This window comes from Talpa occidentalis, unplaced genomic scaffold (genome assembly GCF_014898055.3).
Source record: "Talpa occidentalis isolate TD23 unplaced genomic scaffold, MPIMG_talOcc4v2.1, whole genome shotgun sequence".
Taxonomy (NCBI): Eukaryota; Metazoa; Chordata; class Mammalia; order Eulipotyphla; family Talpidae; genus Talpa; species Talpa occidentalis.
The window spans coordinates 113,542,270-113,686,448 of NW_026555331.1; the positions used below are offsets into that span (position 1 = coordinate 113,542,270).

Sequence of the window (144,179 nt, forward strand, 5' to 3'; positions counted from 1 at the left end):
CTCCAGCTTAAATCACCCTGTGACTTCTCACACTCATCCCCTACTATTTACCTTATTAAATTTTCATCCACTAGAATATTTAGTTTATTGTTATATGGCCTGTACATATCTGGGATATAGGAAGTTCTTAAAGAGTATTTTCTGAAGAAATGAATGAATTAAAAAAGAGGATGAATAAGTGGAGGAATTCTTTGAAGCTTAGCTTGGCTGTCAACACCTACATGAGGTCTTCCTTGCTTCTCTCCACTGCTTCTACAGTGGAGGCCTCTCCACAGTGGTCCCATGTTAATACATACATTTCTCTATTATGATACATGATACATCATTTTAGGTTAAATGATATTTCTGTTTATTGTTAGGTGTTCAATTCCTTGTCATTTGGAGCTCTTTTATTCATAATTGTTTTTCAATGGTTTCATGCCTAATAGAGCAGATGATACTTATTGGACATTCCGTTAGTATCTATTGAATGGAGTCATGAACACATCATTCTTTTATTATCATCATCACTATTATTATTATTGAGGTAATGTTATTTTTTTATTATTTGTAAGCAAATATTGTAGAGGACCCCCCCTTCATATGTTATTACCAGAGTCACAGTGCACCCTCCACCAGAGCACCCGAGTCCACGATGGCACCGAGTCCACCACCATAGTCCTCTGTGCTTCCTCCCCACACTGTCCTTTCCCTCCTACCCCTTGCCATTGTAGATTCCTCAGTCTATAATAAGCTTTCAAGGATTAGTTTTTAAGGTTGGTTTTATCTGCCCCTTTGCTTGGTTTCTATATATCATTTATAAGTGACACCATTGGTATTTGTCTTTCTCCTTTTTCTGCTTATCATGACCCCTTCTAGCTCCATCCATGTTGCTGCAAATGCCATGAGTCTGTCTTTTTTGGTCACTGAGTAGTATTGGTGGTATATGTATAACACTTTGATCCACACATCTTTTTTTGGGCATTTAGGATGTTTCCATATCTTAGCTATTGAATACATTCATTTTTAATCTTAAGTGTGTGTGTGTGTGTGCATGTCTACACAGATTCAATTCCATCTGGCATGTAGGTTTCTTCTAGGTTTTGTCAAGATTAAGTGTGCACACTGGTTTGGTGGCAGGTAAGTATGGCTAGCGCACATAGGGAGGAGTAAAATTGTAAACTCAAAATTGAAATTTTAAAAAAAGGGAAAAAATATTTGCCTTCTGGACTACATTATACTTTCTCCCTTGGTGAAAAAGAAAAAGAAATTTAGGTTACTGAGAGAGTTGGGTCAAGTTTCTTTCTTTGCTGTAACTGCTTATTTATGTCCTTATTATTCCTTTTCAAACTTAATCTCATAAAAACATTAATATCCATATTATTTCCAGTACCATGCTGAAATATAGTTTCTATATCTTAAAATGTAATTAAAAATCAGTAGAGTAAATATCAAGTGAATTGTGAAAGTTAAGGCAGAAATTAATCTATTAACAGGAATTAAAATGCCATTTAGAAGATAAATTCATTTGAGAGCCTTTAAATTTTGTTTAGTTTTAGTGGCAACAATGGGATATTTAGGTGTTGATAGTGTGTGACACCAAATGGTTAGCAGATAAACCATAAGAATCATGGGCAACTGGTGAATACTAAGATTTAAAAAAAAAAAATCTGGCATTAAACTTGTTCTTCTGTATGGTTGTTCAAGATGTAGAAGATGTATAATTATTCTTATTCTGCTCTCATTCAAATGGAAGTCATTAATGGAAGTCATTAATAACAAGCATGACTATAAGCCGGTGTAGAATTATATAAAATATTCAAATGCCAAATAATTCAGTAACCTAACAATAAATTAATACTTGTAGAAAGTCAAATTTTAAGTTTTTCATGTTTATATCCCCAAAACAGTGATTCTGTTTATTTTTCTTTTTATCTTGTAAAAAATTAATTTTTTATCAAATTGCTTTAATTACCAATTTGATGGTTTTTCATTAAATTATTAAAATTAAAAAATAAGACTTTTTAAATCACACTGTAGCTTAAATGAAACATTTAACATGTAAATTATTTCTAGTAGTATCAATTTCCTTCCAAACACTTAACAGCTGATTAAGTCTTATACCAGCCACCTCAGCAGCTAAATGAATGATTTAACATTAATTAAATATCAGTATGCTCAGAACTAAATAATGTTAGCAACATGTTCATGATATCCTATCTATAATGAAATATTACAGCTAAAATCAAGTCAAGAAACATATTAGATGGGAAATTCATTAAAAGAATGATCTGTGTTTTGCTTTAATTATATCACCCTTTCATTTTCAGTAAATTACTCAAACTGTTTCCACACAGTATATTAGATTCTCTATTTTGAAATCTCAACATATATAATGGGACACTTTCAGATTTCTCTTTATCACTGAGCTTATGACAGGTAATCTGGAAGTTATCTCTTCTAATTTTCATGTAACTTAGAAAATTTTCTTTTAGTGACCTCTATTTTTAAACTAATATAATTAGAATGGTTTAAACACTTTCATTTATTATTGAAGTAACTTTACATTATAAAATCATGTAAGTTTCAGGTGTGCATCACAGAGAATCAACGTGTATATACTGCATCTCCTTTTTCCAGATTTACCTACTCTTCTTCTCCCTTCTTTTCTGATAACAACTAATTGGTCTTATAGTCTGAATGATTAGTTTTTATTTGTGAATTTCATCTGTTTCTTTTCTCTCTAAGCCACATGCAAATGAGATCAATGAAAATGTTTGTCTCTCTCTGGCGTATTTCACTAAGCATAAACAATTCTAGGCTCATCCATATTATAGCCAAAGGCAGAATTTCACCCTATTATAACTGAATAGTAGTATTCCATTCTGTGTATGTATGTATACCTTATCTTCTCTACCCATTCTTCAATTGATGAACAATTAGGTTGTTTCTAGGTCTGGGCTATTATAATAATCCTTTGATAAACACGAGGGTGCACATGGCTTTTCATATTAGTGTTTTTTTTTTTTTATTTTCTTGGGTAAAATACCCAGTAGTGGGAGAAATGAATTGTATACAATTTCTATTTTCAATTTTTTGAGATATCTTCATACTGCTTTCTATAATGGCTGCTTGATTCTAACAGAAAGGGAAAACAAAAGTAAAAATAAACATTAGATCACATCAAACTAAAAAGCTTCTGTAGAGTGAAAGAAACTTTCATCAAAACTAAAAGAAATCCTAATGATGGGAGAAGATATTTTCACACCATAAGTCCAATGAGGGGTTAATCCAAATCATACAAAGAACTCTTAAAACTCAATAATAAAGAAACAAACACGACAAATGAGCACAGGATATGAACAGACGCTTCTCCAAAGAATACATACAGATGGCCAATAGGTACATGAAAACATGATCATCTATTATTAAAAGAGAAATGCAAATCAAAATAACATTAGCTATCACCTCACACCTGTGAGAATGGCTATGACCCATTTGACAAGAAACAAGTATTGGAGAGGATGTGGAGAATAGGGAACTCTGTCTGAGTAGAGGCACAAATCTTACGTGTATGGCTGTATGAAATGTTCACAAATGCACACACACATTTCACCAGCCCAGGTCAAGGCACTGACACTTCCTGGCAATCCCCCTGTTGGCCCCTCCTACTCATTCCCACTACTCCAAGGAAAGTCACTCTCTGACTTCAAACCTCAGAAACTTATACCTGAAGTTTCTAAACAATTGAATAAGAAGAGACATTTATAAACCAGAAAATTTGCATTTCCACAATAGCTGTGCTCTCCCTAGAAAAGAGGCCTGCTGAAGTTGGAACAGTGGAGTCTTAGGAAGGGTTTAGTCTCTCCCCACAACTGCTAATTTTCTTCATTGGTCACCTTTTTTGGGCCATTGGTATAAAACCTTGTAGCACTTGCCTTAGCCAATCTCTTGGCTCCAATTTCAGCATCTGAGTATTTTTGGATATAATTTGGGGTGTTTAGGTCCACACCTCTTTAGATGTATGTTACTATAGCATTCCCACCACCATAGTAGTTAGAATCCATCACCATAGTCCATTAGGAATTCACGCTTTTTTATCTACCTCCTGCCTCCCCTTCTGGTAGCTTCCAGTCTATCATCAATTTCTAGGGTTTGTTTGGTTTAGTTTTGTCTCTTATTTTATTTTTATATTCACTATATGAGTGAAATCATTCAGTATTTGTCTTTCTTCTGGTTTATTTGGCTGAGCATAATTCCTTCCAGTTCCATTTATATTTTTACAAATGGCAAGGTTTCATCTTGCTTTATAACTGAGTGGTAATTCATAGTGTGTGTGTGTGTGTGTGTGTGTGTACACTGCATCCTCTTTATCTACTCTTTTGCCTTTGGGCACCTATGATTTTTCCATAATTTGGCCATTGTAAATAGAGCTGCAATGAACATAAGAGGCATATATCCTTTCAATCAATGTTTTTTTACTCTTCAGCTAAGGCGGGTGGGAAACTGGGATCAAAATGGCAGCTTAGGATGTATACCGAAGTAGATTTAGACAACTGATAGATTCAAGACCAAAATTTGCAAACATTCTTTTAAAGCCTCTTGTCCAGACTGCCTTTAATCATATGGAGCAAGAAGATTGCCAGGAGATGTTTAGTGAGTAGAGGAATTCATGAGAAGATACATGTGATATTATTAAAAATATTTAAACTCATATAAAATATTTTGAGAACCTCTTTTTAGTCATTAGGATAGCCCTGGCTCAATATATATAGTAAAAAGAAAATGTCCAGATATTCTACTTACTCAAGCTCTTTGTTTCTTATTCATTATTCTCTGAAGGGTAAAAGTAAAGAATCAGAAGTTTCTGATACCATCTGTAACTGAATTATAACATTTCTAGAAAGGAAAATCAAGTAAGAGTCAAGAGTTCTTTAGCAAAGGGAGACACACCTTTGATTAAGTGGTTTTATGGAATATACCACACATACTGTTATGTGAATGTTAAACAAAGAAAATAAGTTTAGACAAGAAACCAGCTAAGTAATCCATTCTAATTATTTTTCTATGTCACTGTATACAATAATCCATCTTCCCACTGTAGTCTATATAAAAAAGGGTTGTAAATATATCAAAATTAAGATAATAATATGCTTAGCTATTTTTTGTGTGTGTGTGTGTTTTTGCTGAGTATGAAGTGTATGGTAGAAAGCAACTATGACAATATAGGTATGAAAATCTTGAGTGTAAGGAGAATTTGATAAATGTTTGCTAAAATAATGAATAAGTTGATGAAATATAACCTCAAAACATACAAGATAGCATTAAAAAAATCAAAATCCTCCAACTAGATACTTACATAACAGCAATACTTTTATTCAAATGGCAGAGGTGCTTGGAAAGAAATTTAAACCTTCTTAATAAAAACAAAGGATTTGATAATGAAAATTCCAAATGACTGACATGTTATTCTTTCTTCCTTCTCAGTTGAAACAGTACACTAAGAAAAATTGAACTGTGATTATGAACTTTCAGTGTTTTTTTTTCTTTCAATATTTTAATAACAGAAGCCTTGAGAACAAAGAAAGTGAATTGAAGTTTGTCAAAACCAAATTTCATATAGAGTTTCCCCTTTGTAGCCCTTCCCCTGCCCGCCTTATTGCCATTTGAGTATATATACATCTGCCTTTACTTTCATGCTCTGGGATAACCATGGTCAGGTAGAGATTTGTTCCTCAACGGGATTTATAAGACATTGTCTACTTAGAACAGAAACATTTTCTACTTAGAATAGGACATAGCTGTTCAGATTTTCCTTACAACAATTCAAAATTCCTCCATTTAGGTGAAGATATCAACATTCTTTACAACACAGAATGATATTTCTCTTTGCCCTCTTACTTATAACAGCACCAAATATCTGTCCTACATTTTAAAACTCATTCCTTGAATCTAACCTATTTGTTCATGATTTTCGCATGACTTTTTATGACTTAAGAATGTCCTTAAAAATTATAATTTAGCATGATTCACTTTTCATCAAGCAAACACTTTCAGACAACTCAAAAGAGCAAATGAGCAACAAATACCAGGCAGTTTGGAAGTTTTGAATTCTCCATGTTCTTCTACAGATAACTGAGATGTGGCTAGCAAATAAAAAGAATCTTCTACTGCAATAATCATCCAGGCAAAATGATACAAAATTTAATGAACACAACTTTAAATATCATGCCCAGACCATTGCTGTGTCCTGAAGATAATTCTCCTACCAATTTCACCTTTTGTTATGCCCTTATAACATTTTTATTGAAGTAACATTGTACTATATTAACATATAACTTCCTGGTGTGCATCATTAGAGCCATCTTTTAAATGTCATTGCCATATCGCCATATGTCACCACAGCTCATTTCACAAGAACATATTCTTTATCCCATAGTAACCAGTGCAGGTATTCTACCAAGAGATCAGGTAATCACCTCTTTTTTTTTCTAAGATTTATTTTATTTATTTATTTATTTATTTGTTCATACAAGCACTGGGTACAGTCAGAAGCGCAGGAGGATGAGAGAATTCACCAGAGCCAGAGCAGGGAGCAGAGCAGGCAGAAGGACCGAAGTACACTGCTGAGGGGAGCTGCGGGCGGCAGGAGAGGTCTGCGCACCATGTGGGACCCTCCTCCAGTGGCTGGGGAGCAGCCAGGGATCAAACCGACACTGCAGATGGTGCGGGCAGCTTCGCAACCCAGCGCTCAACCGCTGTGCCACCAGGGAGGCCCTACCAGAATTTGTCTTAAACCAAAAAAAAAAAAAAAAAAAAAAAACTATGAGAGAGGTACCCATTTTTTTCCCAGTTTTATCGATATAAAATTGATACAAAACACTATGTAATTTTAAGGCATACAATATACAATATGTTGATCTGACACACCTATATATTGCAAAATTAGCACCACCATAGTGCTAGCTGATACTTGCATCACCATTAGAACTATGGTTAGCAGGGAGTGGGCAATGTGAGAAAATGGGTATGTTGGTCAAACAGCACAAATATGGGGAAGGAGAAGGGTCAAAACAGAGGAGGAAAAAGCACAAAGGACTATGGTGATGAATCATGGGTGCTGTGGTGTTGGGACAAATATGGAGGGAAATCAGATGCTGTCCCAAAATGAAGAGATGTATGAAAACATTTTAAAAAATAATAAAAACAGTAAAAAATTATGGTTACAAGATGAATATGTTCTAAGGCTCTAAGATACAGCATCGTCATCAGGGTTCACAGCATTGTAGTATAGACTTGAAAGTTAAGAGAGTACCTCTTAGGAGAGTTTCCCATTCTAAAGATGGGAAAACTATAGTTCAGAAAGTTGGAGAATGTACCCAAAATCTAGAGCTACTAATCAACAAAGTTGGAATTCAAGCTCAGGCTGTCTGGATGAGGAAGTATCACTGTCAGAGGAAGTATCACTTGGTCTAGAAGCCTCCATTATACATTGCCTTTCTAAGTATAGGATGTCATCTCTCACTTTTAGAATTACTTGCTGTTTGTAATTTATTTCTCATATTTTACTGCTCATAGAATGAATATCTCTTCCTATTCATTCCTTTTCCTTCTGAAGAAACTAAATTCCTCAAATTGAACTGCTAGGTCATTCCTTAATATTTAATTAGCAGTGAAAATAAAATTTGAAACTTTTAATAAGTTTTGAATTTTATTCCAGCTCATTTCTGAATGCTAAGAAGGTCTCAGCATTAATGTTTGATAAATATCTTGCTCTTCACAATATGAGGATTTGCACAAAGCACTTGTAATTCAAAAGAGATTTAGTATTGCCAGTCAAAATCAGAGCTATATATCAAGCAGAGGTAGAGCGTACACAATAGGCAGTTTAGAAAGGGCCCTCCAGGGAATATCTTCCTTTTTGCCATATGGTCATCTCTGGTACAGTAAGCACCCATTGATCCATATTCAAAAACTGGAAACCAGAGGCTATTAGTTTGTTGATAAGGAAAATGTAGATTTAAGCTGACTTGGGTTAACCAACTGTTTGGTGATGTTAACAATTCTTCACAAATAAAGTCAGCCATTCAAAATGGTCTAAATGTATTCATCCATTGGTGAGCGCAAACAGGTCTTTAGATGAGAAAAATTGTATCCATATGGAAAACATGCCTAGTTTATTTACCCAGAACAGATACTCAAGTATCAAAGTGTGGTTAGAAGTAGAGAAAAGAAATAGAAAAAAGAGAATTTACAATCTGTCAAGGAAAATCTAGGAAGGACAAAAATATCAACAATTTTGTGATGTTTGAGAAGTGAGAGATTAAATTTCCAAGAGGCAATGAGAATAGTCAAACAAAAAAAAAACATGAGAAAATGTACTGTGATGTGACAGCTTTCTACTACCTTAAGGATTTTTAAAGAATATTATAAAAGTATTTCAACATCTGTATAGATAGTTGTATTCTGGAAATCAATGATGGGGCTGGTTTTTGTGTCTCTGACACAGCAAATGAATATAAATATTCAACCTGAGCTGCCAAGTAGATTATATGAGTGATACTTTTTAAATCACTTACCAAGTCAGCAAGACAAAGGTGATTTAGATCTGGATGTCAGGAGGCAAAAATGTTCATTTGAGGGCAATCAGGAAACAACAATAAACTGACAGACCAGGGAAGAAAATGTCCTGACTCATATTTTTTTTTTTCCTTTTGAGGCATATGAATCATTTCTTTAGCCCAAGTACCTGGTCCATATCCATCATTTCAAAATTCCTCTTACAAGACTCAAAGGGGGAACAAGTGTCTCATTTCAGGCACTTAAACCAGCTATGCAAGAGTATTGAATGGAGAAGTTTTTGTTGCATTAAATGACAGTATGCAGATTTCCATTTATGTAATACTCTTTATCTTCAGTGGAAGGTCTCGCAGGATGCAATCAAGATGTCAGAGGAGATTCTGGGTTCATCTAAGCCTTGGAACCCTCCGAAGGTCACACAATTTGGGACAGTTTCAGCTCCCTGAAGTCAAAGAAGTGAAGACCTCGGCTGTTAGAGGCTGACTACAGTTCCTGGCGAATTAGCCCTCATGTCACAGCAGCTTGCTTTGTCAAGGTGAGTTTCTCATTCTAATATGCTAAGGCAGAATGTTCTATAATGTTTATAATCATAGAAGTGAAATATCATCAACTTTTCCATATTCTATGAATTACAAGCAAGTTGCAGATTTTTGTCCACACTTAAGGGGAGATTATACCGAGGAATGTAAAGGAATTTTGGATTTCTTCCAGATTCTGCTGATCAGTCTGCCTGCCTTATAGTACAATGACATTTCTTTATTTTAGTCTTCAATTGTGTACTAAATACATTTCTATAAGATAGATAGTACATACACACACACACATACACACACAGATAGAAACTAATAATTTGTTACTTTATATTTCTCTCCTCCAGCCCAGTATCACTTAAAGTTCTATATGTTAATATAGGTATTTGTTATGTATTTCTTAATAAATGATATAATACATAAATAAAACAATTGATGCATAAGTGATCCATTAAAACACACTGTGACATTTTGAGCAGTGGAGTTACAAAATCTTCCATGTCATGAAGAAAGTTGGATTTGAGCAAATTCTTAATATTTGATAAGGTTTTGACATATTTTTTCAGGATGGCATGGTGGGAACTAATGAGTTGTAATACATAACTATATGCAGAACAAGATTATTATACTGAATTTCATTGACTAAATGGGATGTGTTGTGGGTTATATAGAGTTAAATGATTAGTCTCACTGGGCCCTTAAGTGCCATCTTTAGAAATCTCTTCTTTGAATGTAAAATTAGAGGCTATATTTCAAAAATATAGGACAAGAGAAATGCAGTTATTTGGTGTTCATAATTGTCCTTTGGGGGCTCCTTTCTATACAAGATAATATTTCTACATTTCATAAATCTTACATAGGATCTTTTATATTATTTAATAAATTAAATACAAGCTATCTGCACTTCTCTATCACAGCTATGTCAAGTATTTTGAAGAATTAACTCACTCAATGGAATTCCTTCCTTTCATTAACTAGACTTTTGTTTCCCCTTTATTTTAATTGAATCCCCACCAAATATTACTTTCAAACTGTTTGGGCAGATGTTTTGTGGTATGCTATCCCAAACCTCTAGATACTTAGTATTTCAAGTCTAGCAAAATGATCTGTATATAGACCATTTGAGGAAGCAAAAAAGTTAGTCTCTGTAAATTATATATCACAGAACACCAGAAAGAAAATATTGCTTAATCTCTACCACACTTCTTTCTCTGGAATGCATCTTGTTTCCCTGTTTTCTTCCCCTGACTATTGTATTCCAGTTGCACTAGATTCTGTGAGTATAAATGTTCGAATTCATCAGCACACTATCTAGAACACTGTACATGTCATTAAAGTCTATCTTTTGCTGTTAAATCTACTGCAGTCACACTGTAGGAGGAAGTTGTTTTGGTGCTCCCAAACTGCCACTCCCACCACCCTCTCTACAAATCAAAATCTAAAATACTATTTTGTCAGCATGTTAATCTCTGCAAGGCGACACCTCTAAAATAAGTAATGAAGTTCATTTTTCATTGGTTATTCAATAAAGTCTGTTTTCTGGCAAACTCAAAAGATGTGCTCAATCAGTAGATGCTCTAAAGTTTTGCATTTCATCTTAACCATTCCTTCATTATAGCCATCAGTATTTCATTCCAAATGAGTCACTGTAAGGCATTGTTACTCTAACCACATTGTACTTGTCAGACCCTTGACTGATAGAACCCTTTATTAACTTTTGCTTAGCTATGCCAAGTCAATGTTGCTTTGAAGGTCTAAATTATAAAAATCTTATTTGATTAGGAACTATCAATGTCCATATATGTTCTATGGAACTGATTTTCTCAGCCTACATACAAAAATTTGCCTTTAAAAATCAATGGAATTATGTAAATGAACTAATTGTATGTTATGGATCTTGAATTAAACTTGGAAAATAAAAGGTGTGGTGTGTTAACTCGTGGAATCAATTTAGGTGGGACTCAATGAAGTTGTTTGAGATGTTTTCATAAATTTAATGAAAATAATATACAAACAGAAGTCTGATTAATCAATCAAGTAATTATCACATGAGTGTTTTTAAAAGTTCAGTGCAAGTGACTGTAATTTATTTTAATATTTAAGTGATCTTTTCACCTTAAGGATTCAGACACATGTACACAAGTGCAGATAATACTGGTCTGACAGGCAGGAGTTAGTCCTGATCCTCCCTTGCATAGGTCACTGAGAGAGGCCTCACTGACTAAACAGTGAACTGGAACAGCAAGGATAGAGAGCTTTGAAATGAAAAATCGTCTATTCAAAATTTCTCAAAAAGAGGTATTTTCAAGGAACAGACCTACTACTCTAATTTGAGGAGGACAATAAAATGACAATGTACCCTTATTTGGTATTAAACCAATTGATCATGCTTGTGATAAGCATTTAAATAACTCCGTTTGTTTCTCTTGGTATCACATGCAGAACATATTGTGGGTTGACACTCAAATTCCTGCCTGGAAATTGGGGTTTATAATTTTACAATGTAAGTTGAAATTCTTAATTGCTCCTGTTACTTGTCTCACTTCATTTTTCTTAAATACCTAAAATTCAAATGCCCTCACTGGGCACAAAGATCAGGCTCTCTGACAGGCTTCTTACCTGTTTACCTGTTGGTGTACACAAAAGGTTATTCACTGTTAACCTTATCCTAATCCAGTTTTATGGATTTATATAATGTGATTTTGGTGGTTTTAAAACTTTCTGTATTCTGTATCAGTAAATCTGAAGATTTTCAGTTTCTGATTACAGATCTACTCCTTACATCTCTTTCTTGATCATTCTGAGCTTCAGATTGAATATGAACAGTAGTATCAAGTTTCTTTTCCTGTATTTGATCACCTGGTGTTATCATATGTGTACTCACTCACCCATATCAGAAACCTGCAAACTCTTCACTCAATGTTGACTCAGATGACTGAGTTTCATTCATTCCGCTTTCTCAATATGTAGTAATTCCATCTCCTTATGTAAAATTTAAAGGTTACTGACTTTATTCAGTCTCTTACCTCCACTTGAATAGTTCTAATGACTCTTAGCTTTTTCTTTCCCAGCATTTAGCACTTAAAAAGTTGCTCCATATGTTCTAAGTCAAGCAAAAATCCTGAGGGTTTATGTTAAAATCCTTCAATAATTTCTACTAAATAGAGATAAGCCCAAAGTAATTTTACAGGTAAAACAATATTTTTACAGGTAAAATATGGTCATTCAGAAACTTATCACGTCCCGATCATTACGTGAGAAAAAACAATGAGGTTTATACGTACAAGGGAACATTGTTTAGCCATAAAAAGAAGGAAATCCTGTCAATTGCAACAACATGGATATACATTGAGGGCATTATGCTAAGCGAAATAAGCCAGGCAAAGACAAAATCCATATGATCTTACTGGTAATGATTTCATTATTCTCCATAACTCATCTTCTTTAACTTAGGATGAGGTTGCATCCCAATAGACCCGTAGGTTGAAAACATTCTAAGTTGAAATGCATTTAATGCACTTAACCTACTGAAGATCACTGCTTAGCCAAGCCTCCTTTAAACATCTCAGAACACTGATGGTAGACTTCTGTTGGGCAACATTATCTAACACAGAGTCAATTTTATCACAAAGTGCTGAATATCTCAGACACAAGTGGGCATTTTGAAGATATAATAGGATATGAAAACACAAAGCACAATACTCAAAACAGCTGCCAACACTGTGCTCTGTGGAGTACTGATCTCTTACCCTCCTGGTCCTGCGGCCAGCTGCAAGCTGCTGCTGCTGCCCCTTCCCTGCGTGCAGAGAGCGTCGGACCACCTATCACCAGGCTGCAAAAAGAAGGAAATACAAGAGTTGAAATTCAGTTTCTACTAAATACTTATTGCTTTCATATCAATTTAAAAAAAGTCAAAAAATCTTAAGTTGAAACATCAGAATATGGGGACAGTTTGCAATTATACTTTAGGTGATAATAAGGATATGCAAAAACTTGTCCAATGACAGTTGATTTGTCTGTTTCTCTTTTTTAATTTAGTAAATTTGTACTTTTTATATTTTGATGCTACTTTATACACAGTTATAATCTTTATGTCTTACTGTTGAAGAAAATGTTTTATATTATATTATCATAGTATATAAATGTATCTCTTTACAGAGGTGTTGTGGGCTTACTGACGATATCATCAAATTGTGGTCTTCCCTTATTCAGTGTACTTCATAGTAGGTATGGAACACAACTGTGCAGTTGGCCACTTGTTATTTTCCTTGGCTTCTCAATTATAGGATCTGCAAATCAAAATAGTTGGTATTGGGCCTCCCTAATGGCACAGGGGTTAAAGACACAGTGCTCTCAAGCTATCTGCAGCCTCTGCAGCATGAGTTCAGTCCCTGGCTGGCCAGGAAGCTGACCCACATGGCACAGCAGACCTCTTCTGTCTCGCCTGCTGCTCCCCTCAGCAGTGTATTTCAGTAGATCTACCTGTTCTGCTCCCACTCTGTCTCTGGTGAATCCTTCTTACCCCCCACCCCAGCACCTCTGGTCTACACCCCAGTTCTTGTATGCATAAATGAATAAATCTTAAGAACAATAGTATCAACTGATCATACAAATTAGTCTTTCAAATATTCTAAGAATTTCTGAGGTAAATAATCTTCTAGCACTGAATAAACCCAACGTTAACCAAATGTGTTCTTACATATAATTTTAACAAGTAATAAAACCTGATATTGAAGGCTGAAAAATACATTCCAGGTAGCCAAGTATTGTTGACAATTATAAGTGTTTAGACACAAATTAGCAGATATAATGATTTTTTACATGAAAGATTTTGAGAGCTTTCATTAAAGTAGTGATAGTTGGGATGACGCAGGGTACCTCTGTAGGGGTTTATTCTACAAAGCAATATTGGTGGACAGTGAAAAAAGAAGTGAAATTGTGCTTAGAGCTCCATATTTCCATTGTCTGTTAATCTTAAACCACTCACGGATAATGCTAAGCAGCATACTAAATTTATATTTTAATGTTTAATTAAAAATATTAGTTGGATAATTTTCTCTGAAGTATTCTGTATTGCATTGTCTGTCAAATACTATCTTATTGTTTACCTGAGTGTGGGTCCACTCTCTCACTCAGTTGCTAAATATTTAAGAATTAAACCCCAATATAAATAACAGACTCCTGACTCAATTTTGAGGAAGAATCTCTGAATAATTCCTAAGCTAAGAAGGAGGTATGTAACTGTGTAGTGTAGTATACTACTTTGATTACGAATGATACTCTATGAATGTTCTTAATTACATTTTATGTTTTCTTTCTGATAGTGTATACAATTTAAAATGGGAGTTTATGAAATATTTTTTAGGCAGCTATGTTTACAGTTTGAAAAAAAAATCTTGTTTTCTGTTGAAAAGCTATATTGTAATTTCTATTTCCAGCAACAACGCTAACTAAACATCTTAAAAAAGAAACTGCTGGCATAATATACACAGAAATGCTATTTCCAAACACATAGCTGACCTTGCAAGATGTTGAGGAAAATCCCCAGAAATAGAAAATGAAAAAGAAGCTGAAACCCACAGTGTTAAGTGTGGCCTGAAACCATGAATGCCCTGAGGACATTTACTGAGTTCAATACTGGCACTGGGTTTTAAGATGTGCATAGGGACAGGATGCCAGGCTTTGGATATATGTAAAGACTTCTTCCCAAAATAACCCCATTGAAGAGGTGAAACTTTAGGAATGTGTGAATTTTAAAAAAATCTTCCTAGAGGCAATTTCAGACAAAAACAATATATATTTATATCAGCCTAGATTCAAGGCAAAATTTAAAATACAGAAAAGGAAAAATGTTGTTAATCATCAGTAATCATATGCCATAAATTATGATCACTAAAAATGATGCCCAGGAATAAACCCATATATATAGGGACAGTTAATCTATGACAAAGGAACCAAGAGTATATATATATTGGAAGAAGGAAAGTCACCTCAACAAAAGCTGTTAGGAATAATTAACAGACACTTGCCAAAGAAAGAAACTATATTACCATAGTACATCTTACACCAGAATTAATTCAAAATGGAATAAAGACATGGCTGTAAGACCCACATTCATGAAATATATTGAATAAAACAGGCAAAACATCCCACCACATTGGCTTCAGTGTTGTCTTTGTGAACTCTTCCAACAGCAAAAAAATCAAAAGAGAATATAAACAAATGAAACCACACCCAAATAAAAAGCTTCTGCATAGCAAAAGAAACTAACAGTAAAACAAATACACACCTTACTGAATGGGTGAAAATCTTGGTACATCATACATCTAACAAGGGGTTGAACATCAGGGAAATGCAAATAAAAACCAAAATAAGATAACATCTTACATCTATGAAAATGGCCCATATCAAAACCTCCAGAAACAGTGTCAGAGAGGAGATGGAGTTAAATGAATCCTCATACATTAGATGAGAATGCACACTGATCTAGCCCTTATGGAATAAAGCATGGTGGTTAATCAAAATTTTAAAAATAGATTTACCATAAGATCTAGCAATTCTACTCCTTAGGTATCTATCCAAAGAATGCAAAAACACTAATTTTAAAGGATAAATACACTCCTATATTCATTGCAGCACAATATTGTTCACAATAGCCAGGTTTGGAAATAATCTAAGTATCCAAAGGAAAAATGAGGGATGAAGAAGGTATGGTAAACATACACAGTGGAATACTATTTGTGATGAAAAAAGAGATAAACTCTTGTCATTTGTGACAACATGGATGGAAATGGAAGGAATGATGCTAAGTGAAGTGAGTCCAAAAAAAGAAAAACAAATACAGGATGGTTTCACTTATGTGGAATATAAAGAAACAAAGCAAAGGTTAAATTAAAACAAATACAGTAACAAACCCATGAGAGTTATCTGTAGATCCAAGGTTACCAGAGTGGTGGAGGTGGAGAGTGGTGAGCTAAGTGTGGGAGGAGCCCCAATGGACAATGGAGGACTGTGGTCCCTTTTTGGTGGGTGTGATATACTAACATAGGTGAAGAGGTATAATCCTATAACTCTGAATCACATACAGTGTTATAAACCAAAGTTACTATAATAAGAACTATATAAATGAATAAAAACAACAGATGATAGATAGATAGATAGATAGATAGATAGATAGATAGATAGATAGATAGATAGATAGGCAGACAGTAAATAGGTAACTGCCAAGGTTTGCAAAAAAGCAGGGCAATTCTATAGTGTTTTTGAAAAGCATACTGCCTCTATCCCACATCTTTCTGTGTGGTAGTTCATGCTGGATGGGGAAGGGCACAAAAATAGTAGTTTTGCTGCTGGTTATAGAGGGAATCACTTGATTTACAGTGTTAGTTATAGTGGTGACCTCAGTGGCAACTGATCATAGAAGGCAGAATTTCTTCTAGACATAGGTGATGGTCCTGTTTGGTGCAACAAACATATTAGCAGACTAGCAAGTGTATATTACAGGAAAACAAAAGTTAAGGGGCAGATAGAGGGCTTAACAGTTTTTCCATTTAACTTGGAAAGACAGGAGTTGTAGACATGCAAAGAAGAGACTATGATGAGCCCATGTGACATTGGTTTTGGAGACACCTACACATCTGTAATTGAGTCAGTATCACACACACACATGATCCTGCGGACACACACATATACATACACATAGTGTGTAGTTAGTTACTACCTTCTCTACTTCTCTAGCAGTCCTTGACTTGTCTATGTTGGGTGATCTTCTAATAGATGTGCTTTTGGCTAAATCAGAGTAGTTTCCTATGACTTTGCAAGCAAATCAAATCAGTAATATATTAGAATTTAAATTGAAAATATACAAAAGCTACATATGAGTAAAAGGGCATGAGTTCTCAAATATACGTAGTCAACATATGTATTTAATTCTACACATATATGACAATCTCCGGACTTTCAATCACTCATCTTCATAATCTATAAACAAGAAGGAAATTGAAAAACTTAGAGAATTTGAAAATCTTAGAACTATAAATATGGGTATGAATCTGTCATCAAATATGAGGTTCTTGCTAAGAACCTTGCAGAGTGCCAGGAGAGCTATCACATTTAAAACAAAGAGAATTTAAAAATATCTTTTCAAGCAAATGAAAATTATTGTAGGTTTCTGACCTTAGATAACCAAAGGAGATCATGGAAAGCATATCACTAAGAATTAGAATAATGGAAAGGAATAAAAATCTACTTCAGTGGGAAGATTTCATTGCTTTTCTATCAAAAAAATAAGGAGTAGATTAATAACAGCTTTGCTATTGTATGACTTTTTTATTTCTGCAAATATTTAATACTGTCTTACCTTGCTTATAATGACCCATTTCACATATTACAGCAATTTCAAAAAACTGTAGATTTGACTTATTTTTCTTCTACCATATATAAGAGAACATCCTCTGATAAATCCTGCTAATAGATTAGATGGCTCCCTGTCATCTAAATTTCCTCAGATTGAAACAAATGGAGTTAAAAATGGAATATATATGGTAAAATATTTGGGTGAAAAATTAATCTCTTTACTATAACTCATCAACCCAATATAGTATTTTCATTAAATGGTGTTTTTGATCTCCTCTGAGAGAGAACTAAATGAACTGTCTAGAAAACTAAAGGGTGATCATTTTTTAAAAAACATCTACTAAGATGAAAGGTGACTTTTACATGATCTATACCATTTAATCATAAAACAGGATGTATTATAAATTTCCCCATTTTTTTATTTGAGTAAACTCAAATAAGTATAGTAATAAATAACATTAAAGATAAAATAAGTATAGTAATAAATAGCATCCATTAATTACCTATTATAAACTAAACATTGTGTTAAGTGCTTTATGTAAATTAATCTTCATAAAAACTGTGAAGTACATGTAACTGTTAATTCCAACCTCTGAGAAATGACAAAAAAAAAAAAAAAAGGAGAGACTTAAACAACTGGCCACAGTTAAATAGTAAGTAGTAAAGCTGAATTTGATAAAAGGCTGTATGGTATCAGATCTCAGTTTCTTAAGCCCAACATATAAATTCTGCTAAAAAGTCCTATACATGACAGTTGTAACTGACAGAGTCACAATGGGAGATATTATTTGCTTCTAAGACCTGTGATATTTTATTCACAACACACCTCTTAAACATCTAGAGTAATATATTTGCTGGAGGCGGGAGCTAGCCACAGGAATGATAGTTTCATGTGTACTTTCGATGCAATTAAGGAAAGGAATGAAACTGGAGAATACTGCACATTAATTGTGACCTGTGACCTCATAATACTATGTGGTAGAATTGCTGAGCTATAGAAAGAAAAAGATTCCTTCCCATATCATCTAAGTTTTTTTGAAACCATCCTTTTATTTTTTTTTTCCCTTTCAGGTCTGAGATGCTAATATACAAAGCTTTGAGATTCTTTGGCACTGCACTAGCTTGGATGACTTCAAATTAGCATGCCTTCACTGTTTCAAATTTTCTCTGCTATTTAAGCATTTTTTTCTTTGCATAGGGCCATTCGCACAATCTAAGGTATGAAACCCCCACATTCTCAGCCTTGCATTTATCTGTAAAACATTATCTCATAGCAGGGTAGAATTATTTTCAGGCAAGTATTAATTATAATGACCCCACATAAAGTCATTTTGTAATATAAGAATAGCATTTTCTCCATTACACAAAAGTAATTTGCACTGACATATTAACCTTCACTGAACATTTCCCTAATTTTATGCAGGCAGTATCACATAAGTTGACTATGAAAGATATTTTACAGGGAATCTTTGAAGCTATTGGAAATTTATGAAAAAAAATCTGGAGAGGGAAGCAAGGAAGGAAGGAAGGAAGCAAGGAAGGAAGCAAGGGAAGGAAGGAACAATATAAGGAAGGGAGGAAACTGGGTTTTACATTTTAGTATCCTTGTTGTTTCTATTTTTTAAATAAGGTAGGCATTATCATCCTCATATTATTTTTTAATTAAAAAATGTTACTGAGGTAGCAATGGTTTACAACACTATATATCATTTAGAGGCAAAGGATCACATTCTTCAGATGTATGTTACCCCACTACTCATTATTTCTATTTTAATTAGTGTAATCAATCTAAGAAGGATTGAAGAAAATATCTTTAAGAATAATGAAATAAGCTGAAACACTTAGCAATTTATTTAGAAAATGTTAACAGCATTAAGGAGAAAATTACTGGACCAAATTAACAATTCTTTCAAGATTTTTTTCATGAAAACACTTTATTCTTTTAATTTTTTTCAGCTTTATTGAATTATAATTGAAAAATAAAATCGCAACATATTTAAAGCATACATTGTAGTGATTTGATATACAAATAAATGGTGAAAGGATTCCCACCATCTAGTTAATTAACACATCCAACACCTCATATATTCTTTTTTTTTTTCTTTCAGTGAGATTACCTACTCTTTCAACACCTTTCAATCACATTACACAGTGTTGTCAACTATGATCACCATGTTTTTACAATTTGTCAGGCCCTATTCATCTTATAGCTAAAAATGTGAACTCTTTGACTAAACTCTCCCTTTTCCACTCTATTTCTATGAACTTTACTTTTTTTTATTAGATTTCACATATAAATGATAACATACAGTATTTGTCTTTGTTTGGCTTATTTCACTTAGCATACTGCCCTCAAGATTCATCCATATTGTCACAAATGGCATGATTTCTTTCTTTCTCAGAACTGAATGATACTCCATTACACATACATACCACTTCTTTTTTTTTTTTTATTAAATAATAAATTTTATTTTTATATTCCCCCATACAACTGCACATGCCCCATTCTGACCCCAATCCCTCCCCTCCCGGCCCCCACCCCCCAAAAAGTGTCTCTGGTTCATAGTTTTTTGTTGATTTTGATTTTCACTTTCTTATAGTTATTCATTTTCCTGATCCCTTATTTAAGTTTTCTAGATTCCTGCTATGAGTGAGACCATCCGGTATTTTTCTTTTTCTTTTTGGCTTATTTCGCTGAGCATGATCCCTTCCAGCGCCATCCATGTTGCTGCAAATTGCATGTGTTTATCTTTTTTGAATGCTGAGTAATATTCCATGGTGTATATGTACCACATCTTCTTGATCCAGTCATCTATTTTTGGGCATTTGGGCTGTTTCCAAAGCTTAGCTATTGTAAATAGTGCTGCTATAAACATAGGGGTGCAGGTGTTCTTTGGAATTGATGTTTCTGTGTCCTTTGGGTAAATACCTAGGAGTGGAATTGCTGGATCATATGGAAGCTCTATGTTTAGTAGGTCCAGAAATCTCCACACAGCTCTCCATAGTCATACCACTTCTTTTTATCCATCTGTCCACTGATGGACACTTAGGTTGTTTCCATATCTTGGCTATTGTGAGTAATGTTGCAATGGACTTGGGGGTACAATTAGCTCTTTGAGATCCGACTTTCATTTCCTTTGGATATGTACCCAAAAATGACTTGCTGGATCATGTGGCAATTCTATTTTTAATTTTGGGGAAAATCTTCATATTGTTTTTCATAGTGGTGGGAATTTATATTCCCACCAATAGTGAGCAAGGGTTCCCTTCTCTCCATAACCTTAAAATTGAATTGAGGGGTCTCCTTGGTGGTGGGTTAAGCCTCAGCACTATGAAGCTACCCACAGCCACTGCAGCACGAGTTGGATCCTGGGCCTTGGAGCTAACCCACATGGCACAGCAGACCTCTCCTATCTCATCTGCTGCTCCCCTCAGCAGTGTAGTATGGTAGATGCACCCCTTCTGCTCCCCACTCTGTCTCTGGTGAATCTTCTCACCCCCTGCACCTCTGGCCTGTACCCTAGCTCTTTTATGCATAAATCAATCTTTAAAAAAATAAAATGAAATTGAATTGAGTAAAATTTTATTACAATAGAGACAAGATATATGAATATGAATGACTTATGGGTAGAGGTCTAAAGTTCCATATACTTGACCTATCCCTTTTCCTCACAGAAGTAGACCCTGAAATATCTCAGTATACCTTTAGGACTCCACGGGACAAAGTTTGAAAATCAGTGAAATAATTTATTCAAACCTCAGAAAAATTACTTCTAGATCCAAAACTAGGAGACTCCTATTATTAAGCAACATCCAGAAAACATCAGGATTTTCATCATTTTGGGCAAACATATAAGAATGTGCTCATATGAAATACTGATATATAGCAAGTCAGTAACAAAGTCAGTTCTACAATGATAAGCTTTTAAAAATTATTTTTCTGCTAGTTTCCTTCCCTACCCCCACTCACCTTATCCCCTCTTAAGTTTTCTCACTATCCTCTTTACTTTAGTGCCAGCCATATGGACAGCCAGTCTGTGCCACTATAATAGTCACAAGGATAGGCCTCAATAAAAGAAAATTGTAAGAGTGGGTGTTTGACCTGGTTTGATGACTGTGTCATAATCTAAAGCAAGAAATGCAAACTTTTTCTGTGAAGAGCCAGCTGCCAAACGTTTTGGTCTGTGCAAGTTATAGATAGTGTATACCGCATATCATTTTCTTAAAGTAATCTTCCAAAGTAAACACATATTTACAGGTCTTAACAAATAAGACTAAGACTTTGATTCCACAGGCCAAAGTTTATCAATCCATGATCTACAGAACTACTTTACTGTCAGACAAGAAATGTGAGGAGACCCTCTGAGGCCACATTCTTTCATAACTAACACTGTATTCACTATAAAAGCTCATACACAAAGTCAGTGGGTTTCTACATCTGCAATTGCTACATGAGAGGAACTGTTGGTGAATATTAACCAGTCTCACTCTCAGATAAGGGGTCCCGTAGACTTGTTACACTAACCACAGGAGAGGGCAGTAGGACTGGATAAATGGGACTTTTAACAAGTATTTATCATCTGAGGTGTATGTGGCATCAGAATTGCCAAGAGTCTTGCAATGGGAGTTTTACCCATAGTGAAAAATTATCCTCCCAATGTGCTAATAGCAGACTTGTCATGATATGCTGTGATTTTGGGGGCAATACTTTTACCAAACTTTCAGAATAGATTTATCTATTGTAGAAATCGAAAGCTTTAGCAATTTGAGGGATCTTTTCTAAAGAATATAAAATTACCAGTATAAAATTAGGCATAACATGAATGTCTAATTAAAATGAGGAAACACACTGCAAACTACAGTTCTTTTAAACATTGATAATTTGTCACAAAATATAAACATTGTTTGTTCAATGTTATTATACTTTTATACTCTTATGTTTTTTTCCCTACAGTTTTTGTTGCATACTCATTGAAATCCTCTTCATAAGACAACAATTTTACAATAACTTCAATCTGTTGAAAGAAAATATAGTGCAAAATTTGCTCTAGCATCGTAGATCCATGTTCTTTCCCTATTAGTGACAGCCTTAGCTCATTACTCTGCGATGATGCACCCTTACTCAGAAGGTGCTTCCATGGAGTAAGGCTTTGAACTCTTCTGGAAGGTCCCACAACAGCTGGCCTATCTCTTCCTTCAACTCTCTGATTCAGTGCCCTTCATCTTGCACACAAGCAGTCTAACCTCAGCAAAGGCTGAACAGCCTCTTATTCATACCTTTCTCCATGGAACCAAGAAGAGAGTTTCAGATGCTCCCCTGGGTCCAGCAGGGGTGGTCTAACACAGGAGGCATGGTGCCCTCTGACTCCTATCCATAACCAGCATGAGGAGCAACACTAGAGATTAGCAGGTGACATCCATGCTGTGCAGCATATTCCAAACTGCTGGCTCAGGCCTGTAGCTGCTGCTTCCTCCATGTGCTCCCAAAGGAAAAAGCCAGGACATAGAGTTGCTTGAGCAACTGATAGGCCGTACAGATGAAGCTCTGCGCTGCTCACTTCTACCAGCCCAGACCTAGTCATGTGTGTCTCATATTACATGCCAACTTTTTAAAAATATCTACTTTTTGCTGACTTCTTTCTTTGCTTGAACAGTTACTTACTATCACAGACTTAAGAGTCAAGTGATGATTAATCCTATCCATTCAATGGCAGGGTTCTTTTCTCTCCAATATACTATGGACAAATTGGCGATCTTCTTTGTTCTCTCTCTCATCCCCTCTCTCACTTCTTTAGCCCAAACTTATAGATCTGTGTATCATTTAGATGACATATTTTCTGTGTAAGTGCAACACCATCTGAAAATATTAGAGGAGTATTTTAATTTCTTTTATTAGAAAAGTCACTTGAAGTATAAAATTATCTCCTTTGTGCTGCAACAAGATAACACCAGTAGGACACAACTTAATAGCCTTCTGCAAAGTAGCTTGGTATTAACATTCAGAAACAATGTTTGTCCTTTCATAGATGTGGGTTTTTCATTCTTTAAAGAAGTTTCAATCACTGCTGTCCTAGTTTCTTAACACACTTCTCTTTTCCTAATACTGTCAAGTCTATGTAAATCTATGGCAGAGACAGGAAATATCAATGTAAGGGAAGATATTAAGTGATCGTTTTTTCAATAAAGTTACAGTTTTAATTGAGACACCTTCAAAGAAATTTTAAAAGCACTAATAAAATTTTAAATTGTTGTAACTGAAGTCAATGAAAATTTCCAGTAAGTTTGACCCATCTTACATATATATTTCTTTGATAAATCTTCCATCCTGTTATGACTTTTCCTCTTATCATTTATATAAGTTAAATAACATTTTATATAAAGTAACTCACAGAGCAATCAATGTGTTAAGTAGTACAAGATGATATATGTAAGAATTTTCATTTTCCTTAAATAAGCATAACCACAAAAGAAAAATTATCCCAAACCAATAAAGAAATGCATTTGTAACCTGGCAACTGTGTATCTATTACTTTCGGAATTAAAGTAAAGTGCTTCCTGAATTGGTTTATCAGTGTAGTTGATGTTGTCTTTTAATGCTACAGTGTTTCTTAGCTTATCTCATTGCTCACATATGTTCTTTTCTCCTTCCTTTAGGTCTTCAAATAAAGAAAAATATGCATATGCAGTATAATATATGTAGGAAAATGCATTTACATTTTATGTCCACCTACAATTCACTTTTCTCTGAAGAATCTAAAAACAAGAATTATTATTTTAAAGGTGTCAAATTTCAAAGAAATAAAGGTCTCCATGTAGTTTTTTATATATATACATATACATATATATAGAGAGAGAGAAAGAGAGAGAGAGAACAAGAGTTTATTATACCACTGGAAATTAAAAATGTGTGAGATACATGGGAAAATTTCAAAACATATTTCTCATTTATCTGAGGCTCATGGGAGGAATTATTGTGGAATCAATTTGCATATGATATAGACAATGATTTCATATACTTATGGAATCTAAGGACAAACACTCTCCTGTTATATTTAATCACCATGAACACATTAGTGATTGTCTTGTCTCTGAATATCTCCAGTGATCAGGAAATTAAACTCATAAAGTTATCTATTTCACTTGTTAAAACATTCTGTAAATTATAAACTTCTCTATATTTAGTTGAAATTTACATTCATTAGCTTCGAATCCCTAAATCTGTCCTATCCTTGCAGAACAAATGTAATCCCTCATCTACTTAATCACGTTTCACAGTTTTGAGACTCTATTTCTAACCCATATGTCATTGTTCTTCTAATTTTTACAAAGACTGCTAAGAAATATCCCAAAAACTTCTGTGGGGTAGGAGAGGGTGAGGAAGAGGGAATGAAAGAGAAAGAGAGAGAAAGAAGACGAAGGATGTAGAGGATGAGGGTGAATGCATTCCTTCTCCACAAGCCTAACTGTTTTGTCCAGAGCATTTCTGCATTTAGAGCTTTTTCATTCAACTCTTTCTAACCTGGACTTCTTCTCAGTGCGAGATTTCAAGTTGATTCAAAATATTTAAAGGTAGATATTCTATATGACAATCCTAAGTATTTCCAAGTTGTACAAAGATTTGGATTCTATGATTTCTGTCATGATTTTTCTCATAATATGAGAATACAGCCACTTCAGAATATTGAAATCAGTGCAACTCTCAGACATCATGTATCTTGAGCCTGAAATAGAATCTCAACATTAGCTGTTTGGAAATTAAGTGTTCCCTTAATTTCTTTCTAAGTATTGCTAGAATCCTTCAGAGATTGTCTATTAGGTAACAGGAAATAGCTCTTTTCAATATGTAAAGTACTTATAACTGTCTTCTGTTACAATTCTGGCCTGTACAGCTCTCTCTTTTGCTCCTTTCAAAACATAGAGGCTCTTTTACCAGTGACCATCAAGGAGTGCCACCAGTCCTCATGGAGGGCAAAGCTTCATTTTTTTCTTTTTTTGGCTATGTCTAAGGAAATAATTGTCAGTGCTCAAGCTCCATATGTTGATGTCTTGGGTAAAGCCAATGATGCCCATGAACAAAATATTTCGCACTCCACTTGCCATGTCATCACTAAGGGCACTGCCATCCAGCCTGAAGCTGTCTTCACACAGACACCACTGCCAATATGGGAATGTCTACTGCATCTGCATCTGCCTTTGCCATCAGCACTGGGCCAGCATGGTACTATAAATGCCAATGATAATGTTTTAATTTACTTTAAAATATATAAATGACTTTCAAATTTAATTATTTTCATCACAATAGCCACAAAACCAATGCTTTTTGGTCTTTAGGAATTTTATACACTTTTCTAAATTTTAGGAATATCCGTTTTCAAACCGTCTGCTCTGTAAAGTCAGTAAGACATTCTCAGCTCCCTTGAAGTTAAGTTTAAATACTTGATATAGACTTCACACTTTGTTTATATCCAAATTGGACACTGATTAGGAGAAAAGGAATATGAGACAGTATATAGAAACTATTTTTGTGACTGTGGTGCAGAAACAGCCAGTGTGCAGAAGCAGCAATGGCCTAGGGCCTGGTAGCAGTGGTAGACTAATTCTTGTCATTCATGTGTTCGGTGTCAGCAAAGTAGATTGTCTATTAAGGCTAATGAGTGGTATAATTGGTCATTGTTCGGGGATGCAGATGCCAGGTCTGTTTTTCTGGCACTGCAAGAGATTTGAAGGACCATCTGTATATTCTAATAATTTTTTTGGGGGGGGGATTAGAATAGCTTGAGTGGGACTGACACAGTATACTAGACATTGAAGTAGCAAACTGAATAAAAACAGTTAAATTAAGAGCAAAACTATTTTAAAAGTGAATTTTTTATACATTAAATGGAAAATTCAAGCTAGATTACAGTACTCTGAAAGCTAAAAAAAAAGTATGTTTATATCACTAGTTCATTAGCATCATTAATAATGATAAACACACCTTGGAAGGCAAACTGCTTTTCTTCCAGGTTACAAATACTGTATAAATTTATATTTAGAATATGAAAATATGTTAGGGGTACTGCCACTTATATTCTTATCTATTAGTTTCTTTATATGAAAAAATAAGAAAACACGAGATTATTGGGATCAACTAATGAAGTCAAATTTTAGAAATATTTTTAATATTAATATCTCTAAATACATGTAATGAAACATTATTTTCTTATTGCAAAATTAATTACAGAAAACCATCAAATCTCTAATAGAAAAGTATAAAGTAAGTTCAAATTTATATCCATTATACACTGAATATGATGTTAATTCATTTGCTTCCATGATTTTCTTATCCATGTCACAACATTGTATCCATTTTAGCATAGCTCAAAGGACTTTAGAGGAGGAAAAAAATCTCCTATAAGAATAAAAATCCTATTTTGTATTTGCTGTACATTTTTGTGTAAAAAGAACTAACTTGTGACATTTTCTCAGTCATCAGAAATAGAATGAATAGTTGATGACATAGCATTTGTTCACCAAGAACTGGGTTATTCATCACAATGAATGTCAGACTGATATTTAATAAAATTTGTGTGTCAAAGGTAGGAAATGGTGAAAAGTACAATTAAAATATATTTGACCAATATGCATGTTTTACATACAACAAATGTTGCCCTTAACTTAGTCTAAGTGCTTTTTAGAAATGCAGCAGAGTAAACTGTAATCCATATTTTTTAGTAATGTATATGATAATGATGGAATTTGACTATAAACTTTATTCATAAAGCAGCATTCTGTTATTAGTAACTAAACAAAAGAATTGATTTTTATAAATAAGAACCTATAGTATAACTTTCACACACACACACATACCTTAATATTTTACATCAAAATTCACTTTTTAGCAAAGCCTGAGATAAATAATCACCAGGCTATTTGTAGTCTTATTTAAAAAAAAAAACACACTCATTATAATTACTCACACATTCTGCAGCAAAATATTAATGAGTTTGATTACAGTTACTACATAATTCCCCCTGACAGTGTTAAATATTACATAGTGTATGCATTCTATTTTGTTTCAAAATGAAAAATTCTTATTTCTTTTTTTTTTTTAAGATTTATTTATTTATTTATACAAGCACTGGGTACAGTCAGAAGCACGGGAGGGTGAGAGAATTCACCAGAGCCAGAGCGGGGAGCAGAGCAGGTAGACTGACGAAGTACACTGCTGAGGGGAGCAGCGGGCGGCAGGAGAGGTCTGCGCACCATGTGGGACCCTTGCCCAGGGGCTGGGGATTGAACCGGCACTGCAGAGGCTGCAGGCAGCTTCGCAACCCAGTGCTCAACCGCTGTGCCGCCGGGGAGCTGCGAAAAATTCTTATTCCTAAAGCACACCTTCATTCAGAGAACTTTGATAAAGATGATTAACCTATATTGTTAAACTTATTTTTTATATAGTTTTAATTTTTTTATGTAGTACTTTTTTCTTACATCGTTGTAAATTTTTTGGACACTACATGTGGTCACTGCACTTCTCCCACCACCAAAGTACCAACAGCCCATTATCATATTCCCTTGAGAAAGATAGGACTAGCTTTCTAAAGCCTAAGTAGTTTCATAAAATATATTCTTCAAGTCAAACCCTGAGTAGCCTTTAGCATTATCAGTATGTTTCACTATCTTCCAGATTAGCTGTCAGTGAATATTTTCAGAATAAACAGTAAATACATGCATATTTTAAAAATACTATTCATTTGCTACTGCAATGTCAAATACATTAAGTGTGTTATCAGGCATAAGTCTAGTATATAGTTACTTCTCTGCATTCAAAGATCTCCCCAAGTAGCTCTGGAGTAGAAGTAACCAACTGGAGTATAAATACTCTAAAAAAGTTAAAGGTTTATAATGTGAGGCGGCATTGCTACTAAAAAACTGGCAAACTCTATCATTCATTGTTTTACTTTCCACCTCATGCAAGGGCTTCAGTTAGCAATATTCACTGGGTTGCTATAATATCTTGAACAAAGTTCTATATAGACCACCTCTCAGTAACTGGGACAACTATGTGAATGAAGAGATTTATGGCAGAAATGAATTTGGTGATAGTCATTTGCTAGGGGCTTGAAATCTCAAATAGTTTCAATAGTTTCAGCATGACAGTTTTCAGTTATGAGAATCAGTATTTTTCCTTCTTCACCTAGAAGGTTCATGGTATGACAATCTATCCTTAAAGTTCCTAATTATCTAATAGACATAACTGAATCCAACTAACATTTGCTGATGTTAGCTATGTTAAATTCTGCAGATGAGGGAAGGATTGATATGAACTGGTGTTGAAATAAAAGGATGAAGCAAGTACAAATTAACCTTAGAGAAACCTAATTACATAGGTTCAGATAGTAATGGGGGTGAGGGCAGGAAGAACAACCTTTGTTTAAAAATAACATGCATTGAATCAATTTACTTTGAACAAAGTCATGAATTTATAGCTTTTAATCAAAATTTATACCCTGATAATGCTGCTTTATAAATGTTTATTATTTTAATAGCATCATTTGGCAGATTTTCAGGGCCTCCTTTTTTAATATGCCAAACAGTTTCTCCTTGTGAAGATTTCTGTCCGTCATTCAATTGGAAAGGACATATGCAATAAAAAAGTAACTTTGGTATAAGTCAGTGCTGTTTAAAAAATTACAGTACTTAATGGGCCATTTTAAATGCCTTCAAATATGTCTTAACTGTGAATTGAAGTAAGATGGCTTTCCTCTGACCTCAGGTTTCAGGGTAAGCTCTGAAGCCATATTAAAGAACAGGGAGTTAGTTCTTAGTGTAACACTTCACTGACAACCTACATTCAAGGGCTTGGGCCGGTGGAGGATATGTGTAGGTTGGTAGAGGTTTACAAACTCTAGGTATTACAGAATCAAAGGATTAACTTATTAAGATCTTAATTATTTATTCCCCAAAAATTCTAGCAGGAATCATTATCTGTCTTCGCTTTTTATTAGTGGCATTCACGGTTTCAGCTCATAAAAGGTTGCCAAAAACCTTAGATAATGAAAATAAGAACATTTTATAATATAGTGCTTTATATTTCCCAGTATTTTTTATATATACTTTAATATGATCCTTACTCTTATCATATTTAATATGACCCTTTGCAACTATTCTATGGAGTACATAACACTGGCATTATATACCACAAGTAAGAATATAAAACAAAGAATGTTTTTCATATGGTATTTTATTTATTTTTTTTAATTTTTTTTTTTTAAATAATAGATTTTATTTTTATATTCCCCATACAATTGCAACCCCCCCATTTTGACCCCAATCCCTCCCCTCCCACCCCCCATCCCCCAAAGAGTGTCTCTGGTTCATAGTTTTTTGTTGATTTTGATTTTCACTTTCTTATAGTTATTCATTTTCCTGGTCCCTTATTTAAGTTTTCTAGATTCCTGCTATGAGTGAGACCATCCGGTATTTTTCTTTTTCTTTTTGGCTTATTTCGCTGAGCATGATCCCTTCCAGCGCCATCCATGTTGCTGCAAATTGCATGTGTTTATCTTTTTTGAATGCTGAGTAATATTCCATGGTGTATATGTACCACATCTTCTTGATCCAGTCATCTATTTTTGGGCATTTGGGCTGTTTCCAAAGCTTAGCTATTGTAAACAGTGCTGCTATAAACATAGGGGTGCAGGTACTCTTTGGAATTGATGTTTCTGTGTTCTTTGGGTAAATACCTAGGAGTGGAATTGCTGGATCATATGGAAGCTCTATGTTTAGTAGGTCCAGAAATCTCCACACAGCTCTCCATAGTGGTTGGACCAGTTTGCACTCCCACCAGCAGTGCAGGAGAGTTCCTTTTTCTCCACACCTTCGCCAACATTTGCTGTTGCTAGTTTTTTTAATATGTGCCATTCTCACTGGTGTAAGATGGTATGTCATGGTAGTTTTGATTTGCATTTCCCTGATGACAAGTGATGTTGAACATTTTTTCTTATGCCTGTTGGCCATTTGCATTTCCTCTTCAGAGAAGTTTCTTTTTTAGCTCTTCTGCCCATTTTTTGACTGGATTATTTTCTTTGTTGTTGTTGAGTCTCATCAGCTCTTTGCAGATTTTTGTGATCAGTCCTTTATCATTAGTGTTGTGTGCAAAAATGTTCTCCCAGTTGGTGGGGTTTCTCTTTGTTTTTGTTATTGTCTCTTTTGCTGTGCAGAAGCTCTTTAATTTGATCATATGGTATTTTATATGAAAATTAATGATTTTAATTTATTGGGTTGAGGGTGTGGAGAAAAAGGAACCCTAGTCCACTGTTGGTGGGAATGTAGACTTGCTCAGCCTCTAGGCAAAGAAGTGCAGAGATTCTTCAAAAATGGATTTACCATATGATTCTGCAATTCCACTCCTAGGTATCTACACAAAGAGCACAAAAGTCATTTGAAAGGAAATTTGTACTCCTATGTTTAAAGGAGCACTATTTACAATAGCCAAGATATGGAAATAACTTAAGTGCTCCAGAACAAATGAGTGGATCAAGAACATGTGATACATATACACAATGGAATACTACTCAGCAATCAAAAAGATAAACTCATGTCATATGAGGCAACATGGATGAAACTGGAAGGAATTATTATAAGCAACATGAGCCAGCAGGAAAAAAGATAAATATCAATGTTTCACTTAAATGTGAAATCAAGAGAAACCAAACAAAGGATTAGACAAAGACAAACTGTAAGACTGACCTTTGAAAGTAGACTGTAGAACTGGCCTTTTTTTCCCTGCTGTTCTCTTTGATTATCTAATTATTTCATCTGTCCAATCTCAGAAGAACACAGCTGGGGTAGGAAAATTTTCCCCTGACAATCTGCTAAGTCACTCCAAGACCACATATACCCTCTCTCCTGAGAAGACACCATGTTGCCTAATACAATAAGATAGTGTCTTTAAAAAACAGAGACATATGAATGCCTTCATGGTAATTATGGTGGGTAATACAAAATGAAGAGGTAGAATTCTATATTTCTGAGTTATACAGTGTTGCAAACCAGGATTACTTTAATAAAATGTTATTAATTATTTTAAAAAATAAAGTGACTTAATTTTAATCAAACTAATGACTGTAGTTTGATCCCCTCTATTTTGCAACAAATACTCCCCAAGATTAAAAATCTAGGAATAATCAGACTTAAACTCTAACCACTGAATTGCACTCCTTCTACTGACTCCTGGTGATTAACCATAACTGGCTCCAATTGCCTCCTAAGATTTGAAAAACTGAGTACATCCCTGATAAAATTTTCTGTATCCCTCTGGGGTTGACAGTGGTGTCGGAAACACCTGATTGCTGAAGAGAACATCTGCTGAGAAACCCAAACACCTTGACTCCTGTGGCCTAGACTGCCTGCCTCCTGGGCTTGTCTGAGGTGGAGACAGGAATGATGAACTTAGTCCTTAAAACCTGTTCTGCAAATTTCATAAGGCCAGGAACGAGATGTGGGGGTAGAAATGGTTAATAATCTTGACAAACCAACCCAACTTCCAAGTGAGAAATTCTACCAAAAACAATGAGAAATTCCACCTAAGAATAATATAGAAGGCCACCCTTGCCCTTTTAATAACACAAACTTTGGGGCCTCCCTGGTGGCACAAGAGGTTAAGACACAGCCTATGAAGCTATGTGCAGCCACTACAGTATGAGTTCGATTCCCGGCTGGCCAGGGAGCTACCCACATGGCACAGCAGACCTTTCCTGCCTCACCACTGCCTGCTCTGTTTCCTGCTCTGTCTCTGGTGAATCCTCTCACCCCCCACACCTCTGGGCTATACTCAGCTCTTGTATACATAAATAAATCTTTAAAAAAATAAAAATAAATAAAAACACAACTTTTGCTTGCTTCTGTCTATGCAAGTGTCTTTTTTTTTTTTTTTTTTGAATAAACTTCCCTTGTGCTGGTTAAGGTGACTTTGGTGAAATAATTCTTAAAGGAATCCAAAGAACTTCCCACTAGTCCCACATTAATGATGTTTATAGAATAGCCTGTGTCATAGTTCTTTCTATTTTTTTTAAAATGTCTTTTTCATAGCAACCACTACCTTGATGAGTCATCCACTAGAAGCAAATTCTTAACACTAATTATTTCAGATGCCATTTAAAAAAAAAATCTATAATCTGAAAGTTAGAAAGTGAGAAAAACAGTAGCCTGGAGCCTGGTTCCCTTAACTTACTATTTGAATATACTAGAAAACCACTTCAGTAGCTGAAATGGTCAGTACAATGAATGAAAAGAAACAGTGAAAGCACAAAAGAGATCACCGAGTAGAATAAACCACATTGACTTTCTCAAGTATAGTACAGTATTTTATTTGTCCAATAGGACAAGTATCTCAAAGATCAGAGAAAAACATACTTGAATCCTAAATTCTATAGCCACTCAGCCATGGGAAATAGCCAAAAAATATATTTAAAATGCAAGAAATAAGAGCACTTACCTCTGAAGTATTCTGCTTTAACAATTTTACTCAAACATGATCTATCAAAACAAGAAAGTAAAGCACACAGCAGAAGATACAGGATTCAGGAAACTGACTTCATTTAGACAGAGGAGTAAAGAGAGGTTACAGGATGACAGTTTTGTATCACAACTAAAAATCAGTAATCACACTTGGCAAAATCAAGATGCTGAGCATATGGAGGACTCTATGTTGGGGTAAAGAGAACACATGAAAATAGGTGATATATCATTTGAAAATAATGATATTTAAATTTGAAAAATAAGAATCTTGTACCAGTTAAGAAATATAATCCTGTAGTTACCATTTACAGCATAAAATTAACCTGAAATTTGGTGACTTAACAATTTTACTATATCTTATAATTTATAGATTATGATTGTGAACATCATTTAGCTAAACATTTTCCCATAGGAGTCATACAAATGGCCACCCTGTATATTAAAAGATGCTCAATATCTACATTTACCTCAGAAGTATTCTGCCTTAATAAATTTTACTCAAACACTTTATATATATATATATATATAATATATATATATATAATATTTATACACACAGTGGAATATTATGTACCAGTGAGAAAAAAGGAAATCCTGTCATTCATGACAACATAGATGAAGACATTATATTAAGTGAAATATGTCATTACAAAAATACAAATACTCTACAATCTCAATTCTATATGCACTTTGAAATAGCCAAATTCACAGAAACAGAGTTTAAACTGGTTGTCAGGAACTGGGGAATGAATGTGGGGAAATTGGGAGATGTCAGTCAAAAGGTACAAAATTGCAGATGAAAGAATACTGGTTACCTAATGTACAGCAGGTGACAATAGTTAGTACTGTATTACATACCTGAAAGTTGGTAAGACTTGAGGAAAGCTTGAATGTTCTTACCATACAAACAATAAAAGATAACTGTCTGGGGTGTTGGATATGTTAACTACCTCTATTATGATAACTGTTTTACAAGACATCATGTTGCACACTTTCAATGTATACAATGTTATGTACCAATTATTATTTGAGTAAAGCTGGAATAAATCAGAAGACTGGAGAATCAGGACAGATGACAACCTAAGTTTAGTTTTGGAAAAAAGTGTTAATGACTACTAATTTTTTAAGTATAGTGGGTTCAACATTTATTAGAAAAATTCCGTACTAAGAATTGATAAAGGTCTTCAGCTAGGTAATGTTTAGAAAATTAGATGACCTTTTGTCCCAATAGCTAACCTGTCACATCCTTCATTTTGATCCATCCAACTAAGTATCTTATCAACTGGTAATATGCTTGTATGTAGACTAACATTGTAAATGCAGAGAATGCTCAGTCTCTAAGGTTGAAATGGATTTAAGTACTGATTTTAAGAACTGTTTTCATCAAGTCCATTTCATAGCTCTAGCTATTTCTGTTCCTATTTGTTATGCACAGATCTTTGCAAATTCTAAACTCCAGGAGGTAGAACTCTCCTCCAATTCTGCTAGCTACAGCTGCTCATAAATACCAAAGAATGTATGAATCTAAATGCCTGCTGTTGTAGGAGGACTTATATAAGATTTCCTGGCTCTTGGTGGAAAGAGAATAGTCTTCCAACTTGAAGAGAGAATTCTCCTCTCCAATTTGTCCTTCCACAATTTACTTAGAAGTCACTTGCACTGTATCTTTCTTGTTGTGATTATAAAAATCATAGTTTTATTTTCCCTAAATTTTTACAGCTGAAAATTTCAATTATATTTGAAATCTATTACCCTCACATCAACTTTTTCTAAATCTCCTAGAATATCTAAAGATTACAGTCATTTTCAAATAAAAAAGACTCCTAAAAGGTTTGTAAATAAATCATTCAGGAACTGAATAAAAAGGTACACTGAATATATTAAGTATTTCATTTAGTCTGTTTCCTATTTTATTCTCTTTTTTAAAGATTTATTTATTTATGCATACAAAAGTTGGGGTACAGGCCAGAGATGTGGGGGGTGAGAGGATTCACCACAGACAGAGCTGGGAACAAAACAGGAGACTGACTGAAACACACTGCTGTCGGGCGCAGTGGGCAAAACAGGAGAGGTCTACTGCACCATGTGGGTTGCTTCCTGGCCAGCCCGGGATCGAACTCATGCTGCAGAAGCTGAGGATTGCTTCATAATGCGGTGCTTAACTCCTTGCGCCACCAGGGAGGCCCTATTTTATTATCTTGATAACTTTTTCTGATTAAAAGTGCTGGTTTGTTGTTTTCAAATAACTTCAGTACATACAGATACATACATAGAATTGCTGTTTAGAAAGTAAATGTTTTTGAATAGCTACTGGTATCCACGGTAATCCATTCTAGATTAGTTAGCAATCTTTGGGAAGCTCAGAGTTTTGGGAGTGAGGGAACAGTTATACAAAAGTGAATCATAGAAACACATTCAGATAGCTGCAGGTATCCACAGGAGGAAATAACTAACTACGAAGCAGGTGTGGAGAAGAGAGTAAAATTGTATTTTTGTTTCATAGTATCTACAAATTAAGCTGTGACATCAATATAACAATGCTCTATTTTCATGAGGAAAAACTTAAAAAAACTAGAATTCAATATAGTAAGTCAAGTGATATCTCAGTGAGTACATAAAATTGAAAAACAGCTATGAAACCAATGTCTATAAAGCTGAGAAAATCTGCTAAGCCATTTGCCCTTCAGCTATTTTTACAAAGTAGTGATATCATCAAATCCCAGAAGGAAAGAAGCATCACTCTATTCTCCCAAACTAAAAGAGATTACCTGAACTTTAGTTCCTGCTATCAATTGACAGTCTTGGTGATTTTTCAGTTGTATTTTCTATCAAGTTGTGAATATTAGGACAGAAAAGAACTGCCAGAGAAGGTGTGACTACTGCCTTTGGGATATCTGCTGACAAGTCTGGCCCCTGCCAGGCATCTGAGAACACTGATTTTTAGAGGGCTCCAACATTAATCAATAAGAATGACTCTGTTGTCTAACCTCTGAGAAAACAATGTGGTTTATGTTGAACACCTGCTTTCCATCTTGGAACCTGGAATTTGGGTGCTTGCCTGGCAGGAGACAATGGCTACATGATCGGCCCCAGTAAAAACTCTGGACAGTGAATTTCTAACAAACTTTACTCATGTGAGCTCACAACCCATTATTGGAGCAACAAAATGTGTCTTGTGGACACCACTGGCAGGGGAATCTTTGTAAAATGACTCTGATTTTCCCCCAGAATTCCCCACATTGTAGACTGGTGCTTGGTAATCTTTATGTCATAATTGTAAGTATGATTATGATTTCTGAGTAAATCCTTAAATCCGGGGGGGGGGGTCTTTGGGATCGCTCTCAAAATAAGGTATATATTTCATTAAAATCATTAAATTATGAGTCTTAATGAATTTTTGCCAATGTAAAATCATAATACAGAAAATCTGCATGTATTAGAAGAGATAAAGCTCTTGCCTCAGACAACATAGAGGAATTAAACTGCTAGCTTTTCAAATAGTAGTCACTTTTCTAAAAAAAGAAGTTCAATATTTAAATTAGAGTGTATTGTATCTATCAATTCAAATTACATCTTAATTATGGGCATAAATTGTATATGAATGCATTAATATATATATATACCTCTTGTATATGAATACATTGTATATGAACACATTGTATAAATTATATATGAATACATTAATATATATACCTCTTTGAGCCAGTACCTCATTAAGGAAAAGTATCATTCTGATTAAATCTTAATGGATGTAGTATAAACTCTCCAAGCACAGAGATCATCCCATCTTCCAGTACCACTATGAAATCATTGAATGAGCTGGAACGAGTGACTTAGCCACCCTGAATAGTCACTCACATCACTAGTCACATTTATAACTAAAGCTTAAGGCATTGAGATAGATAATTTCTCTAATGTCTTTCGTTTCTGAAATTCTGGTTATATGAATAATGGGTTCTCTTGACATTCACTTTTTTTCTGTTTGATCCTAAAGACTGATATAGCACCATGTCTGTCCTACCCAGCTGTCCCTTCTTTCATTGATGAAGAATGTCCCAGTTAGGTGAAGGGTGAATCTTCTTTAGGCGATGTATCAGTCTGGGTCCAATCAGTGATAGAGAGACTCTAGGGTTTTTAAATATTGGGAAGAATGGAGAGAGGAAATTGTGAGGATTATGATTTGGAAAGAAGCAATGAGAAGATGATGGAAAAAGCCATGACGGATTTCAGCATGAAGTACACGGAGAGTGGAGAGGATACTGTAACTGTGCAAAGAAAACTATCAAGATGTCTGGGAAGCACAACAGAAATGGCTTCTGCTTCACTTTCTCCCACTGGCAAACTCGTGATGATTCACATAAGAAAGGAGATTACAGGATATTACTTTTCAGTTTAGGAGGAGTATTGGGGTGCCTCATGACATAAGATAATCTAGTAAAGTGGCATACTGGCTGTGGAGACCTCTAGAAGACTCTTCACACATAAAAGGTTTCTAGAAATCTATGAATCTATTTTTTAAATAAAATTCCATGTACTTAAGAGAATATTAATTTTCTAGGCATCTTTTATTTAAATAAAAAAGGGGGGCCCTCCCTGGTGGCACAGGGGTTAAAGTCTCAGCACTATCAAATAGCTATTGCCAGCCACTGCGGCATGAGTTTGATCCAGCCACATGATGCAGCAGACCTCTCCTGTCTCGCCTGCTGTTCTCCTAAGCAGTGTATTTCAGTGGATCTGCCTGTTCTACTCCCTATTCTGTCTCTGGTGAATCCTCTCACCCCCACATCTCTGGCCTACACCGCAATTCTTGTATGCATAAATAAAATAAATCTTTAAAAAAAAGGGAGGGAGATCTGATTTTCTAAGTTTTATTAAGAATGGAGTTGGGGGCCTCTCTGGTGGTGCAAGGGGTTAAGCACCGCACTATGAGGTAATCCGCAGCCTCTGTAGCATGAGTTCGATCCCCAGCTGGACAGAGAGCAACGGACATGGCACAGCAGACATCTCCTGTCTCGCCCACTACTCCCCTCAGCAGTGTATTTCAGTCAGTCTGCCTGTTCTGTTCCCCACTCTGTCTCTGGTGAATCCTCTCACGCCCCACACATCTGGCCTGTACCCCAGCTCTTATCTGCATAAATAAATCTTTGAAAAAAAAAGAATGGTGTTGGACTTTCAGTGGTGAATATAATATATACAGATGATGATTTATATACTGCACGTTTGAACCAATCATATTATTACTTAATATTACTTCAATAAAATTTTCTTAAAATCTCCTTAATAACACAATTTATATTTTATTTCACCTGAATAAATACTTCTAAATGTGTCTCTTTTGTATGAGAAAAAAAGAGTTAGCTTAAAAATGAATCAGAAAATCTATAACATTGTTGCCACAGTTTAAATCAGAATTGTCCATTTTTGATGACTAGGGTGATAGGTAATTAACCGATAGTGTAGTATTATACCTCTATTAAAGTGATTTGGCATTTTGATATTCTTACCCACTGAAAATCAGCATATCTGGCAAATTTTTCTTAAGTCCTCCTTCAATATAGCAATAGGGGAATCATTTGTGTATATAGACTTGTGGGACCAAATTTAGAGAGATCATATTTTTAATGCTCTAAATTAAAAAAAAATAATTTCCCATACATGATATCCATAGTTTCTAGAATTATGAGTTTCAATATTTATGTTTTATTATTTAGAAGGAACAATTATTAGGCTAGGTTATATTCTAAACAGTCTTTCCAAATTTTTGCAAACATATCAAATTACAAAGATATTATGAACTAAATAATATCAGCATGCCAAACAAAACGGCTGAATAAAATGACTAATAATCTGATATTCTATATTGGAGACAAATTATAAAGATTTGGATTTACAATATGATGAGCAAATATAGGAATATTTGAAAATGTAGTGGTTGTATCCATTCAAGAACAAAAGCAAGGTACACAGGAGCCAATAGTAAAATGATAATAATAAAGACGATGATAATAATAAAAGTTCTGCCACACAGCTAAGATAATGAAAAGACAATCCAACAGAATGAATGCCTATAAACACATTTGAAAGCTTAAGTTGCCCCCTTTACTTGACCTTGGTTCACTGGTTAACTACTTCTGAAAAGTATACATAATTGTCTTCTCCTTGTCTCCAATTTCAAACTCTTATTAATGTACTTCTTGGATATGAACTAGTTTTTGTTGTTGTTTTTCATTAAAGGCTCATTTACCAAAGGAAGTTAACATTATGTCATGTTGAATACAAGTACAAGTAGATGTTGCCGATATTAAGTCAATATCATTTGTTTCAACAACCTAGTACTAGTTTCCGAAGATTCCTATTTGATAATTATTTTGACAGGGTTTCCTAGTCAACCAAAACACAAGAATTACAGAGGGAAGCTAGCACGGGGGTGTGAAAAAGGACACATCAGGTAATAGTTCTGAAAGATGTGATGTTTACTCAGAATCTTGAAAGTGTCACAAATGGTGAAGCATGTGCCAAAGAGAGGAAAAGCAGCAGCAGTGTCTTAGAGCTGACAGTTTGGGGCCACTCAGTCATCTATAAGTAAAGCAGATTTGTGGAAACAATGGCGGGAGTGGTGTCCTGATGACTTAACGAATGGTCAAGCCATAAAAAGTTTTGAATTGTTCAAGGAAGTTTATATTTCTTCTTTAAAGTGATAAAAATCCACTTAAGGATATTACCTAAAAATATATTGAGATATTTATATTTACAATATCTAACTACTTTACTGAGAATACATTTAAAGTTAGAAAAAAATGTTTAAAAACTGTCACATTAATACAGGTGAGAAAATATTACCATGAATATAAACTAAAGCAAGAAGAGGAAAGGCAAATATTTGTGACATAAACATTTTAATTGGGCTTAACTGGGTTGGAAATAAACAGGAGAGAAATTAAAAAAAAGTGAATCTCCAATTAATCATAGATTTCAGACTGGCTGGCTGGATATAACATGGTATTACCACAATATCCAGGTTAAGAATAGGTTTAAAGAGAAGATGAGGAGTTTTGGTATGAAAAATTTGAGATGTCCAAGTGAAAATAAACTGTTACATAAGTAGGCTTAAAGCTCAAGAAGTTTTTATCTAGAAAATACTGATTTGGAAATCATCAGGATATTGGCAAAGTTGTGGCTCTATCTATACAATCAGACTTCAACAATATATTTCATAACTGCCTGAATATTGTAACAATTTTTATACCTGTTCACAATCCAGTAAAAATTATAGTTCTCCTCCTACATCTATTCATATCCGTGTATGTCCTATATCTACATATAGAGCCTTACATCTCACCCACTCATCAAAATTCACATCACACAATATGATATATATGATTTTCAAAGAGTTATGTAAAACTCGTGTGCTGATAGCACATTTTGCCCTCAAAAATTCCCTTTCTAGGAAAAATCTGAAAAAAAGTGCTTAAGATCTCAAATTGCAAAGTACTAAAACACCCAGATGTAGAGGGTATTGGTTTTAATTGAAAGGTGTTTAAGATAAGGGGACTTTATTTGTAGATATGAGTTCTACCAGGGAGAAGTTAGATAACAGACTAATAAGAATCTTAACTTTTTTTTTTCATATAAATGAAGTGACAGGATTAATTCAACTCTTAAGATTCCTTCTTACTACCAAATTCTGATAATTAGGAAAACACTTACATTATTCATTTTTTATTGCAAGAATAATAGTTTTGATATGAATTTTGAATAATACATGTACATTTGTTCTGCTTTAGATTTAATACATAACATATAGAATAACAATCTTCACATAGCCATGTGTAGAAACTGAGTTACTAAAACATATGGAAAAAAAAGCTACTGCTAAGAATCATTGAATTAATCAATCTGGATGTTATGACACTATGGTTATAGATGCCTTTATTATTACAAATACTTTCAATAGTGCCCTGAGCAATCAGTTTCATTTTAATACAGAGCAATCAGTTTCATTTTAATACAGAGAACAGCTAGGTGCGTGCATCGGAAACTAATAGATATGCTTTACAAATAGAATTAGAGTACTTCTAAGTTCAGTTATCAATTCTCTGCACTCTGATTTCTTGCAATGTTTATTTCTTGATATGTATATGAATTCAAAATTCATTTGGTCTTAAAGCTAAAACTTAAGTTGAATGACCACTGTAATAAAATAAGCAGTAACATTTCAATTCAGAATAGCATCTATTCAGTGATTTAATATTTGGTTTCATTCTACATTATCACAGTTGCTTGAAATTTATTTTACTTAAAGTACACTCACACAGATATCACTCATTCTCACGTATTCATGACACATATTTGCATACAACTCACATTCACGCAAATACAAAAATATATTCAAATTTACAAATACTTTCTGTCACACACCCATATGCACATGCATTTGGGGTTTTTTCCTTCTGCTACATCACCCAACCTTACATATTTAAGACTTATGGAAAAGTGGGTTGTCCAGGCCTGATAATGAACAATTATTTTTAGAAACAATTAACTGCTTTCTATCCTTCAATATTTTTATGCTGGCAAAGTTAACAACTTCAGAAAAATAAGCGACTCCTTAGCTATTATTTTTAACTAAGAGCAAATGACTTATAAGTAACTCAATTAAATTCCAGAGTCCGGCTTTATCCCTTTCAGTATCACACAATTAAAGTAACTACAAAGTAAAAGATACTGTACACCCTAAAATATATGTCCATAAGCATTTCCTCAAGAATCTGCAAAAAAAAACTTCCCTCTTATCAAAGAGTTTTAATTTTGATGGAAATACTTTAGGAGTCACATATCCTCCCAGGAAATTTTTTATTTTATTCATCTTCCTACTGAGATTTATTCCCTTTATCAAAGTAAGTATAAAAGCCTAAGAAACATATCCTAAAATAATGAGCTTCACTGTATAACATACACTATTAGCTTTGAATAATTTAATCTTTAGAATAAATCTGTCATGTATATTTTGTTATTATTTGACAGAGAAGTCTGGGACACCAAAGGATTCCATATATTCTTTTCTACCTGACTTTCCTCTCTCAGGACATTGTAGCCTCCACTAACCATGGGAAGACCATGCAGAGTTCATTTCATTGTGAGAGTTAAGTTCAATTTCAGCTTAATACCTGCAGTTGGACATGCACTCTTGGCTTTTGAGATTTGCATGGGCAACAGATGTGTCCCTTCACCTCTGGCATCTTTACAGATAAGATATTTATCCCCTGTTAGGCAACAAACACCCAGGCCTCTCATTGACTCACTTTCATGATTTCAAATGATAACTTCTTATTTATTTTAGGGTTTTCTGGACTTCTCAAAATGAATTTCTTATGTTTCATATAGCTGAACCTATATTCCCAATCAGACTATCCCTTGCCTACTCTCTCAATCTGCTAAAAATTTACATAACCAATTTCATTTAACACAAAGGAGGAAACCTTATAGAAATACATTAAAAAGAACTTCATGCTGCCTACTGTCCAATGTTGGATAATCTGTACTTTTTTTTTTTTTTTTTTTTTTAGTATACTCTTGTTTAAGGTGGGAGTAATTTAAACTTCTCTCAAAAAAAAAAAAAGCTAAAAACTTGTATACTGGCACTGTAATGGATACCTGATGAATGTTAAAATATATAACATTCATTGATTGGAAGTTCAACATCGCTAAGATGATTATCTTCCACTAGTTGGTCTATGGATCAATGCCATCCTGGTAAAAATGCAATCATGCTGCTGAAGACACTGACAAACCCAAACAAAATTAATATTGAAATTCAAAGGGCAGAGAATAGGCAAGATAATCTTAAAAACCACACAACTATACTTTCAACAGGGAGTATAAAGTTACAAATATTAATTATACAGTATTTGTGTAAGGGTTATAAAAATCCAAGAGTGAAAGAGGATAAGATGGTATGATAATTAAACATAGATAATGGATGGTTAGACCAACAGATGGTGTTAGGAAAACTGGTCAGTCATATATGCAAAAGAATGAAAGTAGACCATTATTGCACACCATACATAAAAATTATCTCAAAATGGATTAAAGACGTGGATTTAAGACCTGAAACTATAAAATATATAAAAGAAAATATACGCAAACCTCTCCACAGCATAGGCCTCAATGATGTCTTGTGGATTCATCTCCAAGAACAACATAAACAAGAGAATATAAACATATGTGACAACATCAAACTAAAAAGGACAAGATTCTATCCTCCACAATGTACTATTGATATGTCTATGTATCTATACTAAGTCAGTAAGTATTTTATGATGGCATTCCCTTAATAGATAGAATATTAGAATATAGGGGTCCAGAAACCAAGGAGTATAAACAAAAGTAACCCCACTTACTATCATCCCCATTGACTTACTTTCATAATTTGCAATTCTAGACTCTGGATTTACTCTGGCTCCCACAGTGAAAATATTACCAGTAGCATATATAGTAAAAAATCCCATAAATAAAACATAGAATACAGTTTGTGTCACAATAGAATTTTCTAAGTAAATCTTGGTAACTATTTATTTGGTCTGAGAGATTATCTGAATATCTTAGCAAATTTTTGGGAAAAATTAAATACATTTATGGTAAAAAATTTATATTTTAATAGGATTGAACGGACATGCACATGGGAAGAAGTGAGTGAGCATAGCAGATCTCAGTCCATGATCTGAAGTTAGCAAGGATATTTCATTTCATACATCATTTACAGACTAATTTGCCACAATAATTCTATAAATTTAGCAGCTCTTAAGATGTTAGTGGAATGAGGAGAATATTTGTTTTCAGCAAATTTCTATGCCAAGATACACAGAACTGGTGAACCTTCCAGACCATCAGGGATATATTCACATTTGACTGAGTTAATATGCCTGACTTTTGTAAGTTCAAAAATGAGATAAAGCAACCAACAAAAACTATTTCAAAACAGTGTAATAGTTTTCATTTAGCTTGAAGGCTCCATAATATATTTAACAGCATATAAATTAGATGCTGGAATATAATGGCTCATTCTTTGACAATATTTTAATTCCTAATTACATTTCCTTTAGGACCAATTTAGAGATGAGGTGAGGAAAATTGTGTCCATGTGTCATAGAAAGGAAATCAAAGTCAAATCTGAAAAACATGAACATGTAAATTACATAGGAGATATAACAAAAAAATAACATGAAGTCTGTTGTTTCTTGTAATATTGGAGGAATTACATACATGCCCATCTTTTCCAAATGTATCAATATCTATTTAATCAAAGAAGATGCCAATCAGTAACATTTTATATCATTCAGGCATCCAAGACCCTATTAATATATGAAAAAAGTAATCATCCAAATGTTTGTCTTAAAAATGTTTATAAAGTAGGAAATGTAAATTTATAAAAATGTGAAATATTTAAATTAGAACAGGAAGCAATATAAACTTTTAGTGTATTTAGTCCTCACCAAATCATGAGTTATTATTAGTACTTAATAAAGAATTTGAGGTTTTAAACAAGTTAATGTATTTCATGAAATTCCCATGGTTAGGAAATGATGGATACAGAAATTCAACATATGTGTGCCTGGCTTCAAATCAAAGACTTGGCTATGATGCCTGCTACTTTTCCTCTTTATAAATAGGACATTATATTTAGCACTAAAGTTATGGAATTATTTGAAAGAAAACATAATCACTTCTGAGCATCCAGTTTCTGAGTAAGTTAGGAGTGAACTGTAGGACTTGCATTGCTTCAGAAGTTCAACAGGAATTTCATTGTAGTTGGTCCATTGTCCACAATATGAAAGAACTCACCTAGTAGCTATAATTTAAGGCAATTCAAATATTTGTTAATAAAGGAATATATATATGATTATTTTCCAATATTTTATAATATTTTATTATATATATGCCTGTTTGTAGCCCAAGAAGCCCTTATCTAAGGGAAAAGAGAAAAGAATATCAAATGACGCAATCCTCAAGATCAGAAACTACCTTTCCATGTATTTTCTCACTGACATTAATTTGCTATGTAGTTAAATCTGCTTTTAACTTCTCTTCATGTTGACTGAAATTAATGTTTATTTTGAAACAATTCTAGATTTATATACAGTTATAGGAAAATACACAGAGAGAACCTATATATACCATTAAGAAGTTGAAGAATATCTGTTGTTTTTAATTTGGAGCTCAAATCAAAAGCCAAGAGGCGTTGTTAATTATTTTACCAATTCCTACATCCAATTACTGGGAAATTTTTGTTAATACTACTTGCAAAATGTATCTTAATTCAACTCAGTACTATGCATCTTCATGGAACATAATCTAAGCCCTCATTATCTCTCTCTTGCAATGCAGCCATAAATCCTTTAATTGACATCTCTGTTTCCCCATTTTACACAGTTATTAAAGTCAGTCTTACTAATCTTAGAGTTTCTCATCACCAGTTCTTTGCTTATCTCTTTTTTGTCACTTATCAACTTTATCTTTTATCCTATGTTAGTAAGATTAAGCCAAATTGGTGTTTTTTTCTTTGTAAGATCATTTTATTTTTTCAGGATCATTGCAAATGCTGTTCCTCTGCCTGATACATCAACTGTCCTTATTTGTGTCTGGAGAAATCATATATCATTTCCTTAAAAGGATCTTCTTAATCCTTTATCTATATTTGAACACATCCATCTCACGTGTTTTCTATCATGGAAACATGTTTCAATTTCTTTTTAGGATGTATACTACTGAAATAATCCAATATGTTTATTGTTAGTATCCACAAAGTTCCATCATCCTTTTTTATGTAAAAAGCTCTTATTTATAATATCTTGGACTAAATCAGGAGGAATATTCCCTGATCTTACAAGAAGTTTCTAAATGCTAAACAAAAACAACTGATTTTGGGCTATTGACTATTTCAGCTATTTTGCTGTATTAGAATCAGAAAGTACATTATTATATTACATTATACTCAAGTTTATCAGAGTTTTTGTTGTTGTTACCTTATGACATGTATTTCCAATTCATTTAAGAGGAAATTTCAAAGGTCAGGATTTGAGCAAGGGGTGAAAGTATTTAAGAGAATTTCCAAACACTGAAGTTCTTAGTCACAGCTCATTTGCTAGTAACCTTATTTCTCACTAGCCAAACATTTCTGTTATCCTCTCTCTTTTTATTTTACCATCAACATGCTGGCCAGCTTCTCATTATCCTTTAAAATAGGATACCACTATTCACATAGTACTTAAGCAAAGAAAAATGTACTTTGTTACTGTTAAATATCACTAGTAAATAGAATGAAATACTTAAAAGAATGGATAAAAAAGCAAAAAATTGAGTATTTAAAAATCCCTACATGTATATATTTTGATAGCAGGGCACCTATGTCAGCAGCCTACTTTACTTAGAGGAAGCCTTTGACAGTCTTCATGCTTTGGTTGCCTAATAGCATTCTGTCAGGAGTAAATTGGGTTTCTGGTATCACATTTGCTCTGAAACAGCATAAAAACTAATGACCGTGTCAGGCTATGCACACTGCCGGCAGCTACAGTATACCGGATAATTGCTTCAATTTGGATTTCTGATACTCCTGCGCAGTCAAAGGCTGTGTTTTGAATGTTGGCCGTCCAGACAATGAAAAAGCTATGCATTTTATGGAGAGATACAAACTCAGAAACAGGCTTCTCTCCATTTAGAACTCTGCTCATTTTAACAATGATCATGTCCCCTCAATTTTCCAACCTGGCATCCCATTACAGAGCACAACCCTTTCAAACTATGGAACACAAAACGTTGGGAAAGGTCAACTTGAGGATGGCTTTTGGGATAAAAGCCTTGTGATACACTTGCTAGAGTTTTAAATAAAAAAAAACTATTATGTATTGGGGCCCGGGGGGTTGCACTTGGGCGCGGGTAGGTGACAGTGTGTGGAACTGTTTGACTTTGCATCCTATAAAAGTACACTTCCTCTTCTTCCATTATTCCTAGATCTTTAATATTTCCCTTACAGTTCCTTTTATTTTTTCCCTTTTCTCCCTCCTTTTTCATTCCATGATATTCTTCAGTAACATTTATACTTGGCACAGGGCATACATTTACAAAATATGTTACACAAAAGTGCAGGAAAAATAAAAACCTTTCCCAGATGAATAAACACTGAGGGAGTTTGTCACCACTGAATGTGCCCTACAAGAACTGCGAAAGGAAGTTTTTCAAGTTGAAATGAATAGAAACTAAGCAGCAACAAAAAGCATATAAAAGCACAAATCTCACTGCTAAAATTAATATAGAGGAACAGAATATAGTCACACAGTAATAGCGGCATGTAAATCACTTTTAAACGTAGGATAAAACTTAAAAAGTGTTAGGAATAACTATAGCCACAAAAATTAATGGGTATAAAATATAAAAGAAGTAAATTCTGACATTAGTAACAGAAATGTGCGGGGTGGCTGTAAAAATGTACAGCTTCTGGGTGTGATTGAAGTTCCTTCAGTTGTAGAGTTAGATTATTCAATGTTTTCTTGATTTTTATTATATTGGCCTGTATTGCTATAAACTTTCCTCAGTACTACTAGCTTGTCTCTCCATTTTCATTAGTCTCTAGGTAGTTTTAATTTCTTCATTCACACAGGAGTTGTTCAGAAGCATTTGTTTAGACTCCACACTTCAGTTTATCCCCAGATTCTTTCTTTGACTAATTTCTAACTTTATACCATTGTGATTTGAGAAGATGCCCGATTTCTGAGACATGTTTTATGCCCCAGCATATGATCTATTCTTGAAAATATCCCATGTGCACTTAAGAAGAGAGTGTATTCCTTGCTATTGGGATGGTTAACTGCAAATGTTGATTAAGTCCATCTTGTCCAAAAGTTCCTTTATTTCCTTATTAATTTTCTCTCTAAATGATCGATACCTTAGTGTCAGTGGTATATTGAGGTCTTGGCAATAACTGTATTTTTAGCAATATGTTGTTTTAGAACTGCTAATATTTGCTTTCTATAAATAGTTGTCCCTGTGTCAGGTGAATATATATTCACTACAGTTATGTATTCTTGATGAATTGTTCCACTGGTCACTATGTAGTGTCCATCTTTGTCCCTGATTACCCTTTTTTTAGCTGGAAGTCTATAGTTTATCTCATATGAGAAGAGCAGTTTCTGCTTTTCTTTCTGTGCATGAGTGGCTTGAAACACCCTGTTCCAACTGTTCACTTTGTTTCTGTCTTTCCAGGATGTCCCGACCCGCGGGATTCGGAGGCACGGGAAGAGAAGGGCTGAGGATTGAAATGAGGGGCTTGACAACTTGACGCTAGTGTTTGCTTCTTTATTTTTCCTTTATCCTTTTCCTACTTTTACATGTCTTTCTTTTTCCTGACTTTCTTACTTCCCTGGCCTTCTCTCTGCTCCTCTCGCAGTAACCCTTGTCGTATCTCCTTACTGTCTCCTCGCAGTTCCTCCTCCCTCTCTTGCGGTTCCTTTCTTATACCCCTGTAGCTCCTCCCATCATGCCTCTCAGTCTCGCGTGATTTACAGGAGAACGCAGGGGTCTCTCCGAAGGCGAAAAACCTAATTCATTGAGCACATGTGCAACATGGTGCATGCTCCAGGCGGCTCCTGACACCAGGACTCTTGCAAACAAAGTATAGTTGGCTCAAACTTTGGACCTGATATTTTATTTTGTGCCTTATAGTTGGTGCATTCAGACCATTCATATCCAGGGTAATTATTGACAGATACTGTTTATCATCAATCATTCTGTTATATATATATATATATATATATATATATATATAAAACAGTGTGTGTGTGTGTATATATATATATATATAACAGTGTGTGTGTATATATAGATATATAGATGTGTGTGTGTATATATATAGATATATAGATATACACTTTTCTGGTTTTCTATTCCATTTTTTTCCCTCTCTGCTTTTTCATTTAGATAGCTTTCCCTAGTGATTCTCTCAATTTGTTTGTTTATGCTTAGTGTTTGCCACTGGGCCACGGGGTTATACCTAACTTACTATGTCTGAAAACGTCCTTTATGAGCTGGTGTTGGCTCGCTGACATTTAGCTATTCATGTTGTCTCCTTCCCCCCCCCCCCACTAAAGTTTTGTTGTTGACTCATAATATTCTTATTTACGCCTCTGATTTTGTAGTCTTAATGTCACTTTGCTCAGGCATTTGTGTTTCATTTTATCTTTTTTTCATAGAACTCCTTTCAAAATTTCTTCTAGAGCAAGTTTGGTCATGGTAATCTCCATTAGCTTCTATTGTCTGTTTGGGAAAGCCTTTATTTCACCTTTTTATTTGAATGATAATTTTGCAGGTTAGAATACTCTTGGCTGGCAATTCTTGTTTTTTAGGATTGTGAACACGTCATTCTATTCTTTTCTTGCCTGCAGGGTGACTGGGGCAAGGTCTGAGGAATGACTAATTTGGATGTCTTTGAAAATTATTTTCTGCTTCCCAGCTTTCTAAAAATGTTTTTGTTATCTTTTATTTTTGATACTTTAACTACGAGGGGTATCATTGTAGGTCAATTTGCATTTAGAAATCTGGGTGCTCATCTGCTTCCTGGGCACTTAGGCTTCTTTTATTCCTTAGGTTTGAAAAATTCTCAGGTATTATTTCTTTAAATAGGTCCTCTGCTCCCTTTCTCTCCCTCTTCACCTTCTGGAATATCCATTATGCTTATGTTTCCTCTTCTTATGGACTCTGATATTTCTCATAGACTTTCCTGATTGTTCCTATGCCGTTTTTCTCCCTCTTTTTCTAATTAGGTTACTTGTGCATTTGCATCTCCAATTTCTGAAATTCTCTCTTCTGTGAGTTTGACTATTTTAAAGCACTTTCTATATTTGTCTTTATTTTATTTTATATTTGTCTCTTTTTTGTAATCTTTAAATATTTTCTCTCTTTGGTAAGATCTGACACCTACCTATCTGCCTTGATGGAACTTTCACTAGCTCATTAGCATTTTTATATTGTTGTTTTAAAGTGTCAATTTCTGTATTTATATACATCCAGAACTATTCTTCCCTTCTTGCTTTCCATATTGTGTTCAGATATCCTTGCTGTGTGCGCACCGTCTCATTTTTGAAAAATTATTATTTTTTTTTTTCAGTTAGGGCACTGTGTGTTTTGCTTTGTTTTTCTTTTTTGTTTATCTTGGCATGAGGTGAGGGCAGGCTGGGAGTCTGGGAAATAAATACTCAGTCTCAGTGTTGATGGAGAGTAAGGTGTGTGGCCTCTACCTCCTCTCCACAGCAAGCTCTACTCGGTGCTTCATTTGTCTTTACTTCCTTCCCCAACTCCCCACTGCTCCGTTTTTCCATAGATCATGACCTAGCAAGCCCGAAGGGGAGGCAACCCTGGGCCACCTGGCTTAAGCTCCAGTTCTGTTTCCCTTTACCTAGTCCCTCTCCTTCCCTGCAGCGAGCCACCATCCCTACTGCAAGTCCTCCAGAGAAAAGCCCTGTGGCCTGCCAGGGAACTTCTGAATCTTTCTTCGAGCAAAATGTGTTGTAGTTGTTTTTAGGGTAGTTATAATCTCAGCCTCTCTATCTGCCATAATGTAGGTGGTCAGGTTCAAGAATTAGCAGCCCACGTGGAAGATGTGGACTTCACAAACTTCTCATCTCTCTGGTTTCACCTCTTCCATTTTATATGCTCTATTTATCCTTTAGTTTGGTATACATCTGAGCTCCCTCATGTTGTAGCCTAAGGTCCAAGTTGTTATCAAAAAATTTTCCTATAAAGATTCTCTAATTTTGCAAAAAAAAAAATCTGGCAAAAATGAATGCTTTTAGATAAAAAAGGTGAGTTGCAAAAATGAGAATTCAGTTTAATGGTTTTAAGAGATATAGTATTGCAATACCTCCATGTAATGATGTTTTTTATTTTGGTGATGAGCACACTAATGTCTACCAGATAGCATTTCTTTCTTCATCAGTTTTCCAAAAAAGTGAATTTATTTCCTGATTTTGTAGAATGCATATTTCAACATATGCCTCCACCTCTTTTCCTTTTGACCTGCTCTTTCTCCAGAAACACTAAAGTGAGATGATAAATTATTTTATGCTGGTATTTTTCAGGTCTCTCTAGATACATGATTATTATCATTGCTGGTAATAGGTGGCTCATAGAAATAGCAATAGCTTCCATTTTATATTACTGTTTATATAAATACCACCAGTAAATTTATCTTCAATCTCTGGAGCAAATTTTAATGACATTTTCTATGTTGAATACACAATAGGTTCTTCAGGCATTCTTCTAACATTTCTAATCAACAAAAAAGCCCTAGTAGTGTTCTTGATGACATATCAAATCACATCACCATGAATAAACAATGATGATGTGCTGAATACATTTCAGAAAATATTTTCTCAGAAGAATATGACAAGCCAGTACTTAATTTCACTTAGTGCATAAGGAAAAATATTGCTGTCATGTAATTAAGTTTCTAATTGGTATATATGGGTATGTATTCTGTATGCATGTATATATAAGCTGTCTTTCTTCTCTAGAAGTGAATCTATGTATATTGTGGGAAAATCATGTTTTTTTCCCCACTTGCTTACTTTTAGCTCTGGCGGTGTATATTATGCTTTTATTTCACTCGTTTTTGATGATGAAACAATCTCACAAGAAAAACAGCAGCAGTCTGATGCTTATTTTCTAACAAGAAAAACAACAGCAGTCTGATGCTTATTTCTTGAAGCTTTCATATAAGTGGATGTAAAGGCTGTAAAGGTTAAGAGGTGAAAGATACCCTAATATTTAAAGTTCACTTATCATTTATGCAACGGAGGTTCTCAGAGGAAGTTCACTGAATGTTTATCAGTCCTTCCTATTGTTTTGTACCTCAACACCCAATTAACTGGGGCTTCATAGTTTAGCTCAATGTCAAAGAGAAGAAAAATCAAACTCCTTTATTATTTTTATTGGCCCTAAGTCACTGTCCCATATCTATATTATATTAATGCACTTTTAAACTCTCAGTTTTATTCATTTTTGAAAATTGTGTCTTAACTAATGTTCTCTACTAATACAGTGGTCTTAAGATAAAAAGTAAAATATTCAGAATTGAGGCTACTCTGGGCAACCCAGTTAGTGTAAATTTAATTACTAAAATCTCTAGTGCCCTGAGCCTCAAGGCCTAGTTAATACTTGTGAGAAATAAATATTTCTGGAGATTTACTCTTTTAAAAAATTCAAGCTCTCAAATCTATAAAGAAAGGATAATCTCAGAAAAAGCAGTGGATCAAATGGTCACAGTGTCAATTTTTAATGTTCAAATCATTTAATTTATGAGTCATTTACTTGTTTGAACAAAACTAACAGATGAAGTATATAATCTGTTGTTTTTTATATGCTTCAGATTTTCCTCATACTTCTCCAATGAAGACCTCTGTCCCTATTGTAAACATATCCTTTAGAGTAGTTTTGAAGCTACATTTTCAAAGAATAAAGGTAAGATATGGCAAACAGCAGTAAAAGGTTTACTTGTAGATATTTCTTATTCTAGTTTTTGGTGATTTTTTTAACTAGAACTCTTCTTGTGCCTTGTGTCTTGACATGGTAGTTATTAGATTTGCATCCCTGTGCAGTTCTTGCAGTTCTATGCAGTTATTGTTCCCTAAGACTGAACATACACATCAGATTCTGCACATTAGGCTTTTTTTAGTACCCTCTGAGTCCTCCTGAGTCCCAAGAAAGAGTTCAAATCATAGTTCTAGAGTTCACTAGTTTATGTACTAAATGCAAGGATAATTTGATCAATGGGGACAGCATAAAACTCACAGCAATGTTTTACTTTTTTCCTTTTTGCTGTCAAGAAATACACAGCAAATTTGAATTTTAATTAGTGCAAGCACACTGATACCTATAATTAAAATTTCGAACAAAATATTTTGAGCTTGAATGCTCACTTTATGAAAAAGGATAGTAGGATAGCAAATTAATCACCCAGCTATGGCACATAGACATTTGGTGTTACATTAAATTTATTTTAGAGAAAGATTATGGAATGCTGGACATGAGATCAGCAGAAAGAATCTATTATTGAAAAGCTTTTCCTTGTAAAACAATTTTTGTAATTATGTGGACTTGGGGTCAGCAAATATAGTGCAATGCAAAAATAATAATCAAAATTTTAATAGCATTTTTATACTTTTGTTTACTATAGGATTTATAAGCTGATTACTTCTTTTAAAACTAAGTAGTTTAAATCTATATAGATACAGAATTTAAGAGTAAAAAAGTTCTGGTTTATAGAGTGAAAAAACTGCAAAAATGTTAGACAAGTTAATGGAAGTGCTGGTCAATATTTCAAACTCAGCATACTTAAATATTAAAATGCATTAAACATCTCAAGATTTTAATGATGCTTTATTTTTCAATAATTATTTATATGTCCACTGTCAACTATGTAAATGAAAGTATAGTTATAACACTAAACCCCTGGTGGTGCAAGGGGTTAAGTCTCAGCACTATCAACTATTGCAAGTCACCGTGGCATGAGTTCAAACCCCGGCCAGGGAACTAATCCACATTGTGCAGCAGACCTCTCCTGTAACGCATGCTGCTCCCCTTAGCAGTGTTTTTCAGTCAACCTACCTGCTCTGCTCCCCAGTGGGTCTCTGGTCTCTGGTGAATCCTCTCAACCCCCCCCACCCCCACACACACACCTCTGGCCTATATCCCAGCTCTTGTATACATAAACAAATATTTAAAATAAATAAATAAATATATTTTTATATAATACTGAACAAGTAAAATCATTTATTTAAAAAGCCCAGTTTGGGTCACTACATGCAAAAGAATGAAGCTTGACCACTACCTCACACCATACACAAAAATCAACTCAAAATGGATTAAAGAACTAGACATAAGACCTGAAACCATAAAATACATAGAAGGAAATATAGGCGAAACACTACATGACATGTACATCAAAGACATCTTTACAGACACATCACCCAAAGCAGTGATAGTGAAGGCAAAGATAAACAGCTGGAACTACATCAAATTAAAGAGCTTCTGCACAGCAAAAGAGACAGTAACCAAAACAAAGAGAAACCCCACCAACTGGGAGAACATTTTTGCACACAACACTAATGATAAAGGACTGATCACAAAAATCTGCAAAGAGCTGATGAGACTCAACAACAACAAAGAAAATAATCCTGTCAAAAAATGGGCAGAAGAGCTAAAAAGAAACTTCTCTGAAGAGGAAATGCAAATGGCCAACAGGCATATGAAAAAATGTTCAACATCACTTGTAATCAGGGAAATGCAAATCAAAACTACTATGAGATACCATCTTACACCAGTGAGAATGGCACATATTAAAAAAAATAGCAACAACAAATGTTGGCGAGGATGTGGAGAAAAAGGAACTCTCCTGCACTGCTGGTGGGAGTGCAAACTGGTCCAACCACTATGGAGAGCTGTGTGGAGATTTCTGGACCTACTAAACATAGAGCTTCCATATGATCCAGCAATTCCACTCCTAGGTATTTACCCAAAGAACACAGAAACATCAATTCCAAAGAGTACCTGCACCCCTATGTTTATAGCAGCACTGTTTACAATAGCTAAGCTTTGGAAACAACCCAAATGCCCAAAAATAGATGACTGGATCAAGAAGATGTGGTACATATATACCATGGAATATTACTCAGCATTCAAAAAAGATAAACACATGCAATTTGCAGCAACATGGATGGTGCTGGAAGGGATCATGCTCAGCGAAATAAGCCAGAAAGAAAAAGAAAAATACCAGATGGTCTCACTCATAGCAGGAATCTAGAAAACTTAAATAAGGGACCAGGAAAATGAATAACTATAAGAAAGTGAAAATCAAAATCAACAAAAAATTATGAACCAGAGACACTCTATGGGGGATGGGGGGCGGGGAGGGGAGGGATTGGGGTTAAAATAAGGGGATTGCAATTGTATGGGGAATATAAAAATAAAATTTATTTAAAAAAATAAATAAAAAGCCCAGTTCAAGTAATTTAAGAGTCTTTAATATCTACTTCAGCATAGTGTACCTCTCTCCCATCTGTTGGAAACTGCAATTTTGCTGTCTGATTTGACTTACCTTTGAAGTCCACATAAGACTACAGTCTGGTAAATATTATAGTACGGGTGTACACCTTTTATTTATTTCATTTCCATTCCTGGTGTGCTTCTGAAATACCTCAACCTAAGGTTGTCTATTGCAGCATTTCCCCTCAATACTTAACCACTTACTTGTCAGTAAGCTTCTTGGAATTTATCCTAACACCTTCAGAGTTCAGAGTAAAAAGAAATTTCCTCTGCAGGGAATTTGCAATTTGGCCGAGCAATTATTACCAAAAACTTATTTGATTAAAATGCAAACATGTGAAAACTAGAAAATACAGTGGAATATAATCCCCTAGTATCAACCAGATATCACACATTCAATTTTACTTACCAGTCACAGAACAAAAATTCTCATCAGTTTCTGGGTGATCTGACAAGACCTCTTACAATCAAAAAACTGTGATAAAAGAAAAAAAGAGAATGGGGTTAGCTATTTTGAACAAAACCATGCAATTTAAACAACTCTATTTAATTTTCAGATGTACACTGGAAAGAGTGCTGATATTACATGTGGAAAACATTATGTAGAAGGATAGAAGCTCAGTGAAATTAAGCATTTTTTCCCAGAGAACTGATAATTCGTCTGGAAGGTGATTTAAACTTATATAAGAGTGCCCCCTTGAGGACAAAAACATGACCGCATGGCTAAAAGTATTTCTGAACTGAACTGCCAAAAGCTTTCATTGAATTAGTAAACTTTTTCCAAAAAGTCAGATGTGTAGCAGAGCTAGCAATCATATTCCTCTTTTTTTGCAGAGCAAGAGATATTTTTCATGACTTCTGTTCAACTTACTGTCTGTTAAGAATGAAGAATTCTACAGAACAACTACTAAATCTAACTTTCTATTCCAGTATCCCAGAAACTGTTGCTGAGTGGACTGTTTTGAACTTTTCTAAAGGGTTCCAGTCAGCATAATTGTGGTGGCACAGACACTTGAACACAGTGAATAAGAAGGACCCAGAAGCTTAACCGTGCTATGGCTCTTAGGAACCCTGAGAGCCTTTTGTGCCTCCAAGCTGCTTGCAAATTTAATTTTTATTTCGTGGTAAGTTTATAAACAGGGATTAATAAACTAACCAGATGTATTCTGTGATTTCTCAAAAAAAAAAAAAAGCACAATTCAATTTATCTTTGATCTTCTTTGCTTTTTGAATATGCAGCAACAATAACTTATTTTTGGATATCTGAGGAATATATCTGTGTCTCTTGTTTTTTGTCAAAGTTGTATATAAAATTTCTCCATTTTCTCTAGCCCTGTGTTTTGTGGGTTTTTTTTGGACATCCTGTGTGGTCACATGACTTTCAAGCATTTGTACTTTAATTTTAACTTTGTCTTCGGACTGAAATACCAACATTACACCATCGATAGAGTAAATAAAAGTAATTTTAATGCAATCAAATCTAAATCTCTTCTCACTTGTGTCAATAAAAAGGATACTTTAATATTTTTATGGAGCACCACACATGGTATTAAATACAGTCTATCCTACATGAATACAAACTGACCAAACTAGTCAACTTTCTTCCAAAATAAAAACTGAAAACAGAACATTAGCCAAACTGACTAGGAAAAACTAATATCCTTCAACATTAATAATCCTTGAATTATTAATACTATATCCGGCATGATCTATGGTATTAAGGTGCCATCAGTCATTACTTTATTAATACTTGTAAATCTACAGCCTACTTCTAGGTTTCATCATTTATTTTTTACAAATTATGCTGGACTATTAAAGACTGCATAATTACTAATATACCTGCATCTTATAGATTTTTTTTTAAATTAAGTATTCTTTATATTTTTAAAGTAATATTTTTATTGAGGTTAATATTGGTTTACAACACTGTATATGATCTTGCTGTTCACACCTTTTCAGATGCATTTTATTAATGAAAATTCTCTGATTTTCCCCAAACAGTAGATGTTGTTATACATTGACAGTGTGAGAAATTTTAGACAGTTCCATCAAGCATGAACTATTTAATACTAAAAAGTGAATTTGTACATTTCTTCCAAGTGATTTACATTTGAGAATGATTCCCCAATAAGATAGTACATTTATTCCAATAGTACATCTAATAACGATGAAGCAATATCTGTACAAATCTTTCATGATAAATTCTTACTTTGAGCCATAGTTACAAGACTTCTATAGTTGCTTTCCTAATAGTCTAACAATAGTTTAGTTTCATATTGGCAAACTTAGATATGACCATACATTATATATCAGGATCTAACAAGCCTTCCAGCTCCTTTACCTTTCCCAGTGCAAACTCCCTTGTGTGCTCTGCTGGGTCACACTATTTTAATTGGAACTAGCTCAGCAGGGATTGTAGAATTATCATTTGTATAACCAGAATTTAAGCTAAGCCTAGCATAAATTAATTGACTCTTATAGTGATAGTGTTATAGTTTGAGGAGTTGGTGGACCATCTAGACTACTTAGTCTCTTAGGGAAATGGCAATTTTAGTAGCTACTCTCTCTCTCTTTTATGAAACTTATAATAACCATCAGTACACTTCTGTCTGGTTTAATTGTATGTTCCCTCATTTAATTCTTCTTTATGAATAATTCTCATATTTTTCCTATCATTCAGACACAGTCAGAGCAGTTTGGAACCCTTTTGCTACTAAACACACAAAAAACCAGTCACTTGGTAAATAAAATTTCATTTATGCAAGATGCATTAGTTCTAAAGATTATATGTATATATATATATATAGGGCCTACAATCAATAACTGTCTATTGCACACTTAAAAATTTGTTACCCAAAGAAAACAAAAACCACTAATTCAAAAGGAAACCTGCAATCCTATGTTTATTGTAGCACTATTTGCAATAGCTAAGATATGGAAACAACCCAAATGCTCTCAAATAGATGAATGGATCAAAAAGTTATGGTATATTTCTACAATGGAATATTACTAAGCAATCAAAAAAGACAAATTCATGTCATTTGCAGCAACATAGATGGAGCTGGGAGGGATTATGCTAGTTGAAATAAGTCAGAAGGAAAAACGATAAATATCTGATGGTCTCACTTATATGCAGAATACAGACAAACCAAATCAAACAAAAGGTCAAGGAAAAGCTAACACTAGCAAGCTGACCATAGATCTGAGGCAGACAGCATGGGAGGGAAAAGGAGGGGTATCAAAACAGGAGAGGGAAGAACACAAGGGAATATGGATGGTTCATGGGTGATATGGTGGCAAAACTATGGGTACTACAATGATGTAAGAAAATAAAAAATAAAAAAATAAAAATTAAATTAAAAATGTTTGTTAAGATGGTAGCTTTCATGTTGAGTGATCTTACCATAGAGCACACACATACATAAAATAAAAATTTTGGAGGTTATGCGTATGTTTATCACACAGATTGTGTTGATGACTTCACAAGTGTGTACAGATAATCAGACTCATAAAGTTGAACATATATTTGTACATCAATTATACCTCAACAATGCTTTTTTTAATAAAGTCTTAAAAGTTTTATTTTAATTATTTTAACATATTCTATGTTTACATGCATTTTATGATACCTAAAAAGTGATGTCATGATGTTTTCTAGCATTTTACTTAATATGTTTGGAATTTCAGCTTAATATGGATGCAGTAGGTTTGAAATGTAATTATCATTTATAATATACTTTTTCAATGGGAAAATATAAGTCCCAAGCAAGTGACCTGTGAATCTTTTGGATACACAAACCTATAATGAAGGGATTACTTTAATTTCTTAATTCATATTATATATGGAATTCTAGGTTATAAGAACACCTGAAAAGTTGAAGTCAAGGAGATGAAAGCATGAACTGCTAATAAGATGACAACTAACACATACACACATCCAGACACACATAGCTGTCATTGAGCTTCTTCATGATCACTTTTCTGAACTCTTTTTCTGTCAGCTCCTCCAATTATGAGTCATAAAGCTTGGGTTGAGTTCTGTTATCTTCCACATTGTGTGCCTTATTGTGTGCCACTTCTTTCACATGCTCTTGCCTTTTCTCCCCGGTAGGTGGTGCTGGAGCTTTAGTTTGAGAATCCTTGTTTATCATGGCAGTGGAAAAGGACTTATGGGCACATGGTTATTCATGAGTTGAATAATCATGTTCATAGTGTTGGGGTAGGGGAGAAAATGTTAGGTCTGGGGATCCTGTTCTGCTTCTCTCTCCGTATCAGACCAAACTACACTCAATGCCTACAACCTGTTTCCCAGGCCCCTTGCAATATGGTTTGACTCAGAGCTTTGCAGTGTTTTCTCCCTAGCCTCAGAAGAAATCACTACCTGAGGGTGGGCTGATGGCATTCTCTGCTGCTCATGCTATAACTAGCCCAGGACTTTAGGGGCTGATCAATCTGTCCCAGTCTTGTATTTCACACTCACTACATGGTCCCTGTGCAGGGCTGGGTGTACCTGAAACTATGCTTTCCATAAGCTTTTTTATCTGCTTTGAATGGCTAAGCCCATGGCTATACTCCACTCTCCTTGTTCCAGTAGATTGTTAAGGAACATTCTTAAGATGATGTTAAAGTATTACATAGGTGGAGAGGAAGGAAGGATTCACAGGGTGTTGGATCAAGATCAGTTTGGGTAAATGAAGCAGTAAGTGCAAATGCTAGAAAGAAATAAAAGGAGGAAGGGGGGTTGGAAAAGACTAAGTGAGGAACAGAATCTCTGATGTCCCAGAGATAATGTGGGAGGTAGAAAATGTAGGGTTGTCTTGGTCATTGTAAAGATTTTGGCTAAGAGTCACTGGGACTTTTAGGAAGTAAAGTAATATGATTGAAAGGATTACTCTGGCTGTTTTCATGAACTAAGATTATGGAGGAAGGAATGAACAGAAAAGGATTAAAATGGGGAGACCAATTAGGAGTCAATTGCAAGTGGCTGAAGCCAAGTGGCAGCTGTGGATATAAGCAAGGTCATCAGATTTAAGTTATATATGAAATTTGCCAGTAAACATGGGTTGTGTCAAAGAAGGGAGTGAAAGATAACACTAAGGCATGGGGATTAGGTAACATGAAGATGTGAGTTACCAGTAACTGAAATGGAAAAGAAAGGGAGGTTCAGATTTTGAGGGGAGAAGTTGAGTGTATCTGTGATCATCTGTCTTATGAAGTACCTATTTGATGTTCAAGTGGAAACGTAGATTAAGCAATTTGATATGTGAGCCTGGATTTTAGGAAAGAGGCCAAGAACAGACATGTAAATGTAGGTAGAATGAGTTTACAGACATTATTTAAAACACTAGGATTTGGAAATACACACATACACACATTATGCAAGTATTATATTTATGAATGTTGATAAATATGTTATATTTATAAATATACAAATTATTTATGAATACAACTACAAATACTTACATATAAATATTTAGATGTGGTAGAGAATCTCAGATAAAATTTTAGAAACTCAAGCATTACAGTCAGCTCTCAGAATATCTGATGATCTCATTTTTAAAGGACTATGTCCCAAATTGGCCCTTGTTATAAAGTGTAATTAACTAATACAGTGATTTTTGTGTTTGATTCTTGTGCTATTGTGTCAAAATGTAAATGAAGCAGGTTTATAATAACAAGAAATAATATATTTTGGCAAATTTTTGTGGCTGGTAATGGAACTGTTTGAAAAGGTTTTAATAAAATGAGGACTTGACCATCTTGGTTAGCACCATTTATTTACCCTAGCAAGAATTTTATAAAGCTACTATATGCCTATAAACAGCTCACTGATTGCTATATTTTCTAGTCAATATTAAATTTTAATATTGATTATATTATCTAAAAGTGACTGAGGATAAAATACCATAATATTTAAAAAAGGCAAAATTGATCACAAAGATCTACAAAGAACTCACAGGATTCTACAAAGTCAAAAAATGGGCAGAAGAGCTAAAAAGACATTTTTCCAAAGAGAAAATACAAATGGCTAACAGATATCTGAAAAAATGTGCAACATCACTCATAATCAGGGAAATGCAAATCAAAACCAATATGAAATATCACCTTACACCAGTTAGAATACCACATATTTAAAAAACAGGAAACAACAAATGTTGGCAATGATGTGAAGAAAAAGTAACTTTCTTACACTGCTGATGTGAGTGTAAAATGATCCAACCACTATATGGAAAGCTGTGTGGAGGATCCTCAAACTACTAAAAATGGAATTACCATATGATCGAGCAATTCCACTCCTAGGGATCTACCCAAAGGACATAAAAACATTAATTCAAAAGGATACCTGCACCCCTATGTTTATTGCATCACTATTTATAATAGGTAACATAGGGAAACAACCCAAATGCCCCACTGCATTTATATATATATATATGCCCCATTATATATATATAAATATATACATATATATGTATATATACATATATATGTATATATACATACACACATACATATAATGGAATATTATTCAGCAATCAAAAAAGATAAACTCATGCCATTCGCAGCAACATGGATGGAACTGGATGGGGTTATGCTCAGTGAAATAACCAAGAAGGAAAAAGAAAAATAATGGATGGTTTCACTTCTACGAGGAATATAGGGGAACCAAGTAAGGGATCAGGGAAAAAATAATGATAAATATAAAAAATTAACAGGCAACTATAAATCAGAGACATTTTACAAGGGAGGGGTAGGGAGAGGAATCAGAACAGGGGAGGGAAGAGCACAAGGGACTATGGCTATGGTGCATGGGTGAATTTGTGGTGAGAATTCTATAGGGACTACACCTTAGAGGAGAAAGCAAAAATTGTATAAAAATGAAAAATGATGTAAAATATATATATAAATAAATTATATGTAGAAAAGGAAAAGGCAGAATGCATCTATTTTAAAGATTATAAGAATCAGAGAACTAAGTATATAGCAAATGCTAAATACTGAGTTACTGCTAAGAAAATGTAAAATAATAATCTACAGCAAAATGTACACATCTCAGCTTATACACATTACAGCTTAATTAAAATATATTTTATATAGATATGGACTGTGACTCATCAGAATTACAATGTAAAATGAATTTGAGTCAGTGTAAAAGTGCTGATTCCACAGGCTGAATAACACAAAAATATATGGAAACAAACATGGGAAATTACTAAAATATTATTTGGAATTTTGAATATACAATTAAGGTTTCCTCATAAGTTATTAGAACTCCCACTGATGATATATATGTATACACATATACATTTTAAGTAGAAGTGAATAATAAGGAATGGATTGAGTTTTAGATTAGGTAATTTTTAATTAAGGGATGCTATTTAATATACTATATTTTTCAGTACACATATTATGTTATCAATTGTCTCTTTTGTAGCTTAGAAATAAAATGTCTCTCAATAAATATTCTTTCTGAATATTAAATATAATGTATTATTACCAGTAATATTAGACACTATTTTGTATATTTATATTTCTCTCACAAAACCAGTAATTCCTTTCAAGTACTGACACTTGGAGAGCTTTGTATCAAGTAGTATGATTTTGAACAGCAATGGTGAAATTCTATGTAATGACATTAGATGGCGGTAGAACACTTTATATGGGGATAAACACTAACAACAGGGATTTCAAGCATCAATAAAAATAAAACGGAAACAAAATGTCTAGTTAGGAAATGTGTGTGTTAATTTCAAACTCATTATTGAATTTTTGGATAAAATTCTTGCTCACTGGTTATTAGTAAACAGCAACGATAAGTTTGGCTCTTAAATAAATTTGAATACTCTTAAGTCCATTTCCCCTCTCTTTCCAGATTCACTTAACAGAATGTTTTGAAAATAGTTGTTCTATATTGAGGATGGAGAAAACACAATGATGAATTTGAACTTCTCAAGTTATACTCACTAAACAAACAATTAGAATAAATTATGCATTCACAATGCAGAAAGATTTGTGTATGCTGTGGAAAGAATGAAACTTTTTGGACAAAACACATAGGAAAATAAAAATCACCATTGAATTGTCTTAAATATTTGACCAGACACAAACATACCTAGTAAATAACAGCAGTCTTATTTTTCAAAAGTGACTCAACCTAGATTTTAATAGAGTTTTTTTTTTTTTTTTTTTTTAATAGAGGCATGTTTTTCTTTATTTATTTGTTTGCTTGTTTGTTTTGTTTATACATGCACTGGGTACAGTCAGAAGCGCGGGAGGGTGAGAGAATTCACCAGAGCCAGAGCGGGGAGCAGAGCAGGCAGAAGGACCGAAGTACACTGCTGAGGGGAGCAGCGGGCGGCAGGAGAGGTCTGCGCACCATGTGGGACCCTCCTCCGGTGGCCGGGGAGCAGCCGGGGATTGAACCGGCGCTGCAGAGGCCGCGGGCAGCTTCGCAACCCAGCGCTCTACCGCTGCGCCACCTGGGAGGCCCTTAATAGAGTTTTTGAATTGTAGCTATCTTAGTGAAATCTCTTAAAGCTTCCTTATTAGGCAAATTGATAGAGAATAGAGAATAAATGACTATTTCAATATTGCTGAATTAAAAGCCTGGTCAAGTGTTCCTTCAAATATACAGTTTCTAACATAATTCTAATCTGCTTGTTCTCATGTGTGAGTTATCTTTTGATATCCAGCCATTTTATTTGTCCAGGGAAATAAACAGCATGGCTAACATCTGGAAGTGTGTATTGCAATTCATATTAGAATATTTGAGCATGCATCCAACATAAATGGTGTAAATGTCTCCAAGGTACTGCTATTATTCTGTGTTCCACATCTGTGTAAGTCTGAGACATACCATTCACATTTGCAAAAACTGCATGGCAGTATAGGGTTTGACTTATTACTCACTGGTGCCTCTTTATTTTAAATGCAGTATATATAGTTAAAATAAGTGGGATAATATTGCGGTCAGAAAAATAAAACTAAGATTGATAAATTGGTATATCCAAATTATAATTAGGAATGTGTACTGGATATATCAGATACATTCACTAGAGAGCCAGTAAGGATTTCAAAGTGGGCATATTATATCTGATTGTCACTTTGCATACTACTTTGCATTGATAGAATATCATAAAATTTGCTATAATTAGTATTTCCTATAACTCATATGTAAAATCAGTCATTTCCTGAAGTACACTACCTAGAACACTGGAGCTAAAATAAAAGCCACCATTAATAACAGTTTTGTTGTCAAAGGTTTGAAAACAATGTATACTATATTCCAACATGTCCCTACCAAACAACATTTGTGATTCTCAGTGTATATTATTATATTACAGAATACATTAAAAAACACATTGTATTTTTTTATCCCAGTACACAATTAACTTTAATCTTAGAACATGTGTTCACAGAACTCATTTGTGGAGTAATCTCTTTTTTGTTTAAACAATCAACCCATTATACTCTCTTCAGTACAAATTATAACATCTCTCTATATCCCCAGCAGTAAATTGTGGATATCTAAATCCTTAAATATTTAACTCCGGAGTATGCCACACTTTTCTTTGACTTTAGTCACTGTCCACGTTATCTTGGTGTACCATTTTCTTCACATTTCTTTCTTATCCAATATGTAAACTTCAAACACATACATGAAATAAAATCTGAGTCTTAACAATATATCCAATATGAGCTTCATGTTATATGATTCAAACACAGCAGAAAGGTACTAACACAAACATAAATAGGTGAAATTGCCTACAGTCAGGAAATATTCAGCCCTCAAAATCTCAGTGCTCTAAAAAAGCACAATAGAAAATGAATATTATAGCAAGTTATTTTCTAATATACTAGTCTTGGTTTTGTCAATTAACCTCCCTAAACACACAAAGACACAAACTCATACACACACAAACTACCCATTATATTTGCATTACATATAAATTTATAGTATACATAAATAAATACTATATTACATATATTATGTATCACATATAAATTATATTTCTATTTTTCTTTCTATAAATAAATACATATAATATGCATACACATAACCACTGACTTTGCAATAGTAGACAACAAAAAAGGAGGATTAGGCAAAATTATAATTTGAATTCAATTCTTGCAGCAAAAGAAAACAAGTTCATTACCTAAAGATAATGACTGAAGGCTAATTTAGATTAGTAGATATCTTAATTAAGGACTATATTTCTGGAAATTCTGAGAAAAAAGGACTGGGGATGGAGGGAGGCTTCTAAAAGGGAGGAACTCCTAACACAGTTCTTCATTTGCTAATTTTATATCATCTTAATGGGCAATGCATTCAACAATATTCTTGTAACAAGTAGGGAATCTTTCCTCCTTATCCTGTAGCACATTTCATTCTAAGCACTCTATTCACAAAATATTTCTAAATATTTTTCAAATCACTGAGGATCAAATTCCTTCCCCATCTCTGCAAGATTAAATTTGAGTGTTATTTTAAGACTCTTTCAATAGTCACATGCTTTTTAAAATTCCAAACCAATGTTTCTTTGGCATTTTGACTTTCTTCAAATCCTTTTATGCTTCTCATTTTGTTCCCAGCTTTATGCACAAGTAACCACATCCAAACCTCTTTTTTTAGGCATGGATTTCAGATCTGATTTATTTAGTTGCTTTTTTGTTGTTCCCTGGGTTCCCCTTAATTGAATCTAGGCTCTAGGACCTACCTAAAGCAGATGGATTAAGTGGGAAGGTAACATCCTTAATCTGAAGTTTACTTCAAGACCAAATCACAGTTTAGTCATTTTTGTTTTTATCCACATCTATTATTTTTGGAAGGAAAAAAAGCAGTTGGCTTTTAAAACCTTCCTTGAAAAGTCCAAAATTTATGAACTTTCTGTTTTTATTTCTGCTCACAAAGTGGCCAGTTATTTTCTGATCTCATCTCTCTTGTAACACACTGTCAAAGGAAGTCTCCAGGAGCCAATGAGTAGTATCACAGGCCAACAAAAAAGCTTATGTTGTTATTGTAGGTAACAATTTTACCCAAGATCTTATGACTGCATAAATTGGATTGCTACATTCCTAGTCACTAATATATACATGACCACTCAACACCCTCCCCCCATGGCACTTAAAGTTTTCTTTTTCTAACTGCTAAATAAATAATCATCAAGCCTTACAGATTAAAAACGGACATTATTTCTTAGTCAAGTGATACTCCAATACAAGCAGAGTTAGGAAATTTTTTTTTCTCAGTTATTCAGAAACTTGGATTTTGTCTCTATAATATCTCTATCAGTACCTTTTTTCAATACCTTCTTAAACTTTGGAGAGTAGAGCAGTTATATTTGTGTGTATATATGTGTGTGCATGTATGTGTGTGTGTGTGTGTGTGTGTGTGTGTGAGAGAGAGAGAGAGAGAGAGAGAAGGAGAGAGAGAAAGCTATTTGAATTCTCACTCTTCAATCTACATTAGGAAAATAATCATATGGCTCTATTCAGATGCTAGTTCCTACAAAATATCATCTAACCACGTGCTGTGGGAGAGAAGAATAAATTATTGGTGAACACCAGTATAGTTTTTTTCATGTTTCTACCATATTGAGTTGGATATTGGGTTGAAATGAGTCCACTCAAAAAGATCTGTTGAAGTTCTCTCAGCACTTCAGAGTGTGACCTTATTTGGAAATTACGGGTTTTTGCCGAAGTAATTACCTAAGGTAATTTGAGGTCCTGCTGAAATGTCAGTTACATAACTGTTTCAAGCAAAAATAGTAAAACAGACCAAAATGTTTTAACTCATATATGTAGAAGTAAACATGTAACAACAGCGCTAATGGCAGGACAGGAGAAATCAAATGATGCTGTGCTAAAATTCTTTCATTATATGTTAAGTGGTATAATATCCTTGTCTATGATTAGAAGTTAAAGATATATACTATAACCCCTAATGCAAACTCCGGAAAAGCAAAATAAGTTCTAAAACTGTTAGTCAATATAGCAGATAAAATTGTAATCTTCAAAAAAATAATTTGTCATAGAAAAAATTTTTAAATAGTGTGACACGTAGAAAATAGAAAATGGTAGATTTAAGTTCAAGTATTCCTTTAACCACATTAAAAGTACATGGTTTAGGTGCCTCCCCGGTGGCGCAGCGATTGAGCGCTGGGTTGTGAAGCTGTCCGCAGCCTCTGCAGCGCCGGTTTGATCCCCAGCGGCCTGGCGAGGGTCCCAGATGGTGCACAGACCTCTCTTGCTGTGCCCGCTGCTCCCCTCAGCAGTGTACTTCGTCTCTCTGCCTGTTCTACTCTCCGCTCTGGCTCTGGTGAATTCTCTCACCCTCCCGCCCCTCTGACTGTACCCAGTGCTTGTATAAATAAGTAAATAAATCTTTAAAAAATAAATAAATAAAAATCAATACTATGTATTTAAAAAAAAAAAAGTAAATGGTTTAACAACAAAATAAAACAAGAACAGACAACAATAAACCAGAGACATCCTGCAGGGGAGGAGGAGGGAGAGGGATCAGAGGGAGGGAGGGAGGAACACAGGGGACTGAGGTGATGGTGCATGGGTGCATTGGTGCAGGAAACTCTATGGGAACTAACACCTGGGGTGAGGGCGGGAGCAAACATTGTTTAAAAATGAACAATGATGTAAAAATATGTAAATTAAAAAAATTAAAAAAAAAAGTAAATGGTTTAAAATTATCAGTTAAAAATCAGTAGCTGTTTGGGGGCCTCCCCTGGTGGCGCAGCGGTTGAGCGCTGGGTTGCGAGGCTGCCTGCAGCCTCTGCAGCGCCAGTTCGATCCCCAGCCACCGGAGAGGGTCCCACAAAAAAAAAAAAAAAAAAAAAAAAAAATCAGTAGCTGTCCAATAAAGCAAGCGCTGACTACAAGAAAATTTCATTAAACATTAAACATGAAAGTAAGCAGAAAAGAAAAGTAAATGACAAAGATCAGAGCAGAGCTAAATGAAACAGGAAATAGTAAAACTAGAGAAAATGGCTATCTTCTTAGAGATCAATAAAGTTAATAAACTCTAACCACACCGATTATGTCAAAAAGAGACAATAATTACCAGTATCAGGAATGAGAGACTTAACATTACCATTGGTTCTAAATATGTTAGTGAAATTTAGGTGGTGACTGCCAGCTTTCTCCTACTGTAAACTTATTATTTTCCTTCTCCATACTCTGTGGGAAGAGAGCCATTACATTATGGACACTTTTAAAAAATGAACCATTGTTTGCATATAGTTTCACACATCATCAAATATATTACCTTTTGTACTCTCGGCTTCAGTCATGAGTGGCTGACTGCTACTCAGGGAATGGTGGGCAGGTACTGATATGTTTTAAGGTGTCCGGGAATTATGAATAGATGACAAATTTTTAATGTTGGCAAATATACTCTACTATATTTACATTCCTCCACTTTAACACTACTCATGCATCCTTATGTTACAAATAGCTTCTATTAAGTTTAATGAGCATGCCTCAAAAAATGTGGAACTTATCATGTTAAAAATACCACTTAGTCTGTCCTAAATATGATACCTTGATCTTAAAACTTTTATGTTTGAATGAGTATGAAGAATTGAAATCTCCCAATTTAAAGATTATACAACATCTCTTGAATAAGAGCACCTTTGTTATCGAATGCATTTTCAAAAACCTACTCTTTTGATGGTGAAATTATAATTGGATTTAATTTCACTGGATAGATGCCAAACTCAGAAAATGATGGGGGAAATGACTGACAAACCATTCTCTTGCTTTTGTAAAACACAAACATTTAATCACACAGTTTGTGATACCTAGCTAAAGACATATTTCATTTTCTTCATTCTTATTTATTCTGCTTTGAGGATTATCTTTCACCTTGACAACTGAGTTGAATTTCTGTGTTTGATGTGGTAATCTCAAGTGAGCAAAACCTTTTTGGGAGAATTTTATGGATTTAAATTCCTTCCTGAGTCCACCCTTCATTATTTCTCCCTTCAGAGACTAACAACAATGATGTCTTCCCACCAAAATATCAAAATGAGATGTCTAACTTTTTAAACAAAATCAGAGGAGGGTTCAGGTATCTCTAGAATTGAAAATGGACATACACATATAAACTGCTTGTTTCAGCATTCTATCTCTAAGACAATTTCTGCAAGTCCTTTTGTAGACATAACTCCAATAAGAATTTATTATAGCCCCATGTATTATAGCTAATGTGATTGAGTACTTCAAAGTTAAAATAACTTGTTACCTGTAGGTCAAAAGACACAATTTAGTCAACATTACCTAGCAGTGTGGACTGGTGAGAGAGTTGCTATCACTTATGAAAAATACAGAAGTTACATTTTTTCCTTACACTGGAAAGTAAAGATAGTTTGTTAAATTTCAGTCCTTCCATAAAAGCTATTTTTGGAATATGAAAAGTCACGTTGTTGTAGTTTATATTTTTCTTATCTCTGGTCACTTCAAGAGATTTTTTTTCTTAGATTTTCACTTCATTTTAACTTTTAAGTACATGATTACATTCCTTCACATGAATATTTCTCCAAAATTATACCTAACTATACCATATATTATCTCTTTATAGCATCCAGATATGCAAAAAATGTATTAGAGTAATATTTCTATAGGCATTCTATGTTGAGTGAGATGTTTCCAATATTTCACTTTATAATATAATGTTTGCTATTCAGTAACTAATATCTTCCACCAAGTTTAGAGATTGTAGAATGGCTTAAAATTTCCTAATATTTGTGTTGATTGATTGGTTGTTTGGTTTTAGAAATTGATATTTACTATTGTTCTTTTTGGAAACATTGATGCTTATGTTAAAAGTACTGAGATCATTGAAATATATTTTAATAAGGTATTAAATAATTTTTTTTCTGAATTTTAGTATATACCTATTTGGTGACATACATTATTTTTATGTGTTATTTGTTTTTAAGTAATTTATTTAGAAATTTGCATCTATATTTTGTTTTTAACTGAGATATATTTTTTTATATAATGTACTATTCAGGTATTGGTACCAAGATAATTGTATTTTACCAATTCACTGGGAATTATTCCATCCTTTTCTGTGATGTGGAAGAGCTTAAATATCAAAATTAAGTATGATTGAAAACTGGGGGCCGGGGGCATGGTTGATTTCTTATGCCACTTCCTATTGCGAGCTAACCCAAACCTCCAGAGTTGAAGCAAGAATAAAAGAACAGGTTGTTCCAGCACAGGGAAGTGGATGCAAGGCACTAGGGGAAAGAATTTTCTTTTTTCCCAGTTCTTTCTATTTCTATGTAGCAATATCAGTCAAGGGGAGTGGAATTAATTACATCTGTATGATTTCCTAAGAACTCCTCCAGGACCAGGGTCAGAGAGAAGCAACAGCTCTACAGTAGTCCACACGTTCTCCAACACATATGCTGTCATGTGTACAAAACCTTAAATTCCTTATTCTTTTGACTCCAACTCTAGGTGACATCCTGTTTTCCTTTCCAGTTGATGTCTGGTGTACCCACGATTGCCCACAAACTTACCTACTTCTCTGCCCAAATTTTGATCATCTATCCATCTTTTGTTTTAACTTGTCATTATAATAAATGAATGGTTAGGTAGTACCAGGTTACTTCATTTGAAAATTGAATAGATTTTTTTTTGTTTCTTCCTTTTCCAAAGAAAAAACCTGACAACAATTAAACTGATTCTCTTTTGATCAGTTGGCATATGGAATAGTGGATGCAACTGTGCCTTTTGTTCTTTGTTTTCTTTGCATCTTGCTTTTTAAAGACTCTTTGTGGCTTTATTTTCTTCTACCCTTTCATCTTTTTTCACATATACATTGGAAGACTTTCAGTTCCTTGAAGCATTTGTACAACTAGACTATAGATATCTGAATTAGTCATATTTATTTAAATATCATCCAGGTGACTAAGATAATATGTAGAAAATACAAAATGACGACAATATTTTATATTTTAAATATTAATATGCACCATTACTAAATACACTTTTTATTTTACTTTCAGTGTTTCAGAGTTGACCTATGACTCCTTATTTTACATCAGTTTTTAACTATACCTTTGTTCTACTTGTTTTACTTTTGTGTATGGATTAAAAGCATTGATAAAATGTTAAGTGTATGTTTACATGAATTACATCATCAGGAAATGGATTAGGAAAGTGATTTCATGTTATTGCTTTTTTTTCATCAGCAATATTAACAGACAAACCTAATTTATGGAAGTAGATCAGTTTATTTTGACATTTTGATGGAATAACTTCTAATACTTTTGAGCCAGAAAAAGTCAGTGTTTAATAAATGTTCTCAGTGAGATGTTTTCCTGGAGTGGTTTCTCATTTCTAATTATTTATTGCCAACAATTTAAAATGCTTACATCCAAATAGATTCAGGACTTCACATCCATTCCCTTCATTTACAAGAGTACTATAGCTAAGGTTACAAAAGATAAAAGGTTTAATGTCTGTTTAAACATGTCATAGCACTTAAAATGATTATGTATTTGAAAAACCATTTGGATCTCATTAAGATGTGAAATAATTGAAGCAATGAAAATTGTAAAAAAAAAAATCCATTGGGCAAGTATATTCTTTCAAGTACATTTTAACTCCACCCATTTTGATAAAATTATATGTCCAAAATTCCATCTAAAATATTTGAAGCATGAAAGAGATAACATAGAAAAGCATATTTAAATCTCCTTATTTATGATTATAGCTCCTTTCCCAATCTCTCATTTTTATAATTATATTTGTTTTCTTTCCTTGCTTTCTTGAACTAGCTACTTTGTAGACGAAAACAAAAATGAATTTCTTATCAATGTAATTAATGTGCAGTGGTAGTCATGACAGGAGAAAAGAAAGATTACAACAAAAAAATAGGTAAGATTGAAATACATAAATCTCCTACAATGTAGGAACAATATTTATTTTCAAGTGTCCACAGAATAACTCCAAATACTAAATATGAATTAGTATATAAGTGCTAATAATTTTTAAAGAAACACAAAATAGTAACAATACAATTTCAATACAATTTCAAATAAACAAGAATATTTTCAAATTCCACTGACGGGTAAAAGAAAGATAAACCTGGAAATAACTCTGGAATATTTTAGAATTTGAAATAAAAAATATCTAAGTTGTAGATACAGCTTTCACCAAAAGGAAATATATGTGACTTATTGTTTTGTCTTGCATAATTTATCATTAAAAAAATAGACTAATTGCTACTACAATGATACAAAAACATTAAAAATAGAAAAGCAGATTGACACAATAAACAAAAAGCAAAAAACAATGAAGTATATAATATAAAAAAGATAAAATAATAATTATATCCAAGGTTTGTTTGGCTTTATTTATTTATTTATTTTGCAATGATCAGGTTTTTTCTTTCTTTTCTCTTTTTAAAGATTTATTTTATTCATGCATACATGAGCTGGGGTCTAGGCCAGAGGTGTGGTGGTGTGTGTGAGAAGATTCACCAGAGATAGTGAGAAGCAAAACAGGCAGATGGACTGAAATACACTATTGAGGGGAGTAGCGGGTGAGACAGGAGAGTTCTGCTGCGCCGAGTGGGTTAGCTCCCTGGCCAAGGATCTAACTGGTGCCACAGTGGCTGGCAATAGCTTCATAGTACTGAGACTTAACACCTTGTGCCACCAGGGAGATCCAGATCAGGTATTTTCTTAATCATATAAATTGATATGCATTTACATTAGTTTGGGGGGTATAACATAAAGACTTGCTATCTTCATACATGGTGAAATGATCACCACGATGAGAATAAAGTATGTCACCACACACAGTCACAGCTTTCTTTCTTTTTCTGATGAGAACTTATGATCTGCTCTTAGTAACTTTCAAATTTGCAAGGCAAATAAAATGACATAAATTAAAACAGTATGGTGGTTCCTTTGAATTAAAAAGAAATTACCATATGACTCAGCAGTTCTTGGCAAAGATTTGGTTTTATTTTAAGGTGAGAATACTATAAAATAAAATTAACAATTTTTGCCTAACTAGTACATGAAGAATGGTGTGCCAAAGAACTATCCACATATGATCATGCACAACAATATTAACTTTACACTCAGCAATACAATAGAATTTCTGGCACTAAACACCTTTCTCATTCAGAACTCAATCTTGTCTTTTCACTATAACTATAATGAAGTTCAGTGAGTTTAAAGACAAATAATATAAACTAGTTAGAGTGTAAACTTTAAGAGGTCCAGATTTTTATTTTGTCACTACATGGCACAGAATACATACATATGAATATGTAATTATTGAATGAATTAAGTTAAAAAGTCTGAAAATTCCCAGCGTCCCCCTCACTGCCAGAAAGATGTTGTCCATGCCTCAGTGTTCAGCTGCCTCGGTTTTATGCCAGCATATCATGCAATATCATTTACCTCAGATTTTTCTTTGGTTCCCCTACCTTCCATTAATGATGTAAAGCGGAAGGATATTGTCACATCCTGGCAGGATGTTGCACCCCATATTCTATACTGACAACTGGTTTTATATCAGCCAAAATGCCTTGCAATCACCGGGTTCTTTGTTTTCCAGCTAATTTATATTCTCTTCCTGGAGCAGAGGTAACATATTCAGGTCCCTCAACCGTGTTGTACACACAGGGATTCATGGGGCGTTACTTGGGCCCGTTTCCTAGAGAAGCAGCACAGCAGGGAAGAACCAAGACTTCTGGTGTTACTTCTGATAAAAAGAGCTATACTTAATAAATCCAAAGCTAGGCTCCATTTGAAAGCATTTCCTGGTACGCCCTAGCATTGAAACAAGACTTTTGCCATTTTGCTAATTTTTGAGTGGTACTTACTAATTTTATCTGCTACACACACACACACACACACACACACACATATTCCAAAAATGAAATTCTTCTCAAATCAAAATCTTGAGAGGAAGATTTGAATCTTTCATATATAGACAAAACAGTAAGGTAATTTTAAGTTATTCCTTACTTTAGCAACTATAGATCTACAGAAAAAACATTTTTTGACATGGAAACAAAATTTGTAGTTAGGCTTTTTAAAAACTTAGCAAATATTTATTTCAAATCTAATGGTCTGAAAAATAACCTGAGAAAATACACTATATGAAGGTTAACATACTAGAGAGGATAACCTAGGAGGATCCATTACAGGGGAAAGGCATTATCAGAATTCTCATTATCCCCCTAGAATGTGGCCCACTTTATAAAATGCATTTTAGCTAGACTAAACTTTACCCTAAAAGACATGGGTAGTCAGGGGAATTCATATCAGAGATAGGTAGTAAAAAATGCAGGTATTTCTATAGTCGTTTATTTTCTGAACACATAATGTCTGTACCTCGTAGTGAATGAAACTCTTAAAGCTGTACTTTAGTAAGTATCCACTTTTTCTTTCTCTGATAGTTTCAAATCACTTTTTTTTGGAAATTGAGAGTTTAAATTATACAATGATTTAATGTTTTTGATTCCTTTATTCAATGCGAAGTCTGTAACACATCTTTTATATTTCATTGACATGATTATCCTTTTAACAGCAAACAGTTCATGCTAAGATACTCTAGTGTTCCAAAATTTGCTATACTATCATTACATATTCCATTACAGTCATTCTTTAGTCAGCACACAGCTCATTTTCTGAAATTAAAACCCTCTAAAGACAAATGTAAACTCTGTAGCCCCTCTCTTTCTTCCTGTCTCCCTCTCCCTAATTTTTTTTCTTTACCTCTTTCTAAAGCTAGTTAGATTTTTAAAAAAATATTCTGAGTGTGTTAAAAAGTAGATCATTTTACATCACCAAGTAATTATTTCTAATGTGCCATTATATTTCAATGATTTTTATAAATATAGTTAGAAAACAACTGTTAAAACTCATATAAAATTCTATAATGTGGAAGAAATGAATGTGTAGTAATGACAACTTCATGTGTCCTTTCCATACCTCTGGAGGAATAATATATTTAAGGTAATGTCTTTCTACCACTTCTCCAAGTAGACAGAAGTAACTAGTCAAATAATAATTACTGCAGCATATTTGGGCTAGTAAATTGCCAGCTTCAGTGCACATTAGCATCAACTAGATGACTTGCTAAACACAGATTGCTGAGTTCCACCCCCAGAGTTTCTTTCAGTAAGTTTGGGATATTACTCAAGAATTTCTAATTTTGAAGCACTTTTACGTGATGCTAATGTTTTTGTTCCAGGTATCATGTTTTAGGAACCAGTGGTTTAGACTCTAGTCAAAGAAATCTATTATGTAATTTCTAGTGTTTATATATATAAATATATAGTAACTATTATAAATATGTAGTAAATATTATTTAAGGAAATAATGATTTATATGACAAGGATTTGATGACTTACTTCACATGCAAGGATAAATTCTGATCACTCAGGGATGGCAAGGTTGGTGAATAATTCAGGTTTATTACTTTTCATGTTCTATTCCATTGATAGTTGAGTTTTTTTTTTTTTAATCAACTGCTATGGACAAGAGTAGTGGGCAGATCCTTGTATAAGATTAATTACTGCACAGTCTGAAAGAGTTTGCATTAGTTTAATGCAAAATAAATGCAGCTGTATATTAAAGGTAATAACTTTTAATCAGTGTAGCAGAAGAATGTTTATATTCCTGGGATATTTAAATTAGTTTAGTTGCTGGAATAAGCAACTCAAATTAATTTAATGAATATTTTAATATAACATAGACATTTTTTAATATTCTTATTTTTTATATTATCAGTGACAGTATATCTTTCCAGGAAAAGATGAATTTTTAGTCATCAAAATTTTTTTAAATGTTTAGTTAAACTCTAAACATTTTAACATTTTGTCCTGAGTTCCTCTTGGCATGATATTTCTCTGTTGATTTGGTCCATCACATTTTTGTGGGCTGATGAACACTGTGTAAGTCTATGTGGATTCTTCCAATACACAGGCATTTAGCACTGGAAGCACACGAATCCAAGTATGTGTCCTTTGACTTTTATGATCTGTGAGTAATATATCGCTCAACTAGATTGCATATACAAACATGAAAAACAAAGGGTGGAAAATATACTAATATCATTATTGAGTGATGAAATACTCGGACACATGTGAGCTTAAATTATTTCTATCCATTTTAAGAATATGTTCCTTAGTCTATTTGTGAAAAAAAAAAAAAAGTTAGAAAGACTTTGCTTTTTAAAATTTTTGACAAATCAGTTTGTTGCTGAATGCTAATTTAATGGGTTTACTGGCAAGTTACAAAAAGCTTTAGAAATGGGCAATTGAGAAGTCAGCCAAAGACATGTTCAATAGCTAATCCCTCTTGTTTTTTCTAGTCAGGAAATAACAGTAGCATACAGTTTATTTGAAAAAAATTACCTGAAAGTATGATCTAGAAGTGGCATTTATCTAACCATACATATCTCATGAAAACATTTTATCTTAAATAGAAAGGGCATGAGGTAGAGAATATTCTAACTTTTCGTACAAGGGTTTCATAAATAATATTAATAAGCAATTATAAATCATTGATTTTATTTTTTCATTTAACTCTATGTATGAAAGGGAAAAAAAAGACAGTGTTTGCTAACTTTTTATTTTGGTCCTTGATAAAGAAGCAACCAACGGTTATTACTTATTTATTTATTTATTTGTTTTTTTTGTGGGACCCTCGCCAGTGGCCGGGGATCGAACTGGCGCTGCAGAGGCTGCGGGCAGCCTTGCAACCCAGCACTCAAACGCTGGGCCACCAGGGGAGGCCCTATTACTTTTGTTTTTATTGAAATATTAAGTAACTATTTTAAGAGAATTCTCAAGGCTTGAAGTGTATTTGAAACTGTATTTGGCAATGAAGAGGCCTCCACAATTGGCCATCATTTCCCAATCACTTAGTGAATTGGACCAATATGAGGTCCCATCCTGTCAGTAGGAAAAATGCTAAATATAGAGTCATTGAGGTGAAAAGGTGGGGGCAGGGAAAAGAGTAAAGCCACAAAAGAGTTTCTGTCAAGGAAAAAATGTTCAGACATATACTTATTAAAAATCAGGGCTTGATCTGATTCTCTTTCTTTCAGCAATGGCACGGAGGAAATCTTACTAATCTCAAGAAATATCCAACTGTAGGCCCACATTTTATGACATCCTGGCGTCAGTCAGTGTATTGGATACCTTAGTAATGCTCTCTGGTTATTTTTTCTCTTTGGACCAAATGTATAAACTGCCCTTTGTTTTCACACAGTCATTCCACTGTTTGGAACTTCTGGTAACACTAAAGTTCATTCCCTGGTGGTAATTGATACATCAGTCACACAAACCATTTTCTACAATATATACCTCAAGTATCACTATAGATCAAAACATAGAGTAAGTGAAAGGATAAATGTGACCGGTCTTCAGAAATGTAAAATTTACTCTCCTATAACCACCCACTTTCCAATTTCCTCTCAAAGCAGACTTTAAAGGGCCATTTTGAGACCACTTCTTTTTTTTAATCCCTCTCAAAAGCACGTAACTTGTTTTCCTTGTTGAATGGGAAGAATGGTTTTGCAGATTTTTCCCATAAGAAAATATAAGATAAAATAGAATGCTAAAAAAAGCATTTATCCAACAGCAACATCACTCTTCAGCAACACGCTGCTCACAAAACAAGTACTGATGGAAAATTTTGCATCTTTCAATAGAAATGATAAGCATAAAAGTATTTTTCATGCATGACACTGTTGAGTATATACTGAAAAAAACTCTGAATTTCCACTCCTGCCTTTTCTCGGGATAGTTCTGTGACCACCACACCAGTCAAAGCAAAAATCCATTGCTCTTCTTCCTTCTTGTGTTATTTTAACATATAGTTTCTCTGTTATTACTGACTTTCCTAATTTTATTAAATTTCATATATTAAAACATTTATTAATTCATAAATTATACAAGTAATTGACTGCTTCATGTGGATTGAATGGATATTTCTACTGATACAGTTATTTCCAACATTGAGATGGTGAAAAAATAGAACTGTCATTTTATGCTCATTTGATGAAGATTCTATGAGTAGTAGTAGGAGAAAATAAGCACATAAGATAGTTTGGATTGTGCAATGGGAAATTGAATTAACAGGGAACTTTCAATGAATTAATTTTGACAAAACAAATAATGAAAGAACAGAAAGAATATAGAGTGGAGGCCCCATTGAGGAGTGAAATAGATAAGAAAATCTATAGATAAGAAAAAATAGATAAAAATAGATAAGAAAATCTGCTATTATAGGTGAAATTTACTAACTTTTAACAATATTTGTATGATAATGTCATGTTACCTCCTTTTTTCAAAGTATTTAGCTAATATATACTAATTGCCCGGAATGTAAGGTATTTAGGAGGCAATATGTCTAGTTTTTAAGAGTATAAACTGTAGTACAGATTATGTGGCTCTATTATTTTAAAATTTGTGTCTTCATGCTTTTATTTCTTCATCTGTAATACTGGAGTAACAGTACCTATCTTATAGGATTATCTGTGAGGATGAAATAAACTCATGTTTATTAGAAGAATGTCTGGTACGTCAAAAAGCATCATATATCTGTGAAATATTATTTCCACTATTTTCCTTCACAGTCTTCAATTTAAAATATGAAACACTGGGCCTCCCCGATGGCGCAGTGGTTGAGCGCTGGGTTGCAAAGCTGCCCACAACCTCTGCAGCACCGGTTCGATTCCCAGCTGCTCCCCGGCCACCAGAGGAGGGTCCCACATGGTGCACAGACCTCTCCTGCCGCCTGCTGCTCCCCTCAGCAGTGTACTTTGGTCCTTCTGCCTGCTCTGCTCCCTGCTCTGGCTCTGGTGAATTCTCTCACCCTCCCGCACTTCTGACTGTACCCAGTGCTTGCATAAATAAACAAATAAATCTTTAAAAATAAATAAATAAATAAATAAATAAATAAAATATGAAACATTAATTGACAATAAGTTAGATTACTTGTAACTAGGAACACCTCAGAATATTTAAGGTACAGATACAATAATAACTACCACATACAAAGAAAGTAATTCTATTTAACACTGTCTAAATGTGTTACATGCTTCATTTAATTTTCATCTCAACTCTAGGTAGTTACTGTAATTATTCCCATTTTACATATAAGAAAACTGAGGGATCTTGAGATTAACTAATTTACAAAGGATAAATATCTAGAAAAAGGTTGAACTGCATTTTGAAATTAGTTGCCTTACTACTGTTATAGCTCTGAAAACACCATATAAGTTTTTATATTTCTGGTAATTCAAAGTAACTTAAAATATTAACAATAAATCTAGTTTCTCCAATATTCTGGATAAACAGAATTTTATTATGCAAACTTGCAGTGCATCATTAAATCTTCTAATAAACTTTAAAATCCTAAGCTTAATAACCCTGCCCAATAAATTGTGCTAACAAATTTGCCACAAGATGGCAAACTTCACTAAGAAGTGCTCATCCCTGTCAGGTGTAAAATCCAGTCATTAGGTTCTAGACAATAGAGCCAAGACAAAAAAAAAAGAAAAGAAAGAAAAAAATGAGTAGCATCCCATCCATGAGTGTTTTATACAAACAAAGATATTTAACATTCATTTAACCATTCTCTTTCTTGGCAGAAAACATGCAATAACATCATTCAGCTTGTGCATTAAAAGCTATGCCTCTTGTTACTCTTTATTAAAAGCAGTGTATTCTGTTTTATATAGTCAATATTCCACTCTCAAGATCAAAGCTCTAGATCTGACTTTGTGATGCTTTCACATGAAATATTTTGATTATATCGAGATTATATATCCCCTGGGAAAAACACTCTTTCAATGTACCTATCCATATGGGTGATTTGGATGGAAATAAACATTTGCATTTGGACTGTTCTGTAGCCTGTCAACATCACTTTGGCCCATCAACACTGTCAGGGCATTAGCAGGAGACTAAACACTGGGGCAAAAGACTTGATAAGTCAGACGGTCTAACTCTGAGCCTATGAAAACAGTCCTTTAAGGGCAGCTTCTGAGAGCCAGTCCCATAGAAAATAACTAAAAGTTTGATTTTTTTTTCTATTCAAAGTACAAAGATATTTAAAAGAGGTATGAGAACACTTTGAGACACATTACAAAGGACACCTTCAAAAAAATGAAAATATAACCGGTTTTTGAACTACACTTCTAGTAGGATCCCACGGCCTTCTTGTATGTGAAGAAGTTGGGCATGGGTAAGAAAGAGCTTCATGTTTAAGAAACAACTTCCCATGAGTGATAGAAACTGCTCAGAGAGCTGTCAGTTCCCTTTAAACCATATAGTACAATTCCCAGACAGCTACAGGATGGTCCCCCTATGAGTGGTGAGGTCAACGAAAATTCACGTGTGGCTCAAGCTTTCTAACTCAGAATCTCAAAGACTGATTCTGTAGAGCTCTCAGCTCTGGCCAGTTCTGGAGTGGAAAATGGATTTGAGAGATTAAACCTAAATCTCTTGTGTAAAAAGGCAAGGAACTAAGTTCAGGACTACTGTGCTGGCTGAGTGAACGCTCAAACCAAACCCTGCAGACCTAATAGTATCTCATTACTGACATCTAAAACTTAAAACCCTTTTTTATTTAACCCTTTGGGCAGGAAAAGGAAGTTTTAAGATGCAAAGCTTTTTTATATAAACTTCATTTAAATTTTGATCTGCTTAGATATATATACACAGGAGTTGGGCCATTTTCATGAAGTACTGTCACTGTGGTCCAGTAGAGCCTCACTTACACTCAGCTCTGTTAGAAGTTTGACAGATTTCATAAACAGGAACCAGGCTTCTACGGCTGGTGCATTTACATCCATATCATTTTTTAGGCCTGGTAGCAGCTGCCCAGGTCACACTTTTGAACTCTACTAGTGTGTGAGTTGTTAAAAAAGTAGGGGGTGAAGACTTTACAGAATGAGTTGGTCTGTAACTTGTGAAGCAGTAAATTAACTGGAGAGCTTAAAAATTTCTAATGATACTACAGAGTATTCCTGGATGAAGACTCAGGTCAATGGTGTCCACAGTCCCTGCTGTGTAAAGACTTCCCAGAGTAGCCAAAGATGTATTCTGATTTTTTTCTATTTTCAAATGTTCTATGATTAATAGGAAAAGCAGATGAGAAAATGAGTATCTAGGGTAGTTCCACCAAGAAAGACATGTGAGTCATGCCTGTTGAATAAGAAAGGAATTTAAATAAACTCCAGTTCTCTCAGAATTTATATCCAGTATTTGTTCCTTCTTTAACTATTGTTGATTTTTGATTTTTTTTAATGAAATAGCTTACTTATATAAGGGCATAGCAATTGAGATTTATATTTTAAAAAACTAGAAAGTGCAAGTTCAAGAATGGCAATACAAGAAATAGATCACTCTCTGTAAGTCAAGAAGAGATTTTCAGTCCATGTGTTTCCTATATTTCTCCTGAGCCCAGTTATACTCAGTGCTCCAGAACTACTGTTACTAAGTGTATTCGATTTCTATTTCTGTTATAACAAATTACCGCAAACTTGGCAATATGAGGCAACACACATTTACTATCTCATAGTATATTGGTCAGAAGTCCACCGGGATTGGCTGGTTTGACTGCACTGAGTATCACAAGGCTAAAATCAAGTTGTGTGCAGGCAAGTTCACATTCCTCTCTGGAAGCTCTAGGGGAGAATCCATATCCAGGAACATGAAAGTTGTTGGCAGATTCGGTTCCATATGGTATAGCACTGAAATCCCTCTTTTCTTGCTTCTGTCAGCTGAGGATTGCCCTTTGATCCTGGTGGCCTTTCTCTAGTCTCCCTCCTAACTTCTACATTCCCCAGCCTGCAAGGAAGAGTCAAATGCTTCTCAAGTCTCATCTATCTTAAAACTCTTGTTTGCTTGCTCCCTCTCTCTCTCTCTCTCTCTCACTGACTTTTGCCTTTCTCTTTCATTTTTAAGGATCCAATCAGTTGCACTGGGTAATCTCTCTACTTTAAAGTAAAGTGATAAGCATGGAATCTTAGAACCATCTGCAAAGGAACTTTTGCCATGCAACATGGTCACAGGCTCCAGTGACCAGCGCATGGACATTTCCAGGGGTCATTTTCTAGCTTCCACCCCAGATTATGTGCTATAGAGTATATCTTTATATTTTTTGAGCTCTAATTAGCTTTATTAAACAATTCATGAATTGGGAAGCAGCCTATGTAGATGCTGCTTATGAGCTACATCTTTTTTTTAATTGAGTTAACATTAATTTATAACACTGTATATGATTTAGGAGAATAAATATACCTTTCTACATATGTATGTCACCACACCACACCCACCACCAGAGCACCCTTAGTCTTCTACAATAGTCCATTGGGCCCCCTCCTCCTTTTGCTCCATCTAATAACCTTGATATTGATATATATATAAAACCGCATGTCATTCACAGGTATAGACTCACACCTTTTAAATATCTGTAATACAGTTGGATCCACTTGTATTTCATTGTAGGTTTCCTAGATATCCAACTTGGTTCTTAATCGTATACGCCAATGTTCAATATTTGGGTGCAAAGTTCTATGTGTTGTAACAAATGTTCAGAGTAATATATCCATCACATTATCACTTAGAACTGTTCCATCAGACCCCAATGTTTCCTCTTGCTGTCCTTGCATTTAATTTACTCTCAAATCTTGGCAATTGTGACTTCTTTTCTGTTATTAGATGTTTTTCTTTCATAAATTGTCATATAACATGCCTTTCACAATATGCAGTCTTTTCAATCAATTTATGTGGTTGAACACCAAGGATGATGATTATTGTACCACAGTTTTACTCTAAAAAAGAAACTGCCAAACCTTTGCTCACAATAATCCATTTCCACCAACTGGTTGCTACATATCCTTGTTAATACTTTGTATCATCTGTTTTGTTCAAGTTTTAGCCATTTCAGTAGTAGTGTAAAAGGTTAGTAGTATCTCACTGTGATTTTAATTTGCAGTTTGTTAATGACTATTTATATTGATCATTATTTCATGTTTCATTTGCCAACTTTGTAATGATGGTAGTTTCTACTTTGATCTTTTGCCCATTTTTTAAATTGGGTTTTAAATTGGGTTGTTTTCTTATGGTTGAATATTAAATATATGTATATATATAATAAATATCACCAGATATATTATTTCATATTCTTTCATTTTGTCACTTGGCATTTAGTCATTTAAGAGGGTATTTCAGAAAGTAGTTCTTTAAAAGTTGCAGTGATGAATTTAATGTAGTATCTTCACATGTTGATTTCTAATGGTACTTACCTGAAACTCACATGTTAGAGTGCAATGTTACTTCAATTAAAAAATAAATAAATAACAATTGAGTGGATTAGAAAGATGTGATATATGCACCATGTAATACTACTGAGCTATAAAAAATGATGAAATCTTGTCATCTGCAACAATATAAATAGAACTGGGTATAATTATGTTAAGTAAAATAACTCAGAAGAAGAAAAATACCAGGTAGTTTCACTTACTTATAGGATAAAAAAGAAAACAAGGGGATAGATAAAACTAAACTAAAACCAACCAGAAAAATCTGACTACAAACTGATAAAAAACAAAACAAAACTGAGGATGGGAGTGGCCAACAAGGTAAGGAGGAGGCACAATGGACTAGTGATGGAGGTTGGTGGGTAACATACATCATACAGAGATGTTAATCTATATCTTTGAAACATATACAATGTTGTACAGCAGTGCTAACTCAAAAAAAATACAATTAAAAATAAAATATGAGAAAAATATAAAGGCAAATTTATCATTTTTTTAAAAATTAAGGCTTTTAAAGATTTTAACTTTTTAGAATAGTTTAAGGTTCATAGCAAAGTTATGAGGAAGACAGAGATACTGCATATCCCCTACCCTCACACATAGAATGCCTCTGCCATTATTTTCATCCCCAACCAGAGAAGTATATTTGTTCCACTTAATCCTTCATTTACATATCATAATTACCCAAAATTATAGTTTACTTTATGGTTCACTCTTGGTATTGTACATCCTATGGACTTGGAAAACCATTTAAAGGTATGTGTACATCATTTTGGTATCTTCACCTAGAATATTTTCACTGCCCTAAAATTTCTATATTTTCCACCTACTGAGATGCTCCCTCAACCCCACTCCTACTCTGTCACACCTACCAAATGCTGATCTTTTTTTACTGTTTCTATAACTTGGTCTTTTCCAGAAAGTCATATAGTTATAATACAGCATGCAGACTTCTCAGACTGAGCTTTTATACTTTGTAATATGTATTTGTTTCCTATTTATTTTCATGGTTTATTAGCTCATTCCTTTTTAGCATTGAATAATATTCCATTATCAGTTTACTGACCTTACTAGTAAACAATTCAACTTCTCAGAACTAAGCAAGATGTAACATGCAGATTTTTCACTGTTGTTTCTGTTTTATAGATGTTCCGTTAGGTTAAGGAGGTTTCATTCTGTTTTCAGTTTGCTCAGGGTATTACTCATAAATTGGCATGGCATTTTATCAAATGGATTTTTCTGCATATATTAGATATCATATTTTTCTACTTTAATCTGTCAATGTGATGAAATATATTATTTACTTTACAAATATCAAGTTAAACTTGAATTCTTGGGATGAAATCCAGTCTGTTGTGTTGCTTAATCCTTTTCTTCAATTAATCCTTAATCTTATATAGCTGGATTCAATTTGTTCAGGATTTTTGTGTATATGTTCATGATGGGTCTATGGTTTTCTTATAATGGTGTCTGATTTTGGTATTAGAATATTGCTAGCTTCAAAAAGTGAGTTTGGAAGTGTTTGCTCATATCTTCTGGAAGCATTTGCATATAATTAGCAATATTTCTTCATTCAATGTTCAATAGAATTCATAGGTGAAATCTTCCAAAAGTTTTCTTGTAAAATTTTTAACAAAAATTCAATTTCTTTTTTTTTTTTAATTAATAAATTTTATTTTTATATTCCCCATACAATTGCAATCCCCCCATTCTGACCCCAATCCCTCCCCTCCCGCCCCCCACCCCCAAAAAGTGTCTCTGGTTCATAGTTTTTGTTGATTTTGATTTTCACTTTCTTATAGTTATTCATTTTCCTGGTCCCTTATTTAAGTTTTCTAGATCCCTGCTATGAGTGAGACCATCCGGTATTTTTCTTTTTCTTTTTGGCTTATTTCACTGAGCATGATCCCTTCCAGTGTCATCCATGTTGCTGCAAATTGCATGTGTTTATCTTTTTTGAATGCTGAGTAATATTCCATGGTATATATGTACCACATCTTCTTGATCCAGTCATCTATTTTTGGGCATTTGGGCTGTTTCCAAAGCTTAGCTATTGTAAACAGTGCTGCTATAAACATAGGGGTGCAGGTGTTCTTTGGAATTGATGTTTCTGTGTTATTTGGGTAAATACCTAGGAGTGGAATTGCTGGATCCTGTGGAAGCTCTATGTTTAGTAGGTCCAGAAATCTCCACACAGCTCTCCTGTGTGGTTGGACCAGTTTGCACTCCCACCAACAGTGCAGAAGAGTTCCTTTTTCTCCACAACCTCGCCAACATTTGTTGTTGCTAGTTTTTTTTAATATGTGCCATTCTCACTGGTGTAAGATGGTATCTCCTGGTAGTTTTGATTTGCATTTCCCTGATTGCAAGTGATGTTGAAAATTTTTTCATATGCCTGTTGGCCATTCGCATTTCCTCTTCAGAGAAGTTTCTTTTTAGTTCCTCTGTCCATTTTTTGACTGGATTATTTTCTTTGTTGTTGTTGAGTCTCATCAGCTCTTTGCAGATTTTTGTGATCAGTCCTTTATCATTAGTGTTGTGTGCAAAAATGTTCTCCCAGTTGGTGGGGTTTCTCTTTGTTTTTGTTATTGTCTCTTTTGCTGTGCAGAAGCTCTTTAATTTGATGTAGTCCCAGCTGTTGATCTTTGCCTTCACTATCACTGCTTTGGGTGATGTGTCTGTAAAGATGTCTTTGATATGCAAATCACGTAGTGTTTCGCCTATATTTCCTTCTATGTATTTTATGGTTTCAGGTCTTATGTCTAGTTCTTTAATCCATTTTGAGTTGATTTTTGTATATGGTGTGAGGTAGTGGTCAAGCTTCATTCTTTTGCATGTAGCGACCCAGTTTTCCCAGCACCATTTATTGAACAAACTTTCTTTGCTCCAATGCATAGTCTTTGCTCCTTTGTCAAAGATTACTTGACCATAAATCTGTGGGTTTATTTCTGGATTTTCTATTCGATTCCATTGGTCTGTATGTCTGTTCTTGTTCCAATACCATGCAGTTTTGATGATTATGGCTTTGTAGTAGAGTTTGAAGTCTGGGAGTGTGATGCCTCCATTCCCTTCTTTTTTTTTCAGGAGAGCTTTGGCTATTCGGGGTTTTTTGTGATTCCATATGAATTTCATCAATAATTGTTCTATTTCTTTGAAGAATGACATTGAAATTTTGATTGGAATAGCATTGAATCTGTATATTGCTTTTGGTAGGATGGCCATTTTAATAATGTTTATTCTCCCAATCCATGAGCAGGGGATGTCTTTCCATTTCTTTGTGTCTTCTTCTATTTCTTTTAACAGTGTTTTATAGTTTTCTTTTTATAGGTCCTTTACCTCTTTTGTTAGATTTATTCCCAAATATTTGATTTTTTTTTGTTTCAATAATAAAAGGGATGGTTTTTTTGATTTCTTCTTCTTCAGATTTATTGTTTGTATATAGGAAGGCTACTGACTTTTGCGTGTTGATTTTGTATCCTGCCACTTTACTGAACTGATTGATGAGTTGAATTAGTTTTTCTGTGGAGTTTTTGGGGTTCTCTATGTATATTATCATATCATCTGCAAAGAGTGATAGTTTGACTTCTTCTTTTCCTATTTGGATTCCTTGGATGTCTTTCTCTTGTCTTATTGCTCTGGCTAGGACTTCCAGTATTATATTGAAAAGCAGTGGTGAAAGTGGACATCCTTGTCTTGTTCCAGATCTTAATGGAATTGCTTTCAGCTTTTCACCATTGAGAATGATACTGGCTGTTGGCTTGTCATATACGGCCTTTATGATGTTGAGGTACGTTCCTTGTATCCCAAGAATTTCAAGGGCTTTTATCATGAATGGGTGTTGCACTTTGTTGAAAGCTTTCTCAGCATCTATTGATATTATCATATGGTTTTTATATTTCTTTTTGTTGATGTGTTGGATAACGTTGATTGATTTTCGGATGTTAAACCATCCTTGTGTCCCTGGAATGAATCCTACTTGGTCGTGGTGAATTACCTTATGGATACACTGTTGGATTCTGATAGCTAAAATTTTATTGAGGATTTATGCAGCAGTGTTCATTAGGGAGATTGGCCTATAGTTTTCTTTTTTTGTGTTGTCCTTGTTCGGTTTTGGTGTTAGTGTAATGTTGGCTTCGTAGAACGTGTTAGGTATTATACCTTCCTTCTCAATTTTTTGGAAGAGTTTGTGAAGGATAGGTACCAATTCGTCTCTGAATGTTTGGTAGAATTCATTTGTAAATCCATCAGGTCCTGGGCTTTTGTTTTTGGGGAGGTTTTTGATTACCATTTCAATTTCGCTAATTGTAATTGGTCTGTTTAGGTGTTCTATTTCTTCTTTATCTAGCTTTGGGTGATTGTAGAGTTGTAGGAATTTGTCCATCTCCTCTAGATTGTTAAACTTGTTTCCATATAACTGTTCATAGTAGCTACTGATTATTCTTTTGATTTCTGCTGTGTCCGTTGTGATTTCTCCTCTTTCATTTATTATCTGTTTGTCTGGGAAGGTCCATATTCTTTCTTCAAAGAGGAAGGAGTGCTTTGCGGGATAGAGTATTCTTGGTTGGCATCTGTTTTCTTGGAGTCTGTTGACTATGTCCCTCCACTCTCTCCTTGCCCATAGTGTTTCTTCAGAGAAGTCTGATGTCAGTCTGATTGGTTTCCCTTTGAATGTTACCTGTTTCTTCCCTCTTGTTAGTTTCATTATTTTTTCTTTGTCTTGGATCTTGGGAGCTTTACTATTATGTGTCTTGCTGTATTTTTCCTTTCGTCATGGAAGTTTGGTGTTCTTCTTGCTTCTTGTATATCAATTTTCAGATCCTTCTTAGCGTTTGGGAAGTTCTCTTCAATTATATCCATGAATATTTTCTCTGTTCCTACATCTCTCTCCTCTCCTTCTGGGATTCCTATAACTCTTATATTTCCTTTCCTCATGGAGTCAGATAGTTCCCGAAGTCTTTCTTCGGTCTTTTTCCTTCGTACTTCTCCTTCCTTTTCTGTTTTAGTTCTTTTTATTTCTGTGTCTTCAAGAGTACTTATTCGTTCTTCCATTTCATCTATTCTGCTTTCACTGCTTTTCCCAGAGTTCTTTAGCGTCTCCATTAATCTCCTGCATTTCTTTTACTTCCCTCTTTAGGGACTCAATTTCATTCTTCTGGTCATTAATTATTTTCCCCTTATCATTGTTTTCCTTTATGACTTCTGTCAGTTTTTTAATCACAGCAATTTTAAATTCTCTATCTGGAAGGCTCAGAAGTTCTTCCAAGTTACTGTCGTTGCAATCTGGTAGATGGTTTTCTTTTTGTGGTGTGCTATTTTGCTGAGGAGTTGCTGGGTTGCATGTTGTTTTTCTACTCCCTACTGCCTGTTTTCTAATTTGCCGTATTCCTTTTGACACTGTGTTGCTGGTACTGGCCGGCATCTTGGGCGACCTTCCCAGCTCACCACTGGCTCCTCTGGGGAACTTCTGCTGGGTTCACAAGTCTCCAGCAAAGACAGGTCCCTGCTCTGTCTCCTCGGTGAGCCTTCTGCTGGGTTCACACAGTCTCCAGCAAGAAGGGTCCCCGCTGCAAAATGCCAGTGCCGGCGACGCGCTCCCCTGCACGCCTGGTCTGCCCCAGCGGTGGGTGCTGCTCCCCTCTGGGCTGGAACTGCAGGCTAGAAGGCGCCCAGCATGGGCAAGCCTCCCAGCTTACCTCTGTCTCCTTGGTGAGCCTTCTGCTGGTGCACACAGTCTCCAGCAAGAAAGGTCCCTGCTGCAAAATGGCGATGCGGGAACGAGCTCCCCTGCACGCCCGGTCTGCCTCAGCGGTGGGTGCTGCTCCCCTCTGGGCTGGAACTGCAGGCTAGAAGGTGCCCGGTGTGGGCAAGCCTCCCAGCTTAACCTCTGTCTCCTCGGTGAGCCTTCTGCTGGGTTCACACAGTCTCCAGCAAGAAGGGTCCCTGCTGCAAAATGCCGGTGCCGGCGACGCGCTCCCCTGCACGCCAGGTCTGCCCCAGAGGTGGGTGCTGCTCCCCTCTGGGCTGGAACTGCAGGCTAGAAGGCGCCCAGCATGGGCAAGCCTCCCAGCTTACCTCTGTCTCCTTGGTGAGCCTTCTGCTGGTTCACACAGTCTCCAGCAAGAAAGATCCCTGGTGCAAAATGGCGATGCAGGAATGAGCTCCCCTCAATTTCTTTTTTTTTTTAACAACTGATGAGGGGATGCCTAGGCAGTGCCTCCAGCAGTGCTCAGGTGAGACCCCCTTTAGAGCATTTATTTATTTATATTGTCAGGGTCTTCCCTGTCCTTAAAGACCATCTCTTTCTTTTTTCTTTTCTTGCATCGTAGTTCATTTTTTTAGTTATTGGTGTCTCCCCTCAGGGGTGGTCCCCATGGTGCTCCCACCAAAATAGCCCCTGTGCCCCATCACCATAATCCCTTGTGCTCTTCCCTCCCCTCTGTTCACCCTCCTCCCTCCCCCTCCCCGCTGGGTGCCTCAGGTCCTGGTCAGCCTGCTAGGGTTGTCTTTTTCTCTACCTTTTGTTCAGTTTCTCTATTTTTCACATGTAAGTGAAACCACCTGATATTTATCTTTCTCCTGCCTTATTGTGGCTAGCATCATCCCTTGCAGCTCCATCTATATCGCCACCAGTGGCATGAATGTGTCTTTTTTGATTGCTGAGCAATATTCCATGGTGTAACTGTACCACAACATTTTGATCCATTCATCTTTTTTCTGGCATTTGAGTTGTTTCCATGTCACGGCTATTATAAATAGGGCTGCAATGAACACAGCAGTTCAGATTTCCTGGGGTTTTTTTTGTCCCTTTGGTGGATTCCTAGGAGTGGAATGCCAGATCATGTGTAGACCCATTTTCAGTGTTCTGAGGACCCTCCACACAGCTGCCCATAGTGGCTAGACCAGTTTGCACGCCCACCGCAAAAATTCAATTTCTTAATAGACAAATGACCAACAAGGTTATCTATTTTTGTGTGTGTTTGATTTTCATTATTCTTTGTCTTTTAAGGACTTGATTCATTAAGTTGCTGAACTTATTAATATAGAATAGGAAGATACCCTTATTTTCTTTCAAATTTTGTGGGTAACATACACCTGAAGGGTGTGACCTTATACTTCTAAATCATATACATACCTATAATTCACATACAGTGTTGTAAATCAATATTACTTCAATTAAAAAATTAAATCCATCTTATGGGGTCTTTCACAAGGTGTTCTCGCTTCATTTCTAATCAGGAAATTCTGTTTTCTTTTCTTTTTTTTTTTTTTTTTTGCCAGACTGAATAGAACTTATCAGTTTTCTTAACCTTCTAACACCCAGACTTTGGGTTCATTGATTTATTCTACTTCTTTCTATTTTCTTTATTTTTTTAAAGATTTATTTTTTTATTTATTTATGCATATAAGAACTTGGGTGTAAGCCAGAGGTGTGTGTGTTGGGGGTGAGACAGAGACAGAGTAGAAAGCAGAACAGGCAGATCTGCTGAAATACACTGCTGAGAGGAGCAATTGGTGAGGCAGGAGAGGTCTGTTGCACCATGTGGGTTAACTCCCTGTCCTGGGATCAAACTTATGCCATGGTGGCTGGTGACATCTTGATAGTGCTAAGACTTTAACCCCTGTGCCACCAGGGAGGCCCTGCTTTCTATTTTCAATTACTTTATTTTTGCTCAAATCTTGATGATTTTTTTCCTTTGGGATACTTTCAGGCATATTTGCAATTTTTTTTGCTACTTCCTTAAGATGGAAAATTAGATCACTGATGTGAAATATTTCTTTCCAAATATAAACATTTTATGTTATATTTTATTGTAATCAGTGCTTTAGTTGTAAACCACACATTTGGTCTCTTGTGTTTTACTTTTTATTCAGTTCAAGACAATTTTACACTCTCCTCAAAACTTTACTTTGACACTTGGTTTATTAAGAAATGTGTTTGGATGGCGCTGGAAGGGATCATGCTCAGCGAAATAAGCCAAAAAGAAAAAGAAAAATACCGGATGGTCTCACTCATAGCAGGAATCTAGAATACTTAAATAAGGGACCAGGAAAATGAATAACTATAAGAAAGTGAAAATCAAAATCAACAAAAACTATGAACCAGAGACACTTTTTGGGGGGTGGGGGCGGGAGGGGAGGGATTGGGGTCAGAATGGGGGGATTGCAATTGTATGGGGAATATAAAAATAAAATTTATTAATTAAAAAAAAAAAAAAAAAAGAAATGTGTTTGGGGCTTCCACAGTGGCGCAGCAGTTGAGCGCTGGGCTGTGAAGCTAGCCGCAGCCTCTGCAGCATCAGTTTTATCCCCAGCCAAGGGCAAGGGTCCCACATGTCGCGCAGACCTCTCCTGCCCGCTGCTTCCCTCATCAGTGCACTTTGGCCCTTCTGCCTGTTCTGCTCCCCACTCTGGCTCTGGTGAATTCTCTCACCCTCCTGTGCTTCTGACTGTACCCAGTGCTTGATTTATAAATAAATCTTTAAAAAATAAAATAAAATAATAATAAAAAGAAATGTATACTATTTTTTTGCCTCATGTAAGTACATAAAGATTTAAAATTACATTTGGAGAAATGATCCTTTCATTTCTCCATGTACTATCCTTGCTTATGCCTGATAATTCTCCTCTATCTGATGTTTATATTATCTAAGATTAATATATCTATTGCCTCTTTCTTTTCATTTGTTTATATGAGACATCATCATCATGCCTTTTACATTTAATCTTCACTGTTTTTAAAGTTACTATGTTTATTATGGTAGTATATTTATATTTAAACTGGGTTTCTTATAGACACCTATATATTTAATTTTTATTGCTTTTATATATCTAATATGGCAATCTATGTCCTTCAATTTGTATATTTATAACATTAATATTTAAGGTGATTGTTTTTGGTTTAATTTTGTGTTTTGTTTATCCCCTCCTTTTCTCCTGCGTTTTCTGATGTAGGCATTTTTATGACTTATTATTCATACTATTAAAAAAATACACTGGTTGGTTGGTTTTATCTTGGTTTTAATAAATATATATATATTTTATTGCTCACTTTCAAATAATATTATAACATCTCATGTGTAATATAAGGCTTGGCAACCCTATTTCTCTCCTAAGTCTATGTGATATTTTTGTCATGTAAATGCAAGCTATTAATATATAACTATAAATGCTATTAATATATAACACATTCATTTGTTTCAGTTATCTTTTATAATTTTTTAAAAATGAAATAAATTTTGTTTTACCTTAATTTATTCCATTTCCACTCCTCTGCATTCTTTGTGAAGATGTAAGTTTCTTACAACATTGTTTTTTCTGCCTGAAAAACATTTAAAATTGATTTTTATTTTATTTTTTTTAAAGATTTATTTTTATTTATTTATACAAGCACTGGATACAGTCAGAAGTGCGGGAGGATAAGAGAATTCACCAGAGCCAGAGCAGGGAGCAGAGCAGGCAGAAGGACCGAAGTACACTGCTGAGGGGAGCAGCGGGCAACAGTAGAGGTCTGCGCACCATGTGGGATGCAACTCCAGTGGCCGGAGAGCAGCCGGGGATCGAAGAGGTCTGCGCACCATGTGGGACCCAACTCCAATGGCTGGGGAGCAGCCGGGGATCGAACTGGTGCTGCAGAGGCTGCGGGCAGCTTCGCAACCCAGCGCTCAACCGCTGCGCCACCGGGGAGGCCCTAAAATTGATTTTTAGATTAGATCAGCTGGCAATGGAGATCTTCAGGCTTTTTGTCCTTTTCCAAAAGAGTTTAACATTTCAGATGGATATTTTAATAATGTATAGAATTCTAGGTTGATTCCTATTTCCTTAGTATTTCAGCAACTGAAGTGGTTCTTTATTACATTTTGTTTATCTGGGTTTTTATAGAGGCCAGTAGTAATTTTTATCCTTGTTTCTGTTTAAGTAACATGTGTTTTATTCTCTGAGCTCTTTCAGTATTTTTAACTGATTTTTTTTTACGGCAGTGTCAATATAATAAGATATGCCTGAGTGTGTGAGTGTGTGTGTTTTAATTTATTCTACTTCATGTTCCCTGGGATTCTTTGGTGTCTGGTTTGATATCTGTCATGAGTTTCAGAAGATTCTTGGGCAATATTTCTTAAAATGCTTTATCTGCCTCATTTTTCTTTCCTAGAATTCTAATTATGCATACACAAAACTGATATTTTCTCACTGTCCCTAGACTCTCTCTCTGTTTTTTTTTTTTTTTTAATTATTGTTTCTTTTCCTTATGTTCTTTTTTAAGCTCTGTGTTTCATTGTGGGTGGTTTTAGCAACTCTTTCCTTAACTGTGTAAGTGAACCAGCTACAATCATTATTTTTCTCCTTTGTTTTTTGTATGTTACTATACCAGAAAAAAAAATTTCTCCATTTTTTTTGTTGTTGTTGAATGAAATGAACCTGGTACAACCATTATTTTTCTCCATTTGGTTGGAAATGTATATTTTCCTATAGTGTCCATCTCTCTGAAAAATTTATCAACCTGCCCTTACATTTTTTTTTCATATTGGATTGTTCAATATCTTAATCAAGTTTTTTAAAATTTCTTGTTATGTATCTAAATCTGGTCTATTTATTGCTTCATTTCATTTTTGTTTTTTCTTGCCTTATCATTTGTCACATTTATTGAAAATTGACACTTTTTTATGAAGAATAGTTACTGAGGTGAATATGCTTTATTCTTAGAGAAACATACAAAACTACAGTGTGTGACTTTATGTGTTTCTAATAGGGAGCTGGGCTGGATTTGAGGTTTGCTGGTATGGTCACACTCAGTCACACACATATAGGCTACACATACCATAAAGGCCACAAAGACCTCTTGTGATGCCTGGTATTTATCACATATCCTTCAGCACAATTACGTGAAGTACTGCTACTCCACATTGGCTGTGGGTCATTCTTTGGACTGCAGTTGAGGAATAATACACACGGCTAACCTCTAGACTGTATTTCTACTGTTATTTGCATGGTACTTTTTACCCAGGGAGTATGAAGAACACCAGATAACTTCCAACTGATCAGTCAGCACTAAAATTTTAGAAAACAGGTTTATTTCCAACAACTACTTTATTTTTTTTTAAATTATTCATTTATGCATACAAGAACTGGGGTACAGGCCAGAGGTGCAGGGGGTGAGAAGATTCACCAGAGACAGAGTGAAGGAACAGCACAGGTGGATCTACTGAAATGCATTGCTGAGGGGAGCAACGGATGAGACAGCAGAAGTCTGCTGAGCCATTGGGCACCTCCCTGGCCAGCCGGGGATTGAACTCATGCTGCAGAGGCTGTGAATAGCTTCACAGTGCTGTGCTTAACCCCTTGCGCCACCCGGGAGGCCCTCCAACAACTACTTTAGATTGAGAAGCCCTTCATTTCATGGTACCCTTTTGGTAGAAAGAAATAATCTGAGTTTTATCTTCTTTAACGATTTGTTGTTAATAATTATAACTTTCTTCTCCTTCAGAGTGATAAAAAAATGTGTGATATGGATACCCATATTTCTGTTTGATGCACACACACATCTGCTCACAAACACATGTACATGAACAGTCACTGGAATCAGGAATTTAGATTTTATGCCAAGATTAAACACACTAGAGCCATCTGTCATCTGTGAAATGTAATATATGAAAATGCATGTTGTCATATTTACTGAATAAAAAGTGTTCTGGCACCTAATCAATTGCATAATGTAAACAGCACATTTTGGATGATTAAATGAAGTTATTCTTATTAACTTATTTGGGATTTCCAAAGAAATTATACTTTGATTATTACATTCTTAATCACATCTATCTACTGCAGAAAGGACCAAATAGATTGTTAGTCCTACAGTGTATTAAGGCTTTATATCATTATTAAATTTTTGAAGAAACAGAAATATTAATAACCATAAAGTATTTCAAATATATCAATCACACAGTCAATCTTCAAATATATACACTATATTGAATAACTTGTTTTATCCCCTATGTTTTTAAACTGTTACACTATTTACAGTCCAAATGACAAAGCAACATCCAAAGTTGAGAAATGTATTATAAAGTTTATGAAGTTAAAAAATTCAAAGTGTATTTGTCATAACTTTTTATTAATTAATCTGTCATAACTTGAACATTTCATTTCTGAAAATAATACACGATGCAAATCAATGACTAGTGTTGAAATTAGAAAACAGGAATACCATGCAAATTTGATTGTTATTTTACTGATTTGAAGTCTTATATTTCTTCCTGGAAGTATTTTTATGGACTTGATTACTATTTCTTTAAAGGCTAACTAATAACATTAGAGTAAGTATGAGAAATATTAAAATGCTTTAATTAAATCTTAAAACTGATGCTTATAATTATTAGATTTAACTGGTTAAATGAATTTCCTTTTTTATTCTTTATAATGTTTTTTAATGAACTGATGGAAAATTCCAACTTTTAAATCTCACTACTCCCACCCATGTAATAACTGAACTCATGCTGTCATTACGAGTCCACAATTTAATAGCAAACACAACTTATTAATGACCTAAGTTTTCTCACTGTATCAACTGTGAAGCAATTTTACTAGGGTGTAGTGGCAGAAATTGCTACTTGTCTCTCCCACATATGTGTCACCACTAATAAAATTCCTATTTGTGGGTTAGTGGCAAATTTTCCAGTGTAAGACTCCATGGTCCGGCCTCTTTCACAAAAAAGGGTGCCAAGAAGTCCTTGAATGAGGTTTGAGGGAAAGCACTTTAAAAACTTCTGAGTCAGTTGGGAGGCATCGTTTATTGTTCTTGTTCCATCCTAATCCCTGCTGTCTAAAACATGGATGGATGGGGCTGTGGCAGCATCTACAGGCCATGATGAAAAGGCTAAGAGAAGCACAAAGGCTCGGCCCTAATATGCTGAACTACTGAAATAATGTCAACAACTGCCGATTTCTAGATTTCTTGTTACACAAGAAAAATAAACCCTTTTATGTGTAGACCTCTGTAATCAGGTCTCTGATAACAGCAGCCAAATGCAATTTGTCTCTAACTCTGATAGCCAGACATGACAAACACACTTCCTCTGCGTATTACCTGATTTTTAAGACTATGAACAAATCCTGTGACCCAAGTCAAATGTTAAAGTATCTTATTTGTTACTTTTATTTTTATTGCTTGCATGCCATGTGCAAAGCAATCATCTCTTTAATATGTGTGGCTTATATTTTCTCTTCTTCAATTTAGTCATGATAACCTGTGTATAATGTGTAAGACCTAATAAAAATCTTTCTTCCTAGATCCATTTCCTATTATCAGCGTCACATACTTCTTTGCTAGCTGGACGGGGGTAAAAGTATTCTGCACATATAAAATTGTACTGAGGGTATACATAATCAAAAGTTGATGTTGCTACTGTAGACAAAGAGTTTGAGGAAAATATGCATTATTTCAAATCTATCAAGCAGACCTATATGTTAATAGCAACTTTAGAGGAAATCACTGATAATGGTATATATTTGTTAAGTGGGAAAATCCTTTTTATATTTTAATAAGATAACTCAGCATATTTAATAACAACAGATATAGCATACTATTCTACAGAGAATTGTGCATCATTTCTGCCTTTATTATTAATTCCTTGCAAAAGTAAGTTAGGAACATAAGAGATACACTGACTTCTTTATTAAAGCTTAGCTCAAATCACCATATGATAGTAAATATTTATAGGCATATGTCTTTATAGCATAGATATGCTAGACTTTGTAAAGAACAGAAATGCTCAACATTAAATATTAATTTTTGAGGATCTATAATTGGATGAAAAGCTCTATTTCTTGCATTAGAAAACAATTATATATGTTTCATTCCTTGACAAGCTTTCAAATTTTGAAAGAAATACTGTAATGGTGGTTTTGACAACTTGAAACAGAAACGTAAAAATCTCAGAGACAGTTTGAAGTCAATATTTATCACTTAAGATATTTTGAACATAATATGAACTATTTATGAGATAAGAATGAACAATGTGGTGCCTAAAACTTCCTAGGTGCTGAAACAAGCTGGGGTACTATCAGTTTCTTGATAATAACTAGGAGCATGGACAAGCTTGCTTTCTCACTTCACAGAGCTACTATTAGTTTCAGATTAGAGAATATATTTAAGAAAGTTAGTATTGTGGCTAGCACTTACTAAATTCTGAATCTACATTAATTATTTTTTTTTAAAGATTTATTTATTTATTTTATACAAGAACCGGGGCACAGACCGGATGCGTGGGAGGGTGAGAGGATTCACCAGAGACAGAGCGGGGAACAGAACAGGCAGATCTACTGAAATACACTGCTGAGGGGAGCAGCGGGTGCAACAGGAGAGGTCTACTGTGCCATGTGGGACCCTCTCTAGCCAGCCGGGATGGAACTGGTGCTGCAGAGGCTGCAAACAGCTTCACAGTGCAGTGCTCAACCACCTGCGCCACCAGGAAGGCACCACATTATTTTTAATTATCAACAAAAATATTATAGAACTGTAAATGAGTTGATACATTCATAATTCACTTTCAAGTATACTGCTTTGACTACATAAGTCTGAGATAGAAAGGAAAACTTTTCTCACCCACTAAATTTATGGAGAATAAAACAGGAACAGTGTAATTTTACTATTGTTTGATTACACACAGATTATCTAATTCTAGAAACTACAATCTCTTGATTTCTCAACATTGTCTTCACAATAGTCCCTTAATACTCTGCCAAATTTATGTCTCTTCTCATCCATCTTCTGAATCTCATGATCGAGAAAGCTATGCAGTATTGTTTGGGGAGTTTCATGTGGCAAACTTGCCCCAAAGTTCATTATCTAATATGTTTCCCTGTGATCAGCTCCCACATGGGTGCTGGTTTCTGATGCCCTCAGTGAAAGCTGGTTCATTCCTTCTTCGGAATTGTTAAAAAAAAAATTCTGCTTACAAAAATATATTGGCATCACATTTTTATTCAACTTTTCCTTACTTTCCTCATCTCTGAAAGTTGAGTATTTTGAAAAAAGAGGAAGAACAAAAGAGCTGCTTACATCTTTTATAATGTAAATCAGACATCCAGCAGTCTCTTCATTTTTTTTTTTTTTAAGATTTATTTATTTATTTATACAAGAACCAGATTACAGGCCAGATGTGCGGGAAGGTGAGAGGACTCACCAGAGACAGAGCTGGGAACAGAACAGGCAGACTGATGAAATACACTGCTGGGGGAGCAGCGGGAAGGACAGGAGAGGTCTGCCGTGCCATGTGGGACTCTCGCTGGCCGGCAGGGATCTAATTGGCACTGCAGAGGCTGTGGACAGCTTCATAGCACTGTGTTCAACCACCTGCGCCACCAGGAGAGGCTCCTAGCAGTCTCTTTAAAGGTCTGCAAAGTCCTTTATTATTTATACTAAGCAAAAGCATGTCTCTTAATCTCATTGGGCAGACAGCTACATGGGAAAAATGCCTTAACATTTGATCTGAAAATTTAAAAATGAATCTGTAAAAGCAGAACAATCTAGTTAAAAATGGTCAACATTGCGTTTATATATTTGCCTTTTGTTCTGTGTGAAATCTTTGAAATTTTACAAAATAGATGTCTTTTGTCTCAAGTATTACCTGTCATGTAGAAAGTTAAAGTGGTTTTACTGTAAAGTAAAATCAGCATAGATGTCAGTTGAATGCAATATGAGCTTTTATTTTATTCAGAAAAATTACTCAAACTCTGTCTATATATATATATAGTTAATATTAAACTTTTATAGACAGGTAAAGAATAAATCATGGAGTCACCTTTCACTGTAAAAAATACACTAATTTTTAAAACTATTAACCAAATCAGAATATTTTAGACTGGAAGATCTGTGATGATCTACACATATATCTACAGTATAATTTAGGATACTGACTCCCTAAAATAAGTAATCTACACAATGCCACTATTTCAAAATTGAATTGATTTTCTTTGTTGATAATTGTACTGCACAATACTTAAGAAAAGTCCTGTTTTTATAAGTCAATTATTTTCCTTATGGTTACAGAGATGAAATAATATATATGCATGATGCATTTCATTTTTCACTGTAACAGGTTTATCCATATGTACACACAGTTAATCAGGAAATGAATCTAAACTAGTGGCCACAACCACCACAGCCAATATCTTTTAGCAAAACTTTATACAAACTTGATGAAAACTTTTCAAATAATACATAGATCCTTTCCTTTGGACAAAGTTTCCTTCTTTCTAACCTATTTTTCTACTTTCTGACTTTTTTTTAATTTTTTAATTTTATTATTATTATTATTTTTTATTTTCTTTTTTTCCCTAACCCGAACACTAACCCTAACCCTAACCTATTTTTTTTTAAAGATTTATTTATTTATTTATACAAGCACTGGGTACAGTCAGAAGCACAGTGAGAGAATTCACCAGAGCCAGAGCGGGGAGCAGAGCAGGCAGAAGGACCGAGGTACACTGCTCAGGGGAGCAGTGGGCGGCAGGAGAGGTCTGTGTGCCATGTGGGACCCTCCTCTGGTGGCCAGGGAGCAGCCGGGGATCGAACCAGCACTGCAGAGGCTGCAGGCAGCTTTGCAACCCAGTGCTCAACTGCTGCACCACCAGGGAGGGCCCCCTGACTCATTTTTAAATAATTTAACTTTGAAACTTATGTTACTTAACAAAGTATCTTTAAAGCAAAATAAAATCAAAGCAAAAGTGAAAGCTTTCAAATGAAAGGAAAACATTTGTAATATGGCAAGATAGTCTTAAACTTAAATAATTATGAGGTATATTCATCAGCAAGTCCTCAAAATCCCTCTTTAAACAACATTGACTATAACCACACCTATGAGCTCAATTTTCAAAAGGAAAATATCACACTGAGCTCTTTTGGAAGGAACTACACAAGTGGGTACACCTAACCTAAAAACAGATCTTGGGAAAAAATTAGAGGGTGTGAAAAACATTTTAAATGTTCTTTCCTACATCAAAATGCCAAATTGTGGCACTATGATTGGATAAAATATTCCAGTTCCCTCATATTAAAAGAAAACAAAAGTTTGGCACAGATATAAAGCAATTATAGTTACTTGTAACTTTCCAAACTCTACAATTTGACCCAAATTTTTCTTTCCCTATTCTAGAAGTTCTTTCAAAAATCTACATTGAGACTAAGGGATATTAGTCAAGGAATTCTTAAGGGACAACAAGAACTATCATGACTCAACATTTTTTTTCTGAATAAAAGGAAAACCTAATTATAGAGAAAAAGATGAAGAATATGATTTCCCTGAGCCATCATCTTTTTTTCTTGTATGAATTGCCATATACAACATTTTTTTCATTCATCTATCATATACTATATCATATTCTGATTAGAAAGTATATCTTGAGTCATTTCCTATTTGCAAATCATCAGGTTTTATTTTAACAATAATAGTCTATACATGCTCGCTTACAAATTGTAGACTTTATTTTGCAAGGAAAGGGGCAAAATAAAATCTTTGAATTTTCAATTTAAAATTCATTGTGCTAGCAATGTGGAGAATGACTTGTAACAGAATAAGATTTGTGGGGGAGAGACCAGGTAGAGAGGCTTTGGCTAGGAGAGATCTGATGTGCACTTGAGCTGAACAGTGGCAAAGCAGGTAGAAAGGAAGTTGTGTAAGGTAATTTCTCACTTCAGTGGGTATCAGATGCAGAGATTCTGATGCAGGAGGGCCCGGGGAAAATAATTTATAACAAGTTCCCGGGCAATACAGATGCTGCTGGTCTGAGACCACAATTTGAAAGCAATTTTCTATTCAAAGTGTAGACTTTGGATAGCAACACTGGCATCAGCAGGAAACCTATTAGAAAACAAACTCTTAAGCTTTATTTACCTTAATCCTTCCATATCTAATTTTGCATTTTTACAAGACACTCAGGTGTTCCTATGAAGAAATGTTTGTGACCTGACACACTGTAACAAAATAAAGAACACGCAGGGTCCATTGGGTTTGGAAAAAGGTGAAAGCAATATCCACATGACTGAAGTCACTGCCAGGAGAATTAGGTAGGTAGAGGTAGAGCCTCCTGCTCACAGAGAGGGCACTTCCTAGTAATCAACAAAATTTTCACAAACCTGAAAGTCAGTTCTATGTCAATTTTATTTCTACATATTCTGAATTACACAGCAGAATACAATCAATAGTTAAGGGTAGCCCAAAGGGTACATACAAGTCAAAAGGTCCCTCTCCTGAAAATTGAGAATGAGAACCATGCTTTCACTACCAAGTCCTGGCTCTACAGATAGGAAAAAAATTTAATTCCTGGCTCTGATTCTGGATTTATATCCAAATACGCTGTTTCCATCAATTCTGGTAGGGAATCTAGTCCTAGACCAGCAAAACTATTTCCTTCCTCCCTACAGGTAATTAAATTTCTTATTGTTTGTGCTAACAAAAATAGAAAGCAACTGCACCCAATTGTAAATGAGAAAATGGTTTACTAAATTATATGATGAAAATAAAACACAATACAAAAGAAGGGCAGATGCTCTAGTCTATAAGTGTGTTACTATTATTTCTTTCTTGGGAAAAAATGAAATTTCTGCCAACTCTCCCATCTCTGAAAATAGGGCTTAGTAAATGCTATCAGGAATCTTCAAGTGTAGTCAGAAACATTTTTTTTGCGGATTTTTAAAATAACACCTATTTTTAAAAACCAGAGACAGAATGGGGAACAGAACAGTTGGATCTACTGAAATACACTGCTGAGGGGAGCAGCGGGAGACAGGAGAAGTCTGCTGCACCATGTGGGTTAGCTCCCTGGCCAGGGATCGAACTCGTTGCAGTGGCTGCCAATAGCTTGATAGCACTGTGACTTTAAAACCCCTGCACAACCAGTGTGGCCCACCACATGTACATTTTAAAATAAGATTGTATAGTTATATGTCATGTTTTTTCACAAACCATGAATATTTAACATTTATAGTTCCAAAGCTAGATAAGTATTTGGAGGAACAAGAATAGACTACACCAACTCAATCTAGAAGGAAGAAAAACAAAAGTAATCTTCCCTGTCTTGGAAACAAAAAATTCATAAAACAAACATTTCTAAAAGATGAGTGTATGAAATTGGGCTTTCAGTGCTGAATTCAATGTAGCATGTACACTAATTGATTCTTGCTAATGCACTTATGACTCAAGGTTTCTTCAATAAAAAATATTAAAGAAGCAGATGAATGGTCAAACATATGCTCCACTCACTGGCAGATTGTGGCAAGCCCTGGCACACAACCCATAGTCCGATCCAGGGCCCTCGCTCAGGGGCTGTGAGACCTTTGAAAATTTAATCACTCAAATCTAAGGGTCCACCTTTCAGCCTTAACATTTGTTTTATGTGAGAATTGATTCAATTAATATATAAGAAAGCACAGTACCTGAAAGTTAATAACTTCTCAGTATTTCTAGGTGTTTAATGTTTTATCTTACCCAATGACCATGATATGGCTCAATCAACCATATGTTCTTGGCTACTGCACAATATCTAGACGGATTCAGAAGGAGTGGGTTGAAACTGGAGGCAGCAAAGGGAGTAAGAAGTTTTGATTGTTGGGCTTCATACTGATATTCTGAAAGTTCTTTTTTCAAGTTCTTTTTTCCATCGCAATAAAAAAGTATAAAGTAGGTTCACCACAAGTGTGCATACATCCCTGATAATGGTGAATATATGACAAAATGCAGAAATGAGCAGGCCATGCTCTACAACAACACAATTAGAACTATTTGTAAACTCATTACAATTAGTGTATATGAAAGAGCAGGATACAAGAGATATGCCAGTGTTTTCTTTGCTCGTCTGTTTTGCAGCAAGTTAAAATCTTCTCTGCTAATATTCCAAAAAGCACTATTAGAGGAAAAAAATGTTCTTCTCAAACAGTGACAAAGTACAAAAGTTGAATCAACAATTTTTTTCAAAATTCAGTGTATTTATACAAATCATTAAGCAGTTATATGGTAATAGTGATAGCATGCTAGTTTTTGCAGGTGTTTTAGTTGTGTTTTGAGTACCAATACTGCAGAGAGGCCAGTTACAAACTGACTTATAGGAGAGAAATAGTGCTCAGCTCTTTTTTTGTCTGCACCCAGAATATGTGCAGTTCTCCCCTTGATTATCTTCAATATATGGTTCAATTTTGTCTGGTTTCCTGAGAATTAAGGGAACTCAGCAAGGCTAGTGAAGGTGGTGAAAATCAGAGATGCATGATTATGCCAAGGTAAATATCCACAGAGAGAACACACTCTTTTTAAGCTACACAGAGTGTTTCAGATAAAGTGTCTAGGAAATGTACCATTAAATGATATGATGGCAAAGAAATGGTCTTCTTTTTACCATTACATTTCTGGAAATAATTAACCTTGAAGTATTCCCTAAAGTGTGGTTCTCTTACTGTGTCAGAGGAAAATATAGGTACAGAGAGAATACATTAGAATGTATTTGTCTATTTGAGAAAAGATGTGCAATATTACCTTAGGATTTTGATTGTTTCATAGGGTACTAATGTTCTGTATCTCCCAATTAAAATAAATTATCTCTCTAGACTGTTAAGTCAGACTCTGATTCTCTCTCTTGACCTACCAAAGTAAAACTGTTGGAACAAAAGCAGAGAAGAGCATGGACTAAAAGTTTGCAAAGTCACCTGCAATTGCATGGACTTCAGGAAACCTCAGAGTATCAAAGAATAATAAATTTTAGCATATGTAAGCTACAATATGGGTTTAACAAAGGTTTATATTTAAGAAAGTCAATTTTTCAAAAATGTATGTCTTTATTGAGATAACCTTGGTTTACAACACTATACATGATTTAGCTCTTAATATGTATGTTACCACACCACACACAGCACCCATAATCCTTGAAGAATAAGAAAAAAAAAATAAGAGAATCCCAGTGCTCTTTTTTGGGAGATAAAATACTCTAAATGGTTAGTACAGAAAAGCAGTAAATTTTAGGAGTTTTTCTTATAACCCCAATGTAGAAAATATCAGTACATTTCAAACCAATTACGTCGCAAGAGCTGTTTTCCATTCTAATTTCATTGCATCCCTGATTTTCCCCCTCACTACAATAAAAAAGTGAATATTTATAATTATAGATAAAACATCTGTAAAGTCCACTTATGAAGCCTTTAATTTTTCAATAATCTTTCATTTTCCTGTCCAAGTAAACTAAGGGAAAAATAAGTAAGTTTTCTTTCCTATTCTGCAGTGAATTTCCACCAGCCAACCAAAATGGGAAGGGATTGCATATGTTTGTAGTACTTTATAACCACACAGTTGTTTTGCCCTTCAAAGAATAGAGGAGCATGTACGTTTATTGGTTTGTGATGGGAATTCCTGGGGATTCAGTGCATACCAGCATGCGCACTATCCCCTATAGAATGCAAAAATTTCACATTAGAAAAAATAAAATCTATCTAAGTGATGTTTCACTAATTACTTAGGCAAACATCCTTTGTGTGAGCTTTTTTAAAATTGAGACTTTTTGGTCAAATATGCAAATTTAATATTCACTCTGATTTTCAGATTCTTTTTAAACACCTTTCTGCAAATATTTGGTTTCTATGGATGCTCACCCTCAATGTTTACATGGAGTTTGTTGCCAGAGATGAATCAGAAATTCAGTGAGTATATTGGCCAAATGGAATGGTGCATTCTGTCCTAATCACTGACAGTGCCAGGACACATTTATTTGCACAACACCAAAACATGGCACCATGCCTCACAACAAATTGGTCAACAGCAAATTTGATACTCTGGTAATATGGAAAAATACTTCAATACCAGATTTTCTTTTAAATAGTTGTGTGGAAAATAGGTTTATAACACTATGGCAGGATGTGAAGGAGTCTGTGGAAGTGATTGGAAAGCAGAAAATGGATCCTTGGCAATATGGAAACAGTAAAGTGTTTCTGCTTAGATGAAACAAAGGGTAAAAAATCAGGGAGGAGTAATAAAATTGGAGAGGAACTTTAAAGAAAAAAAATCACATGTTTTGCATTATGTACCTTTACTGTCAATTATAGGATCTGTTCATAATATTTAATTAATAACTTAAAAGGAATAGGAAGACTAGTATAGTAAATTTAGAGAATTACTAAAAAAAAGATTTAACAAATGATGGATTGTGGATATATGGCAAAGAATAAAGAAAACCTAAGAAATTTTTGGCTTAGTAAGTGAATTGAGGAGGCCAATAAGGGAAGAAAGGGTATGTATATAATGGCTTTCTACTGAATTTCATGGATCTAAGAAAGAAAAACATAATTATAGCAGAGAAGAAGGGAACTATAAATAAGTGGATAAAAGGAAGTTTTCAAAAACATCAACAATGTTGTCTCCTCTTTTAAAATAAGAACATTTTTTGAGATCCTTATTATCAATCTTTATATAAAATTCATACTGCTAAGTATATTCACCATTGACTTGTATTTGGAAGTGTACAGAAGTACATGGTAGAAGAAAGACTGGGCAGAAAGCTGATTCACAATGATTTAGTTCTTATAAAAAATCTATGTGTTACTAAAAAATGTGTAATACTGAGCAATTATTACAAGATAGCTATTTATTTCAATTTCAAAGCAAGTACATGGCGGACACAATTAAGGGCACAAATTGCAAAAAGAACTAAGTTCTGATCTGGTTAAGTAAGCTGTTCAAGTTAAAGAGAGAAAGCTGAGGACGCTGATGACCTGTTCTTGTAACAGTGAGGTAATACTGCCCTGACCTGTGCTTGCTGCACCCTGAAGGATTAAGTCACCATCTTCTTAAGAAAATTTCACCTCTTTTCATTGGTATTAAAATATTTAAATATGCATGGTATGGAGATAAATCCAAAGAAGCATTAATTTTGAACAACCTAAATGAGAATAGTTTGTTTGATTTTGAACAACCTATAAGAGAACAGTCTTTTTCTGGGCAGTATCAATGTAGTGAAAGTAAATTCATCATGACAATTTTGTGCTGTTTTTATAATAGGTTTAGTCTGGTCTATTAGTATCAGATCTGTGAATTTTCTCCTAGAAATGCTTCTAGAGAAGACTATTCTCTCTCAACTTGATGTATAATGACAACAGAACTTGATCCACATTTTATTAATTACTGTAAGCTGGTAAGGTGATTGTTTAAGTGAGAGATAATAAGAAGCTGATTTGTAAGGAAATAAAAAAGACAAAAATAAATACATTTCAGATAAGTTAGGAAGAACAGTAAATAGTATCTGGTATCAAATAGTTGTAGAGATTTGAGGGACAATGAGAAATTGATGAATACTTTGACCTTTCATACTTGGATGTCACGTGTGAAACAAGATGCCATCAGTCGACATGGGAGCACAGGAATAACCCATAATTTTTACCTATGTTCATTCCTAAATAGCTTAAATGATAATATCTTGACCATTTGTCTTATAAATTTCTCTCATGATGCTGCTGAAAATTTGACCAGCTTGCATATCACCACTTACTCCCTCAAGATCTTTCTCCTTTTCTCTGATTGCTGCTTCTGAGTGTTCTCTTTCTCCTCCTAAGCCTGCTCCACAAATCTCACCCCCAGAATTTCAGATGTGTGAGTGTGTGTGTGTGTGTGTGTGTGTGTGTGTGAAACAAAGCAATTACAAGCAAGGAAACTGAAACTATAATTAAATGTCTCCAGAGACCTAAAGCTCAGGAACAGACACTTTCACTAGTGAGTCTTCCAAACCTTCAAATCTATGCTTCTCAAATTCTTCCAAAGAATTGAGAGCAAATGTTTCCAAACACATTTTATGAGGCCAACACAACTCTGTTACCAAAATCAGACACAGACATCACAACAAAGGAATCTCCACACAAATGTCCCTGATGCACATCGATGCAGAAATCCTCAACGAAATTTAAGCACACAGAATTCAACAATGCTATGAAAAAGTCATACACTATGACCAAGCGGGATTAATTCCAGGGATGCAAGGATGACTCAAATCTGAAAATCAATAAATCATTTAGCAGGAAAATGCAAATCACATGATATGAGATACCACCTCAAACGTGTTAGAGTGGTCCAGCTCATGAAGGCCAGAAACAAACAAATGTTGATGAGAAAGTGAAGAAAAAGGAACCGTACAGTGTTGATAGGAATGTAGATTGGTCCAGTCCCTGTGAAAACACTATGGAGGATCCTCAAAATAGTAAAAATAGATCTACCATCCATCCAACTATTCTACTCCAAGGTATCTACCCAAAGAATGCAAAACATTAATATGAAGGGATACAAACACTCCTATGTTCAATGCAGCACTGTTTACAACAGCCAGATTATGGAAACAAGCCCTGTGCCCAAGGACAGGTGAATAAATTACAAAGATGTGGAATATTTACATAATGCAATACTATGCAGCTATAAAAAAGATGAAATCTTGCTATTGGGAGAACATGAATGGAAATGGAGATGATGCTAAATGAAATGAGTAAGAGAGAGAAATACCATATGGTTTTACTTATATATGGAATATAAAGAAACAAAGGAACAAAACTTCTGCTTTATTTTAGAAATGTGATTATAGTATTGAGGCTACTAGAGAGAACACAAAGTGGGGAATGATCACAATGTATTATGGGAAAGGACTTTGTTTCTCTTGGTGGTGGGTGTGATGTGCTGACATACACTGAAGGTTGTGATCCTCTCTACCTTTAATCATATACGGTGTTGTAAACCAGTTACTTTAAAAGAAATAAGGAAAGAATATCCTTCATATCCACTGCGGTCACTCCACATTCCCAATGCAGCCTCAGGCAACTACTAACCTTTTTTCTTTACAGATTGACCTTTTGTACATTTCACATAAAATGGGACCATACAAGTTGTTGTTCCACATTATTAATAATATCATCATTAAAATATCAACAACATGATGGATGTGTCATTTATTCTATGTTATCAGTGACTAAACACCTTTTCTGACACACATTCAAAATTTTTTTTTCTTTTCATTATTTACTTATGTGTTTGTGTGTGTGTGTGTGTGTGTGTGTGTGTGTGTAAAAGAGAGAGACAGGGAGACAGAGATAGAGAGACAGAGAAAGGAATTCTAACTCTGTGTTGCATAAACCTTATTGCGTTCTACAACTCTGTTTACTGATACTATTTTCTCTGCAGATAAACAGAAGTTTTTAATTATTTACCCTTTATGGTGTCTACAATTATCTTCCCTTTGTCTATGACCAATAAATTCCTTCCTATATCAAAGATGTAAAGATATTCTCATATAATATTTTGTTCAATTTTTATAGTTTTCTTTCCATATATTGTTCTGGAATCCATCTGTAACTAATTTTTTCTATTATGTTAGGAAAGCATTCTATATTTTTCCATACACATACCCAATTTTTTCAGCATATTTTTTGAAAAGACCCTTTCATATAAAGCTTTTTTCACTCTAAATACTATTATAATTGCATCACAAGTATGAGAATGTTTACTCAAAATATTTTGTAAATTTATTGTGACTTCTACAACCTGTGATAATTAATGTGCTTCTTAATTTCCAATAATATAAAGATTCATTCTAATTTTTTGTTATTACTTTTTATATTGTTATGAAAAAACTTGATTTGCATTTTTGAAACCCAATAGAATTTATACTAATGTAACTATGTAATATTATTATTATACCTTCTGGTAAATTAAACTTTCATTTTCAATGAAGTGACTTTTTCACTTCAAGAATTTTTTTATCTTATTATCTACTTTAAATGAATAGAATTACATCAATTTTTTGGATGTTGTTTGCCTGGTATATCCAAATTTACTATCGACCATTTACTATCCAACATTATTTGCCTGGTATTTCCCAAATTTACTATTGACCATTTGCTTCATAATGTATAACAGGAGTCTATTTATTTGTAGCTTTGTCTAAAGAAATATCCTGGTTTGTTATTTCTTTTGAGGCCTTCCCAGATAAAAATAAGCTAAAGAAACTTGCAAACACTATTCCCCTCAATCTTATACAGTACTATAAACCAATGCTAACTCAATATTAAAAAATAAAAAATGATAAATGAAAATCCATTCAGGGGCCTCCCCGGTGGCGCAGCGGTTGAGCGCTGGGTTGCAAAGCTGCCCGCAGCTTCTGCGGCACTGGTTCGACCCCCCGCTGTTCCCCGGCCACTGGAGGAGGGTCCCGCATGGCGCACAGACCTCTCCTGCCGCCTGCTGCTCCCCTCAGCAGTGTACTTCGGTCCTTCTGCCTGCTCTGCTCCCCGCTCTGGCTCTGGTGAATTCTCTTACCCTCCCACACTTCTGAGTGCACCCAGTGCTTGTATAAATAAATCTTTAAAAAAAAAAGATTAAAATGGCCAATTAAAAAAAAATGAAAATCCATTCAAACTAAAACTGATTACATACACTTAGCACTTATTTTTAGATCAGTGTTGTATTTTATCTTACTATTTTTTTCTATTGAGTTAATGTTTGTTTACAACATTATTTGTGTGGCACAGTATCTCCCCCTTCCTGTGCTGATACTAGACCCACCACAGACCTACCACCAAAAACACCATCAATACATCCTGACTCTGTGTGGAGATTTCATTGACACACATACACATACACACACGCACACACACACACACATGCAAATTTTAGTATCTACTCAGTCTCAAATTCTGATTTTTTTGCATATCTTTCATATTACTGCTTGGATTCATTTGTTGTAATTTGCTTGCTTGCATTGTTTTCTTTGCATGCATTTCTTTTAAATGGCCCTTGATGTCCTTTCACAATGGCTTCTATGGGATACTGCAGCTTAAATTGAAGGTATCTCTTCCAGAAGTAATTTGCATTTTCATTTGCTTTTGCCAACTTCCTCCGATACCATCAAATGGAAAAACTAAATGCATGCATGCATAAAGATACTTTGACCACTCAATCAAGCAAATTCTAACTGAAATCCAATTGATACTTGGTCAGGGCTTCAAGTCTCTTGGGTAAAAGATTTTACTCTTTTTTTTTTTTTCATGTTTTTGTTTTTTTTTTCCCTCATGCTCAAGCCATCATTAAAATTTTCCCTGAAAGGACAACTATAATTAAACATTATCATGAATGCTATAACCCAATTGTTCCTTGCTTAGATCATGCATGGATATCTATCAGCTTTTTTGCTCTTTATGTTCTTACTACCTTGGTAGTTATCTCTAGCTTAAGAAAATGTTATGTTGCTTATATTCATCTAACATTTTAGGCTGTTTTTGGTATGACTGTTGGTCTGAATATGTTGTCTGGGTTCAGTGTTTGAAAAAAAAAATTATCTTGTATTTTAAATGAGGTAACAGTGGTGATATAATTCTAGAAATGTTTAGCTATATAAGGATATAAAATCTAAATAGAGAAAAGATTCAGCAAGGTTAAGATTATCTCAAAACAGTACAACTAAACAGGGTGGTCAAGAAAGGTGAGACTGTATCTAAGGTCCATGAATCCAACATAGCTAAAAGAGTAAGGTGATGATGCAAGAAAAGTGAGGGACAAATTTGGTTAGATCATAAACTTTAGGTTGAATTGGAATTGTTGAGATTGAAGAAATTGGAAGACTTTAATTATACTTTTGAATTTTATTTGTATTGTCAAAGCCTAAATTTGAACTTGGTAGCAGGTGACTGAGATATGGTAGAGAATCTAAGATCATTGAAGAGGTAGAAGCAAAGAGACAAACAAAACATGTAGAAAACAAATTAGCTATTATAATGGCAAAGCATTAAATTAGACTCCTGTAGCTAAGGAGTAATAGAAATGGCTTCTGTAAAAGAGTTTTACATTATACAACCCTATTTTCATTCTTCCTTGAGATAATTTTATCATTTATTGCCATACAATAAAAATTAAGCTCTCCTTATTGAGGTACCATGGTTGAACTTCTATAAAAACACTGTTTTATTAATTGCAAATATAATTTGACAGAATAACACAAGTTTATTCACCTTGATAACAACTGCTAATAGGCTATATGTGTCTAAATCTATTAATAAATGATCTACTGAATAAAGTGGATTAATATTGTAGATAATGGCTCTACGTAAACATAACAATATATAGTTATTGACGTAAATGTAATTAAATGTTTTTGAGTTTTTTCTCAAAAATTCCTCCAGTTCCAGTTTCAATATAACGTTTTATTTCCTTTATTGCTTGCATCACTTAAAAAATATTTGAATCAATTTTTTAAAGCCATTTCAAAAATGATTACCAGTGTTTAATGGTGAACTTAATGTGTGTATATATACATGTTGATTTATAGTATTGCACACCTGAAATTTATGTTACAGTGTATAAATTTCAATAAATAAAAATGAGCCTCCCAGGTGGTGCAAGAGGTTAAGCACTGCACTATGAAGCAATCCGCAGCCTCTGCAGCACAAGTTCAATCCCCAGAAAGCCAGGAAGCAACCCACATGGTGAAGCAGACTTCTCCTGTCTCACCCGCTGCTCCCATTAACAGCGTATTTCAGTTAGTCTGTCTGTTCTGTTCCCCACTCTGTCTCTGGTGAATCCTCTTACCTGCCCGCATCTCTGGCCTATACCCAGCTCTTGTATGCATAAATAAATAAATCTTTAAAAAAATAAATATTAGTTAATAAAATGAAATGCTTTTCTAATTTACTACTGTTTCTACCATTAGTCATTTTTTTATAATAAACCATTGCAGTTAATTCTTTTCTCAGCACTTGTATATATAGATTGCTTACTAAGGAAACTGTAAATATATCACATGGTATTAGCATATATAAATATCTTATATTGGCTTATATTTTAATTAGAATCATATTCTGCTTGTGGTTTTAATTTTTAGCCTTGTTTACTCTTATTTTAGTAATTTCTTCACCTAAAAATCACAAACATGTGTTTTTGATATAAAGCAAGGTAACTATAATTTTTAACTAAGTTGCTGCTTCTCTGTGAAATGGTCCCATCTGTTCTACTTTAGGACAGTTCAATGGTCTCAAAAATAACTTCCTTTTTAAACTTATGGTATATTGATGGTTTTCCTTGCATTATATACCACAGTGCACAAGTGCAACAAGATTAATTTGTATAGGATTAAGAGTCCTAGGATATGATGCCAAGTGATCTCTGTAGAACCTAGGTACATGAATGATGATGGATCTCTTAAGCTTACTCCATGGCCCCTTATTTATTTATAAATGGAGAGAATATTTCTTTTATTGCCTCCTTAAAAGAGTAATGGAGTAAATAAGACATGTTTGTTTTTGTCAGAGTTTGTATAAAATAAAAACTACTATGAACATGAAGAGCAACTGTTATAAATTGTCATCCATTCACTACTTAGTCCACTCAGTGGCCTTGGTGAAATGGAGTTTTAGAGAGACACTGTAAAGGATTCTTAAATGAGTGCAGCATTCAAGTCTATGGGACATTAGAGTTTACCATCTACAGTACTTGGGACAACTGAAAGGTAAAAATCTGAATTCTGCTAATATCCATTGCATGACTATGAAATAATAGAATTATTGAAGATTTAAAATCTTGTGGGACTTGTATGACAAATCCACTTAAATAATTTTCCATTCTCAACTGCATATCCTGAAGGAAACAACATATTTAAATAGTTTCATTACTTAAAATAGGTTACCATGGTTCCATGGAAAGAAAATACTCTATGGCTTGCAAATGAGTAATATTTGTAATTATCTATATAAAACACTGCACTTTTCAATAATCACTTTCTTCTTCTGTGTTTTTCTTTTCAACATTTCATTTAGCTATACCATAGATGTCTGAGACTGGTTTTACTAAAATTCCCCAAGGAAGAAGTTGATAGATCCAGTATGCTGCTTCCTTCTTAGCCAAAGTTCTCTGACTGTTCTTTTTAAGTAATTTTGTATGGATCTTAGAATAAATGACATATGGAGGCTGCTTCATATCACTGCTAATGATTTTTTTTTCTCAAAGTCTTTTATTTTTTTATGAGAGGCTTAATAAAATGGTATGCCTGTACAAATTTGGAAAGAGTGAGTTTATGTCTACAGATTTTAAATCTAATTGTCTTATTCTCATTTCATTAGAAAGTCACCCTATTAACATATTAAAATGATTATATAAACTCTGATGGAATAAAAAGTTGTCCAGTTTTAATGCCATTGGTTGTAATACTCCTCATGAAAAAATGTATAGGAATCACACACCTGAATATATTATTTAAAAATAAAATATATATAATTTTATGGGAGAGAAGGAAAAGTTATTCTGTTCCACGGTATGCTAACAAAATTTAGAAATAGGGCCTCCCCTGGTGGAGCAGTGGTTGAGCCTTGGCCTGCAAGACTGCCCGCAGCCTATGCAGCACCGGTTTGTTCCCTGGCCACCGGTGAGGGTCCCACATTAAAAAAAATAAAAAAAAAAAAAAAAACACCAACAAAAAAAAAAAACAAAAAAACCCCAAAATTTAGAAATAATGATGAACTTAGAAAGTAAACATTTCAAAACCTTGATAGCAATACATGATTCAGGCAAGAACCATCAGTGGATATAAAATAAAAAAACTAATATGGGCCTCCCTGGTGGCACAAAGGGTTAAGCACCACACAATGAAGCAATCTGCAGCCTCTGCAGCATGAGTTCAATCCCTGGCCCTGCAAGGAGCAACCCACATGGCGAGGCAGACCTCTCCTGTCTCAGCTGCTGCTCCCTTTAGCAGTGTACTTTGGTCAATCCTTCTGTACCCCACTCTGTCTCTGGTGAATCCTCTCACCCCCTGCCTCTCTGGCCTGTACCCCAGCTCTTGTATGCATAAAATAAATAAATCTTTAAAAAAACCCAAACTAATATTTGATGCAAAACTATGTTATATAGCATCTAAGTATCTCACCACAACTTATTTATTTTTTTAAAGATTATTTATGCATATAAGAACTGGGGTACAGGCCAGAGGTATGGGGGGAGAGGATTCACCAGAGACAGAGTGAGGAGCAGAACAGGTGGATCTACTGAAATAAACTACTGACGGGAACAGCAGGCGAAGGAGAGACAGGAGAGGCCTGCTGCGCCATGTGGGTTACCTCCAGGCTGGGGATCAAACTTGTGCTGCAATTGCTGCAGATCACCTCATAGTCCTGAGACCTAACCCCTTGTGCCACCAGGGAGGCCCCTCACAGCAAACTTTGTAATTGCAAAAATAAAAATAATAACTTTAATGTGCAATAACATACGCTATACATTTTATTACATAATTTAAATTATGATCACCAATGATGGTGTAAAATGGTATTGTGTACTGATTAAAAAATGTACTGAGAAGGGAACAAAACCATTGTTATCTTACTAATGGAACAGACAACATGTATCTGATCATAAAGGAAAAGCAAACTCAACTGAGAGACTTTTTATAAATGCAGTGGACTTTGCTTTTTTAAAGGGATGAAAAAAAAAAAACTCAAGAAATGTTCTAGACTAAAGTAGAATAAAAAGATGTTTCTACCAAATGCAATATAAGATCATTAAATCTATATGAAAGCACATATTTTCAGTCAATGTAATTTGAATAAATGGAATTTGTATGTGGATTATAAAGTAGATAAGAGTAAATATTAATTTATCTAATTTTGATAATTTTACTCAGTCTAAAGAGAGAATACCCTGTTCCTTAGAAGTAAATACTGAAGTGGTAAAGGGTAAGGGATATGAATTTTATTGCTCTCAAATAGTTACAAAAAATAATTATATATAGCGGGAGATAAAGCAAATACTATAAAATACTAAAAATTAAAGAACATGATAATACTCTTTAATAAGACAATATTAGTGTAAAGAGAATACTACACTTGTTTATACTGTATTTAAAATCTTAGTAAAGTTTGGAATTACATAAAACTTAAAAAAAATCAAGCACATAAAATTTCTCCTTTCAATCCTTCATTTAAGTTACAGGAAGAACATTTCAGGCGAACCCCTAAACTTTCAGCAATAATGATTAATCCAGAACCTGGCAGAATATATAGTTTGAAGTATATGAAAACACTGGAAGCTTGTTGGTCTTACTCCATATATTATCTTGCATGAGAATTCATAAGAGTTGAAGACTTTGGCAAGAGTTGATGTTTTTGTGACATATGAAAAATCCAGAAAACTAAGCCCTTGAATGCAGACTTGTACTACACTTCAATAATGAGGACTGAAATTAGATATATACATAATTACTTCATTTATAGTTGTAGAAGGTAGTAATGAAACTTTGGCACAATAAGAAGAATGTTATAATTGATTCTTACTTTTCCTGAGTTGTTAGTGGAACAGACCTGTTCTCTCTCCATAATTTTGGAGTGAGAAGAATAGTTATTTGGCATATGATATTCATAAGAAACAGGAAATGGCACATGCTTTTGGGTAAATGCATATGTGTCAACACACTTTATTATGTAGTTTTATCCAATAAAGCTTGAGGGAAGGAGATTATAGTTCAGTAACTTAGGGAAAAATCTCTTAAAGCTTAAAATCATTCTTTTTAGGAAAATAAAACTCAATGAGTTTTTTTTTTTTAAGAAAAGTAGCCACACAAAATAAACACTTCAGGGTATAAATAAAGCAAGAAAAGCAAGTGTGACTTATCCACTAATAGTCACTCATCTTATTAAATTTAAAATTTTGACAGGAAGCTTTTATTTTGAAAGTAGCAATATTTGTCAGTAACTTAGATAATCCATACATTAATTTATCTGTAATTATAATCTGAACCATAACTAATCTCAAAAGCATTACTTCTCCATATTGTCTTCAGAGTAATTGACTATTCACATTTTCAAAAATACAAAAATCAAACTTCAAAATTGAAATTTACATGTCTTATTGAATTTGTTTTTCTTTCTCTCCCTCATTTTCTCTTAAAAACAAACAAAACCAAAAACACCTTCTCTGGCATTACATTCTTCTCCAGCAAGTGGGGGAGGTACATGTCTTTAACTTTTTCTCTCATTTTCACTTGCACGCTCTCCAAAGTCACCAAAACTGATTGTCTACCAGTTTACCAACAAATTCTTCCTTAGGAAACCTAATTGCCAGCCTTCAGTCCTTGACTTGCCTTATCTCAGCATTCAAAAAAGTTTCCATCTTCTATCCCTTGAAGCAGCCCTTTGCTTCCAAGTCATGACAATGTCCCGGATTTCCTCCACTTCATCTGTTACTCCCACTCAGTCACTGGTTTCTTCTTCTCCTTAACTTCAGAACATCAGTGTAATTTCAGATCATTAGAGTAAACTTTCTCTTTTCTACCTGCCCTACTTGCTTTGGATTAGACACCATGAACAAGATCCAGGAAGGCTCCTCCCTCTTCCCATAAGGCACATGGCAGTAACAAGCAAGCTTTAAGCCTTTTCCTGGCACCAAAAACATCTTCTCGTCCTTTTTACCAATTAAGCAAGGTATCATTTAACACTTCGAAATCTCCTTGCTTACACTAGCATGTACTTTTTGTATCCCACTTTCTACTGTGTTCAACTTTCTAAGTTTACTTCTACACGACTTGTATAGATATCCTTTCATGTTTAGTAAATCAGACATGGTTAGTATCTTGAGGTTTGTTTCTCTTTAATTAAGTGATTTTTTGCATCTTTGCTAAGATGTAACACCTCATTTCTGATTTATTTTGTCTGTCTTCAATTTATTTTAATTCTTATTTTTTTAAGATTTATTTTTATTTAGGCATACAAGAACGGGGGTGAGGGCCAGAGATACTGGTGGGTGAGAAAATACGCCAGAAACAGAATGGGGAGCAGAATAGGCAGATTGACTGAAATACACTGCTGAGGGGAGCAGTGGGCGAGACAAGAGTGGTCTGCTGCACCAGGTGGGTTTGTTCCCTGGCTGGGGATTGAACTCGTGCTGCAGTGGCTGCAGATAGCTTCATAGTGCTGAAACTTAACCCCGTGCACCACCAGGAAGGTCCTTTAATTCTTATCTTGTTGTTCTTTCATATCATGTCATTTTCAAATAGATTTTAGCTCATCTTAAAATTTTCATTTTATGTAGAGATGATAGTTATTCTGCATTTCTCTTTTTTTTGTAATAATATGTTTGCAATATGAACTTGACAATTACATGCTGCTTATTTTTAATGGAGATTAGTTTTTCTGAAGTTTTAAAAGGAGGCATGATTCAGAGACTTTTCTGACTTAGCATTGGTCTATTTTCTGAGAGTGTTTTTCTAGGAGTATAAAAAATACTAACATGCCTTCTGAGATTTTCTAGGTCTCTTAATCTTACCCCACTTTTATCTGGGAGTTTTCTTTCTCTCCTCTAGAGCTATAACTTAATTTTGTTTCTGTTCTCAACAGTTTCTTATCACTTTGTAGCTCTGTCCTGGCAGAAGTTCTGCTAGTCAGTTTGGGGACCTCTGAAAGACTAGACTTATCTCGCCTTGGGCATTACTGGGGAGTCCACGTGCTCACTCACTATTTCACTGCACAGACTTTACTCTGATCACTGGTTTCAAGTTCGTCCATAGCAATTTCTACTGCATTGTGGTGTGTCAGGTAACTTGTACCTTCTCTTTGCTTCCTGTCTCACAGATGTGGATGCCATGCAAAGTTTCTGAAGTTTTTTTGAGCTTTGGGGAACACTATCTTATCATGGGGATAAGATACCACTAATTTTTGTTGTAAATAATCTCCATAAATTTTAAACTAAGTTTACTGCCTTTTTAAAATTTTTTAATATTATTATTTTTTATTTTTTACATCACTGTTCATTTTTAAACAATATTTGCTTCCCCCCACCCCCTCAGGTGTAGTCCCCATGGAGTTTCCTTCACCAATGCACCTGTGCACCATCACCTCAGTCCCCTGTGCTCCTCCCTCCCTCCCTCCCTCTGATCCCTCTCCCTCCTCCTCCCCTGCAGTATGTCTCCGATTTATAATTGTATGTTTTTACTTTGTTGTGTTTTGTACTGTTATTATTTTTTTACACTGATGTCTTATTTGGTTCCCCTATATTCCTGCTATAAGGGAAACCATCTGATATTTTTCTTTTCCCTTCTGGATTATTTCACTAAGCATAATTCCTTCAAGCTCCATCCACATTGCTGTGAATGGCGTGAGTTTATCATTTTTGATTGCTGAATTATATTCCATTGTGTAAATGTGCCACATCTTCTTGATCCAGTCATGTATTCGTGGGCATTTGGGTTGTTTCCAGGGTTTTTTTTTTTTTTTTTTGTGGGACCCACATCGGCAGCCAACTGCTGCACCACAAGGGGAGGCCCTGTTTCCAGGTTTTACCTATTGTAAATATGCTGCAATAAACATAGGTGTACAGGTGTTCTTTTGAATCAATGTTTTTGTGTCCTTTGGGTAGATCCCTAGTAGTGGAATTGCTGGGTCATATGGTAGCTCCATTTTTAGCAGGCTGAGGAATCTCCACATAGCTTTCTATAGTGGTTGGACCAGTTTGCACTCCCACCAGCAATGTAGGAGAGTTCCTTTTTCACCACATCCTTGCCAGCATTTGTTGTTGCTTGTTTTTTTGATATGTGCCATTCTTACTGGTGTAAGGTGGTCTCTCAATGTGGTTTTAATTTGCATTTCCCTGATTATCAGGAATGTTGAACATTTTTTCATATGCCTGTTGGCCATTTGCATTTCCTCTTTGGAGAAATGTCTTTTAAGTACTTCTGCCATTTCTTGACTGGATTGTTTCAACATACAAAAATTGATCAGTGTAATCCAACACATCAACAAAAACAAAAATAAAAACCATATGATCATATCAATAGATGCCGAGAAAGCATTCGACAAAGTCCAACATCCATTTATGATGAAGACCCTTGAAATTCTTGGATAGAAGGAACATACCTTAACATGATAAAAGCCATATATGACAAACTCACCGTCAATATTATTTTCAATGGCGAAAAGCTGAAGGCCTTTCCTCTAAGATCAGGAACAAGACAAGGATGTCCTCTCTCACCACTGGAGGTCTTCAATATAATACTGGAGGTTCTAGTCAGGGCAATAAGGCTAGAGAAAGACATACAAGGAATCCAGATAGGGAAAGAAGAAGTAAAACTATCGCTATTTGCAGACGATATGATAATATACTTAGAGAACCCTAAAAACTCCACCGGAAAAATACTCAAAATAATCAACCAGTTCAGTAAAGTAGCATGATACAAAATCAACACACAAAAATCAGTAGCCTTCCTACATACAATCAATCAATCTGAAGAAGAAGAAATCAAGAAAACCATCCCTTTTATAATTGAAACAAAAAGAATCAAATACTTGGGAATAAACTTAACAAAAGAGGTGAAAGACCTATACAAAGAAAATTATAAAACACTGTTAAAAGAAATAGAAGAAGACTCAAAGAAATGGAAAGACATCCCCTGCTCATGGATTGGAAGAATTAACATTATTAAAATGTCCATTTTACCAAAAACAACATGCAGATTCAACGTTATTCCAATAAAAATCTCAATGACATTCTTCAAAGGAATAGAACAAATACTAATGAAATTCATATGGAACCACAAAAAACCATGAACAGGCCAAAGCCCTACTGATGAAAACAAAGGAGAAAGGAGGTATCACACATCCAAACTTCAAGTTATACTATGAAGCCATAATAATTAAAACAGTTTTGTATTGGAACAAAAACAGACACACAGACCAATGGAACTGAATAGAGAGCCCAGAAATAAAACCACACTTATATGGACAACTGATCTTTGACAAAGGAGCAAAGAATATGCAATGGAACACAGTTTGTTCAATAAATGGTGCTGGGAAAACTGGACCACCACATGCAAAAAAAATGAAACTAGACCACTACCTTTCACCATGCACAAAAATCAGCTCAAAATGGATAAAAGAACTGGATATAAGACCTGAAACCATAAAATATGTAGAAGAAAATATAGGTAAAACATTACAAAACATACATCGCAATAACATCTTTAAAGACTCATTACCCAAAACAAAGAAAGTCAAGGAAAACATAAACAGCTGGGATTACATCAAACTGAAAATCTTTTGCATAGCAAAGGAGACATTAGCTAAAACAGAGAGACACCCCACTGATTGGGAAAAAATCTTTGCACTCCAGTCAACTGATAAGGGACTGATCACAAGGATATACAAAGAACTCACAGGACTCAACAAAAACAAAAAAAAAAGTTTACTATCTTTTTTATGTGAGCATTCAAAAAGATTGAACCATTGTCACCACTACCATTTGTCAAGAATCCTCACTAGTTAGTATTTGCTCAAATATTTTGATCATTATTTTGGGGGGGATATTTCTCTGGATATCAAGTCCATCATATTGTTAGATTAAAAAGTCCTTTCTGGAGATTTAAATTTCATGAGATTACTGAAATACTAGAAATTTTTCTGTTAACTAATTCTTTCTATAATTTCTAATTATTTTGTCTTCTATTTGATTGATTTTTAAATTTAACAAATATGTTCATTTTATCATAATTATTTACTACCATATTTCATATCTATTTACTAGTTTGAAAATACAAGTCTCATTTTCTTTTTTAGAAGTAGCCATAAGGAGTGACTGATTTTCTTTCTGTAATGTCTCTTAAGAATATGATTGAGCTGTGGAAAAATGAGGAAATGCCTCAAATACTGAGAAAGGTCAGAAACCACAAACTTACTTGTCCTTGTGAACTTGCACTACTATACATATATACATACAATTTTCATAATTTGGGATTTTAAGTTTATTTTTGTCTATAACAATTATAACAACTCTGTGATTCGGAGATATCAGATCACACCATTCACATATATGAAAATAAATAAAACAAAAAACTCAGTGAATAGGCATTTGTGTAAGCTAAGGAAAGTGTTATCCAAAGTAATAATTCTAAAACATGACAGACCATTTATGAAAATTCAAAATAGATATCCCAGGTTGTTGGATATCTCCCTTTTCCATCCTCAAAAGGTTTCCAAAGCTACCCAGTTCATCTCCTCCAAGTCAGCAGATAGGAGAAGAGGTGGTGTGAAAGTTCAATTTTTAATTCATACTGGGTCATGTTTTATTTGTGACCTATAGTCACTTAACCAGAGGTGATTACTAGCTACTTCCTTTGAACACTCCCCCACAGAAGGGTGTAGTCTCAAACATATATCAGGTGTTTTGATTATTATCTATTTAAAACAGTTATGGACATGTTAATAAGGGGGATTGATGAAAGTAATTTTACTGGTAATGAAAATACATTTGACCAAAATATTGTTCATTTATTCTCACTCTAATCATTAATTCAGTGTCTTTTTCTAAGTGTCTTTTATCCTTTTATTTTCTTCTTAAAAAGACTTATTCAAAGAAACATATTTGTCAAATGAGCTAAATCATCCTCACCTTTTTAGTCTCTCATTGATGTAACATTAGCACACTACCTGGCACCACATTTCCTAATTTTGTTACAAAATGGTCACATTAATTAATCTCTTTTTACCTCATTTGCTTCAGCTATAATATAGAGACATAAGCACCATCTAATTTACAGAGTAATAGTGAAGATTAAAGAAATTATTTTCAAAACACACAGGTTAGAGACCAACACATAGAAAGTACATTCTTCTTCTTTTGTTACTTTTTAAAATTGTTGAACATGCCCTAATTACTTAGAAAACTGGATGTTATGAATTACATGGGATAGCATTCACAAAATATTTTGAAAATAATATATGTCTATACATCTGCAAGGTATTCTTATCACAATACAATGCTATTTAATTTTGGCAAACCAACTCCGAAACTCCCATTCAAGCACTCTTTTCACTCAGATTCATTTAATTGGTAACTATTGGATGTTCCTGTCCTAATAAATTAATTTTAGATAAGACTCTCCCCGATAGGCATGAAATAATGTAAGCCTGTTTCTTCTTACAGATCTAACTAAACACATGGATCCAGTTAACTCCTGGGGTAAAACAGTGATGGAAAGCGCTAATATAAAACCTGCATATTTCCTCTGTGGACAATCTATTGCAAGAATGATATCAACCCTTCTTTGAAATAGTCCATGTGGTGCATAACAACCCTGCGGTATCCAATAATAGGATTTCTTCAGTCATTTACATGATAGTTTCAGACATAGATCTTGGGGAGCCAAAGCACAATTGTATGTCTTCAGAGATAATCACTACTGGGGGGGAGTCATAGATAACAGATTTAACCAAAATGGTGACACAACTCTAAAGGAATAAATTCACCCTACAGGTCTCATAATTTACACTCAATCTCAACAAACTGCTTTTAAAATTCAAAGATACAGTAAAATAGCTGCTGCCAAGCAGAATACTCTGTATACTTCATCTTAGTGGTGCAGTAAGTGGTTTACAGATTGAATATCTATGGAAAACAAAGAATCTTTTCATATTCCCACAGGAAATTTAGGCAGTCAGATGTTCTCTTATTGTCTCCTGGAGTATCATGGAAAAAAATATTCAGGAACTGGAGATGTGTGGGATGTATGAATTTCCACATTTCATAAGAAATCACATTAACTTCTAAAATATGGTTCCTGGTTAAAAAAAAAATTATCTTTGGAATGCCATTAGTATCACATGCTTATTTTCAGTGCCTTAGAAATGTAAGTGCTCCCTATAGAGTTGACTCTGTTTAAGTGTATGTTCTCCCATTAGCCTTTTTCTAATCAGAGAATTTAGAAAATTGTACACAGCACACTTCTGGATCATGCCAAATCCCTTTCTTTCACTCTATCAGGGAGTCTTTGCAGTTCAACGAAGTTATTTAACAAGTGTCTAAAATAAGCTCTTAACCTATTGTGTTTAAAAGCTATCTTGTTGAATGCATGAATGAATTAATGTCACCCAATCAATGGAAAAACTGACATAGCATAAGGTTTGTTCATGATCCCTACTCACTACTTAATGACTTAATGCTCAATCTCCAGTCTTTTGTCATGATGTAATGTATTCTAAACAGAGGAGCAAAACCATTGTAAGTGAGCTATGATTTGAATATCTTGGTTCATGCTGTATGCATTAATTGTAGAGGCATAGTTTTAGTGCTATGTTTTCTATATTGTATAGTTTCCCCTTCCCCAAGGTAAGAAATAACATTTTCACTCTTTACTTAGCTTGAACTTTGAAAGAACTTCATAAGAAGTAGACAGAAACAACTATTATTACAAGTTACAAGAAAACCAAGAATCTGTTGTGGTACAAAACCTGGTAGGAATTTGGAGATATATTTTCATATATCCCCAAATAGTTTTTTTTCTCTTTGATTTCTTAGAAAGTCATAGTGATATTTTATATATAAATCTAAATATATTACAATTGCATGTATGTATATTAGGTAGAGACAGTGGGGATGTGTGACTTTCTCTCTTATCAGAAGATATTTGCCACTCTGATTCCTTACATCTGGACATGTTTATAGATCTCTTCCAGGATCTTATTTATGGTCAGTCTATAAAGCTTAAAGTATAACCAAAATTCAAGGAAGCAGAGGAAACTACTGATGATGTAAAAAATTTTAAAAGAACACTTACTTTGCTAAAAGCATGAAAACAAATTTGTACAACTTATTTCCAGTAACCTGTGTCCATCAGTAACTAGTGCAATGAAGAAAACTTATTGGGGAAAAACCCCAAAACTTAAATATTTTTCCTCCTGGCAAACAAAAGATCAGGACCAGAAGTCTTTACATGTTAATTCAAACATTTAAAGAGGAATTACACTCATCTTTCCATCATGACTGCATCAGTCAAACTATGAATGGATAAAAAGGAAGTGGCATACATATTATGCATGTAATAGAATATTTATCATATGTAAAAATTAGCTCAAAGGTATTTATTATACTTTAAATATATATTATATATACATACATATATGATAGAATATTATCTAGCCTCAAAAGAGGAAATGTACCCTTTGCCTATATAAAATGAATCCAAACCATAGACAAGATTGTTAAAACAAAAAGAAATCTCAAATACAATGAACTTCTAAAATACCCTTATTAATTGCTTTGTGTGAATGCATCCCCAAAACAGTTCATGTAAAGACAACTGTATTTTTGGCTCAGTATTAATCAAAGTAACATAACGTTTTACAACATTCTTCATGTAACAACTTAAGATATTTTGAGTATATTATATATATCAATTTATCGGTAGCTCTGTCTGTATATATATTTCTACTCAAAGAATTTTGTATTCAAAATTATTATATACATTTTGCTTCACATGGAAGAAAGATCAATGAACATACTTAAGGTGGAATTTTGGGGTCAAAGGGTATGTGTGTGTTAAATTTTGATAGTTTATGGCAAAATGCACCTGAATGTGTTAACATTTCTGCTCATAGTACATGTAAGTAATTCTTCATTAAGCCATGGATTTATTTCATTGATTTAATGTGAATATCTGATTATAAGTCAAATTAAACATCTTTTCATACTGTTTTGAACACTTGTCATTTATTTTACCCTAAGTGTTATATTTATATTCCTTGGACACACTGTAAGATAAAATAAATCTTTTGTGTATATTAGTTCACTTTGAAAAGTATTTATTCAATAGCTTCTGAGTCTAGAGACATTTTTGCCATCTCAAGTCTTACAAAAAAAAATCCTTTTAACGTTTAAGTTTTGTTTAAATCTGTAACAAATCTGGGATTTTTCTTTTTTAGTTAAAGAAATAAAGTAAGGGATACAAGTTATTTTCCCTCAATGTTGTCTTACTGTACAAGCATATTTCATTAAATAATTCATGGCTATCCCCCACTGATTAAAAAATGCCTTTATATTTGTGAATTACTTTTTTAAAAATCTTCTATCTATGTGTCTGTCAACATTCCTTTATCTTAAAAATTTGAAGATTCAGGTGTTCCACTGTAAAACTGTTGGCTGCCAACAGAGGTCTCCATCTGTGCAGGAAGAGGAAGTGACTGATCCACATATGGTACCCAGCAATTCCACTCCAGCAGATGGGCAGTTTCAACAGCAAAGGTCCCTCCATCAAGCAGTTCACGGGCATCTTCCTACTATCAGAGCCAGCCCGGTTCTCTGGCATGATGGATCACTTCCAGGGTCTCAATCTGGAGTTTGACCAGGCTGTGATGAATGACATTGACGATGTGCATGTGACAGACCTCGTATGTTGTACCAGATGATCTAATGGGACCTTCCCATACATCTAAAAATCTAAACATTTTCATTGTATAGTTACAGATAAGTTACCAGAAAACAAGCAAATAAGCTTAACTACCTCCATTAAGGCAACTTCTATGTTTCCATATTGCTGTGACAATGCTGAAAATGAGTTTTAAAAACTCTTAGATCTTTATAGTCTAAAGTTTTTTCATGAAATACTCTGTAAGAATTCCTGTGTTGACTTTTGAATCACTGATTGTTTGTTTCCCAAAAAATAAATATCAAATTAACATCATCAATCTTTCCTGCCAAGCCAAATGTGTTGTTCAAGACATTTTTAACTAAAGAGAAAGGAAAAAACAAGTTTCCTGTGGCCCTACAACTTCTGCGTATGTGGGACAAGTTTAGTTGTGTCTTTCAAAAGCAATTATCTAACTGTCATAGCTCATAGTCTCATTATGTAACTCAGGGGTAATTACCTTATCTTTACATTTTTGTGATGTAAAATGACTATAAAGCTAATTCTTAATAAGTTTCTCTCTTGGAAAATTAATACCATTTTATACCTATACTTAATTCCTTAGCTGACATCATGAAATGTAATTTAAATACAGACTCATATATTTTTCTAATTTTTTTTCCTATCTTTACTGTCTTTTCCTTATCTGACTCATTCCTTGGAAAGCTTCTTTCAAAATTCTATGACTCCCTCACCTCCATAATACTGGAAAATGTGTTCCTTTAGTGAACAGAAGTAGTTTGGTAGTAGAAATGAATGCTGGTATATGTATACATGCATACAATAGTCTGTCATTATTCTCACAGCTTTTAGCCTGAACAGGCTGCAGGAAAGATGTCCTCACGAGCTTCAGGACTCCAGGCCTGCATGCAAAAGCCCTGTCATCTGAACCCTTGTGGAAGGAAAGCAAGTTGACGGCTCGGGTGACTTAACTTATTCAAGAACTTTCCTCACTATTGTAATATGAATGACTCCTTGGCGCTCAGAAGGACCTCCTTTGGGGAATGTACATGTCATAAATCATTACCCTGCTGCTCTCATTTCCTATGACTCTTTGCCCTAACCTAGTGAACAGAGTACCTTCTTGTTGTCCTTTCACAAGTCCAAGAAATAAGTGTACTACAAGGAGGGCCAGAACGGCCCGAATCTTAAGGCTTTCAGACTTATTTAGAAACTGCTCACCAGGAAGTCTAAAAGCAGAACCGCATCCCAGTCTGTGGTTCACTTATTCCCCATTAAAACAAGCTACGGTGCCTATTTCAAAGCTGGGCAACTATAGCTGACCTTGGAGTGCATGGTACTTTTTAGTACAATGAAGTGGTTTCTTTTTACATCCAAGAACAGTCCAAAGAGCATATGTTCCAGCCAGATAAGAAGTAATCCTTTGGCTCTGATTCAGATGGATTTGAAAAGTATGATTTTCTTGGAAGAAAAATGAATCCCTTAACTGTTCTCTCCTACTACTACCATAGCACTAACAGTGATTTACAGCAGCTTGTTGCCTAATTTTCCATCTGCATATTATTTGTAAAGGGTAAAACTTATGGAAATGCCATGTGCAAATGAGTGAAAACAGAATTTGTTTGCTTTCCTTTCTGCCTACACACAGAGTTTTCTTGTAATGCACAGAATCCTTTTGCTTCGCACATAAGCTTTAATTCAATTTGAGTTCCATTATGTCTTTCAGAATCAGGCTGCTGAGGACACTTTCAGGAATGTGTTACAGGTAAAACACCACGAGACAGCACTTATGTGAGAGAAAGTGAATGACAGCTTATTAGCTATTCTGTCAGAGCAGTCAAAAGCTCTTACTTTTGAGACAAGTGAATGGGGGAAAATACACTGCTTCTGTCAGTTTAGGTTACAGTAAGAAAAGAAGGTAATTTTCTATGTTAGTAGTTTTCAGTCCCTCAAGGAACTGGAGGGGCTAGAGGTAGAGCAAAGAGGATATGATTCTCTCTCCAATATCTAACTCTTAACTGATTCTGCTCTCTTCTCTCTTTAACATATTGAAAACATAACTTTCAAGTATGGAGATGGTTATCTTTCTTTTAAAAGTATAAAAAAACCTTACTGAAGTTGCGATAACTTAAAATCATAGTGCAAGCAAAGAAATAGGTATTGACCTATTTTTGGCTTCTTAAAGAAATAGTGACCTCAAAATGTGGGAAAAAACTGTATTCCTGGCCCTACTTCTACTTACATTAATGCCATCAATGGAGAGAAAATATACAAGTTTATTGGAGATACAATTATGATTCATTTGAAATTAGGTCTTAAAAATAACAATTTACCTGACTGGACCAAAAAAACTAATGCAAAACAGACTGGTGGAGCAGTATGTGTGCTTTGGTGGTGGGTATGGTGTGGTAACACACACCAGAAGAGGTGGGACCCCATGATTCTGAGTCATATACAGTGTTGTAAACCAGTGCTACCTTCATAAAAAAAATGAAATCGACTAAAAAATGTTGAATTATATTCATGCCTTTACATCACATTTTTATACAAAAGATAATATAGCTGGCAACTTGGGTAATAATCAGTGCCATACATTCGTAAAATTCTTCTTTTTAAGCGTTTTTTATAAATGATTTTTCTCTTTATGTCTCATGGTAAGATTACTAAATCATGTAAGAAAGAAGTAAATTGAATATTACACATTTGGAAAATAGAATTCCATGGAGTAAGAAGGTATTTAGTAACCTTACTCTGTCATACTCCCTTAATCAGCATCAAATTTCAGGATTATTTTTATTTTAGCTTTGGATCCAGTCTGTCATAATCAGACAAATCATGTGCCAAGTGTCTGCTGCCTGTTTGAAGACTTGCCTTATGAGAGAAGCCTTCTGGCCACTGGAAATGCAACACTGCATTTGACTATTTCTGCAAAGTCTTTGGTAATTGATGTGCAGCATTACATATATGTGCTGTGCACAAGGGCCAAATTAGTATGCAATTCTAGGGCAAGAGGTGTAATTACCATATACAAACTGGAATTACTGGCACAGTCTCACATCTATTGTCCCTAATTTGAAGAAAGATGATTTTGTCTTGAGAAGTAACTGTAGATTAGATAGCTTTGGCACTATTTTAGTAGGAAATCTGGCAGTTTATTTTCTCTTAATTTACTCAGATACTGCTGATTTTATGTTATTCCTAAGAAGGAATCCAATAGATTTTTTTTTTCCTTATGGATCCAGTTAGTCCTGAAACTCTGTGAAAGCAATCTAAACTTATTGGCCACACTATAAATACAGCAGAGAATAGCACCTTCTTGTCCCAGCTTTCTACTCAAATCTTTTACCCTTCTACAGATGTGCCAAGTTATTAGGGGAAATGTGGTGGTCTCCGAGGCGGTATTCTGGAGCCAGATGTATGTCAGGAAATGCAATCAGTAGTAAAATCTAGGGATACATGAGTTCTGGCTCATCTGCCTGATGCCTCAGTGTACAAGGGCTATGTTTTGTGTTTGACTTTAGAGAACATGAATGTGTCCTAAATAGCTTCTCTTTTTTCAGATCAGTATAGTTAACATTAAAACAGCTGACTCTTATACCCAGAAAATATCTTCACCATCTATGATCTTATAATCTAACATCTTAAAGTTACAACATCCTTGATATCATTTGGGTAATTTTTATAATGAATTTGCATTAAGGTATTTTTTTCTTTCAAAAACAAAATTGAACTTGAATATTTAACTTTTTGAAATAATTTTGTATTATATATCCAAGTATCTTATGAGATTGTCTCTTAATCAGAGTACTTTAGCTTGAGTTATAAAGATGTAATTCATTGAGTTTGAAAAATGTCTAAAATAATTTTTAAAACACTTTAAGTACATAGTGCATATATTTTCATTTTTTTCCTAAAGAAATCATGCCTTTCTTCAGAAGTTTACCCCCAAGAAGTTAAGATACTCTATAAATAATAATTGTTATTACATTTAGTTTATAAGTAGTACTAGAAGCAGCATTTTACTGATAAAACTAAACTGAAATTTGTAGAAGAAATTACAATCATTTTCAAATTTATAATTGTCTACTATAAAATATTCTAACATGTTATCACATGTCTAACATACAGCAGGATTATAGTATAGATTCTGAAGCACCTCAAGTCAAGCAAAAGTTTTCCCCAAGGCTTTGTGTTCTCTTTCTATTTTTCTTTATATTCAGTAATTAGTAGGTACAACACATCTATTGGAAAAAAAGAGAAGATAAGCACCCAATGATGAGAACAGAAACAAGAATTGATTATACAGTGATTTCTATCTTTCTGGCACACCTCTAAATGTTTTACACATTTAACTTAATTTAATCCCCCAAACAACATTATAAATAAAATACTATTGCTTTCCTCCCAGTTTTATAAGTTTTATAAATTTTGTATGTTTCATCCCAGTTGATGAAATCAACACAGGAGAAATTAACATGTTATGCCCATAATCAAAAACTTAGTTAAGTAGCCTGCCTTCGAGCTTGTAAATTAACCATAGTAGCTATGATGTCTGTATAATCAAAGATAATAAGGCACAAAGAACAGTATTCATTTCAGGGTTCATGAACAAGAGGGTACTCTTCACTTTTCCTTTCTATCAGCAACATTAGATCCTCCCAGCTCCGATTTCCATAGCCCTTGCAGCCCTCAAGCCCTCAGTTACATCAATAAATTTAGTGATGTCCAGCAAGTTATTTTGTCTCTATTTATATATTCTTTCTTTCTTTTATTTTTGTTTTAAACTTCCTTGTTTACTTGTTCACAGTATAGGATCTCTCCCCTCAGGTGTGGTCACCATCATTTTCCCACCAGCAAAGTGCCCACAGTCCTCCACCACTCTCCACAGTGCTCTTCTCACCCCACCTTCTCTACTCACTCCCTCCTCCGCTCCTTTTTTCCTCCCTTCCTGAGTGTCTCAGATCTACTGTCTGCCTTCAAGTGTCAGTCTTGCAGTTTGTCTTTGTCTGAACCTTTTTTAGTTTCTCTATATTCCAGATGTAACAACATAAATGCCCCAAAACAGATTAGTGGATCAACAAGTGGATACACAATGGAATACTACTCAGCAATCAAAAAAATCTAAACTCATGCCGTTAGAGGCAACATGGATGGACCTGGAAGGAATTATTCTAAGTGAAGTGAGATAGGGGAGAAATTAAATACCAGATGGTTCCATTTATATATTATTTATATTTATATATTATTTATATATTTATATAATATATTTATATTTATATATTTATATATTATTTCCTTCAATCTGGTTTCCAGGGAAAACAAGTATTTCATAGCCATGTTACAAATTACAGTGGTTATCAGGTATGTCCCTACCCCCTCATCTTTGTAGCCCTTATGGCATCAAGGGATTCAGTATTTAAGACTTTCATAGTTCAAGCCCATACACCTATGAAATGCCCATTTTGTGGAAAGCTCACTGTATACTCCAACTTTTATAAAAGTACAGCTCATTATGATCATAAAATACCAAATTTGAGGTAGCTGGATGATTTGATGATGTTATATATGGTATCATGGTGTCCCTGATATGATTACTGGGGAAGAGAAATTCAGTTTGATCTTATAACTAGAAGCTAGTTTCACAAAAGAGAATGGAAGATTTTGCGCTCCATGGCTGCAAATTGTTAAGAATGCAGATTAACTACAAAAAAAAGTCAAATGAGATATGGGTTTAGTGAGCATATAATTCTGATGTGTAAGTCAATTAAGCACCCAACAGCTCATACTGAAATAAATGAATGATCCTCTAGTAAACTCAAATATTGAGGCCTTCCTTTGCATAAGAGTCTTTCCAATTCCTGGACAGATACATGCCTAGCATTGCTTTAGCAGATCTTAATGATCACATGAAAATATAAAAGACACCTTGGGGACAAGGAATGATAATTTCCAACATACTTGCCTTGGGGGGAGAAATCTGTCATATATAGAAGTGATTAGTCATAATCAAAACAGTCTATGATTTCACACAACCTTAAGAAAACCACTTGTAACACTCAGTTATTTGATTTTGTAAAGAAGCATTTGTTCATAGTTTAATAAAAATAAACATTTGTCATATTACAAAGAGTTTAGTGTAGTTTGCTTCCAATTCAAGTAGTTTAGTTTGTATTCATAGAGAAAATGATCAATAACAGCATTTGCAATGGTTGGTATGTAAATCACATTACTTTCAATGTGATTCTTCTTATGAAGAAATGCTTAAAGATACTAACAATGTGTGTCATCAGAACAACAATAACTGAATTTTTGCCAAAAAGCTTATTTTTATAAGTAATTAACGATATAAATTATTATGTTTATGAGTAGCTCCATGTGGTTTTCAAATTCAAGTCCTCACAAAAGAGATATACAGTATGAGCCAGAGTCTCAGTGAAACTTTCGGAAATACTGAAGCAATGCAAATGCACCTACTACATCAACTATACTACATACAATAAATAAAGAAGGGCATGTGAAGTGTATCATTTTTTTTAACTATTGGTTTTTGGTTTTTTTATTTAATTTTATTGATTTATTTTTTATTTATAAAATAGCTGGGGTACAGGCCAGAGGCACAGGAGGGTGAGAGGCTTCACCAAGAGACAGAGTGGGGAGCAGAACAGGCAGATAGTCCAAAAGCACTGCTGAGGGGAGCAGCGGGCGCCACAAGAGAGGTCTGTTGCTCCATGTGGGAATCTCTCTGGCTAGCCAGAAATCGAATCCAAGCTGCAGAGGCTACAGACAGCTTCACAGTGCTGTGATCAACCCGCTGTGCCACTGGGGAGGCCCCAACTGTCGGTTTTTGCTTGAAAGTAATGCCTCATTGTTTTATGAAAAAAAATTAGATTTTTACTATTTTTTGTTACAGTTTCAGAAAAACCATTGCTGTTTTCCTGATCATTTGAAACAATGCCAAACTGATGCTTAAAGAAAACAGTTTCAATGACTAGATAGCTAAAGTGATATCTTTTTTTTTCGATTTCCATAATTTTATTTATTTTATTTTATTTTTATATTCCCCATACAAATGCAACCCCCTTATTTTGATCCCCATCCCTCCTTTCCCCGCCCCCCTCCATAGTGTGTCTCTGGTTCATAGTTATTTGTTGATTTTGATTTTTTTCTTTCTTATAGTTATTCTTTTTCCTGGTCCCTTATTTAGGTTTTCTAGATTCCTGCTATGAGTGAGACTATCCAGTATTTTTCTTTTTCTTTCTGGCTTATTTCACTGAGCATGATCCCTTCAAGTTCCTAGATAGCTAAAGTGATATCTAATATCAAACCCTTAGTTCAAAACCATTTAGTAGAAATCATATGTTATCATTGCTGCTTTATTTTAATACTGATAATAATATCAAATCCAGTAGTTTACTCCACATAGATCTATAACTATACCACACAGCTGTATTTCATAGTTACATTTCAGAATAGCATTGCCTTCCATTTATTTGATTAAATTATCATAATCAAATAAAAGTATATGATATGTTGAAATGAGTATATGCTATGTTTCAGTCTGATGCAATATATTGTTTAACCAGTCATTTCATCACTTTGAAAAACAGTCAATAATTGAGAAGAATATGAGTCATTTTATCCATACATTCCAGCTAAATATTTGGACACAAAACCATCTGGATAGAATCCTGTGCAACTTACTTCTGCTGACCTCCAATTTTGATGTTTGGACAATAATTTTACTACACTACTACAGCTTTCGGCTAGCACTCTGAGATTGCAAATAGAGATGGAGGGCCTAAATTTATAGATGCAGGTCTCAGAGTTAATATGCAAGATCAGTTCAATAGTATAGGAAAACAACCCACTGAAAAACAAGTAAAGGGATAAATAATTATAAGACTTTATAGCACAAAGATGAAAAGATCAAGTGAGCAAAAGACAGATACACCCTGCCAGGGGAAAAAAAAAAAACAGTCTTTTTCTATCACAAAATGTTAATAAAAGCTTATTTAAATTAAGATGCAATTTAATTGTATGATCACTAAAGTTGCTATTTAATAAATATATATGCTAGATTGCCAAAAGAACTTTGACTTATTTTAACATGAAAGCACATGTACATGTGTGCATGCATGCACACACATACACACAAAATCTTAGTCTTTTAAGAGACATTTCACTAAAAAAAGATTGCCTGCTTTTTTAAAGTAAAAACCTCATAGCTGACTGGGAATGTGAAATTCCTGGGAATAGAGTAATTTCAACTAACCCTAGCTATCGCACTATTCTCTAGATATGCAATTTATTACACATTGATCACACACAATTCCTTACAATAGACCAATTCATTCACCAAATTTATATATATATATATACACACATATATATTCCTTTTTAAGTATCAAATTTAATTTAAATGTAACCACATCAGTCTCTAAAATACATTTTTATTTCAAGTTACATTCTGACTCTCAGAGATTTTCCAATATCAAGTACATGCATATGTAACATATTTCAAAGGAATAGACTTTCCTTTTAAGGGGAAACCAAAATCCAGAATGCTGTGTGTACTATACTACTTAAATTGCTTCAAATTCAGAAAGCATGCTAAAAACCCATAAGTAAAACCCAAAACCTAGATTAGCCTACCAGGAAAGAACTGGATGGTCAAAACAATCATAAATATACATGCCATGTGAATATCTACTTGATGTTCAGAGAAGATAGCAGAGGGAGATGAAATGATGTGATTCTACTGACTCATAATTAAAAACACTCCAGCAATCATCCATAAAAGGTTTGTGGTAATGTGAGATGTCTTATTTGAATAACTATCATAATTCAGGCTTGGCATTTGCCTTCGCCTTGGTCACAAAGTCTGTTCTAGGTTATTATTCCACACTCTATGGACTCAGTTGCAGCAATGATAGAAGCCAGTTTCCATATTAGTGTTAATTGACCATTGGCTTGTGTTTTAGCTTAGATCCCATAAAAAGTGATCTTATGAGGGACCACTGGATTGCTAGTATCCAAACACTTTTCTTTCTTTTGCTTATCTCATAATTGTTAATGCATGCACAAACATGGAACAGGCAGTTTGCCAAAACACTCTAAAATAATGCCCCTAATTAAAGCAAGCCACTTTTATCATTGATGTACAAACTGTTCCTTTTTAAGGTCTGTCACAAAGAGGTTGCATATTGAATATCAAAGTGAGTTGTCTTTTCTTGAGCTCAGAAAATATTTCTACATTATATTTTGGCGTCATAGATAGTTCAGAATGTGTGTATTTGATCCTTTTATATCCTGGAATCTGTAGATAACTTAGAGTTATTGACTATGTTGACATAGCACAAAACAATGTAAAAATACAGTCAAAATAATGACTTTGGGACTAGGTTAAGTTGGTTTTGTCCCTTTCTCATTAATCTTTATAAATGCAGTATGATTTATTAAGCCAAATATGAATTTAAATCCAGGAAAACCTTGAGTTGCATTTCTTTAAGCAATATGGTCTAGGAATGTTGTGTTGCATATTTTTTCTATCTAATGGTGTCTCTAAAATGATTCACTTCTGTTTCAAGTCCCATCTTTTTGATATAAAATTTGTATATTAAAAATCATCTTTCTCAAAAGGATTCAGATTCAAGTCATCTGTTGTTATCATCAGTATTATGGAACAATAAATTTTCTATTAAAACTGCTTTAGCACTAAATCAACTTTATAACATTGTTTTGAAAGAAAGATTAACTCTGACAAGTATTTCTAAACTCAATACCCAGGAAAAAGTTGGAATTACTTTTTAAGTTTTTATTAATAAAATTCAATTGTTTTATTAAGTGAAGGACAAACACTATATCCTGTTATTTGTAACAAATTCCCATTCTTGACAACAAATAGTTAAATAAAAAAAAACATTTATTTTCAATTAAGTTCTCCAAATAGGTATCTCAAAACAAAATCCGTAAATATTTGGTCATAAAACTCAATAAAACCTCAGGACAATGTATATTTAAAGGATATGGCCTAAGGGAGTATTTCTCAAACTTCATTCTTCTTACATTGTGTTATAATAGGTATAAATCACATCCAAACAAGACACATTATTTTTAGAGATTTTCAACAATGTGAAAGTGATAGTGTTTTCTTGGATGGACATGTAAAAATATCAAAGCAAAACTGACTTGCTCCTCTTCAACAAAATGGCAATATAAATTATCTACCATTATCTATCCTAACCCTGAGAATGCACTATTCACCACAATTTTTAGTTGCATATAAATATATCCAGCATGATTATCAAAATCTTTGTGACTAAAGTCACCAGTATTTGGTGGTGGGTATTGTACGGTAATACACAACTTAAAAGTTTGAACCTATACCCCTAAATCATATAAAGCGCTATCAACCAAAGCTGCCTCAAAAAAAAATACAATTTTGAAAAAGAAATTATAATATTATTTCTCCAATATTATCAACATTATTCTGGTTCTGGGTAAGATGGTATAAGCATACTCTTCCTGGAAGTCTACTTGATAAAGCTGAAAATGCTACACAGAATGTATGGAACAAATGTATGTGAACTCAAAGAATAAATGGAGTATAGCACACTCTGGAAATAGCAAACAAAAATAATATTGAAAACACCACCCAGAGAAAGCTGCATGAATCTTTCACTTAAAGTCACAGTTTACTGTCTGCTCTGAAACTAAATATAAACATTATCCACAACTCTTAGAAGACATAGGCGTCTCATATCACAATATTCAAAATGCAATTAAAAAGTAATCAGTATATACAAAGAACAAGAAAAATATCAACAGACATAGGATACCACAATTAATGTATGCTAAGCGGATGACACAGATGTTGGAGTTATTTGACAAAAAGTTTAAAGCAGCAACTAAAGAAATGTTCCAATAAGTAAAGTGATCACAGCTGAAATGTATGAAAAAATAGGAAAATTCAGGAGTAGAATATGTAATGAAGAATCAAATGGAAATTTTGTACCTTAAAACTGAAACCCCCTAAGTAAATCCTCACTGGAATGCCTCAATAGAGTGGATATGATAAGAGGAAATAGTAAACTTGAAATTATGTAAACAAAGTAAAATATATTAGAAAAAGGAAAGAATTCTAATAACTTATCAGATAATACCAGGAAGGAGAAAAGAGAAAAAAAAAAACAGTGCCAGAAAAAAAATCTCAATACTGTCTGACCAGTATTTTAAAAAAGACATAAAGTTCAAACTTAAGACACCAATCAACCTGAAACATAAGAAACCCAATGAAATTTTTACACACCATAGTTTTAATGAAAGTGCTGTAAATTAGAGACAAAAAAAAGAAAATTTCAAGACAGTCAGAAAAAAAAATGCATTGGTTGTTGGAGAAAAAGCTATTTGAAAGTTGAACAATTTTACTTTGGAAATAAGTGAGAACAATATGAGTGAAACAAAAAAGTCACAATATAGAAAGAAAAAAAAAAACTTAGCCTAGACTTCTTTTTCTAGTGAAACTATCCTTTAGGAATGAAAGGGAAGAAATGTACTTTCAGATGAAATGAAACTAAGAGAAGTGGTTGCCAGTAGGTCTGCACTAAAAGAATATCTAAAACAAGGCTTTGAGCCAGAAGGATGCCAGATGTAACCTTGAATCATTAGGAATGAAGGAAGAGCAGTAGAAATGTTAAGTACCTGGCTAGATAGAATAGACTATTCATCTTTACTAGAGTTCTTTAAAACACATTAGACGGTTGAATGAAAAAGGTGAACATTATCTGACCGGATTTCAGTGGAGGGAGGGGTGATGCAGGACAAGAGAACACAAGGGGGAGGAAAGTGAAGGAACACAGTGTGTTGAGGCTATTTTCTCTACTGGAAGTGGTAAAACAGTTTTTATGAGCAGAATGTGGAAAGGCAGGTATATAATTACAATCTTGAGGACAATCATTAAATGAATAATGCCAAGAGAAAAAGAAAAAAAGAAAGGAAATTGAAATCAAATAAATGTTCAAATAACTCAGAATGCACCAAAGGAAACAAAATAGGGTAATGAGAAGAAGCAAATGAACAAAGAAATGTTAGATCAAAATATATCAATGACTGTATTGAATATACAAATCCTAAACACATTGATAAAGAGATGGTCAGAATTAAAAAAATATGAAACTATGTTGTGTCTACTAGAAGTCACTTAAATATAGTAATACAGAGAAACTGACTTGCAGAATGTCATTGCAGGTAGCTCTATGGAACCTCTCCTCAGTGAAACAGCTGTAATAGGCAAAAGCAAACATTTAATGTCTTTGAAAAGAGCCCTAAAGATGTTCAACTGATGGAAAAATAGTTTCTCAAGAAAATCTACTAAATTGGTGCAAACGGCATTAATCTCTCCCAGTTGTATCACCACCATCTTTTCTTGCTGGCAAGCTCAGGAATATCTATTTCAGGCAGGGGCAACCCAAATGACAGGGCTCCCTCGCTCCCTGCCTCCCAGATGAGGATTACCATTTTGTTCTGGCCACCAGCACTTGCCATGCCTCCCACATGTCATTCAGTTCTGCGGTGTAGAAACTCCACTCCAGGCAGTGCAACCAAGATGTCTGGGGCTCCTCTCCAGGCACAACCTCCACCCCTATAGTGGAAGCCCCACTGCAAGCATGTCAGGGTGAGAATACTCTACCCTAGTCACTCCAGAACCAGCTCACTATTGGGTTGCATGCCAATAGGTAAGCTGAGAAGATCCAGGGCTATCTTCCTGACCAAGCTGCCATTCATTGACTGAGGTGTCACCCCAAAGAAGCAATTGTTAGAAAGGAGTGGCTTGGAAGATCTGCTCAGGAGCTGGGGCAGGCCTAAAAGCTGAAAGCTGAGTATCTCTCACAAAGGGAACTCAGTTTTTGTGTGCCAAATGATAAGTTCCAGCCACAGGAACAAAAGAAGAAAGCCAGAAATGCTAATTTAGAAGCTTAACATAACTATAAATATGTACTATTTTTCTCTTAGCTTCTTTGGAAGACATAGAGTTACATAAAAAAATAATTACAATGTATTACTGGGTTTTTAAGATCTGTAGACATAATATGAATAATGAAAAGCACCCCAAAGGGAGAAGAAGGCAAAGAGCTATATACAAGCAGCATTTTCCATACCTACCTGGAACAAGTTTGTGTAACTCTGAAGTAGATTCTGGTAACTGAAGATGATATAAATCCTAAAGCAATCCATAATAAAACTTAAAAATACTAAGTGAAGCAATCATTAAATTGATTAAAATCCTGCACTATAAAACATACAATTAATTTAATAAAAAGCAGGGTGGGAAAAAAAAAAAGCATTGCAGAGCAAAATATATGAGACGGAAATTTTTTTTAAATAGCAAATCTAAATCCAAACATAAATAATAGAACTAAACTGTGAAAGTGTCAAAAAATCCAAACAAAGGCAATGACTGTTTCCTATTTATGCTTCCCCAAAATAGTAAGGCAAAGCATTAGTATGTCAAACAGAATTACATATTACCAGATATTTTTTAAAAAAATTATAATCGAGAGTATCCAGAGTAAAGGAAAACAACAGTGAATTAAGCAAATAAAAAACCCCACAATTCTGCTCAAATATCTTATAATCACAGTGTAAATCACAAATATTCACATGATTTACATATTTCCCTTCTGTTAGAATTTAATGCCTTTCAAATATTAACAGTAGACCTTTAACTGCGCAATGTTCACACACTTAATCTGTAAGAGTTTGGAAGTGTGATGAAGACAGCCTGCTGAGCTAACGGGGAATCCAGACATTTTTAAGTTAAAGTAGAAAAACATCCCCATATGGTTAAGGTAGTACAGCCTCATGTTCCTTTGGGCATGTGGTCTGTACATGAATAACGCTCATACATGAAAGAGTTTCTTGAAATATGAATAGATAAATTAATCATTATAATGACATCAATATCTGTTTTGTTTGTTAATACTTGAGAGAAATTTCATGAATTAGCACAGTGCACCCTTAAAATAATCTTATGTGATGCATTAGATAGTTAAATACTTGTACAAAAAGGAAATATTCCAAGGTAGAGAGAGCCTTTTAAGGGACAAGGCATATAACACATAATCACATCAATCCGGTTTCTACTAACCATCTGTATATTCAAGAGTTAAGATGAATTTCTATTAAAAGAATCTCTAGGCCAGTGGTTCCTTATAAACTAATATAGCTGAGATTTTTACCAGCAGCAAAAACATGAAGGAGGGAAAAATACAGATCTGTTTATCTAAAATCCTTTTTATTTTGACCTTTTTTAAATTTTTTTGAAGAGTAAGAGTTAAAAAACAAACAAAACCCTTCTAATTAAAAGAATATTTACAGCCACTTTTATTTTATTTTATTTATTTATTTATACAAGAACCGGGGTATAGGCCAGATGTGCGAGAGGGTGAGAGGACTCACCAGAGACAGAGCAGGGAAGAGAACAGGCAGACTGACGAAATACACTGCTGAGGGGAGCAGCGGGCGAGACAGGAGATGTCTGCCGCGCCATGTGGGAACCTCGCTGGCTGGCCGGGATTGAACCAGCGCTGCAGAGGCTGCAGACAGCTTCACAGCGCAGCACTCAACCTCCTGTGCCACCAGGGGAAGCCCCACATTTTTTTTATAATAGAAAATAATGGGGTACAAAGGGTTTTTTAAACTGCAATGTGAGTAAATTATGGTACATTCATCAGATGAACTATTGGCTAAAATGAATAAACAACAGCTTCCAAAAACAAAGATGACACTTAAAAGTGAAATGTTGGACAAAAAAAAAAGCAAGGCAGAAAAATGTAGAGTTGATACCATTTAAATAAAGTTTAAATATGAATTCATACTAAAATTTTGTGTTCTATGAACCTTTATGTTTGGGAATATGTCCTCAGTATTTTTACAAACTCTAGACAGTCTCCCAATCATGTTATCTTTTCACAAAAACTTAGTAGTTCTGAAAGAATAGTTTTAGCAAATAGTTCAAATGAACAGTGTTGAATAAAATTATTTCAATGGACCAGCCAACTTATTTAAAGTCAATTAAATTTAAAACCTGATTCTGTACTCAGGCACCTGAGCTGAGCAACCTCAGTTGATTCACTGACAGTAGATGTAAAAAAAAAAAAAAAAACTATTAAAACTTAAAATCAATGGTAAAATGAGCAGAGTGGCAACATTATCTTCACATATCTCTTTATGAAATAAAATTCCAGCTTTTAATGAAAATATCATGAAACTGATCAAGACTTAAAAACTTCATGACATTCTCATTTTCTCCTAATATATCAATTGACTGATTTGTGTATCAGTAAACTACAATAAGTATAAAATGGGAATAAACACATTGCTTTGACTGGGATCTTTTCCTTTCTTTGAATAGAAAATAAAAAGTATAATAACAGTTTTTAAAAAGTTTCACTGAAGTTTATTAAAATTTTATAGATTAATGCAAGTTTCTATTATTTTTCAAGCTTCTATTTTCTTTTTCAAGTTGACAGATGCTATGATGTTGTAAATAAAGATAAAACTCAATAGTTGAAGCAATTGTATTCTGCAGATATATTTTTGTTTTCTTAGGGAAAATAAATACACTGTGTTTCTCTTTGAACAAATTTGGATAGGGGATTAGATTTGGATTAGGTTATACATGAGATAAGAATATTTCTTTTAGGCCAAGGCTCTTCGGCACAGAAAACCTTTGACAATTTCAATACATAAAAACTAAGACTATATACTCTTTCAATGATCATAGATAGAACAGACTACAATGAAAAGTACTCTGAAATTTTGTCATCAAAACAAGTGCTTCATTCTTCTTGGAAAGAGATGCTTAAGGCACTTTACATAATTAATGCTACATGAAAAGGGGACAGTCCAAATCCATAAATGGCAGGTGGTGAAAGAAAAGCTATCAACATTTCAAGTCTGATCCAAAACACTGAGAAAGTACCATTATCCATCCATGATATACTTGTAATTTGATTCTTTAAGAATGTCTTTCTGAAACATAAGCTTTTTAAAAAAAAATATTTTTATTTGCTGTCATAGTGAGTTTTGCATGAACCAATACATTTTTCTACATGTAATAGATTTGTGTAACTTAATTATTTGAGTTTTTGCAATTAGCAAACCTTATAAATGGAGTTTATAATATTTTATTTAATGTGTGAAGAAGGTGAAAAAAAGAACATGACTGCAGAAAGCAGAAGCAATAGCAGTATGGATGAGAGAGCACATGGATGGAGGATTTACAGGACACTTAGTATGATCAGAACATGAACTAGAGGGCAAAAGGAAGCAGTGATAGTAGATTTAAGAAGGACTAAAGCATGAAGGCAAATTTCATCAGGTTTAGCAGTCTTACTCAACACAGAAAAGTGGCACTGTCTTATTTCCAGTACATTCTAATTTTAACTAAAATAAATTTCAGTGGACATACGGTCTTTCTAAACCTGATGCTGGGGTTAATCAGATTTAGTAAGTGCAAATGTTTTTTTAGACCTGCTGGATTATGGAGTATCCCAACATTAAAACCAGTCCATTTCCAATTGGAAAGTTTTAACATAATATTTTTCATTTGGATGGTAAAAGAAACAGACCTTAATAAGTTGGATGTGCTCTGTGCACTGTGCACGTGGCCATTGAAAATAGATTGACCTCAGATAAGAATTTCAAATATCTGCTTTCAGACTTCTGCTCTACCTTCACTGTTCCTGAACTTTCATTTCCACTTTTGACAGTCTTTGTTACCCACCATCCCAAATTTTTGATAGTTCCCACTCATATTTGTATTACTGAGCCCTACTTTATTCTGATTCCAATCCTGATTTTACACCTAGTATCCACCCCTTTCTACCCTTACTTTGGTTGTACCCATTGACTTGGCTCTCACTGCACCTCATATTTCACCATGCATTATGTAAAGACTCTCAGTTCTCCAGAGGATATCTGGAATCAGCTAGTCCAGCATCCTTAGATAATCTAAAAGGGAAGCTCAAGATCATAAACTTATTTAGTGGAAAGAAAGACCTAGGTATTTATATTATAACTCCTAGATCAGTGCTGCTGTTTCTATCAAATCTGAAGTACAGATTTGTCACTGGGGGGAAAAATAAGCTAACATAAAAGATGACGAAATTTTGAAGTGCCTTTCTAGTATTGCTCTTTCTAATCCTTAAGATACTTGTATATTCTTTTATTACTTTAAAACCTATATGAGATTTGATAAAAATAACCTAGTCATATTATATCCAGTCAAGTTCAGGTACTAATTAGATGATTTTCAAAACAGAAGCTGCTAACAGTTTTTCTCTACCATTTCCTCTGCTGACTCTTGATATTAATATATATTTATGAGCTAACTTCCATTTACCAATGGCTTAAAAAAACATGGATAAATGCCAAACTTAGCCTCTGTCTCCTCCTTTTAATTTCAAGGATTTTAGTCCTTAGAGAGCATTGTGTTCTGCCACTAGTTCCGTCTCTCACCTCATTTTCAGACTCTTAAACGCATAAGCAAATGTTTCATTGAAGAGGTTTTCGATTCTTTCCCAATGTTAGTGTTTTCTTGATGACCCTGGCAAATATTTGTCTCTGTTCTCATCTACTGTCACTATATAAAATGACACAGGCCCACACTTGTATTTAAAACTATAAATAAAAGAGAACATTATTATAATATCAAATATTATAGTTACTATAATTGTTTTAAAATGAATAACCTCAACACTTTTTTTCAATTCCAAGTGAGTTTATTATAGAGCTAGATGTGCCACTTTGTATGCTTTTCAGACTTGAAAGCATAACCTCTCAGATAAAAGTACATTATTTACAGAAAATTTAATTTCAGTTGTAATTCCAGAATGCAAGTAGTACGAACATTCAGTCTAATTAGCTAACCCCAGAAAATGAGAGCTTGCTCTCATGAGATTCTAATTATATGTACACAACCTACTTTATTCACGTTTAGATTTTCCTGGTAATATTTTTTCGTTGTGGCTTATGCATTTTTCATATGGCTAGAGGATGTATTCCAGTTTTCCCCATTAACCCAATAAGGGTTTTAAATGGTTCACTGTGCTCCAGAATTTCTAATTTAAACTCGGGACTTCCAAACCCTAGATACTCTCAAAGAAACCACTAGTTTAATTCTGTATTTTGGCATACTTCCTGTATTTTTAAACTTCATTTGGATGGTTAGAAATTTAGGTTAAACATGGAAATGATGTAAAAAATAGAATTGTTTGATATGACTGATAAGATTCTGATATTTTACATCTATCTTCCTTATAGGGTGAATTATATAACCAACAACTGTATCAATTGAAAATTTGTTAGGATATAAGACATTTTCATTATGATACAGCCACTGGGTGGACAAAAATAAACTTGATCAAATGGTTACCTTTTCCCTGCCTCACTGTTAATAGAATATCCTGGAATTTGACGTGCGTCATATTGGTTTGTGGGAAATGGCTTCATGGAATAAATGTTTAGAAAATCAGCCCTTCAAAAAACACTGTTAATATTTTCAAAACATGGGTTTGAATATCTTATTCTTCTCCTGTCTACTGTATAATTTCACTTTTTTTAACTTTAAAAATATTATTCCAATGATTAGACTTT

The 144,179-nt window shown here is 34.3% G+C and overlaps 1 long non-coding RNA gene across 1 annotated transcript; it reads right to left on the reverse strand.

Annotated features, from left to right (window-relative positions):
* Positions 1–12,844: 12,844 nt before the first annotated feature.
* On the reverse strand, positions 12,845–92,678 carry LOC129145335 (uncharacterized). Its single transcript, XR_008550801.1, has 3 exons — positions 92,609–92,678; positions 55,444–55,509; positions 12,845–12,921 (listed from the first exon to the last, which is right to left on the reverse strand). It is a non-coding gene; the product is annotated as an uncharacterized LOC129145335 (long non-coding RNA).
* Between the last annotated feature and the right edge of the window lie 51,501 nt (positions 92,679–144,179).